The sequence below is a fragment of the Fistularia commersonii genome, chromosome 24, assembly GCF_037954325.1.
Source record: "Fistularia commersonii isolate RoL2024-O1a breed Wild chromosome 24, RoL_Fcom_v1.0, whole genome shotgun sequence".
NCBI classification, from domain to species: domain Eukaryota; kingdom Metazoa; phylum Chordata; class Actinopteri; order Syngnathiformes; family Fistulariidae; genus Fistularia; species Fistularia commersonii.
The window spans coordinates 8,068,276-8,190,457 of NC_141307.1; the positions used below are offsets into that span (position 1 = coordinate 8,068,276).

The 122,182-nt window shown below is 47.8% G+C and overlaps 41 non-coding genes and 1 pseudogene across 41 annotated transcripts; all 42 read right to left on the minus strand.

The window, feature by feature from the left end:
- Nucleotides 1–23,463: 23,463 nt before the first annotated feature.
- LOC147219970 (5S ribosomal RNA) lies at nt 23,464–23,582 on the minus strand. The gene has a single exon (XR_015108554.1). It is a non-coding gene; the product is annotated as a 5S ribosomal RNA (ribosomal RNA).
- A 1,385-nt stretch (nt 23,583–24,967) lies between these two features.
- LOC147219971 (5S ribosomal RNA) lies at nt 24,968–25,086 on the minus strand. The gene has a single exon (XR_015108317.1). It is a non-coding gene; the product is annotated as a 5S ribosomal RNA (ribosomal RNA).
- A 1,385-nt stretch (nt 25,087–26,471) lies between these two features.
- On the minus strand, nt 26,472–26,590 carry LOC147219972 (5S ribosomal RNA). The gene has a single exon (XR_015108318.1). It is a non-coding gene; the product is annotated as a 5S ribosomal RNA (ribosomal RNA).
- Nucleotides 26,591–27,975: 1,385 nt separating this feature from the next.
- LOC147219973 (5S ribosomal RNA) lies at nt 27,976–28,094 on the minus strand. The gene has a single exon (XR_015108319.1). It is a non-coding gene; the product is annotated as a 5S ribosomal RNA (ribosomal RNA).
- Nucleotides 28,095–29,474: 1,380 nt separating this feature from the next.
- Nucleotides 29,475–29,593, minus strand: LOC147219974 (5S ribosomal RNA). The gene has a single exon (XR_015108487.1). It is a non-coding gene; the product is annotated as a 5S ribosomal RNA (ribosomal RNA).
- Nucleotides 29,594–30,978: 1,385 nt separating this feature from the next.
- LOC147219975 (5S ribosomal RNA) lies at nt 30,979–31,097 on the minus strand. The gene has a single exon (XR_015108320.1). It is a non-coding gene; the product is annotated as a 5S ribosomal RNA (ribosomal RNA).
- Nucleotides 31,098–32,482: 1,385 nt separating this feature from the next.
- LOC147219976 (5S ribosomal RNA) lies at nt 32,483–32,601 on the minus strand. The gene has a single exon (XR_015108321.1). It is a non-coding gene; the product is annotated as a 5S ribosomal RNA (ribosomal RNA).
- Nucleotides 32,602–33,981: 1,380 nt separating this feature from the next.
- On the minus strand, nt 33,982–34,100 carry LOC147219977 (5S ribosomal RNA). Its single transcript, XR_015108323.1, has one exon. It is a non-coding gene; the product is annotated as a 5S ribosomal RNA (ribosomal RNA).
- Nucleotides 34,101–35,480: 1,380 nt separating this feature from the next.
- On the minus strand, nt 35,481–35,599 carry LOC147219978 (5S ribosomal RNA). Its single transcript, XR_015108324.1, has one exon. It is a non-coding gene; the product is annotated as a 5S ribosomal RNA (ribosomal RNA).
- A 1,385-nt stretch (nt 35,600–36,984) lies between these two features.
- LOC147219979 (5S ribosomal RNA) lies at nt 36,985–37,103 on the minus strand. Its single transcript, XR_015108325.1, has one exon. It is a non-coding gene; the product is annotated as a 5S ribosomal RNA (ribosomal RNA).
- Nucleotides 37,104–38,488: 1,385 nt separating this feature from the next.
- On the minus strand, nt 38,489–38,607 carry LOC147219980 (5S ribosomal RNA). Its single transcript, XR_015108326.1, has one exon. It is a non-coding gene; the product is annotated as a 5S ribosomal RNA (ribosomal RNA).
- A 1,385-nt stretch (nt 38,608–39,992) lies between these two features.
- Nucleotides 39,993–40,111, minus strand: LOC147219981 (5S ribosomal RNA). Its single transcript, XR_015108327.1, has one exon. It is a non-coding gene; the product is annotated as a 5S ribosomal RNA (ribosomal RNA).
- A 1,380-nt stretch (nt 40,112–41,491) lies between these two features.
- Nucleotides 41,492–41,610, minus strand: LOC147219982 (5S ribosomal RNA). Its single transcript, XR_015108493.1, has one exon. It is a non-coding gene; the product is annotated as a 5S ribosomal RNA (ribosomal RNA).
- Nucleotides 41,611–42,995: 1,385 nt separating this feature from the next.
- On the minus strand, nt 42,996–43,114 carry LOC147219983 (5S ribosomal RNA). The gene has a single exon (XR_015108328.1). It is a non-coding gene; the product is annotated as a 5S ribosomal RNA (ribosomal RNA).
- A 1,380-nt stretch (nt 43,115–44,494) lies between these two features.
- On the minus strand, nt 44,495–44,613 carry LOC147219984 (5S ribosomal RNA). The gene has a single exon (XR_015108329.1). It is a non-coding gene; the product is annotated as a 5S ribosomal RNA (ribosomal RNA).
- Nucleotides 44,614–45,993: 1,380 nt separating this feature from the next.
- On the minus strand, nt 45,994–46,112 carry LOC147219985 (5S ribosomal RNA). Its single transcript, XR_015108330.1, has one exon. It is a non-coding gene; the product is annotated as a 5S ribosomal RNA (ribosomal RNA).
- Nucleotides 46,113–47,492: 1,380 nt separating this feature from the next.
- LOC147219986 (5S ribosomal RNA) lies at nt 47,493–47,611 on the minus strand. The gene has a single exon (XR_015108331.1). It is a non-coding gene; the product is annotated as a 5S ribosomal RNA (ribosomal RNA).
- A 1,380-nt stretch (nt 47,612–48,991) lies between these two features.
- LOC147219987 (5S ribosomal RNA) lies at nt 48,992–49,110 on the minus strand. Its single transcript, XR_015108332.1, has one exon. It is a non-coding gene; the product is annotated as a 5S ribosomal RNA (ribosomal RNA).
- A 1,385-nt stretch (nt 49,111–50,495) lies between these two features.
- Nucleotides 50,496–50,614, minus strand: LOC147219988 (5S ribosomal RNA). Its single transcript, XR_015108334.1, has one exon. It is a non-coding gene; the product is annotated as a 5S ribosomal RNA (ribosomal RNA).
- A 1,385-nt stretch (nt 50,615–51,999) lies between these two features.
- Nucleotides 52,000–52,118, minus strand: LOC147219989 (5S ribosomal RNA). Its single transcript, XR_015108335.1, has one exon. It is a non-coding gene; the product is annotated as a 5S ribosomal RNA (ribosomal RNA).
- A 1,385-nt stretch (nt 52,119–53,503) lies between these two features.
- LOC147219990 (5S ribosomal RNA) lies at nt 53,504–53,622 on the minus strand. Its single transcript, XR_015108336.1, has one exon. It is a non-coding gene; the product is annotated as a 5S ribosomal RNA (ribosomal RNA).
- Nucleotides 53,623–55,007: 1,385 nt separating this feature from the next.
- On the minus strand, nt 55,008–55,126 carry LOC147219991 (5S ribosomal RNA). The gene has a single exon (XR_015108337.1). It is a non-coding gene; the product is annotated as a 5S ribosomal RNA (ribosomal RNA).
- Nucleotides 55,127–56,511: 1,385 nt separating this feature from the next.
- Nucleotides 56,512–56,630, minus strand: LOC147219992 (5S ribosomal RNA). Its single transcript, XR_015108338.1, has one exon. It is a non-coding gene; the product is annotated as a 5S ribosomal RNA (ribosomal RNA).
- A 1,385-nt stretch (nt 56,631–58,015) lies between these two features.
- Nucleotides 58,016–58,134, minus strand: LOC147219993 (5S ribosomal RNA). The gene has a single exon (XR_015108339.1). It is a non-coding gene; the product is annotated as a 5S ribosomal RNA (ribosomal RNA).
- A 1,385-nt stretch (nt 58,135–59,519) lies between these two features.
- Nucleotides 59,520–59,638, minus strand: LOC147219994 (5S ribosomal RNA). The gene has a single exon (XR_015108340.1). It is a non-coding gene; the product is annotated as a 5S ribosomal RNA (ribosomal RNA).
- A 1,385-nt stretch (nt 59,639–61,023) lies between these two features.
- On the minus strand, nt 61,024–61,142 carry LOC147219995 (5S ribosomal RNA). The gene has a single exon (XR_015108341.1). It is a non-coding gene; the product is annotated as a 5S ribosomal RNA (ribosomal RNA).
- A 1,385-nt stretch (nt 61,143–62,527) lies between these two features.
- Nucleotides 62,528–62,646, minus strand: LOC147219996 (5S ribosomal RNA). Its single transcript, XR_015108342.1, has one exon. It is a non-coding gene; the product is annotated as a 5S ribosomal RNA (ribosomal RNA).
- A 1,385-nt stretch (nt 62,647–64,031) lies between these two features.
- Nucleotides 64,032–64,150, minus strand: LOC147219997 (5S ribosomal RNA). The gene has a single exon (XR_015108343.1). It is a non-coding gene; the product is annotated as a 5S ribosomal RNA (ribosomal RNA).
- Nucleotides 64,151–65,535: 1,385 nt separating this feature from the next.
- LOC147219998 (5S ribosomal RNA) lies at nt 65,536–65,654 on the minus strand. Its single transcript, XR_015108345.1, has one exon. It is a non-coding gene; the product is annotated as a 5S ribosomal RNA (ribosomal RNA).
- Nucleotides 65,655–67,039: 1,385 nt separating this feature from the next.
- Nucleotides 67,040–67,158, minus strand: LOC147219999 (5S ribosomal RNA). Its single transcript, XR_015108346.1, has one exon. It is a non-coding gene; the product is annotated as a 5S ribosomal RNA (ribosomal RNA).
- Nucleotides 67,159–68,538: 1,380 nt separating this feature from the next.
- On the minus strand, nt 68,539–68,657 carry LOC147220000 (5S ribosomal RNA). The gene has a single exon (XR_015108347.1). It is a non-coding gene; the product is annotated as a 5S ribosomal RNA (ribosomal RNA).
- Nucleotides 68,658–70,042: 1,385 nt separating this feature from the next.
- LOC147220001 (5S ribosomal RNA) lies at nt 70,043–70,161 on the minus strand. Its single transcript, XR_015108348.1, has one exon. It is a non-coding gene; the product is annotated as a 5S ribosomal RNA (ribosomal RNA).
- A 1,385-nt stretch (nt 70,162–71,546) lies between these two features.
- Nucleotides 71,547–71,665, minus strand: LOC147220002 (5S ribosomal RNA). The gene has a single exon (XR_015108349.1). It is a non-coding gene; the product is annotated as a 5S ribosomal RNA (ribosomal RNA).
- Nucleotides 71,666–73,045: 1,380 nt separating this feature from the next.
- On the minus strand, nt 73,046–73,164 carry LOC147220003 (5S ribosomal RNA). The gene has a single exon (XR_015108350.1). It is a non-coding gene; the product is annotated as a 5S ribosomal RNA (ribosomal RNA).
- A 1,380-nt stretch (nt 73,165–74,544) lies between these two features.
- Nucleotides 74,545–74,663, minus strand: LOC147220004 (5S ribosomal RNA). Its single transcript, XR_015108351.1, has one exon. It is a non-coding gene; the product is annotated as a 5S ribosomal RNA (ribosomal RNA).
- A 1,380-nt stretch (nt 74,664–76,043) lies between these two features.
- LOC147220005 (5S ribosomal RNA) lies at nt 76,044–76,162 on the minus strand. Its single transcript, XR_015108443.1, has one exon. It is a non-coding gene; the product is annotated as a 5S ribosomal RNA (ribosomal RNA).
- A 1,380-nt stretch (nt 76,163–77,542) lies between these two features.
- Nucleotides 77,543–77,661, minus strand: LOC147220006 (5S ribosomal RNA). The gene has a single exon (XR_015108567.1). It is a non-coding gene; the product is annotated as a 5S ribosomal RNA (ribosomal RNA).
- A 1,387-nt stretch (nt 77,662–79,048) lies between these two features.
- Nucleotides 79,049–79,167, minus strand: LOC147220007 (5S ribosomal RNA). The gene has a single exon (XR_015108639.1). It is a non-coding gene; the product is annotated as a 5S ribosomal RNA (ribosomal RNA).
- A 1,173-nt stretch (nt 79,168–80,340) lies between these two features.
- On the minus strand, nt 80,341–80,504 carry LOC147220008 (U1 spliceosomal RNA). The gene has a single exon (XR_015108241.1). It is a non-coding gene; the product is annotated as a U1 spliceosomal RNA (small nuclear RNA).
- A 603-nt stretch (nt 80,505–81,107) lies between these two features.
- LOC147220009 (U2 spliceosomal RNA) lies at nt 81,108–81,272 on the minus strand (annotated as a pseudogene).
- Nucleotides 81,273–100,149: 18,877 nt separating this feature from the next.
- On the minus strand, nt 100,150–100,313 carry LOC147220010 (U1 spliceosomal RNA). Its single transcript, XR_015108224.1, has one exon. It is a non-coding gene; the product is annotated as a U1 spliceosomal RNA (small nuclear RNA).
- Nucleotides 100,314–100,939: 626 nt separating this feature from the next.
- Nucleotides 100,940–101,130, minus strand: LOC147220011 (U2 spliceosomal RNA). Its single transcript, XR_015108119.1, has one exon. It is a non-coding gene; the product is annotated as a U2 spliceosomal RNA (small nuclear RNA).
- Between the last annotated feature and the right edge of the window lie 21,052 nt (nt 101,131–122,182).

Consider the following 122,182-nt stretch of genomic DNA (forward strand, 5'->3'; position numbering starts at 1 on the left):
TTCATCCATTTTTTATCCCCGCTTTATTTATTATTGTTATGTTTTACTTGAAACTCTGGCACAACCATTTCCTTTGGGATAAATAAAGTTATTCTTATTCTTATTCTTAAACAGGCCACATCTGGCCAATCAAAGATTGGTACAGAATTCATGCTTGATATGTATGATTGGATCAACGAATGTGGGAGCTCAAACTGGAGATTAGCAATTTTTGGAGCTACTTCAGAACTCTTGAGAATTTATCCTGAACTGAATAACACGGATTGGCTTTGTTATTTAACATTTACTGTGGACCTACTGACACACATGAATGAGCTGGACGTGAAGATCCAACCAAAAAAACAGTTTGTGAATGAAATGCAAGCAAATGTCAGAGCCTTCAAAACCAAGTTGGTTTTATTTTCAAAGCAAATATCAAAAGAGTCTGATATGTACTGTTCACAAATCCATTTTTTGTTTTACATGTATCATATTGTCAAATTTTAAAAGTCAATCCGGCCCCTGAGCCAAAAAGTTTGCCCGCCCCTGGAATACCTTATGAAGACTTTTCAGAAAACCTTTGACCTGTCATTGCCAGCAAAAGGTATATAAGAAAGTATTACAATGAATGTTTGTTCCTGACCAACTACTTATTCTCCATCATTATGTCCAAATAAGTTTGTTAAAAATCAGACAATGATATTTTCTGTCTCTCATAGTTGAAGTATACCAATGATGAAAATGAAAGACCTCTATCATGTTTTTAAGTGGGAGAACTTGCACAATTGTTGGCTGACTAAATACTGTTTTGCCCCACTTTATCTGGATACTGGGTACTGACACCTATTCAAATCAACATTTTAAAATGAGCTGATTTAGACTGTGATGATCATTTTGAGCTTATTTTAATCAAATTGTCAAATATTCAAATACGACATTCAAGTTTTTAGTTTCACCTATGAACAGGGTGATGGCAATCAGCACCAACAACACACTGAAGTCTCACAGCACCTTGACTGGACTGAAAATCAATGTCAAAATGAAGCTATGACAAACAGTGCACCTCTGCGTGAATTCTGTCCTCTTTAAACATATCTTGAACCCCCGGTGCATGTCTTCGCGATAACAAGTCATAACTTCTCACTCCAAACTCACCTGAAACACAATAACAAATAGAATCTTCAAAGGGTACAGAAGAGACCTGCATGTTTTATTCCTCAACCAAGCCAAGGCGTCTTAATCCATCCCCACATCTGTCATCTGGGAGGCCTTCAACCTCTTCCAAGTGCATGAAACCCCCCACAAACCTGGTCAGAAGCTTCCTCCAGCATTTCTTATTCTGTAAAACAACCACAGAGTACAAAACATGGTGATCATTGGAAGTGGGCTTCAGGGCAGGCTGCGTCACATCCCCTCCAGCCTTTACCATGGCAATGGAGATGATCATCGGTGCATCTCGGTGGAACGACGGAGGGGAGCTACTGCAGGCTTGACAGCGGCTGCCTCCGATTCGTGCCTCCAAATGATTATTGGAAAAGCCCCCCAGTACAACAGTCAAAGAACATGAAATGACCACCTAGATCCCCACCATCACCTCTACCAAATGCCAGCTGGAGAAGCTTCACTCCAACACTACCTGGGGAAGAAGAAGTTGGAAGCCAACAAGTAAGGGAGCATTTCCATCGTGAAAGGAAAGCTTACTGGCCACGGTTCCACCTCGTCGAAACAGCCATTCCTTTGATATCAGAGCTGCAGGTCCAGCCTTGGATGGTGGAAGCCTCAGATGCAGAACAGACCAACGCTGCATTGAATCCCTTCAGTGGGTTGTAGGACAGGATACAGATTGGATTGGAAAAGCAGGATTTCCCCTGAAAGGTAGTAAACATCAGACTTTTCTACTCATCCTGAAATTTATTACAAAACACACAAGAGATGTGTTTCAGTATTACACATTTACAATACGCAATTAAAAATGTGTCTGTAGATCTTTGTGCAAGTCGCTACAAATCAGCCTCGCTTGTTCAGAGATGATTAAAAAATCCTTTTCACAGAAAGGTGGATTTAGAACTCAGTAAAATAAAAAAAAAACATTGTAACAGTTTTACCAGAGATTTTCAATAATAATGTTTTCGTTTCCCATATGAACAAGCAGATGAAAATGTGTACAAACAACAGACGAGAGTGCCACATGACCACAAGCATGTAATTGATTCCTTAGTACAAATACAGCCACTAATACAAAAGTCAGAGAACATGACTCGTTTTTGAGTCATGCATTGCTCCTTTCAGAAGCTGATCCAGGGTCAGCCATCGCAGCCATTCAATGACAAGAAAAACGTCAACTCTGAGTTCCGATGACCAAAACGACACAGACGCTTCAATTTTCATGAAGAAGTCAGAACACAGAACACATTCCGTCCATCCTCCTGATGCCACAATTGGTTTCTATTGTTTTACAAACGGGAGAACTTTGCCACGATCCCGGTCTGACAGTCTTTAAACGCGACCAGTGTGGTGGACGGATCGGGGCTGTCGTCTTTTGTCGTCAAACACAATCCATTTGCGCTAAGATCAGATTCCTTGGTGGGAATTTACTTCGGTACACGGAAGCAAGGCGTAGAGACAGGCTGTCCAGTTAACAAACTTATGTCACACGTCACCCACAACCCTCCTGCCTCTTTGCATTATCATCTACCAACATAATACAGTAGACACACCAAATGGTACGTTAAACATTCGTCTCCACGATCTTTGAGATGTCTCCCATCGAATTTGTTATTATTTGCAATTTGAGAGGGTGCACCGTCAGCTTCACTTAAAACAACATCGCTGATGCATCTTCCGCATCTCCCCTGTCACGTGGTGCACGGCCGACCAATAGGACGCCTTCTTCTTCTTTTTCTTTCGGCTTTTCCCGTCAGGGGTCGCCACAGCGAGTCAACTTTCTCCATCTAACCCTATTCTCTGTATCTTCCTCTCTCACACCAACTACCTTCATATCCTGTCTCACTACGTCCATAAATCTTCTCTTTGGTCTTCCTCGAGACCTCTTGCCTGGCAGCTCCAATTCCAGCATCCGTCTACCAATATATTCTCCATCCCTTCTCTGTACATGACCGAACCATCTCAGTCTGGCTTCTCTGACCTTCTCTCCAAAACATCGAATATGTGCCGTCCCTCTGATGGACTCATTCCTGATCCTATCCATCCTGGTCACTCCCAAAGAGAACCTCAACATCTTCATCTCTGCAACCTCTAGTTCTGCCTGCTGTCTTTTGGTCATTGTAACAGTTTCTAGTCCATACATCATCGCTGGTCTCACCACTGTCTTGTACACCTTTCCGTTCATTCTGGCCGATAGTCTTCTATCACATCGTACCCCTGACACTTTTCTCCACCCATTCCAATCAGCTTGGTCTCTTCACCTCTTTTCCACACTCTCCGTTGCTCTGGACTGTTGACCCTAAGTACCTGAAATCCTCCAGCTTCTTGATCTCCACTCCCTGTAGCCTCACCGTTCCACCTGAGTTCCTTTCATTCACACACATATATTCTGTCTTGCTGCGACTAACTTTCATTCCTCTCTTTTCTAGAGCATACTTCGACCTCTCTAGAGTTTCCTCAACCTGTTCCCTGCTCTAACTACAGATCACAATGTCTGCAAACATCATGGTCCATGGAGATTCCTGTCTAGCCTCATCTGTCAGCCTGTCCATCACCATTGCTAACAAGAAGAGCCTCAGAGCTGATCCCTGATGGAGTCCCACATCCACCTTGAACTTCTCTGTTACCCCTACAGCACACCGTACCAGTGTCTCACAGCTAGCATACATGTCCTGCACCAGTCTAACATACTTCTCTGCCACTCCAGACTTCCTCATACAATACCAGAGCTCCTCTCTTGGCACCCTGTCATATGCCTATTCTAGGTCTACAAAAACACAATGCAGCTCCCTCTGGCCTTCTCTGTACTTCTCTATTAGCATTCTCAACGCAAATACTGCATCTGTAGTACTCTTCCTAGGCATAAAGCCATACAGCTGTTCACAGATGCTGACTTCTGCTCTCAGTCTAGTTTCCACTACTCTTTCCCATAACTTCATTGTATGGCTCATCAACTTTATCTCTCTATAGTTGCCACAATTCTGCATATCCCCTTTATTATTAAAAATAGGCACCATCACACTTTGTCTCCATTCTTCAGGCATCTTCTCACTCTCTAAGATCCTGTTGAATAATCTAGTCAGAAAATCTACCGCTGCCTCTCCTAGACACTTCCACACCTCCACGGGTATATCATCAGGACCAACTGCTTTTCCACTCTTCATGGCTCTTCAATGCCTTCCTCACTTCCCTTTTAGTAATTTGTGCTACTTTGTGGCCTACAATAGTCCCCTCTTCTACCCTTGCCTCTCTTTTGTTTTCCACATTCATTAGCTCTTCAAAGTACTCTTTCCATCTTCCCATCACTCTTCTAGCATCTGTCAATACATTTCCCTCTCTGTCCTTAATCACCTGGACCTGTTGTACATCCTTTCCATCGTTATCTCTGTTTCGCCAACCTGTATAGATCATTCTCACCCTCCTTACTATCCAACCGAGCATACAAGTCATCGTACGCCCTTTGTTTTGCCTTTGCTACCTGTATCTTTACCTTTCGCCACATCTCCCTGAACTCCTGTCTATTCTCTTCAGTCCTCTCAGTATCCCACTTCGTCTTTGCTAACCGCTTTCTCTGCATATACTCCTGCACTTCCTCATTCCACCACCAAGTCTCCTTATCGACTTTCCCTCCAGATGACACACCAAGTACTCTCCTATCTGTCTCCTTGATAATACGAGCTGCTGTTGTCCAATCATCTGGAAGCTCACCGTGACCACCCAGACCCTTTCTCCCTGAAAACCATGCAACACTCCTCCCTTTTCAGCTTCCACCATTGTGTCCTGTGCTCTGCCTTTGTCCTCTTCATCTTCCTTGTCACCAGAGTCATCTTACAAACCACCATCCTATGCTGTCTGGCTACACTCTCACCTACAACTACTTTGCAGTCACTGATCTCTTTCAGGTTACCTCATCTATACAAGATGTAGTCTACCTGTGTGCTCTTACCTCCACTCTTATAAGTTACCCTATGTTCCTGTTTTTTTCCGGAAAAAGGTGTTCACTACAGCCATTTCCATCCTTTTTGCAAAATCTACCACCATCTGTCCCTCTGCATTCCTATCCTGGATACCAAATCTGCCCATCACTTCTTCATCCCCTCTATTGCCTTCGCCAACATGTCCATTGAAGTCTGCACCAATGACCACTCTCTCATTTCTGGGAATATTCTGCATCACTTCATCTAACTCATTCCAGAACTTCTCCCTCTCTTCAGATTCATTTCCCACCTGCGGGGCATAGCCACTAACAACATTGAGCATCACACCTTCAATTTCCAATTTCAGACTCATAAGTCTATCTGACATTCTTTTCACCTCTTGGATGTTCCTAACAAACTCCTCCTTCAAGATAACTCCTATTCCATTTCTCTTCTTGTCAGTACCATAATAGTACAACTTAAAGCCTGCTCCTAAGCTTCTAGCCTTACTACCCTTCCACCTGGTCTTCTGGACAAACAGTATATCCACCTTCCTTCTCTGCATCATGTCGACACCCTCTACCTTTTCCTGTCATAGTCCCAATATTCAAAGTCCCTACTCTCCCTACTCCTAGGCTCTTTCCTTTCCTCCTCTGTCTCTGCTTCTGAACACACACTCCTCCTCTTCTTCTTGTTCTTGTTCTTCGACCGAATAAAGCCAATAAAGCCACAATAAAGCCATCTAGTGAAACAATTTTGACTAGATGGCTTTATCGTTAAAACCTTCAGCAGTAGGTGAAGACATTGTGTAGAATCACATCCTATTCAGCATATTTTAGCACCAGATACCAGGATTAAGAATTCCATGGTTATTTACAATATGTGCCAAAAATCTTCAACTTGGAAGATAAAAACTTTTTGACCAAATGCCTTTATCTTTCATTGTTGAGTCTGGATTTGAATGAATTTATTCATTTTGTAGATTCTATATTTTGTAGAATTCTTTAATATTCAGCATATTTCAGCACAAGACACAACCTTTAAAGAATTCCAAAGTTATTTACAACTTGTGCCATAAACATTCGACTTGGTGAGATAAACATTTTTGACCAAATGGCATTATCTTTTAAACCTGCTGCTGGATTTCAGTAAATGTGACATATAATGTGTAGAATCATGGCCTTTTCAACATATTTTAGCACCAGACACCAATTTTAAGAATTCACTTGTTATTTATAACTTGGTCCAAAAAGCTTCAACATCATGACATGAAGAGTTTTGACCAGATAGGTTTATGGTTTAAACCTTTGGGTAGATTTAGGTAAAGATGACATACTTTGTGTAGAATCACGTCATATTCAGCATAAATCAGCACATGGCACCAGCATTAAGAATTCCAAGGTTATTTACAACCTGTGCCAATAAACTTAAACTTGGAAGATAAACACTTTTTGACCAAATGGGTTTATCTTTTAAAGATGTGGCTCCATATCAGTAACTGTCGCAGATATTGTGTAGAATCATGTCCTTTTCTACATATTTTAGCACCAGACACCATTTTTCAATAATTCTCTTCTTGTTTAAAACTTGTGCTCATAACCTTCAATTGGTAAGATAAACACTTGATGTCCAAATGGCTGGATTTCAGTAAATGTGACATATATTGTGTAGAATTACGCCCTATTCAGCATATCTCCAAAGCAGACACCAGATTTAAAGAATTACAAAGTTATTTATAACTTTTGCAAAAAACCTTCGACTTGTTGAGATACAAGATTTGGACCAAATGGCTTTATCTTTCTAACCTTCGGCTGCATTTAAATAAAGATGACATATACTGTGCAGAATCACATCCTATTCAATATATTTCAACAATTACCAGCTTTAAAGAATTCCAAAGTAATTTAAAACTTTTTCCAAAAAATTCAATATGGTGTGATAAACATTTTTTAATAAATAGCTTTATCTTTCATTCTTTCGGCTGGGATTGACTGAATTTATACATTGTTTAGATTCTGTATTGTGTATAATCACATCCTTATCGGGAAATTTCAGCACCAAACACCAGCTTTAAAGAATCCCAGTTTTTTAACACCTTTGCCAAAAACTTTAAACTTGGAAGATAAACACTTTTTGACCAAATGGCTTTATCTTTTGAAGATGCGACTCCATATCAGTAATTGTCACATGTATTGTGTAGAGTCATGTCCTTTTCAACATATTTCAGCATCAGACACCAGTTTTAAAGAATTCCCTTCTTGTTTAAAACTTGTTCTAAAAAGCTTCAACTGGTGTGATAAACACTTTATGTCCAAATGGGTTCATGTTTTAAACCTGCAGCTGGATTTCAGTAAATGTGACATATATTGTGTAGTATCACTTCATATTTAATATATTGCAGCACCAAACACCAGTTTTTAACAATTCACTTCTTATTCAAAACTTTTTTCAAAAATCTTCAACTTGGTGAGGTAAGAACTTTTCAACCAAATGCCTTTATCATTTACACATCTGGCTGGATGCTAGTGAATCAGACATTAATTGTTTAGAATCACATCCTATTCAGCATATTTCAAAAACAGACACCAGTTTTGAAGAATTACAAAGTTATTTACAACTTTTGCAAAAAACCCTCGATTGACCAAATGGCTTCATATTTCTAACTGTCGGCTGCATTTAAGTAAAGATGATATATACTGTGCAGAATCACATCCTATTCAATAATTTTCAACCACAGGTGCCAGCTTTAAGGAATTCCAAAGTAATTTACAACTTGTTAAAAAACCTTCAATTTGGTGAAATAAAAAAAAAAAGACCAAATTGCTTCAAACTTCTAAACCTGCAACATGATATTTATACATTTGACATATTTTGTCTAAGTTCAAATCCTATTTAACATATTTCAAAAACAGAAACCAGCTTCAAAGAATTCCAAAGTAATTTACAACTTGTTCCAAAAACCTTCAATTTGGGTGATAAACATTTTTGAACAAATGGCTTTATCTTTCATTCTTGCGGCTGGATTTGAGTGAATTTATACATTGTTTAGATTCTGTATTGTGTATAATCACATCCTTATCGGGAAATTTGAGCTTCAGACACCAGCTTTAAAGAATTACAACTTGTGCCAAAAACTGTCAACTTGGTGAGATAAAGATATTATATCCAAATGACTGCCAGATCTAGTGATCTGAGAGAAAGACCGGTGGTTAGAACTTCCTCCTTACACCTGCCATCGCTGGATTGACAGGATCTGACTGGACCGAGAAGGCCAAGGAGTAAACACCAAATTAACAGACTGAGTATGGTTTTGTCCATTAAAAGAAAGTAGATGTGGTTTATACTTTTGTCCGCGAAAAGAACGTAGGTGTGGTTCATACTTTTTCCTTCAAAAGAAAGTAGACAGAGGTTTATACTTTTAGCCCTAAGAAAAGAAAGAACAGCAGGGTGCACTGGAATATATGTGTGTGTTGTCACTTCAAAGAGATTTTTATACTGACTAAAGTCAGTCTCTGAAGTAAGTGTAATTTTTAGGTTGTGGTTAAAATTGAGAAAGTTGGTTTGCAGTGACAGCTGTGTCTGCAGAATACTAGGTTCTATAGGAGCTTGGCACGGTCAAAGATCTCTGTGAACATTGTGACTGATAGTTAACCACAACAACCTGTAGTGTAAAAAAAATGGGAATCTCTTGTAGTAGAAAAAATTAAAAAGCCTTGGAAGGGGCTGTGAAGTTCATGCACAAATTGGATCCAGATACTACAAAATATTAAAGAAAACGGAAAAAGAAATACAGCAGGGATGGAAAATTAAGATTAGCATCATTAAAAAACTTATGGATGAACACGAAAAATGCAAAAACAAGAAAAAGAGTGACAAAAAGTTAGACGAAGTGAGAAAAGTTGAAAAATGGATTAAACAAGCCACTACACGAACACAAAGTATACAAAAGAAGAAGAAAAGAACAAATTAAAGATCAGAGTAAAGAAACTATGTTTGTGCAGAAGGAAGATATTGGAACAGTCGACAAAGCTGTGATGCAGCAACCCCCACCACTGGAGATGCCACAAGGCGCAGTGGGAGGGGTTCCAGAGCCATTATACCCAGATCTTAAAAAGCTGCCAGCATATGAGGACATACACAAAGACAAACAAGAACAAGTAAAAGTAAAACCAACACATCCATACAAAACACGGAGAAAGAACCTTAACAAAAGTTATATTGTAGATGAGGCCAAATTATATCCTATCATACAAGTTCCGAATCCACACGATGCGGAAAACCCCCATGTGTAAAGATATCACATACTGAGGTAAAAGAAGCTGCAGATAATGGCTGGGGGCCATTCCAAGATGCAGTTTTCCATCTAGCTGAGTCATAGAGTTCGATTGGATTGGAGTTAGAACAAATATTCAAACTTGTCTTTCTATTAAAATGGGCAAGATATCGAGGTGATTATAAAGGAGGAAATCTCCAACAAGAGATTTGTCAACATCTAACAAATGGTCCTATTGTTGGAAATTATCTGGCTGCTGTACAAGCAGTATTAAATAGAGCAAGACCACTGCATGCAGCCACCACCGCAACCCATGCACAGTAAGCAGCATGCAAACAAGAAACAGGAGAAACTGTTACACAGTTTCAATTCCGCAATGAAGGGAAATTTGGAAACCATAGTGGATTAGAATTCAATGAGCAGGATAATTCTCCTTACCAACTACATCTGAAACTTGGTCTGCTGAGAGGACCACCGAGGAGCTCCACTGAATGCCACAGGAGGTCTTTCCTACCTGAGGCGATCAGACTTTTGAATTCCTCTCCCTTCAGCCACAGGGAATCTCAAAATCTTTGTACTTAAGACCTTAAGACACTTTATAGCCTTGACTTGCTACTTAGACACTTCATAGTTTTATTTGTATTTCTTACTCTCCCCACCTTTTTTTTTATACTGTTTACACAATTTCCTACTATTATTTATTATTGTTATGTTTTACTTGAAGCTCTGGCACAACAATTTCCTTCGGGATAAATAAAGTTGTTCTTATTGTTAACTGAGAAATATACTCTCAATTATTTTCCGTTTTATTTCCCGGTCTGTCTGTCGTGTTTTTATTTGCTTGAAAATAAACTTAACTTCTTCCAGTTCTGCAAAGCAAGAGATGTCTCACACATATCATTCCTCCGTAAAAGACCCAGCCGGTATTGAGGGGTAACACGCAGATCTACTGCACAGATAACCTCTGACAACAGGTTACGGGCCCAGGAAACCCCCAAAGACGGCTGAAGACAGTTTGGAGCCGCTGAGAAGAGCGACGATACTGCGAACTCGGCGTGAAGGTTAGGTTGATTAGCTAGCAGCTGCTAACAGTGCTACCACGTGCTCTAACTAGCAAGGCATGGAGCGGCCAAGTAGATGGTCACGGCTAGTTTTTACCGGAGATGAGAAGCAGTATGAACTCTGGGAGACTAAATTCTTGGCCTACATGCGGCTGCAGGGGCTCAAAGACACAATTCTGAGTGAAACTCCAGAATTTGATGACGATGACGAGGAGGTGAAGGACAAGGAGCAGAATGAAATGGCCTATGCCCAGCTGATCCAGTTTTTAGATGACAAAAGTCTAGGCCTGGTCATGCGCGAAGCTGCAGATGATGGGAGAAAGGCACTGAAGATGCTACGAGAGTATTATGCAGGTAAAGGGAAGCCTCGCATTATAAACCTGTATACTGACCTGACAAAACTGCAGAAAGGAAGCAGTGAAAGCGTAACAGACTTTGTGATTAGGGCAGAGACTATAATCACGGCGCTAAGAAATGCAGAGGAAGTCATGAGTGATGATCTTCTCATAGCTATGGTGCTAAAGGGACTTCCAGAATCGTTCAAACCATTTGCAGTTCATGTGACTCAAAGTGAAGAAAAGCTAAAATTTGCTGATTTTAAAAGGAGATTGCGTTCACATGTAGACACTGAAAAACTCTGCGCTCATGTGTCAGATAATATTATGAAAGTGAACACGAAAGTAAATGACACTCTGAGGGGCAATGACAAAAACACAATGGCGGATATGGTGTGCTTTAAATGTGGTGTGAAGGGGCACAAAGCAAGAACATGCCAAAGAAGACAGTGGTGCGGTTTTTGCAAAAGCTCGACGCACAGAGATGCAAACTGCAGGCGTCGTCCAACGAGTGAACAAGCGAGACAAGCCGCAGAGGGAGAGGGCAACACATCGTAGGTTTTCTTGACCGAAGACCGGGGAGCGGACATCGTTCCAGAGCGTGGTGTGAAGATGAACGGCCTAATGGTGGACACGGGCGCTACTTCCCACATCATCACGGATGAGACAAAGTTCAAGAGCTTCGATGAGACTTTCAGAGCTAACACACCATGTTGAGCTGGCAGACGGGACCAAGTGTCAAGGCGTGGCGAAGCAGCGGGGAGAGGCAGAGGTGATCCTCATAGACAGCAGAGGACGTCACCACACAGCAACACTGAGAAACGCGCTGTTCATCCCTTCCTATCCACAGGACATTTTTTCTGTGATGGCCGCCACAGCAAGCGGAGCAACGGTAATCTTCAATGAAGGAAAAGACATGGTCAAAATGACTGACGGTACTGTATTTCCTATTAATGTGCAGAACAAACTTTACTACCTATCTACAGCAGATGAAAGTAATGACAAATGCAAAGGGTGTTTTGATTTACAAACATGGCATGAAATTTTCGGCCATTGTAATTATAGCGAAGTACAAAAGTTGACAAAAGTGGTTGATGGTATGGTAATCCAAGGGAAAACTGAAAAACCTGTATCACCATGTAAAGTGTGTATTCAAGGGAAGTTTGTGCAGATCAGAAACAGAGAGCCTGATGCAAGAGCAACAGAGGTGTTTGATTTAGTGCATACAGATCTGGCAGGGCCAGTAGATCCCATATCTATAGATGGACACAGATTTGCGTTGTCGTTTACTGATGATTATTCCACTATAATTTTTGTGTACTTTCTCAAACAAAAGAGTGATACAGTGAGTGCCACAGAGAGACAGAGTTGTTCTTATTTTTATTCTTAAATGTCTGCTTGATGGGGAAACAGCGACAGTAGACAGTGTTATGGCGTATGAAAGGCATGCAGAGGAATTACAAACAGCCAAAGAAACATCAGTTTATGTAATGGAAGATGATGATGATGAAGGATTGTTAATGTTTCAAGGAGGTCGTAGAGGACGAAGACCCCAGAGAGGGAGTACAGGAAGAATTAGATATCAGAGTGGAATTGAGAAAAGACAAAATAGACAGAGATGACTCATGTTGGCATTGTGGTAAAACAGGCCATTTGGTCACGACAGTGTGGGCAAAAGAGACAAGGAGGAAATGACAGGGGAGATAGGTGAAGTGAGGAGCGTGCACCCTTACCAAGTGCACGCACCCCAACTCATTCAGATGATGATGATGAAGGAGAGGAAGGACTTGAAAGTATAAATATAGCAAGTGCATGGGAACTACTGAATAATTTGACAGTAAAACCCTACATGAATTTGGAAGTTAATGGAGTCTTAACAGAATTCCTGTGTGATACAGGAGCATGCAAAACAGTTTTGACAAGAGCACCTCCAAAAATAAATTATTCAAACACAAAGATAAAAGTTCAAAGTGCCCATGGACACACCAAAACGCAAAAACTCACTGAAAAGATTAATATGACACATCCAAATACAAGCCGATCATGCCAAGTGCAGATAATCATTGATCCAAGCAGTGGTGGGCTGTCAGGGCCTGCAAGGCCTTCTCTGCTGGCCCAAAAAAATATCTGAATCACAAACGTTAATTATATTTTGTCCATGAATTTTTATTAAATAATTCCAAATGGTCGGTTCACTTCCTTTCATAGCTTTTCCCCTGCTTGTGCTGCTTCCAGACATATACTTTCATATTAACAATCACATTCCAGCCATAATCTGTTGTCAGGCAGGGTCAAGGTCAAAGGAATCTGCCTGTGGGGGGGCCTGCACAATCAGTTCTGCAAGCCCTTTACGCAAATAATAAGTGTTGATGACGCTGTTGCTTCATCCAATCAGATTTTGAGTTGGCGACATCAAAGCCTTCTAGCAGGCCATAGCAACATCAGCATATTCACACCCTCTGATTGCATAGTCAGAGAGTGGACAAGTATATTAGCGAGGAGAAGCGTACTAGCGAGCTGCGAACAGAAATATAGTTGTGTTTGTTTAATATTGGCATTGTCAACCCACAATGGCTGCAGGAGGAGAAGAAACGGATTCAGTTGCTCATACATTGTTAAAACTGTTTTCTAGATGGAGTTTTGAAGAAAAGCTGGGCATAGTAAAGAAAGGTTGGGTAACTCATAAGCTAGCGAACCTGTCACAACCAGGAAAAGGATTTGTTCAACATTTTCAAACCACAAACTACGACCGGTACCCCTGGATCACAGGCTCCGAGTGTCACGACTCATCGGGTCCCCGGGCAAGCGGCACAGCAATCACAGCAATTATCCTCCGCACCTGGTGACCACGCCGCACCAGGGAATAATCCCACTAATCAGGCCTGAGTATAAAGGCGGACCTAAAGTTTCAGTCATTGTCTGATCTCGTTAGGATGAGAAGTTCGTATTGTCTTCATCGCCACTTGTGTAGAAAGTCCCGGACTGAAAACCAATTAAACTACCTGCAATCCTACATGCCTGTGTCTTTTTTTCAAAGAAGATGAGTTCAGCTGAGAGCAACTATGATATTGGGGATAGAGAGCTCCTGGCCATCAAGTTGGCTTTAGAACAAGGGCGCCACTGGGTTGAGGGAGGAAATATCCCTTCATTGTGCTCTCTGACCACAAGAACTTGCAATACCTACGCGAAGCAAAGAGGTTGAACCCCCGCCAGGCCAGATGGGCTCTCTTCTTCACCAGATTTCAGTTCACCATCCAATATCGCCCCGGTACTCTCAATGGCTGGGCAGATGCTCTTTCACGTATTCACTCACCTGAAAATGCCCCTGAAGAACCAGAGAACATTCTGCCTGACAGGGTGCTCGTGAGCCCCATCCGGTGGAGCCTGGATGAGGAAATCTGGGACGCATCAGTGTCCGACCCCGCACCACTCAACACTCCTGCCGACCGTACCTATGTACCCCAAACCATCCGGGACTCTCTCCTCACCTCTGCACACCAGGTATAGGGCATCCAGGTATAAGTGCAACGCTGAACATTCTTCGAGGCAAATACTGGTGGCCAGGTATGTCGAGAGACGTCCAAAGATTTGTCAGCCAATGCCCCGATTGTGCCATGGCAAAAACCCCTCGTCACCTACCAGCAGGGAAACTGGAACCCTTACCAATCCCAAATAGACCCTGTCCCATCTCGGCATTGATTATGCCACAGACCTTCCCCCCTCCGAGCATCCTAGTGGTCGCGGATCGCTTCTCTAAGGCATGCAAGTGAGGGGAGTCCCTGCAGCATTGAAGACATCAGAGGCCCTCTTCACCCAGGTCTTTCGGAACTTTGGACTGCTGGAGGACAGACACAGGCACGTAGGATTGCAGGTAGTTTAATGGGTTTTCAGTCTGGGACTTTCTACACAAGTGGAGTTGAAGACAATACGAACTTCTCATCCTAACGAGATCAGACAATGACTGAAAGTTTGGGTCTGCCTTTGTACTCAGGCCTGATCAGTGGGATTATTCCCTGGTGCGGCGTGGTCACCAGGTTCCGGAGGATAATTGCTGTGATTGCTGTGCCGCTTGCCCGGGGACCTGATGAGTCGTGACACGGAGGTACACTGCAAATTGTATTGCTGGGAGTGCTTGGAGACGAAGCGCACGGATAATCTGTACGACAGGATAATAGAACTCTATTTGAGTAAAGGAAGGAGGATGGATTTTGTCTACAAATCATCAGAATTTGAGTGAGTAAAATACTGCTATTTTCCTTAATAATACAGAAAGTTTATAAGGTTATTATTGGTGTTTTTTTTATGTGTTGCATACATTTGCTATAAGGGCATTTTTTTGTGGCTTCTGTCCGTTTTTGTGGCTTCCGCCACGGGACACCTGAATGCCACAGGGGTATGTAGAAAGTCCATTAATTTTTGCAGCAAAATTCAAAAGGTCATTGCTGATTTAAGGCCTGAAGCAAGAAAAAAATGCTGTGAAGAAAGCTCCTAAACCAAGAACAAAGAAAGAAATGCTTTCTGTCCTTGGTTTATGTAACTATTGTACAGCATTCATCGCAGAATTTGCAATCATAACTGCACCGCTTTTGAAAGTGGTATGTGAAAACCCATTGGCTATGAATGATGTTCTCTCACCTGGACACCAGAAGCAGATGAAGCGTTTGTGGAAATCAAACAACAACTTTGTAGTGTATCCGTACTGGCACGTCTAAACTACAATAAGCCATTTATCCTAACTGTGGACTGTAAACAGTCATACATGACGATCTTACTCTTACAGAAATGTGGGGATAAATTTAGACCAGTAGCTTACCACTCAAAACAGTTGGACAGTGTAGCTAGGGCTTTCCCACCATGTGTACAAGCAGTAGCAGCAGCCGCTGTAGCTGTAGAAAATTCGGCTGATGTAGTTCATCCATTTGAACTATTAGTACCACATGCAGTTGATGTTCTCCTACTGCAAGCAAATTGTCTTTTCTATCTCCAGCTAGACAAATAAATTTTACAGCGGTGCTGCTAAGTCAACCACATCTTACCATCAAACGATGAACACAACTCAATCCAGCTACATTTTTACCTTTACCAATAGATGGCACACCTCATGATTGCATAACAGAAACATAACAAGTAGTTCTACCAAGACCAGATTTGCAAGACACACCACTACCTAATGGTTGTGTGTGGTTTGTAGATGGATCATCTTTTAAAGATGACAGAGGAGTCACACACACAGGCTGTGCTGTGGTAGAACTCCTGAACCAGGTCATAACTTCAAGGGCGTTACCAACATCACTATCAGCCCAAGCAGCTGAAATTATAGCATTGATAGAAGCCTGCCAAGAAGCAGAAGGGATTGATGTAACAATTTACACTGATAGTCAATATGCCTATTCCACACTCTTTGTATTTGCAAAAATGTGGCATCAGCGAGGCATGGTGACGACTACAGGAAAAACAGTGACGCATGCAGCACTCTTAAGAGAACTACTAGAAGTTATACTGCTCCCACGAAAATTAGAAGTAGTAAAATGCAGAGCACATCACTCAGGAACAGATGATTTTACAAAAGGAAATGCCTTTGCTGACAAAATAGCAAAGGAAGCAGAAAAAAAAAATACAGCATGCATGCTGAAAAACTATCTACCGCACCATCGTTAATTGACAATGATGTACTAAAAGATGCTCAGGAGAATGCGTCAGCTGCTGAAAGACAATCCTGGCTCAAGAGAGGAGCAACAGACTTCAATGGAATTTTGATGATAAATGAAAATGACCCATTGGCCTTGCCATGTGTCAACAGGAGGGATGGAGGTACTTACGTCAAAACACTTCTATACCATTATCCTAAATTCCTACTTAAAAAAATTTGTGTGCACAATGTATAACATGCTTTAAAAATAATACTCAAGGAAACTAAGACCAAAGAAAGGAAGGTTTCCAGATCCACAATATCCTTTAGAAGTGATGGACATGGATTTTATTGAATTCAATTCTGTAGGAAAATATAGATATTGTTTGGGAATGATTGACAGCCACAGCAAATGGGTGGAAATTTCAATTATGAGAGCGCAAAGACCAGACATCCCCCTCCCTTTTTTTTATATTTAATCTATTTTATTTCTTGAGTTGGCAACTTGCTCCTTTCCTCTCACTCACTGTTCGTAAGTATGTAGTACCACATTCCACCACAGGATGGCGTGAAACCAACTGTGATTAGTTTGCCGAGACGCGGTCACAGCATTAGTTCAGTGCTGTGTCGGCAGCAAAGAGGTTGGACGCCAGTAATGTGGCTAATGTCTGCGTTACAGGTAAAGAGTTATAACGACACGTAAATAGGTAAAAACGAGCGAAAGAGTCCCGGTGAAGTGAGTGAATGGCCGTTTAACTTGTAGGGTTGAGGTCAGCAGTAGCTTGGGTAGTGCTAATAGCATGCGATCGCTAGCCGCTAGCTAACTGTAGCCTCGTGGCGGGACTACTGTGTATTGGAGCCGAGTGTCGGTTTGGAATGTGTGTAAATGTACGTGTACAGAGGGGAAATGGGAGCAATTGCTATACTGGTTTTGTAAATAAGGAAAACTGTGATTAGTTTGCCGAGACGCGGTCACAGCATTACAAAAGCTGATGCAGAAGCTGTAGTTAATCCTATCTGTAAATACATTCTGCCAACCCATGGCATACTGCAGAGAATAAATGAAGTAGTACACAATGGGTCAAGTTATGGACATTGACTGAAAGAGACATTGTTCTTATCATCCACAAACTGCAGGGTTAGTGGAAAGAACAAATGAAACAGTAAAAAACAGACTAAGAAAATGTATGGAACATACAGGAAAGACATGGCGAGAGTGCATATATATGGTAAAAATGTATATGCACATAGTTACCACAGTGAATGGTTTGACACCATTATAGATAATACATGGTGGACCATTCAGGTTACCGATGACACATCCAGACCTAGAGAAGGCCCACACAGAAGAAACTTAGTGGAATACATTAGAAATACACTAAGGCAACGAGATGTAACAGACGCAAATGATCTGCCTGAATCTCAATCTGCTCCACAGGTGAAGGTCCGAGTTGGTGATTGGATCTTCGTGAAAGTCATAAAGAGAAGCTGTTGGAGTTCAGCATGCTGGGAAGGACCATTCCAAGTACTTCTGACCACGCCGACTGCAGTGAAAACTGCGGAACGATCCACTTGGATTCATAATCACACTGTAAGGTACTCCCTGTTGATCCTACTAACACTGGCTAGAGGGGAAGGCTGACTACAAAGGGGAGTAAGAAGGATAGTCTTACTCGTCTCAAGGCATCGGCTGCATTAGTGAAGAAACCACCAGATCCCTAACCGTTTAAGTTGGAAGGGTCCAGGATGAGCCAGCCAAAACAGGAGCACCCAACCCAGCAGGAGAAGGCAGAGACAAACAATGACAAGTCTGATGAGTAAAGAAGGGCCTATCTCAAACTTATAAAGAACTATGAAATGAGAACAATGCTCCTCACTGTAACAGTCTCTGGTGGCAATTGATAAATATAACAGCAGGAGACCAAACTGATTGCTATGTTTGTACTGTAATGCCACTATCAGTGTCTCCTAACCCGTCTATGCAACCTCATCCAACTAATGAAAGTGAAGGTCTGAAGTGGAGATGTGAAGCACAGCTGACAGATGATCATCAGTGAGAGGATCTATACCTGGATTTTGTAAACTTCATCATTGAAAATGTTTGTTCACAAATGTAGGTAGAGCCAAAGAGAACAAACATCTTCTGAGCATGTCTCCTAATGTTTGGAAAGTTCTCCTCCTTGAGAGAAGAGTAGAAATCCAGCAGAGATCCTGACTTAAAGTGCTCTGCCAGTACTACATCAGACTGCAGGTCAATGAGTTCCAGCTGAAAATCACTGGGTGCCTCATCCACACGGAAGGTAAAGAGAGAAGAAATCATGTGCATGTCATCCTCCATTGTTCTAAGATCCTCAAATCGCCTTGAAAACTCATCATGCAATGCTCCTCACATGGATGAGTACCTGCAGAGGTTATCAGCTGAAGGTGTGACTTCTTTCAGGGTCAGCATGTGAGTGAGAGTGTTGCTCTCCTGTTGTCTTGAAAGCAACTGTATCTTTCTCATGAAAGCCTTCACCAGGCTGTGCATTTCATGCACAAAAAGGCCCTTGCCTTGCAGCTTGGTGTTCAGTTCATTCATCAGTGCAGTCACATCAACAGCAAATGCAAAATCTGCCATCCTGTCCTCATCTGCAAGCTCTGGGATGGCCTTGCCTTTTGTCTCACAAAACTCCTGGATTTCTGCTTTCAGATCCCAGACTCTTTTTAGCACTTTGCCCAGGCTGAGCCATCTCATAGAAGTGTGGTAGCCAATGTCACTGTGCTCACTCTCATGCTCCTCCAGAAGTGTTATAAACTGTCTGTGATTCAGTGCCCGCGCCCTGATGAAGTTAACTATTATAGTAACAACATCGATAACATGGTTAATTTTTAGCACTGATGTGCACAACACATGTTGGTGTAAAATACAATGTAAAAATACCAATTTCTGATCAGGGTCAATTTCAGTCACTTTATCCTGCATGCGTTTTAAAAGTCCGACATTTTTCCCTGTAAGATTTGGACAACCGTCCTTGGTGACACCTGCCAGTCTGTCCCATTTCAGTCCCAACGTGTCCATACAAGCATTTACCTCAGTGAAGAGATCGCTCCCTGTCGTCATCCCTTTTAACGACCGCATTGCTGCCAGCTCCTCCGTAATCTTGAAGTCCGGCGCTATCCCACGGACAAATACGAGTAGCTGGGCTGTGTCGCGGACATCACAACTCTCGTCCAAAGCCAAGGAGAAAACGTCAAAACTTGGCACTTCACGTTGCAGCTGTAGCTCCAGATTCCCCGCAATGTCCTCGATCCTTCTCGTCACGGTTCGCCTGGACAGCGGGACTTGCTCAAATGCCGCTTTTTTTCAGGGCATATTAGTGCTGCAGAGTCTACCAAGCACTCTTTCACAAACTCCCCCTCTGCGAATGGCTTGCTGTTTTTGGCTATTTTGTGGGATATCACGAAGCTGGTCTTGGTTGCTGCATCCCTGGATGTATGAAGCTTGGTAAAAAAGCCTTGCTGCGTTTGCAGCTTGGCTAGCAAAGCTTCCAATGTCCGCGTTCTTTCGTCATCAGTCAGGTTTTTATATTTCTCTGCATGTTTCGTCTGGTAATGCCGACTCAAATTGTAGTCCTTAAACACGACAATCTGCTCCCCGCAAACTAAACACACAGCTTTACCTCCAACTTCAGTAAATAAATACTTAGCTGTCCAATTTTTGTTGAAAATCCTACATTCGGCATCTACCTTTCTCTTTTTAGCCTGAGCGGATATTTTTGAGGGCGAAAATTGTCTTCTTGTGATTCAATCGCGCGCATGTCTTGATATTCGCATTACGTCATTATGTGCGTGAATTAAGAAAAAAAACAACAACTTCAGAATAAAAGCAGTGCAGCTTTAGCCCATGAATGAGGTGAAATTGGAAAGTATGTTTATTTTGTAATTTCCAATTAACCTTACACTGGCGGTCAGAGTCAACCAAAGGTATGTGGCCCGGGCCATACAATGCCCAGGTCTGTTATACAAGGTATGCTCAGGCATTTCCTACAAAGGACCAAAAGTCAGTTACAGTTGCCAAAGTATTGTGGGAAAGTACTTTGTTCATTATGGACTACCCGCTAGAATACATTCAGACCAAGGTAGAGATTTTGAAAGCCGCCTCATAAAAAAACTCTTATCCATGCTTGGAGTAAGAAAGTCGCACACCTCACCTTATCATCCGCAAGGTGATGCTCAACCAGAACATTTCAACAGAACACTTCTCTCAATGCTTGGAACTCTTGAAAATGTGCAGAAACAAAACTGGAGTCAACATATCAGTCAGTTAGTACATGCGTATAATTGCACTAAAAATTAGTCCACTGGATATTCCCCATACTACTTAATGTTCGGGCACAATGCCAGATTGCCTGTTGACCTCTGTTTTGGTACAGCTCTCGACGGTAATTCAGAGACGTCTCACCTACAGTATGTGGACAAAATGAGAAAAGAACTCCAAAAAGCTTACCATTTAGCTGCAGAGTGTGCAACCAAGAGCCATCTGAGAAACAAAACCTGTTATGATCAATGAGTAAGAGACCAACCTCTACAAGAAGAGTCCTCATAAGAAATGTTGGCGTAACTGGGAAACAAACTACAAGATAGATGGAAATCCACACCCTATATTGTGATTAAAAAGTTTTCCAACTTACCTGTAGACAGAGTCAAACCCGAACAAGGAACTGGAAGTGTCAAAACTCAACACAGAGACCACCTTCTACAAATTGGTTATCTTGTCAGGATTCCCGATAATTCTGAACAAACTAAAAGAGTCAGAACACCAGTTACCAGGAGACAACATACTCTAAGACATCAAACACATCACCAAAATAATCAGACATCTGACATCTCTTCAAACTCTGAATCTGAGTATGAGTGTGTCTACGAGTGCCCAACCTGTGATAAGGTCAGGAAACCACTGTCCATACCAGACCGAACCACCCCAGAGCATACTCCCTTTGAAAATTTCCCCTCATCTGAGAGTGAACCGGAGGTGGAGAAAGTACATTCTGTCAGTTCACAGGAAGAGGAATATCAGTCCTCCAACGAGGAAGCAGATACTAATGATACAGCTGAAGACACTGATGTGGAGTTGAGAACTCAAACCAGCCCTAGAAGCAGAAAGTCAACGCGTGAAGTAAAACCAGTGATCCGCTTGACCTATGATAAACCTGGAACTCAAGCTGGGGAACCTGTGACTATTGTGCACCAGAGCATGGTCATTCACTTGAACCTCAGTGCCAGAGGAAACCCTGATCTTGTGAAACATCCTAAAACATGCCCCTACAGATCTAAGTCTAAACAGTACAGTTAGATGAGGACATCTACACCTTTTAGAAGGGGGAGGATGTAGCCCGTCTAAAATTTCATTACAGACCATACAGGCTAAAATGTAAAGATGTTTTAACATTTAAGTAAAATTAATTAAGACTGAAATGGCTGTAAAACATTTAATATTTCATGTTTAAAATGTGTTCATAAATGGTTAAAAACAAGGTTTAATCTTATCTAAGGTTTTTGTCATTTATTTGTGAATCGTGCTTTTAATCGCCACAAGCTTGTGTGAAACGTACAGCTCAACATGTGCTTTTGTTTGCATCCGAACTTGTTAAGTGTCAATATGGTATTTTCTTGAATTGTATTGGTTGATGTACACTTAGTGTCCAATCCCATGCGTGATGGCGGGATCTGAATGAGGAAGGCAATAGAACATCTAGGCGCGAGGCATTCGACTGCTGCGTTTGCCGAGGGAAGTTTGTGAAGCTAAGCTGAAAGGAGAATGGTCATAAAACATTGTGGATGCAGAGTCTACGTTGCTGTTTTCGACTATTTAACCCTGTGATGAGTGAGTACTCGATGTATATGATTTTTATGCTTAGACGATATGTTTAAGTGCACATATGCGATGCTAATCGAGCGTTAGCATTGTTGGCATTTTACCGCGAGTTAATTTCATACTCTGTATGTAAAGTATATGAGCTTGGAATTGGAGACCTTTGATGCTCAGTGGACCGAGAGGAATTCTCTGGACGTTTCTGCTGAGGCTTAACCGATGAGTTTCACCGAGTGCACTTCGTGATGCCGTGATGCCAAGTCATTGCTAACCCGTTTGCCGAGAGGAAATCGCATGGTGATGGACAACATTTGACTATCCATTGCTTCAACACCAAAAGGATTAGTGAGTACATCAAAGCACATGCATTTTATTTTGGGGCTTGTGAACAAGTGAAACGGACATTTTCTGTTTTTCTGGTCCAACGATCCCGAGCATCGAATCAGGCCTGCCACGATTGAACTTTCTGAGAAAAACAAAACGGACTTTAAGGTTATGGTTTTTGAACTGGACTGAACTTGAAGGGATGTACATGGTTTTTGAATATGTTTATGTAGTTGCAAAGCGACAAAATCTCAAATGAACGCACTACCAATTTTATTTCATTTTTCTTTCTTTTAATTTTGTGAAACTAAACTTTGGCTGATGCATCTTCCGCATCTGCCCGGTCACGTGGTACACGGCCCTCCGACAGGACGCCGAAGCATCAAAGTAAACCCAGGACTTCAACAACCAGACTCCTAGGAATATGATGAATGAATGGGGAAAAATGAAAGAGAGCCAAGGGTAGAAGCGCTGATTACTGGCGATCGCAAAAGGAGCAGAAACGAGTGTAAAAAGAAGCGAGGAGGGCATCGAAGAGGAGGAGGAGTTCAAAGGCAGGGGGTCCTGATGACGTACCGTACATGTGGAGTCCTGGAAGTGCCTAGGAGAGCCAGCGGTACGGAGATCAGCGGTTGGATTATTCAACAGCGACAGGTATAAACGAGAGAAAAAGAAATTCAGCACACATGGAGAAATACTGTACGGGGATGACAAGAACGGCGGCGAGCGACGGACGGAGGCGGCGAGACAACGGAAAGTGACCCGAAAGGTAAGGCGGGGAACTATGACTGAGCGCGTGTCGCGCCGGGCTTCACGGTGACTCCGGTGGGACAGACACAAGGGAATGAGCGGCGTGTGTCCGTGTGTGAAATGTTGGCGCTCTTGAGAGACAGCACCCCCTGCTTTTGACAGAGGGAACGAACATGAAAAAGCTTACGGCAACTGGTATTCCCAGGCGGTCTCCCATCCAAGTACTAAACAGGCCCGACCCTGCTTGGCTTCCGAGATCAGACGAGATCGGGCGTGTTCAGGGTGGTATGGCCGTAAACGAGACCAGGCTACGCGGAAGGGCACTTTATAAGCAGCCCTCCCCCGTCTTTTCCACCTCCAGTCATTTCCAGATGTGTCAGGAGCTCCTTCTATTGCGTTTCCATGATTACAGCCAGTGGCAACCAAGGTTACTATAACCAAAAATCATCAGACACACTTTACCTTAGGCTGCAGCCTAAGGTAAAGAGGGAGCTAGCAAAGGCCATACCAGGACTCAAATGCACGGCGGGACAGTTAATGACAAGAGAAAGAGAAAATTAAATAAAATACACATGGAAAAAGGAAGAGTACTACCGATGCAGTATTTGCGCCGAGAATGCTCATAGAGAAGTACAGAGAAGGCCGGTGGGAGCCGCATTGCCTTTTTGTACACCTTGAAAAGTCATACGACAGGTTGCCAAGAGAGGAGCTCTGGTATCCTATGAGGAAGTCTGGAGCGGCAGAGAAGTGTGTTGCACTGGTGCAGGACATGTATGCTAGCTGGGAGACAGTTGTGCGGTGTGCTGTAAGACGGGACCAGAGAAGTTCAAGGTGGAAGCGGGACTCTGTTGGGGATAGGCCCTGAGCCCCTTCTTGTTCGCAACGGTGACGGATGAAGGTAGACGTGAATCTCCACGGACTGTGACCTTTGCAGATGCCGTTGTGATCTGTAGTGAGAGCAGAAAACAGGTGGAGGTCAAGATAAGATAAGATAAGATAAGACCTCCGTCTCGTCCCGGACACGGAGGTCCCGGTGGAGGCTGATGTTCCTGCTTTAAAAAAAACAACATGGCTGATGCATCTTCCGCATCTGCCCGGTCACGTGGTACACGGCCCTCCGACAGGACGCCGAAGCATCAAAGTAAACCCAGGACTTCAACAACCAGACTCCTAGGAATATGATGAATGAATGGGGAAAAATGAAAGAGAGCCAAGGGTAGAAGCGCTGATTACTGGCGATCGCAAAAGGAGCAGAAACGAGTGTAAAAAGAAGCGAGGAGGGCATCGAAGAGGAGGAGGAGTTCAAAGGCAGGGGGTCCTGATGACGTACCGTACATGTGGAGTCCTGGAAGTGCCTAGGAGAGCCAGCGGTACGGAGATCAGCGGTTGGATTATTCAACAGCGACAGGTATAAACGAGAGAAAAAGAAATTCAGCACACATGGAGAAATACTGTACGGGGATGACAAGAACGGCGGCGAGCGACGGACGGAGGCGGCGAGACAACGGAAAGTGACCCGAAAGGTAAGGCGGGGAACTATGACTGAGCGCGTGTCGCGCCGGGCTTCACGGTGACTCCGGTGGGACAGACACAAGGGAATGAGCGGCGTGTGTCCGTGTGTGAAATGTTGGCGCTCTTGAGAGACAGCACCCCCTGCTTTTGACAGAGGGAACGAACATGAAAAAGCTTACGGCACCTGGTATTCCCAGGCGGTCTCCCATCCAAGTACTAACCAGGCCCGACCCTGCTTGGCTTCCGAGATCAGACGAGATCGGGCGTGTTCAGGGTGGTATGGCCGTAAACGAGACTAGGCTACGCGGAAGGGCACTTTATAAGCAGCCCTCCCCCGTCTTTTCCACCTCCAGTCATTTCCAGATGTGTCAGGAGCTCCTTCTATTGCGTTTCCATGATTACAGCCAGTGGCAACCAAGGTTACTATAACCAAAAATCATCAGACACACTTTACCTTAGGCTGCAGCCTAAGGTAAAGAGGGAGCTAGCAAAGGCCATACCAGGACTCAAATGCACGGCGGGACAGTTAATGACAAGAGAAAGAGAAAATTAAATAAAATACACATGGAAAAAGGAAGAGTACTACCGATGCAGTATTTGCGCCGAGAATGCTCATAGAGAAGTACAGAGAAGGCCGGTGGGAGCCGCATTGCCTTTTTGTACACCTTGAAAAGTCATACGACAGGTTGCCAAGAGAGGAGCTCTGGTATCCTATGAGGAAGTCTGGAGCGGCAGAGAAGTGTGTTGCACTGGTGCAGGACATGTATGCTAGCTGGGAGACAGTTGTGCGGTGTGCTGTAAGACGGGACCAGAGAAGTTCAAGGTGGAAGCGGGACTCTGTTGGGGATAGGCCCTGAGCCCCTTCTTGTTCGCAACGGTGACGGATGAAGGTAGACGTGAATCTCCACGGACTGTGACCTTTGCAGATGCCGTTGTGATCTGTAGTGAGAGCAGAAAACAGGTGGAGGTCAAGATAAGATAAGATAAGATAAGACCTCCGTCTCGTCCCGGACACGGAGGTCCCGGTGGAGGCTGATGTTCCTGCTTTAAAAAAAACAACATGGCTGATGCATCTTCCGCATCTGCCCGGTCACGTGGTACACGGCCCTCCGACAGGACGCCGAAGCATCAAAGTAAACCCAGGACTTCAACAACCAGACTCCTAGGAATATGATGAATGAATGGGGAAAAATGAAAGAGAGCCAAGGGTAGAAGCGCTGATTACTGGCGATCGCAAAAGGAGCAGAAACGAGTGTAAAAAGAAGCGAGGAGGGCATCGAAGAGGAGGAGGAGTTCAAAGGCAGGGGGTCCTGATGACGTACCGTACATGTGGAGTCCTGGAAGTGCCTAGGAGAGCCAGCGGTACGGAGATCAGCGGTTGGATTATTCAACAGCGACAGGTATAAACGAGAGAAAAAGAAATTCAGCACACATGGAGAAATACTGTACGGGGATGACAAGAACGGCGGCGAGCGACGGACGGAGGCGGCGAGACAACGGAAAGTGACCCGAAAGGTAAGGCGGGGAACTATGACTGAGCGCGTGTCGCGCCGGGCTTCACGGTGACTCCGGTGGGACAGACACAAGGGAATGAGCGGCGTGTGTCCGTGTGTGAAATGTTGGCGCTCTTGAGAGACAGCACCCCCTGCTTTTGACAGAGGGAACGAACATGAAAAAGCTTACGGCACCTGGTATTCCCAGGCGGTCTCCCATCCAAGTACTAACCAGGCCCGACCCTGCTTGGCTTCCGAGATCAGACGAGATCGGGCGTGTTCAGGGTGGTATGGCCGTAAACGAGACTAGGCTACGCGGAAGGGCACTTTATAAGCAGCCCTCCCCCGTCTTTTCCACCTCCAGTCATTTCCAGATGTGTCAGGAGCTCCTTCTATTGCGTTTCCATGATTACAGCCAGTGGCAACCAAGGTTACTATAACCAAAAATCATCAGACACACTTTACCTTAGGCTGCAGCCTAAGGTAAAGAGGGAGCTAGCAAAGGCCATACCAGGACTCAAATGCACGGCGGGACAGTTAATGACAAGAGAAAGAGAAAATTAAATAAAATACACATGGAAAAAGGAAGAGTACTACCGATGCAGTATTTGCGCCGAGAATGCTCATAGAGAAGTACAGAGAAGGCCGGTGGGAGCCGCATTGCCTTTTTGTACACCTTGAAAAGTCATACGACAGGTTGCCAAGAGAGGAGCTCTGGTATCCTATGAGGAAGTCTGGAGCGGCAGAGAAGTGTGTTGCACTGGTGCAGGACATGTATGCTAGCTGGGAGACAGTTGTGCGGTGTGCTGTAAGACGGGACCAGAGAAGTTCAAGGTGGAAGCGGGACTCTGTTGGGGATAGGCCCTGAGCCCCTTCTTGTTCGCAACGGTGACGGATGAAGGTAGACGTGAATCTCCACGGACTGTGACCTTTGCAGATGCCGTTGTGATCTGTAGTGAGAGCAGAAAACAGGTGGAGGTCAAGATAAGATAAGATAAGATAAGACCTCCGTCTCGTCCCGGACACGGAGGTCCCGGTGGAGGCTGATGTTCCTGCTTTAAAAAAAACAACATGGCTGATGCATCTTCCGCATCTGCCCGGTCACGTGGTACACGGCCCTCCGACAGGACGCCGAAGCATCAAAGTAAACCCAGGACTTCAACAACCAGACTCCTAGGAATATGATGAATGAATGGGGAAAAATGAAAGAGAGCCAAGGGTAGAAGCGCTGATTACTGGCGATCGCAAAAGGAGCAGAAACGAGTGTAAAAAGAAGCGAGGAGGGCATCGAAGAGGAGGAGGAGTTCAAAGGCAGGGGGTCCTGATGACGTACCGTACATGTGGAGTCCTGGAAGTGCCTAGGAGAGCCAGCGGTACGGAGATCAGCGGTTGGATTATTCAACAGCGACAGGTATAAACGAGAGAAAAAGAAATTCAGCACACATGGAGAAATACTGTACGGGGATGACAAGAACGGCGGCGAGCGACGGACGGAGGCGGCGAGACAACGGAAAGTGACCCGAAAGGTAAGGCGGGGAACTATGACTGAGCGCGTGTCGCGCCGGGCTTCACGGTGACTCCGGTGGGACAGACACAAGGGAATGAGCGGCGTGTGTCCGTGTGTGAAATGTTGGCGCTCTTGAGAGACAGCACCCCCTGCTTTTGACAGAGGGAACGAACATGAAAAAGCTTACGGCACCTGGTATTCCCAGGCGGTCTCCCATCCAAGTACTAACCAGGCCCGACCCTGCTTGGCTTCCGAGATCAGACGAGATCGGGCGTGTTCAGGGTGGTATGGCCGTAAACGAGACTAGGCTACGCGGAAGGGCACTTTATGAGCAGCCGTCCCCCGTCTTTTCCACCTCCAGTCATTTCCAGATGTGTCAGGAGCTCCTTCTATTGCGTTTCCATGATTACAGCCAGTGGCAACCAAGGTTACTATAACCAAAAATCATCAGACACACTTTACCTTAGGCTGCAGCCTAAGGTAAAGAGGGAGCTAGCAAAGGCCATACCAGGACTCAAATGCACGGCGGGACAGTTAATGACAAGAGAAAGAGAAAATTAAATAAAATACACATGGAAAAAGGAAGAGTACTACCGATGCAGTATTTGCGCCGAGAATGCTCATAGAGAAGTACAGAGAAGGCCGGTGGGAGCCGCATTGCCTTTTTGTACACCTTGAAAAGTCATACGACAGGTTGCCAAGAGAGGAGCTCTGGTATCCTATGAGGAAGTCTGGAGCGGCAGAGAAGTGTGTTGCACTGGTGCAGGACATGTATGCTAGCTGGGAGACAGTTGTGCGGTGTGCTGTAAGACGGGACCAGAGAAGTTCAAGGTGGAAGCGGGACTCTGTTGGGGATAGGCCCTGAGCCCCTTCTTGTTCGCAACGGTGACGGATGAAGGTAGACGTGAATCTCCACGGACTGTGACCTTTGCAGATGCCTTTGTGATCTGTAGTGAGAGCAGAAAACAGGTGGAGGTCAAGATAAGATAAGATAAGACCTCCGTCTCGTCCCGGACACGGAGGTCCCGGTGGAGGCTGATGTTCCTGCTTTAAAAAAAACAACATGGCTGATGCATCTTCCGCATCTGCCCGGTCACGTGGTACACGGCCCTCCGACAGGACGCCGAAGCATCAAAGTAAACCCAGGACTTCAACAACCAGACTCCTAGGAATATGATGAATGAATGGGGAAAAATGAAAGAGAGCCAAGGGTAGAAGCGCTGATTACTGGCGATCGCAAAAGGAGCAGAAACGAGTGTAAAAAGAAGCGAGGAGGGCATCGAAGAGGAGGAGGAGTTCAAAGGCAGGGGGTCCTGATGACGTACCGTACATGTGGAGTCCTGGAAGTGCCTAGGAGAGCCAGCGGTACGGAGATCAGCGGTTGGATTATTCAACAGCGACAGGTATAAACGAGAGAAAAAGAAATTCAGCACACATGGAGAAATACTGTACGGGGATGACAAGAACGGCGGCGAGCGACGGACGGAGGCGGCGAGACAACGGAAAGTGACCCGAAAGGTAAGGCGGGGAACTATGACTGAGCGCGTGTCGCGCCGGGCTTCACGGTGACTCCGGTGGGACAGACACAAGGGAATGAGCGGCGTGTGTCCGTGTGTGAAATGTTGGCGCTCTTGAGAGACAGCACCCCCTGCTTTTGACAGAGGGAACGAACATGAAAAAGCTTACGGCACCTGGTATTCCCAGGCGGTCTCCCATCCACGTACTAACCAGGCCCGACCCTGCTTGGCTTCCGAGATCAGACGAGATCGGGCGTGTTCAGGGTGGTATGGCCGTAAACGAGACTAGGCTACGCGGAAGGGCACTTTATGAGCAGCCGTCCCCCGTCTTTTCCACCTCCAGTCATTTCCAGATGTGTCAGGAGCTCCTTCTATTGCGTTTCCATGATTACAGCCAGTGGCAACCAAGGTTACTATAACCAAAAATCATCAGACACACTTTACCTTAGGCTGCAGCCTAAGGTAAAGAGGGAGCTAGCAAAGGCCATACCAGGACTCAAATGCACGGCGGGACAGTTAATGACAAGAGAAAGAGAAAATTAAATAAAATACACATGGAAAAAGGAAGAGTACTACCGATGCAGTATTTGCGCCGAGAATGCTCATAGAGAAGTACAGAGAAGGCCGGTGGGAGCCGCATTGCCTTTTTGTACACCTTGAAAAGTCATACGACAGGTTGCCAAGAGAGGAGCTCTGGTATCCTATGAGGAAGTCTGGAGCGGCAGAGAAGTGTGTTGCACTGGTGCAGGACATGTATGCTAGCTGGGAGACAGTTGTGCGGTGTGCTGTAAGACGGGACCAGAGAAGTTCAAGGTGGAAGCGGGACTCTGTTGGGGATAGGCCCTGAGCCCCTTCTTGTTCGCAACGGTGACGGATGAAGGTAGACGTGAATCTCCACGGACTGTGACCTTTGCAGATGCCGTTGTGATCTGTAGTGAGAGCAGAAAACAGGTGGAGGTCAAGATAAGATAAGATAAGATAAGACCTCCGTCTCGTCCCGGACACGGAGGTCCCGGTGGAGGCTGATGTTCCTGCTTTAAAAAAAACAACATGGCTGATGCATCTTCCGCATCTGCCCGGTCACGTGGTACACGGCCCTCCGACAGGACGCCGAAGCATCAAAGTAAACCCAGGACTTCAACAACCAGACTCCTAGGAATATGATGAATGAATGGGGAAAAATGAAAGAGAGCCAAGGGTAGAAGCGCTGATTACTGGCGATCGCAAAAGGAGCAGAAACGAGTGTAAAAAGAAGCGAGGAGGGCATCGAAGAGGAGGAGGAGTTCAAAGGCAGGGGGTCCTGATGACGTACCGTACATGTGGAGTCCTGGAAGTGCCTAGGAGAGCCAGCGGTACGGAGATCAGCGGTTGGATTATTCAACAGCGACAGGTATAAACGAGAGAAAAAGAAATTCAGCACACATGGAGAAATACTGTACGGGGATGACAAGAACGGCGGCGAGCGACGGACGGAGGCGGCGAGACAACGGAAAGTGACCCGAAAGGTAAGGCGGGGAACTATGACTGAGCGCGTGTCACGCCGGGCTTCACGGTGACTCCGGTGGGACAGACACAAGGGAATGAGCGGCGTGTGTCCGTGTGTGAAATGTTGGCGCTCTTGAGAGACAGCACCCCCTGCTTTTGACAGAGGGAACGAACATGAAAAAGCTTACGGCACCTGGTATTCCCAGGCGGTCTCCCATCCAAGTACTAACCAGGCCCGACCCTGCTTGGCTTCCGAGATCAGACGAGATCGGGCGTGTTCAGGGTGGTATGGCCGTAAACGAGACTAGGCTACGCGGAAGGGCACTTTATAAGCAGCCGTCCCCCGTCTTTTCCACCTCCAGTCATTTCCAGATGTGTCAGGAGCTCCTTCTATTGCGTTTCCATGATTACAGCCAGTGGCAACCAAGGTTACTATAACCAAAAATCATCAGACACACTTTACCTTAGGCTGCAGCCTAAGGTAAAGAGGGAGCTAGCAAAGGCCATACCAGGACTCAAATGCACGGCGGGACAGTTAATGACAAGAGAAAGAGAAAATTAAATAAAATACACATGGAAAAAGGAAGAGTACTACCGATGCAGTATTTGCGCCGAGAATGCTCATAGAGAAGTACAGAGAAGGCCGGTGGGAGCCGCATTGCCTTTTTGTACACCTTGAAAAGTCATACGACAGGTTGCCAAGAGAGGAGCTCTGGTATCCTATGAGGAAGTCTGGAGCGGCAGAGAAGTGTGTTGCACTGGTGCAGGACATGTATGCTAGCTGGGAGACAGTTGTGCGGTGTGCTGTAAGACGGGACCAGAGAAGTTCAAGGTGGAAGCGGGACTCTGTTGGGGATAGGCCCTGAGCCCCTTCTTGTTCGCAACGGTGACGGATGAAGGTAGACGTGAATCTCCACGGACTGTGACCTTTGCAGATGCCGTTGTGATCTGTAGTGAGAGCAGAAAACAGGTGGAGGTCAAGATAAGATAAGATAAGATAAGACCTCCGTCTCGTCCCGGACACGGAGGTCCCGGTGGAGGCTGATGTTCCTGCTTTAAAAAAAACAACATGGCTGATGCATCTTCCGCATCTGCCCGGTCACGTGGTACACGGCCCTCCGACAGGACGCCGAAGCATCAAAGTAAACCCAGGACTTCAACAACCAGACTCCTAGGAATATGATGAATGAATGGGGAAAAATGAAAGAGAGCCAAGGGTAGAAGCGCTGATTACTGGCGATCGCAAAAGGAGCAGAAACGAGTGTAAAAAGAAGCGAGGAGGGCATCGAAGAGGAGGAGGAGTTATAGGGCAGGTGGTCCTGATGACGTACCGTACATGTGGAGTCCTGGAAGTGCCTAGGAGAGCCAGCGGTACGGAGATCAGCGGTTGGATTATTCAACAGCGACAGGTATAAACGAGAGAAAAAGAAATTCAGCACACATGGAGAAATACTGTACGGGGATGACAAGAACGGCGGCGAGCGACGGACGGAGGCGGCGAGACAACGGAAAGTGACCCGAAAGGTAAGGCGGGGAACTATGACTGAGCGCGTGTCGCGCCGGGCTTCACGGTGACTCCGGTGGGACAGACACAAGGGAATGAGCGGCGTGTGTCCGTGTGTGAAATGTTGGCGCTCTTGAGAGACAGCACCCCCTGCTTTTGACAGAGGGAACGAACATGAAAAAGCTTACGGCACCTGGTATTCCCAGGCGGTCTCCCATCCAAGTACTAACCAGGCCCGACCCTGCTTGGCTTCCGAGATCAGACGAGATCGGGCGTGTTCAGGGTGGTATGGCCGTAAACGAGACTAGGCTACGCGGAAGGGCATTTTATAAGCAGCCGTCCCCCGTCTTTTCCACCTCCAGTCATTTCCAGATCTGTCAGGAGCTCCTTCAATTGCGTTTCCATGATTACAGCCAGTGGCAACCAAGGTTACTATAACCAAAAATCATCAGACACACTTTACCTTAGGCTGCAGCCTAAGGTAAAGAGGGAGCTAGCAAAGGCCATACCAGGACTCAAATGCACGGCGGGACAGTTAATGACAAGAGAAAGAGAAAATTAAATAAAATACACATGGAAAAAGGAAGAGTACTACCGATGCAGTATTTGCGCCGAGAATGCTCATAGAGAAGTACAGAGAAGGCCGGTGGGAGCCGCATTGCCTTTTTGTACACCTTGAAAAGTCATACGACAGGTTGCCAAGAGAGGAGCTCTGGTATCCTATGAGGAAGTCTGGAGCGGCAGAGAAGTGTGTTGCACTGGTGCAGGACATGTATGCTAGCTGGGAGACAGTTGTGCGGTGTGCTGTAAGACGGGACCAGAGAAGTTCAAGGTGGAAGCGGGACTCTGTTGGGGATAGGCCCTGAGCCCCTTCTTGTTCGCAACGGTGACGGATGAAGGTAGACGTGAATCTCCACGGACTGTGACCTTTGCAGATGCCGTTGTGATCTGTAGTGAGAGCAGAAAACAGGTGGAGGTCAAGATAAGATAAGATAAGACCTCCGTCTCGTCCCGGACACGGAGGTCCCGGTGGAGGCTGATGTTCCTGCTTTAAAAAAAACAACATGGCTGATGCATCTTCCGCATCTGCCCGGTCACGTGGTACACGGCCCTCCGACAGGACGCCGAAGCATCAAAGTAAACCCAGGACTTCAACAACCAGACTCCTAGGAATATGATGAATGAATGGGGAAAAATGAAAGAGAGCCAAGGGTAGAAGCGCTGATTACTGGCGATTGCAAAAGGAGCAGAAACGAGTGTAAAAAGAAGCGAGGAGGGCATCGAAGAGGAGGAGGAGTTCAAAGGCAGGGGGTCCTGATGACGTACCGTACATGTGGAGTCCTGGAAGTGCCTAGGAGAGCCAGCGGTACGGAGATCAGCGGTTGGATTATTCAACAGCGACAGGTATAAACGAGAGAAAAAGAAATTCAGCACACATGGAGAAATACTGTACGGGGATGACAAGAACGGCGGCGAGCGACGGACGGAGGCGGCGAGACAACGGAAAGTGACCCGAAAGGTAAGGCGGGGAACTATGACTGAGCGTGTGTCGCGCCGGGCTTCACGGTGACTCCGGTGGGACAGACACAAGGGAATGAGCGGCGTGTGTCCGTGTGTGAAATGTTGGCGCTCTTGAGAGACAGCACCCCCTGCTTTTGACAGAGGGAACGAACATGAAAAAGCTTACGGCACCTGGTATTCCCAGGCGGTCTCCCATCCAAGTACTAACCAGGCCCGACCCTGCTTGGCTTCCGAGATCAGACGAGATCGGGCGTGTTCAGGGTGGTATGGCCGTAAACGAGACTAGGCTACGCGGAAGGGCACTTTATAAGCAGCCGTCCCCCGTCTTTTCCACCTCCAGTCATTTCCAGATGTGTCAGGAGCTCCTTCTATTGCGTTTCCATGATTACAGCCAGTGGCAACCAAGGTTACTATAACCAAAAATCATCAGACACACTTTACCTTAGGCTGCAGCCTAAGGTAAAGAGGGAGCTAGCAAAGGCCATACCAGGACTCAAATGCACGGCGGGACAGTTAATGACAAGAGAAAGAGAAAATTAAATAAAATACACATGGAAAAAGGAAGAGTACTACCGATGCAGTATTTGCGCCGAGAATGCTCATAGAGAAGTACAGAGAAGGCCGGTGGGAGCCGCATTGCCTTTTTGTACACCTTGAAAAGTCATACGACAGGTTGCCAAGAGAGGAGCTCTGGTATCCTATGAGGAAGTCTGGAGCGGCAGAGAAGTGTGTTGCACTGGTGCAGGACATGTATGCTAGCTGGGAGACAGTTGTGCGGTGTGCTGTAAGACGGGACCAGAGAAGTTCAAGGTGGAAGCGGGACTCTGTTGGGGATAGGCCCTGAGCCCCTTCTTGTTCGCAACGGTGACGGATGAAGGTAGACGTGAATCTCCACGGACTGTGACCTTTGCAGATGCCGTTGTGATCTGTAGTGAGAGCAGAAAACAGGTGGAGGTCAAGATAAGATAAGATAAAACCTCCGTCTCGTCCCGGACACGGAGGTCCCTGTGGAGGCTGATGTTCCTGCTTTAAAAAAAACAACATGGCTGATGCATCTTCCGCATCTGCCCGGTCACGTGGTACACGGCCCTCCGACAGGACGCCGAAGCATCAAAGTAAACCCAGGACTTCAACAACCAGACTCCTAGGAATATGATGAATGAATGGGGAAAAATGAAAGAGAGCCAAGGGTAGAAGCGCTGATTACTGGCGATCGCAAAAGGAGCAGAAACGAGTGTAAAAAGAAGCGAGGAGGGCATCGAAGAGGAGGAGGAGTTCAAAGGCAGGGGGTCCTGATGACGTACCGTACATGTGGAGTCCTGGAAGTGCCTAGGAGAGCCAGCGGTACGGAGATCAGCGGTTGGATTATTCAACAGCGACAGGTATAAACGAGAGAAAAAGAAATTCAGCACACATGGAGAAATACTGTACGGGGATGACAAGAACGGCGGCGAGCGACGGACGGAGGCGGCGAGACAACGGAAAGTGACCCGAAAGGTAAGGCGGGGAACTATGACTGAGCGCGTGTCGCGCCGGGCTTCACGGTGACTCCGGTGGGACAGACACAAGGGAATGAGCGGCGTGTGTCCGTGTGTGAAATGTTGGCGCTCTTGAGAGACAGCACCCCCTGCTTTTGACAGAGGGAACGAACATGAAAAAGCTTACGGCACCTGGTATTCCCAGGCGGTCTCCCATCCAAGTACTAACCAGGCCCGACCCTGCTTGGCTTCCGAGATCAGACGAGATCGGGCGTGTTCAGGGTGGTATGGCCGTAAACGAGACTAGGCTACGCGGAAGGGCACTTTATGAGCAGCCGTCCCCCGTCTTTTCCACCTCCAGTCATTTCCAGATGTGTCAGGAGCTCCTTCTATTGCGTTTCCATGATTACAGCCAGTGGCAACCAAGGTTACTATAACCAAAAATCATCAGACACACTTTACCTTAGGCTGCAGCCTAAGGTAAAGAGGGAGCTAGCAAAGGCCATACCAGGACTCAAATGCACGGCGGGACAGTTAATGACAAGAGAAAGAGAAAATTAAATAAAATACACATGGAAAAAGGAAGAGTACTACCGATGCAGTATTTGCGCCGAGAATGCTCATAGAGAAGTACAGAGAAGGCCGGTGGGAGCCGCATTGCCTTTTTGTACACCTTGAAAAGTCATACGACAGGTTGCCAAGAGAGGAGCTCTGGTATCCTATGAGGAAGTCTGGAGCGGCAGAGAAGTGTGTTGCACTGGTGCAGGACATGTATGCTAGCTGGGAGACAGTTGTGCGGTGTGCTGTAAGACGGGACCAGAGAAGTTCAAGGTGGAAGCGGGACTCTGTTGGGGATAGGCCCTGAGCCCCTTCTTGTTCGCAACGGTGACGGATGAAGGTAGACGTGAATCTCCACGGACTGTGACCTTTGCAGATGCCGTTGTGATCTGTAGTGAGAGCAGAAAACAGGTGGAGGTCAAGATAAGATAAGATAAGATAAGACCTCCGTCTCGTCCCGGACACGGAGGTCCCGGTGGAGGCTGATGTTCCTGCTTTAAAAAAAACAACATGGCTGATGCATCTTCCGCATCTGCCCGGTCACGTGGTACACGGCCCTCCGACAGGACGCCGAAGCATCAAAGTAAACCCAGGACTTCAACAACCAGACTCCTAGGAATATGATGAATGAATGGGGAAAAATGAAAGAGAGCCAAGGGTAGAAGCGCTGATTACTGGCGATCGCAAAAGGAGCAGAAACGAGTGTAAAAAGAAGCGAGGAGGGCATCGAAGAGGAGGAGGAGTTCAAAGGCAGGGGGTCCTGATGACGTACCGTACATGTGGAGTCCTGGAAGTGCCTAGGAGAGCCAGCGGTACGGAGATCAGCGGTTGGATTATTCAACAGCGACAGGTATAAACGAGAGAAAAAGAAATTCAGCACACATGGAGAAATACTGTACGGGGATGACAAGAACGGCGGCGAGCGACGGACGGAGGCGGCGAGACAACGGAAAGTGACCCGAAAGGTAAGGCGGGGAACTATGACTGAGCGCGTGTCGCGCCGGGCTTCACGGTGACTCCGGTGGGACAGACACAAGGGAATGAGCGGCGTGTGTCCGTGTGTGAAATGTTGGCGCTCTTGAGAGACAGCACCCCCTGCTTTTGACAGAGGGAACGAACATGAAAAAGCTTACGGCACCTGGTATTCCCAGGCGGTCTCCCATCCAAGTACTAACCAGGCCCGACCCTGCTTGGCTTCCGAGATCAGACGAGATCGGGCGTGTTCAGGGTGGTATGGCCGTAAACGAGACTAGGCTACGCGGAAGGGCACTTTATAAGCAGCCCTCCCCCGTCTTTTCCACCTCCAGTCATTTCCAGATGTGTCAGGAGCTCCTTCTATTGCGTTTCCATGATTACAGCCAGTGGCAACCAAGGTTACTATAACCAAAAATCATCAGACACACTTTACCTTAGGCTGCAGCCTAAGGTAAAGAGGGAGCTAGCAAAGGCCATACCAGGACTCAAATGCACGGCGGGACAGTTAATGACAAGAGAAAGAGAAAATTAAATAAAATACACATGGAAAAAGGAAGAGTACTACCGATGCAGTATTTGCGCCGAGAATGCTCATAGAGAAGTACAGAGAAGGCCGGTGGGAGCCGCATTGCCTTTTTGTACACCTTGAAAAGTCATACGACAGGTTGCCAAGAGAGGAGCTCTGGTATCCTATGAGGAAGTCTGGAGCGGCAGAGAAGTGTGTTGCACTGGTGCAGGACATGTATGCTAGCTGGGAGACAGTTGTGCGGTGTGCTGTAAGACGGGACCAGAGAAGTTCAAGGTGGAAGCGGGACTCTGTTGGGGATAGGCCCTGAGCCCCTTCTTGTTCGCAACGGTGACGGATGAAGGTAGACGTGAATCTCCACGGACTGTGACCTTTGCAGATGCCGTTGTGATCTGTAGTGAGAGCAGAAAACAGGTGGAGGTCAAGATAAGATAAGATAAGATAAGACCTCCGTCTCGTCCCGGACACGGAGGTCCCGGTGGAGGCTGATGTTCCTGCTTTAAAAAAAACAACATGGCTGATGCATCTTCCGCATCTGCCCGGTCACGTGGTACACGGCCCTCCGACAGGACGCCGAAGCATCAAAGTAAACCCAGGACTTCAACAACCAGACTCCTAGGAATATGATGAATGAATGGGGAAAAATGAAAGAGAGCCAAGGGTAGAAGCGCTGATTACTGGCGATCGCAAAAGGAGCAGAAACGAGTGTAAAAAGAAGCGAGGAGGGCATCGAAGAGGAGGAGGAGTTCAAAGGCAGGGGGTCCTGATGACGTACCGTACATGTGGAGTCCTGGAAGTGCCTAGGAGAGCCAGCGGTACGGAGATCAGCGGTTGGATTATTCAACAGCGACAGGTATAAACGAGAGAAAAAGAAATTCAGCACACATGGAGAAATACTGTACGGGGATGACAAGAACGGCGGCGAGCGACGGACGGAGGCGGCGAGACAACGGAAAGTGACCCGAAAGGTAAGGCGGGGAACTATGACTGAGCGCGTGTCGCGCCGGGCTTCACGGTGACTCCGGTGGGACAGACACAAGGGAATGAGCGGCGTGTGTCCGTGTGTGAAATGTTGGCGCTCTTGAGAGACAGCACCCCCTGCTTTTGACAGAGGGAACGAACATGAAAAAGCTTACGGCACCTGGTATTCCCAGGCGGTCTCCCATCCAAGTACTAACCAGGCCCGACCCTGCTTGGCTTCCGAGATCAGACGAGATCGGGCGTGTTCAGGGTGGTATGGCCGTAAACGAGACTAGGCTACGCGGAAGTGCACTTTATGAGCAGCCGTCCCCCGTCTTTTCCACCTCCAGTCATTTCCAGATGTGTCAGGAGCTCCTTCTATTGCATTTCCATGATTACAGCCAGTGGCAACCAAGGTTACTATAACCAAAAATCATCAGACACACTTTACCTTAGGCTGCAGCCTAAGGTAAAGAGGGAGCTAGCAAAGGCCATACCAGGACTCAAATGCACGGCGGGACAGTTAATGACAAGAGAAAGAGAAAATTAAATAAAATACACATGGAAAAAGGAAGAGTACTACCGATGCAGTATTTGCGCCGAGAATGCTCATAGAGAAGTACAGAGAAGGCCGGTGGGAGCCGCATTGCCTTTTTGTACACCTTGAAAAGTCATACGACAGGTTGCCAAGAGAGGAGCTCTGGTATCCTATGAGGAAGTCTGGAGCGGCAGAGAAGTGTGTTGCACTGGTGCAGGACATGTATGCTAGCTGGGAGACAGTTGTGCGGTGTGCTGTAAGACGGGACCAGAGAAGTTCAAGGTGGAAGCGGGACTCTGTTGGGGATAGGCCCTGAGCCCCTTCTTGTTCGCAACGGTGACGGATGAAGGTAGACGTGAATCTCCACGGACTGTGACCTTTGCAGATGCCGTTGTGATCTGTAGTGAGAGCAGAAAACAGGTGGAGGTCAAGATAAGATAAGATAAGATAAGACCTCCGTCTCGTCCCGGACACGGAGGTCCCGGTGGAGGCTGATGTTCCTGCTTTAAAAAAAACAACATGGCTGATGCATCTTCCGCATCTGCCCGGTCACGTGGTACACGGCCCTCCGACAGGACGCCGAAGCATCAAAGTAAACCCAGGACTTCAACAACCAGACTCCTAGGAATATGATGAATGAATGGGGAAAAATGAAAGAGAGCCAAGGGTAGAAGCGCTGATTACTGGCGATCGCAAAAGGAGCAGAAACGAGTGTAAAAAGAAGCGAGGAGGGCATCGAAGAGGAGGAGGAGTTCAAAGGCAGGGGGTCCTGATGACGTACCGTACATGTGGAGTCCTGGAAGTGCCTAGGAGAGCCAGCGGTACGGAGATCAGCGGTTGGATTATTCAACAGCGACAGGTATAAACGAGAGAAAAAGAAATTCAGCACACATGGAGAAATACTGTACGGGGATGACAAGAACGGCGGCGAGCGACGGACGGAGGCGGCGAGACAACGGAAAGTGACCCGAAAGGTAAGGCGGGGAACTATGACTGAGCGCGTGTCGCGCCGGGCTTCACGGTGACTCCGGTGGGACAGACACAAGGGAATGAGCGGCGTGTGTCCGTGTGTGAAATGTTGGCGCTCTTGAGAGACAGCACCCCCTGCTTTTGACAGAGGGAACGAACATGAAAAAGCTTACGGCACCTGGTATTCCCAGGCGGTCTCCCATCCAAGTACTAACCAGGCCCGACCCTGCTTGGCTTCCGAGATCAGACGAGATCGGGCGTGTTCAGGGTGGTATGGCCGTAAACGAGACTAGGCTACGCGGAAGGGCACTTTATAAGCAGCCGTCCCCCGTCTTTTCCACCTCCAGTCATTTCCAGATCTGTCAGGAGCTCCTTCTATTGTGTTTCTATGATTACAGCCAGTGGCAACCAAGGTTACTATAACCAAAAATCATCAGACACACTTTACCTTAGGCTGCAGCCTAAGGTAAAGAGGGAGCTAGCAAAGGCCATACCAGGACTCAAATGCACGGCGGGACAGTTAATGACAAGAGAAAGAGAAAATTAAATAAAATACACATGGAAAAAGGAAGAGTACTACCGATGCAGTATTTGCGCCGAGAATGCTCATAGAGAAGTACAGAGAAGGCCGGTGGGAGCCGCATTGCCTTTTTGTACACCTTGAAAAGTCATACGACAGGTTGCCAAGAGAGGAGCTCTGGTATCCTATGAGGAAGTCTGGAGCGGCAGAGAAGTGTGTTGCACTGGTGCAGGACATGTATGCTAGCTGGGGGACAGTTGTGCGGTGTGCTGTAAGACGGGACCAGAGAAGTTCAAGGTGGAAGCGGGACTCTGTTGGGGATAGGCCCTGAGCCCCTTCTTGTTCGCAACGGTGACGGATGAAGGTAGACGTGAATCTCCACGGACTGTGACCTTTGCAGATGCCGTTGTGATCTGTAGTGAGAGCAGAAAACAGGTGGAGGTCAAGATAAGATAAGATAAGACCTCCGTCTCGTCCCGGACACGGAGGTCCCGGTGGAGGCTGATGTTCCTGCTTTAAAAAAAACAACATGGCTGATGCATCTTCCGCATCTGCCCGGTCACGTGGTACACGGCCCTCCGACAGGACGCCGAAGCATCAAAGTAAACCCAGGACTTCAACAACCAGACTCCTAGGAATATGATGAATGAATGGGGAAAAATGAAAGAGAGCCAAGGGTAGAAGCGCTGATTACTGGCGATCGCAAAAGGAGCAGAAACAAGTGTAAAAAGAAGCGAGGAGGGCATCGAAGAGGAGGAGGAGTTCAAAGGCAGGGGGTCCTGATGACGTACCGTACATGTGGAGTCCTGGAAGTGCCTAGGAGAGCCAGCGGTACGGAGATCAGCGGTTGGATTATTCAACAGCGACAGGTATAAACGAGAGAAAAAGAAATTCAGCACACATGGAGAAATACTGTACGGGGATGACAAGAACGGCGGCGAGCGACGGACGGAGGCGGCGAGACAACGGAAAGTGACCCGAAAGGTAAGGCGGGGAACTATGACTGAGCGCGTGTCGCGCCGGGCTTCACGGTGACTCCGGTGGGACAGACACAAGGGAATGAGCGGCGTGTGTCCGTGTGTGAAATGTTGGCGCTCTTGAGAGACAGCACCCCCTGCTTTTGACAGAGGGAACGAACATGAAAAAGCTTACGGCACCTGGTATTCCCAGGCGGTCTCCCATCCAAGTACTAACCAGGCCCGACCCTGCTTGGCTTCCGAGATCAGACGAGATCGGGCGTGTTTAGGGTGGTATGGCCGTAAACGAGACTAGGCTACGCGGAAGGGCACTTTATAAGCAGCCGTCCCCCGTCTTTTCCACCTCCAGTCATTTCCAGATGTGTCAGGAGCTCCTTCTATTGCGTTTCCATGATTACAGCCAGTGGCAACCAAGGTTACTATAACCAAAAATCATCAGACACACTTTACCTTAGGCTGCAGCCTAAGGTAAAGAGGGAGCTAGCAAAGGCCATACCAGGACTCAAATGCACGGCGGGACAGTTAATGACAAGAGAAAGAGAAAATTAAATAAAATACACATGGAAAAAGGAAGAGTACTACCGATGCAGTATTTGCGCCGAGAATGCTCATAGAGAAGTACAGAGAAGGCCGGTGGGAGCCGCATTGCCTTTTTGTACACCTTGAAAAGTCATACGACAGGTTGCCAAGAGAGGAGCTCTGGTATCCTATGAGGAAGTCTGGAGCGGCAGAGAAGTGTGTTGCACTGGTGCAGGACATGTATGCTAGCTGGGAGACAGTTGTGCGGTGTGCTGTAAGACGGGACCAGAGAAGTTCAAGGTGGAAGCGGGACTCTGTTGGGGATAGGCCCTGAGCCCCTTCTTGTTCGCAACGGTGACGGATGAAGGTAGACGTGAATCTCCACGGACTGTGACCTTTGCAGATGCCGTTGTGATCTGTAGTGAGAGCAGAAAACAGGTGGAGGTCAAGATAAGATAAGATAAGATAAGACCTCCGTCTCGTCCCGGACACGGAGGTCCCGGTGGAGGCTGATGTTCCTGCTTTAAAAAAAACAACATGGCTGATGCATCTTCCGCATCTGCCCGGTCACGTGGTACACGGCCCTCCGACAGGACGCCGAAGCATCAAAGTAAACCCAGGACTTCAACAACCAGACTCCTAGGAATATGATGAATGAATGGGGAAAAATGAAAGAGAGCCAAGGGTAGAAGCGCTGATTACTGGCGATCGCAAAAGGAGCAGAAACGAGTGTAAAAAGAAGCGAGGAGGGCATCGAAGAGGAGGAGGAGTTAAAAGGCAGGGGGTCCTGATGACGTACCGTACATGTGGAGTCCTGGAAGTGCCTAGGAGAGCCAGCGGTACGGAGATCAGCGGTTGGATTATTCAACAGCGACAGGTATAAACGAGAGAAAAAAAAATTCAGCACACATGGAGAAATACTGTACGGGGATGACAAGAACGGCGGCGAGCGACGGACGGAGGCGGCGAGACAACGGAAAGTGACCCGAAAGGTAAGGCGGGGAACTATGACTGAGCGCGTGTCGCGCCGGGCTTCACGGTGACTCCGGTGGGACAGACACAAGGGAATGAGCGGCGTGTGTCCGTGTGTGAAATGTTGGCGCTCTTGAGAGACAGCACCCCCTGCTTTTGACAGAGGGAACGAACATGAAAAAGCTTACGGCACCTGGTATTCCCAGGCGGTCTCCCATCCAAGTACTAACCAGGCCCGACCCTGCTTGGCTTCCGAGATCAGACGAGATCGGGCGTGTTCAGGGTGGTATGGCCGTAAACGAGACTAGGCTACGCGGAAGGGCACTTTATAAGCAGCCGTCCCCCGTCTTTTCCACCTCCAGTCATTTCCAGATCTGTCAGGAGCTCCTTCTATTGTGTTTCTATGATTACAGCCAGTGGCAACCAAGGTTACTATAACCAAAAATCATCAGACACACTTTACCTTAGGCTGCAGCCTAAGGTAAAGAGGGAGCTAGCAAAGGCCATACCAGGACTCAAATGCACGGCGGGACAGTTAATGACAAGAGAAAGAGAAAATTAAATAAAATACACATGGAAAAAGGAAGAGTACTACCGATGCAGTATTTGCGCCGAGAATGCTCATAGAGAAGTACAGAGAAGGCCGGTGGGAGCCGCATTGCCTTTTTGTACACCTTGAAAAGTCATACGACAGGTTGCCAAGAGAGGAGCTCTGGTATCCTATGAGGAAGTCTGGAGCGGCAGAGAAGTGTGTTGCACTGGTGCAGGACATGTATGCTAGCTGGGGGACAGTTGTGCGGTGTGCTGTAAGACGGGACCAGAGAAGTTAAAGGTGGAAGCGGGACTCTGTTGGGGATAGGCCCTGAGCCCCTTCTTGTTCGCAACGGTGACGGATGAAGGTAGACGTGAATCTCCACGGACTGTGACCTTTGCAGATGCCGTTGTGATCTGTAGTGAGAGCAGAAAACAGGTGGAGGTCAAGATAAGATAAGATAAGACCTCCGTCTCGTCCCGGACACGGAGGTCCCGGTGGAGGCTGATGTTCCTGCTTTAAAAAAAACAACATGGCTGATGCATCTTCCGCATCTGCCCGGTCACGTGGTACACGGCCCTCCGACAGGACGCCGAAGCATCAAAGTAAACCCAGGACTTCAACAACCAGACTCCTAGGAATATGATGAATGAATGGGGAAAAATGAAAGAGAGCCAAGGGTAGAAGCGCTGATTACTGGCGATCGCAAAAGGAGCAGAAACGAGTGTAAAAAGAAGCGAGGAGGGCATCGAAGAGGAGGAGGAGTTCAAAGGCAGGGGGTCCTGATGACGTACCGTACATGTGGAGTCCTGGAAGTGCCTAGGAGAGCCAGCGGTACGGAGATCAGCGGTTGGATTATTCAACAGCGACAGGTATAAACGAGAGAAAAAGAAATTCAGCACACATGGAGAAATACTGTACGGGGATGACAAGAACGGCGGCGAGCGACGGACGGAGGCGGCGAGACAACGGAAAGTGACCCGAAAGGTAAGGCGGGGAACTATGACTGAGCGCGTGTCGCGCCGGGCTTCACGGTGACTCCGGTGGGACAGACACAAGGGAATGAGCGGCGTGTGTCCGTGTGTGAAATGTTGGCGCTCTTGAGAGACAGCACCCCCTGCTTTTGACAGAGGGAACGAACATGAAAAAGCTTACGGCACCTGGTATTCCCAGGCGGTCTCCCATCCAAGTACTAACCAGGCCCGACCCTGCTTGGCTTCCGAGATCAGACGAGATCGGGCGTGTTCAGGGTGGTATGGCCGTAAACGAGACTAGGCTACGCGGAAGGGCACTTTATAAGCAGCCGTCCCCCGTCTTTTCCACCTCCAGTCATTTCCAGATCTGTCAGGAGCTCCTTCTATTGTGTTTCTATGATTACAGCCAGTGGCAACCAAGGTTACTATAACCAAAAATCATCAGACACACTTTACCTTAGGCTGCAGCCTAAGGTAAAGAGGGAGCTAGCAAAGGCCATACCAGGACTCAAATGCACGGCGGGACAGTTAATGACAAGAGAAAGAGAAAATTAAATAAAATACACATGGAAAAAGGAAGAGTACTACCGATGCAGTATTTGCGCCGAGAATGCTCATAGAGAAGTACAGAGAAGGCCGGTGGGAGCCGCATTGCCTTTTTGTACACCTTGAAAAGTCATACGACAGGTTGCCAAGAGAGGAGCTCTGGTATCCTATGAGGAAGTCTGGAGCGGCAGAGAAGTGTGTTGCACTGGTGCAGGACATGTATGCTAGCTGGGGGACAGTTGTGCGGTGTGCTGTAAGACGGGACCAGAGAAGTTCAAGGTGGAAGCGGGACTCTGTTGGGGATAGGCCCTGAGCCCCTTCTTGTTCGCAACGGTGACGGATGAAGGTAGACGTGAATCTCCACGGACTGTGACCTTTGCAGATGCCGTTGTGATCTGTAGTGAGAGCAGAAAACAGGTGGAGGTCAAGATAAGATAAGATAAGACCTCCGTCTCGTCCCGGACACGGAGGTCCCGGTGGAGGCTGATGTTCCTGCTTTAAAAAAAACAACATGGCTGATGCATCTTCCGCATCTGCCCGGTCACGTGGTACACGGCCCTCCGACAGGACGCCGAAGCATCAAAGTAAACCCAGGACTTCAACAACCAGACTCCTAGGAATATGATGAATGAATGGGGAAAAATGAAAGAGAGCCAAGGGTAGAAGCGCTGATTACTGGCGATCGCAAAAGGAGCAGAAACAAGTGTAAAAAGAAGCGAGGAGGGCATCGAAGAGGAGGAGGAGTTCAAAGGCAGGGGGTCCTGATGACGTACCGTACATGTGGAGTCCTGGAAGTGCCTAGGAGAGCCAGCGGTACGGAGATCAGCGGTTGGATTATTCAACAGCGACAGGTATAAACGAGAGAAAAAGAAATTCAGCACACATGGAGAAATACTGTACGGGGATGACAAGAACGGCGGCGAGCGACGGACGGAGGCGGCGAGACAACGGAAAGTGACCCGAAAGGTAAGGCGGGGAACTATGACTGAGCGCGTGTCGCGCCGGGCTTCACGGTGACTCCGGTGGGACAGACACAAGGGAATGAGCGGCGTGTGTCCGTGTGTGAAATGTTGGCGCTCTTGAGAGACAGCACCCCCTGCTTTTGACAGAGGGAACGAACATGAAAAAGCTTACGGCACCTGGTATTCCCAGGCGGTCTCCCATCCAAGTACTAACCAGGCCCGACCCTGCTTGGCTTCCGAGATCAGACGAGATCGGGCGTGTTCAGGGTGGTATGGCCGTAAACGAGACTAGGCTACGCGGAAGGGCACTTTATAAGCAGCCGTCCCCCGTCTTTTCCACCTCCAGTCATTTCCAGATCTGTCAGGAGCTCCTTCTATTGTGTTTCTATGATTACAGCCAGTGGCAACCAAGGTTACTATAACCAAAAATCATCAGACACACTTTACCTTAGGCTGCAGCCTAAGGTAAAGAGGGAGCTAGCAAAGGCCATACCAGGACTCAAATGCACGGCGGGACAGTTAATGACAAGAGAAAGAGAAAATTAAATAAAATACACATGGAAAAAGGAAGAGTACTACCGATGCAGTATTTGCGCCGAGAATGCTCATAGAGAAGTACAGAGAAGGCCGGTGGGAGCCGCATTGCCTTTTTGTACACCTTGAAAAGTCATACGACAGGTTGCCAAGAGAGGAGCTCTGGTATCCTATGAGGAAGTCTGGAGCGGCAGAGAAGTGTGTTGCACTGGTGCAGGACATGTATGCTAGCTGGGGGACAGTTGTGCGGTGTGCTGTAAGACGGGACCAGAGAAGTTCAAGGTGGAAGCGGGACTCTGTTGGGGATAGGCCCTGAGCCCCTTCTTGTTCGCAACGGTGACGGATGAAGGTAGACGTGAATCTCCACGGACTGTGACCTTTGCAGATGCCGTTGTGATCTGTAGTGAGAGCAGAAAACAGGTGGAGGTCAAGATAAGATAAGATAAGACCTCCGTCTCGTCCCGGACACGGAGGTCCCGGTGGAGGCTGATGTTCCTGCTTTAAAAAAAACAACATGGCTGATGCATCTTCCGCATCTGCCCGGTCACGTGGTACACGGCCCTCCGACAGGACGCCGAAGCATCAAAGTAAACCCAGGACTTCAACAACCAGACTCCTAGGAATATGATGAATGAATGGGGAAAAATGAAAGAGAGCCAAGGGTAGAAGCGCTGATTACTGGCGATCGCAAAAGGAGCAGAAACAAGTGTAAAAAGAAGCGAGGAGGGCATCGAAGAGGAGGAGGAGTTCAAAGGCAGGGGGTCCTGATGACGTACCGTACATGTGGAGTCCTGGAAGTGCCTAGGAGAGCCAGCGGTACGGAGATCAGCGGTTGGATTATTCAACAGCGACAGGTATAAACGAGAGAAAAAGAAATTCAGCACACATGGAGAAATACTGTACGAGGATGACAAGAACGGCGGCGAGCGACGGACGGAGGCGGCGAGACAACGGAAAGTGACCCGAAAGGTAAGGCGGGGAACTATGACTGAGCGCGTGTCGCGCCGGGCTTCACGGTGACTCCGGTGGGACAGACACAAGGGAATGAGCGGCGTGTGTCCGTGTGTGAAATGTTGGCGCTCTTGAGAGACAGCACCCCCTGCTTTTGACAGAGGGAACGAACATGAAAAAGCTTACGGCACCTGGTATTCCCAGGCGGTCTCCCATCCAAGTACTAACCAGGCCCGACCCTGCTTGGCTTCCGAGATCAGACGAGATCGGGCGTGTTCAGGGTGGTATGGCCGTAAACGAGACTAGGCTACGCGGAAGGGCACTTTATGAGCAGCCGTCCCCCGTCTTTTCCACCTCCAGTCATTTCCAGATGTGTCAGGAGCTCCTTCTATTGCGTTTCCATGATTACAGCCAGTGGCAACCAAGGTTACTATAACCAAAAATCATCAGACACACTTTACCTTAGGCTGCAGCCTAAGGTAAAGAGGGAGCTAGCAAAGGCCATACCAGGACTCAAATGCACGGCGGGACAGTTAATGACAAGAGAAAGAGAAAATTAAATAAAATACACATGGAAAAAGGAAGAGTACTACCGATGCAGTATTTGCGCCGAGAATGCTCATAGAGAAGTACAGAGAAGGCCGGTGGGAGCCGCATTGCCTTTTTGTACACCTTGAAAAGTCATACGACAGGTTGCCAAGAGAGGAGCTCTGGTATCCTATGAGGAAGTCTGGAGCGGCAGAGAAGTGTGTTGCACTGGTGCAGGACATGTATGCTAGCTGGGAGACAGTTGTGCGGTGTGCTGTAAGACGGGACCAGAGAAGTTCAAGGTGGAAGCGGGACTCTGTTGGGGATAGGCCCTGAGCCCCTTCTTGTTCGCAACGGTGACGGATGAAGGTAGACGTGAATCTCCACGGACTGTGACCTTTGCAGATGCCGTTGTGATCTGTAGTGAGAGCAGAAAACAGGTGGAGGTCAAGATAAGATAAGATAAAACCTCCGTCTCGTCCCGGACACGGAGGTCCCTGTGGAGGCTGATGTTCCTGCTTTAAAAAAAACAACATGGCTGATGCATCTTCCGCATCTGCCCGGTCACGTGGTACACGGCCCTCCGACAGGACGCCGAAGCATCAAAGTAAACCCAGGACTTCAACAACCAGACTCCTAGGAATATGATGAATGAATGGGGAAAAATGAAAGAGAGCCAAGGGTAGAAGCGCTGATTACTGGCGATCGCAAAAGGAGCAGAAACGAGTGTAAAAAGAAGCGAGGAGGGCATCGAAGAGGAGGAGGAGTTCAAAGGCAGGGGGTCCTGATGACGTACTGTACATGTGGAGTCCTGGAAGTGCCTAGGAGAGCCAGCGGTACGGAGATCAGCGGTTGGATTATTCAACAGCGACAGGTATAAACGAGAGAAAAAGAAATTCAGCACACATGGAGAAATACTGTACGGGGATGACAAGAACGGCGGCGAGCGACGGACGGAGGCGGCGAGACAACGGAAAGTGACCCGAAAGGTAAGGCGGGGAACTATGACTGAGCGCGTATCGCGCCGGGCTTCACGGTGACTCCGGTGGGACAGACACAAGGGAATGAGCGGCGTGTGTCCGTGTGTGAAATGTTGGCGCTCTTGAGAGACAGCACCCCCTGCTTTTGACAGAGGGAACGAACATGAAAAAGCTTACGGCACCTGGTATTCCCAGGCGGTCTCCCATCCAAGTACTAACCAGGCCCGACCCTGCTTGGCTTCCGAGATCAGACGAGATCGGGCGTGTTCAGGGTGGTATGGCCGTAAACGAGACTAGGCTACGCGGAAGGGCACTTTATGAGCAGCCGTCCCCCGTCTTTTCCACCTCCAGTCATTTCCAGATGTGTCAGGAGCTCCTTCTATTGCATTTCCATGATTACAGCCAGTGGCAACCAAGGTTACTATAACCAAAAATCATCAGACACACTTTACCTTAGGCTGCAGCCTAAGGTAAAGAGGGAGCTAGCAAAGGCCATACCAGGACTCAAATGCACGGCGGGACAGTTAATGACAAGAGAAAGAGAAAATTAAATAAAATACACATGGAAAAAGGAAGAGTACTACCGATGCAGTATTTGCGCCGAGAATGCTCATAGAGAAGTACAGAGAAGGCCGGTGGGAGCCGCATTGCCTTTTTGTACACCTTGAAAAGTCATACGACAGGTTGCCAAGAGAGGAGCTCTGGTATCCTATGAGGAAGTCTGGAGCGGCAGAGAAGTGTGTTGCACTGGTGCAGGACATGTATGCTAGCTGGGAGACAGTTGTGCGGTGTGCTGTAAGACGGGACCAGAGAAGTTCAAGGTGGAAGCGGGACTCTGTTGGGGATAGGCCCTGAGCCCCTTCTTGTTCGCAACGGTGACGGATGAAGGTAGACGTGAATCTCCACGGACTGTGACCTTTGCAGATGCCGTTGTGATCTGTAGTGAGAGCAGAAAACAGGTGGAGGTCAAGATAAGATAAGATAAGATAAGACCTCCGTCTCGTCCCGGACACGGAGGTCCCGGTGGAGGCTGATGTTCCTGCTTTAAAAAAAACAACATGGCTGATGCATCTTCCGCATCTGCCCGGTCACGTGGTACACGGCCCTCCGACAGGACGCCGAAGCATCAAAGTAAACCCAGGACTTCAACAACCAGACTCCTAGGAATATGATGAATGAATGGGGAAAAATGAAAGAGAGCCAAGGGTAGAAGCGCTGATTACTGGCGATCGCAAAAGGAGCAGAAACAAGTGTAAAAAGAAGCGAGGAGGGCATCGAAGAGGAGGAGGAGTTCAAAGGCAGGGGGTCCTGATGACGTACCGTACATGTGGAGTCCTGGAAGTGCCTAGGAGAGCCAGCGGTACGGAGATCAGCGGTTGGATTATTCAACAGCGACAGGTATAAACGAGAGAAAAAGAAATTCAGCACACATGGAGAAATACTGTACGGGGATGACAAGAACGGCGGCGAGCGACGGACGGAGGCGGCGAGACAACGGAAAGTGACCCGAAAGGTAAGGCGGGGAACTATGACTGAGCGCGTGTCGCGCCGGGCTTCACGGTGACTCCGGTGGGACAGACACAAGGGAATGAGCGGCGTGTGTCCGTGTGTGAAATGTTGGCGCTCTTGAGAGACAGCACCCCCTGCTTTTGACAGAGGGAACGAACATGAAAAAGCTTACGGCACCTGGTATTCCCAGGCGGTCTCCCATCCAAGTACTAACCAGGCCCGACCCTGCTTGGCTTCCGAGATCAGACGAGATCGGGCGTGTTCAGGGTGGTATGGCCGTAAACGAGACTAGGCTACGCGGAAGGGCACTTTATGAGCAGCCGTCCCCCGTCTTTTCCACCTCCAGTCATTTCCAGATGTGTCAGGAGCTCCTTCTATTGCGTTTCCATGATTACAGCCAGTGGCAACCAAGGTTACTATAACCAAAAATCATCAGACACACTTTACCTTAGGCTGCAGCCTAAGGTAAAGAGGGAGCTAGCAAAGGCCATACCAGGACTCAAATGCACGGCGGGACAGTTAATGACAAGAGAAAGAGAAAATTAAATAAAATACACATGGAAAAAGGAAGAGTACTACCGATGCAGTATTTGCGCCGAGAATGCTCATAGAGAAGTACAGAGAAGGCCGGTGGGAGCCGCATTGCCTTTTTGTACACCTTGAAAAGTCATACGACAGGTTGCCAAGAGAGGAGCTCTGGTATCCTATGAGGAAGTCTGGAGCGGCAGAGAAGTGTGTTGCACTGGTGCAGGACATGTATGCTAGCTGGGAGACAGTTGTGCGGTGTGCTGTAAGACGGGACCAGAGAAGTTCAAGGTGGAAGCGGGACTCTGTTGGGGATAGGCCCTGAGCCCCTTCTTGTTCGCAACGGTGACGGATGAAGGTAGACGTGAATCTCCACGGACTGTGACCTTTGCAGATGCCGTTGTGATCTGTAGTGAGAGCAGAAAACAGGTGGAGGTCAAGATAAGATAAGATAAGATAAGACCTCCGTCTCGTCCCGGACACGGAGGTCCCGGTGGAGGCTGATGTTCCTGCTTTAAAAAAAACAACATGGCTGATGCATCTTCCGCATCTGCCCGGTCACGTGGTACACGGCCCTCCGACAGGACGCCGAAGCATCAAAGTAAACCCAGGACTTCAACAACCAGACTCCTAGGAATATGATGAATGAATGGGGAAAAATGAAAGAGAGCCAAGGGTAGAAGCGCTGATTACTGGCGATCGCAAAAGGAGCAGAAACGAGTGTAAAAAGAAGCGAGGAGGGCATCGAAGAGGAGGAGGAGTTCAAAGGCAGGGGGTCCTGATGACGTACCGTACATGTGGAGTCCTGGAAGTGCCTAGGAGAGCCAGCGGTACGGAGATCAGCGGTTGGATTATTCAACAGCGACAGGTATAAACGAGAGAAAAAGAAATTCAGCACACATGGAGAAATACTGTACGGGGATGACAAGAACGGCGGCGAGCGACGGACGGAGGCGGCGAGACAACGGAAAGTGACCCGAAAGGTAAGGCGGGGAACTATGACTGAGCGCGTGTCGCGCCGGGCTTCACGGTGACTCCGGTGGGACAGACACAAGGGAATGAGCGGCGTGTGTCCGTGTGTGAAATGTTGGCGCTCTTGAGAGACAGCACCCCCTGCTTTTGACAGAGGGAACGAACATGAAAAAGCTTACGGCACCTGGTATTCCCAGGCGGTCTCCCATCCAAGTACTAACCAGGCCCGACCCTGCTTGGCTTCCGAGATCAGACGAGATCGGGCGTGTTCAGGGTGGTATGGCCGTAAACGAGACTAGGCTACGCGGAAGGGCACTTTATGAGCAGCCGTCCCCCGTCTTTTCCACCTCCAGTCATTTCCAGATGTGTCAGGAGCTCCTACTATTGCGTTTCCATGATTACAGCCAGTGGCAACCAAGGTTACTATAACCAAAAATCATCAGACACACTTTACCTTAGGCTGCAGCCTAAGGTAAAGAGGGAGCTAGCAAAGGCCATACCAGGACTCAAATGCACGGCGGGACAGTTAATGACAAGAGAAAGAGAAAATTAAATAAAATACACATGGAAAAAGGAAGAGTACTACCGATGCAGTATTTGCGCCGAGAATGCTCATAGAGAAGTACAGAGAAGGCCGGTGGGAGCCGCATTGCCTTTTTGTACACCTTGAAAAGTCATACGACAGGTTGCCAAGAGAGGAGCTCTGGTATCCTATGAGGAAGTCTGGAGCGGCAGAGAAGTGTGTTGCACTGGTGCAGGACATGTATGCTAGCTGGGAGACAGTTGTGCGGTGTGCTGTAAGACGGGACCAGAGAAGTTCAAGGTGGAAGCGGGACTCTGTTGGGGATAGGCCCTGAGCCCCTTCTTGTTCGCAACGGTGACGGATGAAGGTAGACGTGAATCTCCACGGACTGTGACCTTTGCAGATGCCGTTGTGATCTGTAGTGAGAGCAGAAAACAGGTGGAGGTCAAGATAAGATAAGATAAGATAAGACCTCCGTCTCGTCCCGGACACGGAGGTCCCGGTGGAGGCTGATGTTCCTGCTTTAAAAAAAACAACATGGCTGATGCATCTTCCGCATCTGCCCGGTCACGTGGTACACGGCCCTCCGACAGGACGCCGAAGCATCAAAGTAAACCCAGGACTTCAACAACCAGACTCCTAGGAATATGATGAATGAATGGGGAAAAATGAAAGAGAGCCAAGGGTAGAAGCGCTGATTACTGGCGATCGCAAAAGGAGCAGAAACAAGTGTAAAAAGAAGCGAGGAGGGCATCGAAGAGGAGGAGGAGTTCAAAGGCAGGGGGTCCTGATGACGTACCGTACATGTGGAGTCCTGGAAGTGCCTAGGAGAGCCAGCGGTACGGAGATCAGCGGTTGGATTATTCAACAGCGACAGGTATAAACGAGAGAAAAAGAAATTCAGCACACATGGAGAAATACTGTACGGGGATGACAAGAACGGCGGCGAGCGACGGACGGAGGCGGCGAGACAACGGAAAGTGACCCGAAAGGTAAGGCGGGGAACTATGACTGAGCGCGTGTCGCGCCGGGCTTCACGGTGACTCCGGTGGGACAGACACAAGGGAATGAGCGGCGTGTGTCCGTGTGTGAAATGTTGGCGCTCTTGAGAGACAGCACCCCCTGCTTTTGACAGAGGGAACGAACATGAAAAAGCTTACGGCACCTGGTATTCCCAGGCGGTCTCCCATCCAAGTACTAACCAGGCCCGACCCTGCTTGGCTTCCGAGATCAGACGAGATCGGGCGTGTTCAGGGTGGTATGGCCGTAAACGAGACTAGGCTACGCGGAAGGGCACTTTATGAGCAGCCGTCCCCCGTCTTTTCCACCTCCAGTCATTTCCAGATGTGTCAGGAGCTCCTTCTATTGCATTTCCATGATTACAGCCAGTGGCAACCAAGGTTACTATAACCAAAAATCATCAGACACACTTTACCTTAGGCTGCAGCCTAAGGTAAAGAGGGAGCTAGCAAAGGCCATACCAGGACTCAAATGCACGGCGGGACAGTTAATGACAAGAGAAAGAGAAAATTAAATAAAATACACATGGAAAAAGGAAGAGTACTACCGATGCAGTATTTGCGCCGAGAATGCTCATAGAGAAGTACAGAGAAGGCCGGTGGGAGCCGCATTGCCTTTTTGTACACCTTGAAAAGTCATACGACAGGTTGCCAAGAGAGGAGCTCTGGTATCCTATGAGGAAGTCTGGAGCGGCAGAGAAGTGTGTTGCACTGGTGCAGGACATGTATGCTAGCTGGGAGACAGTTGTGCGGTGTGCTGTAAGACGGGACCAGAGAAGTTCAAGGTGGAAGCGGGACTCTGTTGGGGATAGGCCCTGAGCCCCTTCTTGTTCGCAACGGTGACGGATGAAGGTAGACGTGAATCTCCACGGACTGTGACCTTTGCAGATGCCGTTGTGATCTGTAGTGAGAGCAGAAAACAGGTGGAGGTCAAGATAAGATAAGATAAGATAAGACCTCCGTCTCGTCCCGGACACGGAGGTCCCGGTGGAGGCTGATGTTCCTGCTTTAAAAAAAACAACATGGCTGATGCATCTTCCGCATCTGCCCGGTCACGTGGTACACGGCCCTCCGACAGGACGCCGAAGCATCAAAGTAAACCCAGGACTTCAACAACCAGACTCCTAGGAATATGATGAATGAATGGGGAAAAATGAAAGAGAGCCAAGGGTAGAAGCGCTGATTACTGGCGATCGCAAAAGGAGCAGAAACGAGTGTAAAAAGAAGCGAGGAGGGCATCGAAGAGGAGGAGGAGTTCAAAGGCAGGGGGTCCTGATGACGTACCGTACATGTGGAGTCCTGGAAGTGCCTAGGAGAGCCAGCGGTACGGAGATCAGCGGTTGGATTATTCAACAGCGACAGGTATAAACGAGAGAAAAAGAAATTCAGCACACATGGAGAAATACTGTACGGGGATGACAAGAACGGCGGCGAGCGACGGACGGAGGCGGCGAGACAACGGAAAGTGACCCGAAAGGTAAGGCGGGGAACTATGACTGAGCGCGTGTCGCGCCGGGCTTCACGGTGACTCCGGTGGGACAGACACAAGGGAATGAGCGGCGTGTGTCCGTGTGTGAAATGTTGGCGCTCTTGAGAGACAGCACCCCCTGCTTTTGACAGAGGGAACGAACATGAAAAAGCTTACGGCACCTGGTATTCCCAGGCGGTCTCCCATCCAAGTACTAACCAGGCCCGACCCTGCTTGGCTTCCGAGATCAGACGAGATCGGGCGTGTTCAGGGTGGTATGGCCGTAAACGAGACTAGGCTACGCGGAAGGGCACTTTATGAGCAGCCGTCCCCCGTCTTTTCCACCTCCAGTCATTTCCAGATGTGTCAGGAGCTCCTACTATTGCGTTTCCATGATTACAGCCAGTGGCAACCAAGGTTACTATAACCAAAAATCATCAGACACACTTTACCTTAGGCTGCAGCCTAAGGTAAAGAGGGAGCTAGCAAAGGCCATACCAGGACTCAAATGCACGGCGGGACAGTTAATGACAAGAGAAAGAGAAAATTAAATAAAATACACATGGAAAAAGGAAGAGTACTACCGATGCAGTATTTGCGCCGAGAATGCTCATAGAGAAGTACAGAGAAGGCCGGTGGGAGCCGCATTGCCTTTTTGTACACCTTGAAAAGTCATACGACAGGTTGCCAAGAGAGGAGCTCTGGTATCCTATGAGGAAGTCTGGAGCGGCAGAGAAGTGTGTTGCACTGGTGCAGGACATGTATGCTAGCTGGGAGACAGTTGTGCGGTGTGCTGTAAGACGGGACCAGAGAAGTTCAAGGTGGAAGCGGGACTCTGTTGGGGATAGGCCCTGAGCCCCTTCTTGTTCGCAACGGTGACGGATGAAGGTAGACGTGAATCTCCACGGACTGTGACCTTTGCAGATGCCGTTGTGATCTGTAGTGAGAGCAGAAAACAGGTGGAGGTCAAGATAAGATAAGATAAGATAAGACCTCCGTCTCGTCCCGGACACGGAGGTCCCGGTGGAGGCTGATGTTCCTGCTTTAAAAAAAACAACATGGCTGATGCATCTTCCGCATCTGCCCGGTCACGTGGTACACGGCCCTCCGACAGGACGCCGAAGCATCAAAGTAAACCCAGGACTTCAACAACCAGACTCCTAGGAATATGATGAATGAATGGGGAAAAATGAAAGAGAGCCAAGGGTAGAAGCGCTGATTACTGGCGATCGCAAAAGGAGCAGAAACAAGTGTAAAAAGAAGCGAGGAGGGCATCGAAGAGGAGGAGGAGTTCAAAGGCAGGGGGTCCTGATGACGTACCGTACATGTGGAGTCCTGGAAGTGCCTAGGAGAGCCAGCGGTACGGAGATCAGCGGTTGGATTATTCAACAGCGACAGGTATAAACGAGAGAAAAAGAAATTCAGCACACATGGAGAAATACTGTACGGGGATGACAAGAACGGCGGCGAGCGACGGACGGAGGCGGCGAGACAACGGAAAGTGACCCGAAAGGTAAGGCGGGGAACTATGACTGAGCGCGTGTCGCGCCGGGCTTCACGGTGACTCCGGTGGGACAGACACAAGGGAATGAGCGGCGTGTGTCCGTGTGTGAAATGTTGGCGCTCTTGAGAGACAGCACCCCCTGCTTTTGACAGAGGGAACGAACATGAAAAAGCTTACGGCACCTGGTATTCCCAGGCGGTCTCCCATCCAAGTACTAACCAGGCCCGACCCTGCTTGGCTTCCGAGATCAGACGAGATCGGGCGTGTTCAGGGTGGTATGGCCGTAAACGAGACTAGGCTACGCGGAAGGGCACTTTATGAGCAGCCGTCCCCCGTCTTTTCCACCTCCAGTCATTTCCAGATGTGTCAGGAGCTCCTTCTATTGCATTTCCATGATTACAGCCAGTGGCAACCAAGGTTACTATAACCAAAAATCATCAGACACACTTTACCTTAGGCTGCAGCCTAAGGTAAAGAGGGAGCTAGCAAAGGCCATACCAGGACTCAAATGCACGGCGGGACAGTTAATGACAAGAGAAAGAGAAAATTAAATAAAATACACATGGAAAAAGGAAGAGTACTACCGATGCAGTATTTGCGCCGAGAATGCTCATAGAGAAGTACAGAGAAGGCCGGTGGGAGCCGCATTGCCTTTTTGTACACCTTGAAAAGTCATACGACAGGTTGCCAAGAGAGGAGCTCTGGTATCCTATGAGGAAGTCTGGAGCGGCAGAGAAGTGTGTTGCACTGGTGCAGGACATGTATGCTAGCTGGGAGACAGTTGTGCGGTGTGCTGTAAGACGGGACCAGAGAAGTTCAAGGTGGAAGCGGGACTCTGTTGGGGATAGGCCCTGAGCCCCTTCTTGTTCGCAACGGTGACGGATGAAGGTAGACGTGAATCTCCACGGACTGTGACCTTTGCAGATGCCGTTGTGATCTGTAGTGAGAGCAGAAAACAGGTGGAGGTCAAGATAAGATAAGATAAGATAAGACCTCCGTCTCGTCCCGGACACGGAGGTCCCGGTGGAGGCTGATGTTCCTGCTTTAAAAAAAACAACATGGCTGATGCATCTTCCGCATCTGCCCGGTCACGTGGTACACGGCCCTCCGACAGGACGCCGAAGCATCAAAGTAAACCCAGGACTTCAACAACCAGACTCCTAGGAATATGATGAATGAATGGGGAAAAATGAAAGAGAGCCAAGGGTAGAAGCGCTGATTACTGGCGATCGCAAAAGGAGCAGAAACGAGTGTAAAAAGAAGCGAGGAGGGCATCGAAGAGGAGGAGGAGTTCAAAGGCAGGGGGTCCTGATGACGTACCGTACATGTGGAGTCCTGGAAGTGCCTAGGAGAGCCAGCGGTACGGAGATCAGCGGTTGGATTATTCAACAGCGACAGGTATAAACGAGAGAAAAAGAAATTCAGCACACATGGAGAAATACTGTACGGGGATGACAAGAACGGCGGCGAGCGACGGACGGAGGCGGCGAGACAACGGAAAGTGACCCGAAAGGTAAGGCGGGGAACTATGACTGAGCGCGTGTCGCGCCGGGCTTCACGGTGACTCCGGTGGGACAGACACAAGGGAATGAGCGGCGTGTGTCCGTGTGTGAAATGTTGGCGCTCTTGAGAGACAGCACCCCCTGCTTTTGACAGAGGGAACGAACATGAAAAAGCTTACGGCACCTGGTATTCCCAGGCGGTCTCCCATCCAAGTACTAACCAGGCCCGACCCTGCTTGGCTTCCGAGATCAGACGAGATCGGGCGTGTTCAGGGTGGTATGGCCGTAAACGAGACTAGGCTACGCGGAAGGGCACTTTATGAGCAGCCGTCCCCCGTCTTTTCCACCTCCAGTCATTTCCAGATGTGTCAGGAGCTCCTACTATTGCGTTTCCATGATTACAGCCAGTGGCAACCAAGGTTACTATAACCAAAAATCATCAGACACACTTTACCTTAGGCTGCAGCCTAAGGTAAAGAGGGAGCTAGCAAAGGCCATACCAGGACTCAAATGCACGGCGGGACAGTTAATGACAAGAGAAAGAGAAAATTAAATAAAATACACATGGAAAAAGGAAGAGTACTACCGATGCAGTATTTGCGCCGAGAATGCTCATAGAGAAGTACAGAGAAGGCCGGTGGGAGCCGCATTGCCTTTTTGTACACCTTGAAAAGTCATACGACAGGTTGCCAAGAGAGGAGCTCTGGTATCCTATGAGGAAGTCTGGAGCGGCAGAGAAGTGTGTTGCACTGGTGCAGGACATGTATGCTAGCTGGGAGACAGTTGTGCGGTGTGCTGTAAGACGGGACCAGAGAAGTTCAAGGTGGAAGCGGGACTCTGTTGGGGATAGGCCCTGAGCCCCTTCTTGTTCGCAACGGTGACGGATGAAGGTAGACGTGAATCTCCACGGACTGTGACCTTTGCAGATGCCGTTGTGATCTGTAGTGAGAGCAGAAAACAGGTGGAGGTCAAGATAAGATAAGATAAGATAAGACCTCCGTCTCGTCCCGGACACGGAGGTCCCGGTGGAGGCTGATGTTCCTGCTTTAAAAAAAACAACATGGCTGATGCATCTTCCGCATCTGCCCGGTCACGTGGTACACGGCCCTCCGACAGGACGCCGAAGCATCAAAGTAAACCCAGGACTTCAACAACCAGACTCCTAGGAATATGATGAATGAATGGGGAAAAATGAAAGAGAGCCAAGGGTAGAAGCGCTGATTACTGGCGATCGCAAAAGGAGCAGAAACGAGTGTAAAAAGAAGCGAGGAGGGCATCGAAGAGGAGGAGGAGTTCAAAGGCAGGGGGTCCTGATGACGTACCGTACATGTGGAGTCCTGGAAGTGCCTAGGAGAGCCAGCGGTACGGAGATCAGCGGTTGGATTATTCAACAGCGACAGGTATAAACGAGAGAAAAAGAAATTCAGCACACATGGAGAAATACTGTACGGGGATGACAAGAACGGCGGCGAGCGACGGACGGAGGCGGCGAGACAACGGAAAGTGACCCGAAAGGTAAGGCGGGGAACTATGACTGAGCGCGTGTCGCGCCGGGCTTCACGGTGACTCCGGTGGGACAGACACAAGGGAATGAGCGGCGTGTGTCCGTGTGTGAAATGTTGGCGCTCTTGAGAGACAGCACCCCCTGCTTTTGACAGAGGGAACGAACATGAAAAAGCTTACGGCACCTGGTATTCCCAGGCGGTCTCCCATCCAAGTACTAACCAGGCCCGACCCTGCTTGGCTTCCGAGATCAGACGAGATCGGGCGTGTTCAGGGTGGTATGGCCGTAAACGAGACTAGGCTACGCGGAAGGGCACTTTATGAGCAGCCGTCCCCCGTCTTTTCCACCTCCAGTCATTTCCAGATGTGTCAGGAGCTCCTTCTATTGCATTTCCATGATTACAGCCAGTGGCAACCAAGGTTACTATAACCAAAAATCATCAGACACACTTTACCTTAGGCTGCAGCCTAAGGTAAAGAGGGAGCTAGCAAAGGCCATACCAGGACTCAAATGCACGGCGGGACAGTTAATGACAAGAGAAAGAGAAAATTAAATAAAATACACATGGAAAAAGGAAGAGTACTACCGATGCAGTATTTGCGCCGAGAATGCTCATAGAGAAGTACAGAGAAGGCCGGTGGGAGCCGCATTGCCTTTTTGTACACCTTGAAAAGTCATACGACAGGTTGCCAAGAGAGGAGCTCTGGTATCCTATGAGGAAGTCTGGAGCGGCAGAGAAGTGTGTTGCACTGGTGCAGGACATGTATGCTAGCTGGGAGACAGTTGTGCGGTGTGCTGTAAGACGGGACCAGAGAAGTTCAAGGTGGAAGCGGGACTCTGTTGGGGATAGGCCCTGAGCCCCTTCTTGTTCGCAACGGTGACGGATGAAGGTAGACGTGAATCTCCACGGACTGTGACCTTTGCAGATGCCGTTGTGATCTGTAGTGAGAGCAGAAAACAGGTGGAGGTCAAGATAAGATAAGATAAGATAAGACCTCCGTCTCGTCCCGGACACGGAGGTCCCGGTGGAGGCTGATGTTCCTGCTTTAAAAAAAACAACATGGCTGATGCATCTTCCGCATCTGCCCGGTCACGTGGTACACGGCCCTCCGACAGGACGCCGAAGCATCAAAGTAAACCCAGGACTTCAACAACCAGACTCCTAGGAATATGATGAATGAATGGGGAAAAATGAAAGAGAGCCAAGGGTAGAAGCGCTGATTACTGGCGATCGCAAAAAGAGCAGAAACGAGTGTAAAAAGAAGCGAGGAGGGCATCGAAGAGGAGGAGGAGTTCAAAGGCAGGGGGTCCTGATGACGTACCGTACATGTGGAGTCCTGGAAGTGCCTAGGAGAGCCAGCGGTACGGAGATCAGCGGTTGGATTATTCAACAGCGACAGGTATAAACGAGAGAAAAAGAAATTCAGCACACATGGAGAAATACTGTACGGGGATGACAAGAACGGCGGCGAGCGACGGACGGAGGCGGCGAGACAACGGAAAGTGACCCGAAAGGTAAGGCGGGGAACTATGACTGAGCGCGTGTCGCGCCGGGCTTCACGGTGACTCCGGTGGGACAGACACAAGGGAATGAGCGGCGTGTGTCCGTGTGTGAAATGTTGGCGCTCTTGAGAGACAGCACCCCCTGCTTTTGACAGAGGGAACGAACATGAAAAAGCTTACGGCACCTGGTATTCCCAGGCGGTCTCCCATCCAAGTACTAACCAGGCCCGACCCTGCTTGGCTTCCGAGATCAGACGAGATCGGGCGTGTTCAGGGTGGTATGGCCGTAAACGAGACTAGGCTACGCGGAAGGGCACTTTATGAGCAGCCGTCCCCCGTCTTTTCCACCTCCAGTCATTTCCAGATGTGTCAGGAGCTCCTTCTATTGCGTTTCCATGATTACAGCCAGTGGCAACCAAGGTTACTATAACCAAAAATCATCAGACACACTTTACCTTAGGCTGCAGCCTAAGGTAAAGAGGGAGCTAGCAAAGGCCATACCAGGACTCAAATGCACGGCGGGACAGTTAATGACAAGAGAAAGAGAAAATTAAATAAAATACACATGGAAAAAGGAAGAGTACTACCGATGCAGTATTTGCGCCGAGAATGCTCATAGAGAAGTACAGAGAAGGCCGGTGGGAGCCGCATTGCCTTTTTGTACACCTTGAAAAGTCATACGACAGGTTGCCAAGAGAGGAGCTCTGGTATCCTATGAGGAAGTCTGGAGCGGCAGAGAAGTGTGTTGCACTGGTGCAGGACATGTATGCTAGCTGGGAGACAGTTGTGCGGTGTGCTGTAAGACGGGACCAGAGAAGTTCAAGGTGGAAGCGGGACTCTGTTGGGGATAGGCCCTGAGCCCCTTCTTGTTCGCAACGGTGACGGATGAAGGTAGACGTGAATCTCCACGGACTGTGACCTTTGCAGATGCCGTTGTGATCTGTAGTGAGAGCAAAAAACAGGTGGAGGTCAAGATAAGATAAGATAAGATAAGACCTCCGTCTCGTCCCGGACACGGAGGTCCCGGTGGAGGCTGATGTTCCTGCTTTAAAAAAAACAACATGGCTGATGCATCTTCCGCATCTGCCCGGTCACGTGGTACACGGCCCTCCGACAGGACGCCGAAGCATCAAAGTAAACCCAGGACTTCAACAACCAGACTCCTAGGAATATGATGAATGAATGGGGAAAAATGAAAGAGAGCCAAGGGTAGAAGCGCTGATTACTGGCGATCGCAAAAGGAGCAGAAACGAGTGTAAAAAGAAGCGAGGAGGGCATCGAAGAGGAGGAGGAGTTCAAAGGCAGGGGGTCCTGATGACGTACCGTACATGTGGAGTCCTGGAAGTGCCTAGGAGAGCCAGCGGTACGGAGATCAGCGGTTGGATTATTCAACAGCGACAGGTATAAACGAGAGAAAAAGAAATTCAGCACACATGGAGAAATACTGTACGGGGATGACAAGAACGGCGGCGAGCGACGGACGGAGGCGGCGAGACAACGGAAAGTGACCCGAAAGGTAAGGCGGGGAACTATGACTGAGCGCGTGTCGCGCCGGGCTTCACGGTGACTCCGGTGGGACAGACACAAGGGAATGAGCGGCGTGTGTCCGTGTGTGAAATGTTGGCGCTCTTGAGAGACAGCACCCCCTGCTTTTGACAGAGGGAACGAACATGAAAAAGCTTACGGCACCTGGTATTCCCAGGCGGTCTCCCATCCAAGTACTAACCAGGCCCGACCCTGCTTGGCTTCCGAGATCAGACGAGATCGGGCGTGTTCAGGGTGGTATGGCCGTAAACGAGACTAGGCTACGCGGAAGGGCACTTTATGAGCAGCCGTCCCCCGTCTTTTCCACCTCCAGTCATTTCCAGATGTGTCAGGAGCTCCTACTATTGCGTTTCCATGATTACAGCCAGTGGCAACCAAGGTTACTATAACCAAAAATCATCAGACACACTTTACCTTAGGCTGCAGCCTAAGGTAAAGAGGGAGCTAGCAAAGGCCATACCAGGACTCAAATGCACGGCGGGACAGTTAATGACAAGAGAAAGAGAAAATTAAATAAAATACACATGGAAAAAGGAAGAGTACTACCGATGCAGTATTTGCGCCGAGAATGCTCATAGAGAAGTACAGAGAAGGCCGGTGGGAGCCGCATTGCCTTTTTGTACACCTTGAAAAGTCATACGACAGGTTGCCAAGAGAGGAGCTCTGGTATCCTATGAGGAAGTCTGGAGCGGCAGAGAAGTGTGTTGCACTGGTGCAGGACATGTATGCTAGCTGGGAGACAGTTGTGCGGTGTGCTGTAAGACGGGACCAGAGAAGTTCAAGGTGGAAGCGGGACTCTGTTGGGGATAGGCCCTGAGCCCCTTCTTGTTCGCAACGGTGACGGATGAAGGTAGACGTGAATCTCCACGGACTGTGACCTTTGCAGATGCCGTTGTGATCTGTAGTGAGAGCAGAAAACAGGTGGAGGTCAAGATAAGATAAGATAAGATAAGACCTCCGTCTCGTCCCGGACACGGAGGTCCCGGTGGAGGCTGATGTTCCTGCTTTAAAAAAAACAACATGGCTGATGCATCTTCCGCATCTGCCCGGTCACGTGGTACACGGCCCTCCGACAGGACGCCGAAGCATCAAAGTAAACCCAGGACTTCAACAACCAGACTCCTAGGAATATGATGAATGAATGGGGAAAAATGAAAGAGAGCCAAGGGTAGAAGCGCTGATTACTGGCGATCGCAAAAGGAGCAGAAACAAGTGTAAAAAGAAGCGAGGAGGGCATCGAAGAGGAGGAGGAGTTCAAAGGCAGGGGGTCCTGATGACGTACCGTACATGTGGAGTCCTGGAAGTGCCTAGGAGAGCCAGCGGTACGGAGATCAGCGGTTGGATTATTCAACAGCGACAGGTATAAACGAGAGAAAAAGAAATTCAGCACACATGGAGAAATACTGTACGGGGATGACAAGAACGGCGGCGAGCGACGGACGGAGGCGGCGAGACAACGGAAAGTGACCCGAAAGGTAAGGCGGGGAACTATGACTGAGCGCGTGTCGCGCCGGGCTTCACGGTGACTCCGGTGGGACAGACACAAGGGAATGAGCGGCGTGTGTCCGTGTGTGAAATGTTGGCGCTCTTGAGAGACAGCACCCCCTGCTTTTGACAGAGGGAACGAACATGAAAAAGCTTACGGCACCTGGTATTCCCAGGCGGTCTCCCATCCAAGTACTAACCAGGCCCGACCCTGCTTGGCTTCCGAGATCAGACGAGATCGGGCGTGTTCAGGGTGGTATGGCCGTAAACGAGACTAGGCTACGCGGAAGGGCACTTTATGAGCAGCCGTCCCCCGTCTTTTCCACCTCCAGTCATTTCCAGATGTGTCAGGAGCTCCTTCTATTGCATTTCCATGATTACAGCCAGTGGCAACCAAGGTTACTATAACCAAAAATCATCAGACACACTTTACCTTAGGCTGCAGCCTAAGGTAAAGAGGGAGCTAGCAAAGGCCATACCAGGACTCAAATGCACGGCGGGACAGTTAATGACAAGAGAAAGAGAAAATTAAATAAAATACACATGGAAAAAGGAAGAGTACTACCGATGCAGTATTTGCGCCGAGAATGCTCATAGAGAAGTACAGAGAAGGCCGGTGGGAGCCGCATTGCCTTTTTGTACACCTTGAAAAGTCATACGACAGGTTGCCAAGAGAGGAGCTCTGGTATCCTATGAGGAAGTCTGGAGCGGCAGAGAAGTGTGTTGCACTGGTGCAGGACATGTATGCTAGCTGGGAGACAGTTGTGCGGTGTGCTGTAAGACGGGACCAGAGAAGTTCAAGGTGGAAGCGGGACTCTGTTGGGGATAGGCCCTGAGCCCCTTCTTGTTCGCAACGGTGACGGATGAAGGTAGACGTGAATCTCCACGGACTGTGACCTTTGCAGATGCCGTTGTGATCTGTAGTGAGAGCAGAAAACAGGTGGAGGTCAAGATAAGATAAGATAAGATAAGACCTCCGTCTCGTCCCGGACACGGAGGTCCCGGTGGAGGCTGATGTTCCTGCTTTAAAAAAAACAACATGGCTGATGCATCTTCCGCATCTGCCCGGTCACGTGGTACACGGCCCTCCGACAGGACGCCGAAGCATCAAAGTAAACCCAGGACTTCAACAACCAGACTCCTAGGAATATGATGAATGAATGGGGAAAAATGAAAGAGAGCCAAGGGTAGAAGCGCTGATTACTGGCGATCGCAAAAGGAGCAGAAACGAGTGTAAAAAGAAGCGAGGAGGGCATCGAAGAGGAGGAGGAGTTCAAAGGCAGGGGGTCCTGATGACGTACCGTACATGTGGAGTCCTGGAAGTGCCTAGGAGAGCCAGCGGTACGGAGATCAGCGGTTGGATTATTCAACAGCGACAGGTATAAACGAGAGAAAAAGAAATTCAGCACACATGGAGAAATACTGTACGGGGATGACAAGAACGGCGGCGAGCGACGGACGGAGGCGGCGAGACAACGGAAAGTGACCCGAAAGGTAAGGCGGGGAACTATGACTGAGCGCGTGTCGCGCCGGGCTTCACGGTGACTCCGGTGGGACAGACACAAGGGAATGAGCGGCGTGTGTCCGTGTGTGAAATGTTGGCGCTCTTGAGAGACAGCACCCCCTGCTTTTGACAGAGGGAACGAACATGAAAAAGCTTACGGCACCTGGTATTCCCAGGCGGTCTCCCATCCAAGTACTAACCAGGCCCGACCCTGCTTGGCTTCCGAGATCAGACGAGATCGGGCGTGTTCAGGGTGGTATGGCCGTAAACGAGACTAGGCTACGCGGAAGGGCACTTTATGAGCAGCCGTCCCCCGTCTTTTCCACCTCCAGTCATTTCCAGATGTGTCAGGAGCTCCTTCTATTGCGTTTCCATGATTACAGCCAGTGGCAACCAAGGTTACTATAACCAAAAATCATCAGACACACTTTACCTTAGGCTGCAGCCTAAGGTAAAGAGGGAGCTAGCAAAGGCCATACCAGGACTCAAATGCACGGCGGGACAGTTAATGACAAGAGAAAGAGAAAATTAAATAAAATACACATGGAAAAAGGAAGAGTACTACCGATGCAGTATTTGCGCCGAGAATGCTCATAGAGAAGTACAGAGAAGGCCGGTGGGAGCCGCATTGCCTTTTTGTACACCTTGAAAAGTCATACGACAGGTTGCCAAGAGAGGAGCTCTGGTATCCTATGAGGAAGTCTGGAGCGGCAGAGAAGTGTGTTGCACTGGTGCAGGACATGTATGCTAGCTGGGAGACAGTTGTGCGGTGTGCTGTAAGACGGGACCAGAGAAGTTCAAGGTGGAAGCGGGACTCTGTTGGGGATAGGCCCTGAGCCCCTTCTTGTTCGCAACGGTGACGGATGAAGGTAGACGTGAATCTCCACGGACTGTGACCTTTGCAGATGCCGTTGTGATCTGTAGTGAGAGCAGAAAACAGGTGGAGGTCAAGATAAGATAAGATAAGATAAGACCTCCGTCTCGTCCCGGACACGGAGGTCCCGGTGGAGGCTGATGTTCCTGCTTTAAAAAAAACAACATGGCTGATGCATCTTCCGCATCTGCCCGGTCACGTGGTACACGGCCCTCCGACAGGACGCCGAAGCATCAAAGTAAACCCAGGACTTCAACAACCAGACTCCTAGGAATATGATGAATGAATGGGGAAAAATGAAAGAGAGCCAAGGGTAGAAGCGCTGATTACTGGCGATCGCAAAAGGAGCAGAAACGAGTGTAAAAAGAAGCGAGGAGGGCATCGAAGAGGAGGAGGAGTTCAAAGGCAGGGGGTCCTGATGACGTACCGTACATGTGGAGTCCTGGAAGTGCCTAGGAGAGCCAGCGGTACGGAGATCAGCGGTTGGATTATTCAACAGCGACAGGTATAAACGAGAGAAAAAGAAATTCAGCACACATGGAGAAATACTGTACGGGGATGACAAGAACGGCGGCGAGCGACGGACGAAGGCGGCGAGACAACGGAAAGTGACCCGAAAGGTAAGGCGGGGAACTATGACTGAGCGCGTGTCGCGCCGGGCTTCACGGTGACTCCGGTGGGACAGACACAAGGGAATGAGCGGCGTGTGTCCGTGTGTGAAATGTTGGCGCTCTTGAGAGACAGCACCCCCTGCTTTTGACAGAGGGAACGAACATGAAAAAGCTTACGGCACCTGGTATTCCCAGGCGGTCTCCCATCCAAGTACTAACCAGGCCCGACCCTGCTTGGCTTCCGAGATCAGACGAGATCGGGCGTGTTCAGGGTGGTATGGCCGTAAACGAGACTAGGCTACGCGGAAGGGCACTTTATAAGCAGCCGTCCCCCGTCTTTTCCACCTCCAGTCATTTCCAGATGTGTCAGGAGCTCCTTCTATTGCGTTTCCATGATTACAGCCAGTGGCAACCAAGGTTACTATAACCAAAAATCATCAGACACACTTTACCTTAGGCTGCAGCCTAAGGTAAAGAGGGAGCTAGCAAAGGCCATACCAGGACTCAAATGCACGGCGGGACAGTTAATGACAAGAGAAAGAGAAAATTAAATAAAATACACATGGAAAAAGGAAGAGTACTACCGATGCAGTATTTGCGCCGAGAATGCTCATAGAGAAGTACAGAGAAGGCCGGTGGGAGCCGCATTGCCTTTTTGTACACCTTGAAAAGTCATACGACAGGTTGCCAAGAGAGGAGCTCTGGTATCCTATGAGGAAGTCTGGAGCGGCAGAGAAGTGTGTTGCACTGGTGCAGGACATGTATGCTAGCTGGGAGACAGTTGTGCGGTGTGCTGTAAGACGGGACCAGAGAAGTTCAAGGTGGAAGCGGGACTCTGTTGGGGATAGGCCCTGAGCCCCTTCTTGTTCGCAACGGTGACGGATGAAGGTAGACGTGAATCTCCACGGACTGTGACCTTTGCAGATGCCGTTGTGATCTGTAGTGAGAGCAGAAAACAGGTGGAGGTCAAGATAAGATAAGATAAGACCTCCGTCTCGTCCCGGACACGGAGGTCCCGGTGGAGGCTGATGTTCCTGCTTTAAAAAAAACAACATGGCTGATGCATCTTCCGCATCTGCCCGGTCACGTGGTACACGGCCCTCCGACAGGACGCCGAAGCATCAAAGTAAACCCAGGACTTCAACAACCAGACTCCTAGGAATATGATGAATGAATGGGGAAAAATGAAAGAGAGCCAAGGGTAGAAGCGCTGATTACTGGCGATCGCAAAAGGAGCAGAAACGAGTGTAAAAAGAAGCGAGGAGGGCATCGAAGAGGAGGAGGAGTTCAAAGGCAGGGGGTCCTGATGACGTACCGTACATGTGGAGTCCTGGAAGTGCCTAGGAGAGCCAGCGGTACGGAGATCAGCGGTTGGATTATTCAACAGCGACAGGTATAAACGAGAGAAAAAGAAATTCAGCACACATGGAGAAATACTGTACGGGGATGACAAGAACGGCGGCGAGCGACGGACGGAGGCGGCGAGACAACGGAAAGTGACCCGAAAGGTAAGGCGGGGAACTATGACTGAGCGCGTGTCGCGCCGGGCTTCACGGTGACTCCGGTGGGACAGACACAAGGGAATGAGCGGCGTGTGTCCGTGTGTGAAATGTTGGCGCTCTTGAGAGACAGCACCCCCTGCTTTTGACAGAGGGAACGAACATGAAAAAGCTTACGGCACCTGGTATTCCCAGGCGGTCTCCCATCCAAGTACTAACCAGGCCCGACCCTGCTTGGCTTCCGAGATCAGACGAGATCGGGCGTGTTCAGGGTGGTATGGCCGTAAACGAGACTAGGCTACGCGGAAGGGCACTTTATAAGCAGCCGTCCCCCGTCTTTTCCACCTCCAGTCATTTCCAGATGTGTCAGGAGCTCCTTCTATTGCGTTTCCATGATTACAGCCAGTGGCAACCAAGGTTACTATAACCAAAAATCATCAGACACACTTTACCTTAGGCTGCAGCCTAAGGTAAAGAGGGAGCTAGCAAAGGCCATACCAGGACTCAAATGCACGGCGGGACAGTTAATGACAAGAGAAAGAGAAAATTAAATAAAATACACATGGAAAAAGGAAGAGTACTACCGATGCAGTATTTGCGCCGAGAATGCTCATAGAGAAGTACAGAGAAGGCCGGTGGGAGCCGCATTGCCTTTTTGTACACCTTGAAAAGTCATACGACAGGTTGCCAAGAGAGGAGCTCTGGTATCCTATGAGGAAGTCTGGAGCGGCAGAGAAGTGTGTTGCACTGGTGCAGGACATGTATGCTAGCTGGGAGACAGTTGTGCGGTGTGCTGTAAGACGGGACCAGAGAAGTTCAAGGTGGAAGCGGGACTCTGTTGGGGATAGGCCCTGAGCCCCTTCTTGTTCGCAACGGTGACGGATGAAGGTAGACGTGAATCTCCACGGACTGTGACCTTTGCAGATGCCGTTGTGATCTGTAGTGAGAGCAGAAAACAGGTGGAGGTCAAGATAAGATAAGATAAGATAAGACCTCCGTCTCGTCCCGGACACGGAGGTCCCGGTGGAGGCTGATGTTCCTGCTTTAAAAAAAACAACATGGCTGATGCATCTTCCGCATCTGCCCGGTCACGTGGTACACGGCCCTCCGACAGGACGCCGAAGCATCAAAGTAAACCCAGGACTTAAACAACCAGACTCCTAGGAATATGATGAATGAATGGGGAAAAATGAAAGAGAGCCAAGGGTAGAAGCGCTGATTACTGGCGATCGCAAAAGGAGCAGAAACGAGTGTGAAAAGAAGCGAGGAGGGCATCGAAGAGGAGGAGGAGTTCAAAGGCAGGGGGTCCTGATGACGTACCGTACATGTGGAGTCCTGGAAGTGCCTAGGAGAGCCAGCGGTACGGAGATCAGCGGTTGGATTATTCAACAGCGACAGGTATAAACGAGAGAAAAAGAAATTCAGCACACATGGAGAAATACTGTACGGGGATGACAAGAACGGCGGCGAGCGACGGACGGAGGCGGCGAGACAACGGAAAGTGACCCGAAAGGTAAGGCGGGGAACTATGACTGAGCGCGTGTCGCGCCGGGCTTCACGGTGACTCCGGTGGGACAGACACAAGGGAATGAGCGGCGTGTGTCCGTGTGTGAAATGTTGGCGCTCTTGAGAGACAGCACCCCCTGCTTTTGACAGAGGGAACGAACATGAAAAAGCTTACGGCACCTGGTATTCCCAGGCGGTCTCCCATCCAAGTACTAACCAGGCCCGACCCTGCTTGGCTTCCGAGATCAGACGAGATCGGGCGTGTTCAGGGTGGTATGGCCGTAAACGAGACTAGGCTACGCGGAAGGGCACTTTATAAGCAGCCGTCCCCCGTCTTTTCCACCTCCAGTCATTTCCAGATGTGTCAGGAGCTCCTTCTATTGCGTTTCCATGATTACAGCCAGTGGCAACCAAGGTTACTATAACCAAAAATCATCAGACACACTTTACCTTAGGCTGCAGCCTAAGGTAAAGAGGGAGCTAGCAAAGGCCATACCAGGACTCAAATGCACGGCGGGACAGTTAATGACAAGGGAAAGAGAAAATTAAATAAAATACACATGGAAAAAGGAAGAGTACTACCGATGCAGTATTTGCGCCGAGAATGCTCATAGAGAAGTACAGAGAAGGCCGGTGGGAGCCGCATTGCCTTTTTGTACACCTTGAAAAGTCATACGACAGGTTGCCAAGAGAGGAGCTCTGGTATCCTATGAGGAAGTCTGGAGCGGCAGAGAAGTGTGTTGCACTGGTGCAGGACATGTATGCTAGCTGGGAGACAGTTGTGCGGTGTGCTGTAAGACGGGACCAGAGAAGTTCAAGGTGGAAGCGGGACTCTGTTGGGGATAGGCCCTGAGCCCCTTCTTGTTCGCAACGGTGACGGATGAAGGTAGACGTGAATCTCCACGGACTGTGACCTTTGCAGATGCCGTTGTGATCTGTAGTGAGAGCAGAAAACAGGTGGAGGTCAAGATAAGATAAGATAAGATAAGACCTCCGTCTCGTCCCGGACACGGAGGTCCCGGTGGAGGCTGATGTTCCAGCTTTAAAAAAAACAACATGGCTGATGCATCTTCCGCATCTGCCCGGTCACGTGGTACACGGCCCTCCGACAGGACGCCGAAGCATCAAAGTAAACCCAGGACTTCAACAACCAGACTCCTAGGAATATGATGAATGAATGGGGAAAAATGAAAGAGAGCCAAGGGTAGAAGCGCTGATTACTGGCGATCGCAAAAGGAGCAGAAACGAGTGTAAAAAGAAGCGAGGAGGGCATCGAAGAGGAGGAGGAGTTCAAAGGCAGGGGGTCCTGATGACGTACCGTACATGTGGAGTCCTGGAAGTGCCTAGGAGAGCCAGCGGTACGGAGATCAGCGGTTGGATTATTCAACAGCGACAGGTATAAACGAGAGAAAAAGAAATTCAGCACACATGGAGAAATACTGTACGGGGATGACAAGAACGGCGGCGAGCGACGGACGGAGGCGGCGAGACAACGGAAAGTGACCCGAAAGGTAAGGCGGGGAACTATGACTGAGCGCGTGTCGCGCCGGGCTTCACGGTGACTCCGGTGGGACAGACACAAGGGAATGAGCGGCGTGTGTCCGTGTGTGAAATGTTGGCGCTCTTGAGAGACAGCACCCCCTGCTTTTGACAGAGGGAACGAACATGAAAAAGCTTACGGCACCTGGTATTCCCAGGCGGTCTCCCATCCAAGTACTAACCAGGCCCGACCCTGCTTGGCTTCCGAGATCAGACGAGATCGGGCGTGTTCAGGGTGGTATGGCCGTAAACGAGACTAGGCTACGCGGAAGGGCACTTTATAAGCAGCCGTCCCCCGTCTTTTCCACCTCCAGTCATTTCCAGATGTGTCAGGAGCTCCTTCTATTGCGTTTCCATGATTACAGCCAGTGGCAACCAAGGTTACTATAACCAAAAATCATCAGACACACTTTACCTTAGGCTGCAGCCTAAGGTAAAGAGGGAGCTAGCAAAGGCCATACCAGGACTCAAATGCACGGCGGGACAGTTAATGACAAGAGAAAGAGAAAATTAAATAAAATACACATGGAAAAAGGAAGAGTACTACCGATGCAGTATTTGCGCCGAGAATGCTCATAGAGAAGTACAGAGAAGGCCGGTGGGAGCCGCATTGCCTTTTTGTACACCTTGAAAAGTCATACGACAGGTTGCCAAGAGAGGAGCTCTGGTATCCTATGAGGAAGTCTGGAGCGGCAGAGAAGTGTGTTGCACTGGTGCAGGACATGTATGCTAGCTGGGAGACAGTTGTGCGGTGTGCTGTAAGACGGGACCAGAGAAGTTCAAGGTGGAAGCGGGACTCTGTTGGGGATAGGCCCTGAGCCCCTTCTTGTTCGCAACGGTGACGGATGAAGGTAGACGTGAATCTCCACGGACTGTGACCTTTGCAGATGCCGTTGTGATCTGTAGTGAGAGCAGAAAACAGGTGGAGGTCAAGATAAGATAAGATAAGACCTCCGTCTCGTCCCGGACACGGAGGTCCCGGTGGAGGCTGATGTTCCTGCTTTAAAAAAAACAACATGGCTGATGCATCTTCCGCATCTGCCCGGTCACGTGGTACACGGCCCTCCGACAGGACGCCGAAGCATCAAAGTAAACCCAGGACTTCAACAACCAGACTCCTAGGAATATGATGAATGAATGGGGAAAAATGAAAGAGAGCCAAGGGTAGAAGCGCTGATTACTGGCGATCGCAAAAGGAGCAGAAACGAGTGTAAAAAGAAGCGAGGAGGGCATCGAAGAGGAGGAGGAGTTCAAAGGCAGGGGGTCCTGATGACGTACCGTACATGTGGAGTCCTGGAAGTGCCTAGGAGAGCCAGCGGTACGGAGATCAGCGGTTGGATTATTCAACAGCGACAGGTATAAACGAGAGAAAAAGAAATTCAGCACACATGGAGAAATACTGTACGGGGATGACAAGAACGGCGGCGAGCGACGGACGGAGGCGGCGAGACAACGGAAAGTGACCCGAAAGGTAAGGCGGGGAACTATGACTGAGCGCGTGTCGCGCCGGGCTTCACGGTGACTCCGGTGGGACAGACACAAGGGAATGAGCGGCGTGTGTCCGTGTGTGAAATGTTGGCGCTCTTGAGAGACAGCACCCCCTGCTTTTGACAGAGGGAACGAACATGAAAAAGCTTACGGCACCTGGTATTCCCAGGCGGTCTCCCATCCAAGTACTAACCAGGCCCGACCCTGCTTGGCTTCCGAGATCAGACGAGATCGGGCGTGTTCAGGGTGGTATGGCCGTAAACGAGACTAGGCTACGCGGAAGGGCACTTTATAAGCAGCCGTCCCCCGTCTTTTCCACCTCCAGTCATTTCCAGATGTGTCAGGAGCTCCTTCTATTGCGTTTCCATGATTACAGCCAGTGGCAACCAAGGTTACTATAACCAAAAATCATCAGACACACTTTACCTTAGGCTGCAGCCTAAGGTAAAGAGGGAGCTAGCAAAGGCCATACCAGGACTCAAATGCACGGCGGGACAGTTAATGACAAGAGAAAGAGAAAATTAAATAAAATACACATGGAAAAAGGAAGAGTACTACCGATGCAGTATTTGCGCCGAGAATGCTCATAGAGAAGTACAGAGAAGGCCGGTGGGAGCCGCATTGCCTTTTTGTACACCTTGAAAAGTCATACGACAGGTTGCCAAGAGAGGAGCTCTGGTATCCTATGAGGAAGTCTGGAGCGGCAGAGAAGTGTGTTGCACTGGTGCAGGACATGTATGCTAGCTGGGAGACAGTTGTGCGGTGTGCTGTAAGACGGGACCAGAGAAGTTCAAGGTGGAAGCGGGACTCTGTTGGGGATAGGCCCTGAGCCCCTTCTTGTTCGCAACGGTGACGGATGAAGGTAGACGTGAATCTCCACGGACTGTGACCTTTGCAGATGCCGTTGTGATCTGTAGTGAGAGCAGAAAACAGGTGGAGGTCAAGATAAGATAAGATAAGACCTCCGTCTCGTCCCGGACACGGAGGTCCCGGTGGAGGCTGATGTTCCTGCTTTAAAAAAAACAACATGGCTGATGCATCTTCCGCATCTGCCCGGTCACGTGGTACACGGCCCTCCGACAGGACGCCGAAGCATCAAAGTAAACCCAGGACTTCAACAACCAGACTCCTAGGAATATGATGAATGAATGGGGAAAAATGAAAGAGAGCCAAGGGTAGAAGCGCTGATTACTGGCGATCGCAAAAGGAGCAGAAACGAGTGTAAAAAGAAGCGAGGAGGGCATCGAAGAGGAGGAGGAGTTCAAAGGCAGGGGGTCCTGATGACGTACCGTACATGTGGAGTCCTGGAAGTGCCTAGGAGAGCCAGCGGTACGGAGATCAGCGGTTGGATTATTCAACAGCGACAGGTATAAACGAGAGAAAAAGAAATTCAGCACACATGGAGAAATACTGTACGGGGATGACAAGAACGGCGGCGAGCGACGGACGGAGGCGGCGAGACAACGGAAAGTGACCCGAAAGGTAAGGCGGGGAACTATGACTGAGCGCGTGTCGCGCCGGGCTTCACGGTGACTCCGGTGGGACAGACACAAGGGAATGAGCGGCGTGTGTCCGTGTGTGAAATGTTGGCGCTCTTGAGAGACAGCACCCCCTGCTTTTGACAGAGGGAACGAACATGAAAAAGCTTACGGCACCTGGTATTCCCAGGCGGTCTCCCATCCAAGTACTAACCAGGCCCGACCCTGCTTGGCTTCCGAGATCAGACGAGATCGGGCGTGTTCAGGGTGGTATGGCCGTAAACGAGACTAGGCTACGCGGAAGGGCACTTTATAAGCAGCCGTCCCCCGTCTTTTCCACCTCCAGTCATTTCCAGATGTGTCAGGAGCTCCTTCTATTGCGTTTCCATGATTACAGCCAGTGGCAACCAAGGTTACTATAACCAAAAATCATCAGACACACTTTACCTTAGGCTGCAGCCTAAGGTAAAGAGGGAGCTAGCAAAGGCCATACCAGGACTCAAATGCACGGCGGGACAGTTAATGACAAGAGAAAGAGAAAATTAAATAAAATACACATGGAAAAAGGAAGAGTACTACCGATGCAGTATTTGCGCCGAGAATGCTCATAGAGAAGTACAGAGAAGGCCGGTGGGAGCCGCATTGCCTTTTTGTACACCTTGAAAAGTCATACGACAGGTTGCCAAGAGAGGAGCTCTGGTATCCTATGAGGAAGTCTGGAGCGGCAGAGAAGTGTGTTGCACTGGTGCAGGACATGTATGCTAGCTGGGAGACAGTTGTGCGGTGTGCTGTAAGACGGGACCAGAGAAGTTCAAGGTGGAAGCGGGACTCTGTTGGGGATAGGCCCTGAGCCCCTTCTTGTTCGCAACGGTGACGGATGAAGGTAGACGTGAATCTCCACGGACTGTGACCTTTGCAGATGCCGTTGTGATCTGTAGTGAGAGCAGAAAACAGGTGGAGGTCAAGATAAGATAAGATAAGACCTCCGTCTCGTCCCGGACACGGAGGTCCCGGTGGAGGCTGATGTTCCTGCTTTAAAAAAAACAACATGGCTGATGCATCTTCCGCATCTGCCCGGTCACGTGGTACACGGCCCTCCGACAGGACGCCGAAGCATCAAAGTAAACCCAGGACTTCAACAACCAGACTCCTAGGAATATGATGAATGAATGGGGAAAAATGAAAGAGAGCCAAGGGTAGAAGCGCTGATTACTGGCGATCGCAAAAGGAGCAGAAACGAGTGTAAAAAGAAGCGAGGAGGGCATCGAAGAGGAGGAGGAGTTCAAAGGCAGGGGGTCCTGATGACGTACCGTACATGTGGAGTCCTGGAAGTGCCTAGGAGAGCCAGCGGTACGGAGATCAGCGGTTGGATTATTCAACAGCGACAGGTATAAACGAGAGAAAAAGAAATTCAGCACACATGGAGAAATACTGTACGGGGATGACAAGAACGGCGGCGAGCGACGGACGGAGGCGGCGAGACAACGGAAAGTGACCCGAAAGGTAAGGCGGGGAGCTATGACTGAGCGCGTGTCGCGCCGGGCTTCACGGTGACTCCGGTGGGACAGACACAAGGGAATGAGCGGCGTGTGTCCGTGTGTGAAATGTTGGCGCTCTTGAGAGACAGCACCCCCTGCTTTTGACAGAAGGAACGAACATGAAAAAGCTTACGGCACCTGGTATTCCCAGGCGGTCTCCCATCCAAGTACTAACCAGGCCCGACCCTGCTTGGCTTCCGAGATCAGACGAGATCAGGCGTGTTCAGGGTGGTATGGCCGTAAACGAGACTAGGCTACGCGGAAGGGCATTTTATAAGCAGCCGTCCCCCGTCTTTTCCACCTCCAGTCATTTCCAGATGTGTCAGGAGCTCCTTCTATTGCGTTTCCATGATTACAGCCAGTGGCAACCAAGGTTACTATAACCAAAAATCATCAGACACACTTTACCTTAGGCTGCAGCCTAAGGTAAAGAGGGAGCTAGCAAAGGCCATACCAGGACTCAAATGCACGGCGGGACAGTTAATGACAAGAGAAAGAGAAAATTAAATAAAATACACATGGAAAAAGGAAGAGTACTACCGATGCAGTATTTGCGCCGAGAATGCTCATAGAGAAGTACAGAGAAGGCCGGTGGGAGCCGCATTGCCTTTTTGTACACCTTGAAAAGTCATACGACAGGTTGCCAAGAGAGGAGCTCTGGTATCCTATGAGGAAGTCTGGAGCGGCAGAGAAGTGTGTTGCACTGGTGCAGGACATGTATGCTAGCTGGGAGACAGTTGTGCGGTGTGCTGTAAGACGGGACCAGAGAAGTTCAAGGTGGAAGCGGGACTCTGTTGGGGATAGGCCCTGAGCCCCTTCTTGTTCGCAACGGTGACGGATGAAGGTAGACGTGAATCTCCACGGACTGTGACCTTTGCAGATGCCGTTGTGATCTGTAGTGAGAGCAGAAAACAGGTGGAGGTCAAGATAAGATAAGATAAGACCTCCGTCTCGTCCCGGACACGGAGGTCCCGGTGGAGGCTGATGTTCCTGCTTTAAAAAAAACAACATGGCTGATGCATCTTCCGCATCTGCCCGGTCACGTGGTACACGGCCCTCCGACAGGACGCCGAAGCATCAAAGTAAACCCAGGACTTCAACAACCAGACTCCTAGGAATATGATGAATGAATGGGGAAAAATGAAAGAGAGCCAAGGGTAGAAGCGCTGATTACTGGCGATCGCAAAAGGAGCAGAAACGAGTGTAAAAAGAAGCGAGGAGGGCATCGAAGAGGAGGAGGAGTTCAAAGGCAGGGGGTCCTGATGACGTACCGTACATGTGGAGTCCTGGAAGTGCCTAGGAGAGCCAGCGGTACGGAGATCAGCGGTTGGATTATTCAACAGCGACAGGTATAAACGAGAGAAAAAGAAATTCAGCACACATGGAGAAATACTGTACGGGGATGACAAGAACGGCGGCGAGCGACGGACGGAGGCGGCGAGACAACGGAAAGTGACCCGAAAGGTAAGGCGGGGAACTATGACTGAGCGCGTGTCGCGCCGGGCTTCACGGTGACTCCGGTGGGACAGACACAAGGGAATGAGCGGCGTGTGTCCGAGTGTGAAATGTTGGCGCTCTTGAGAGACAGCACCCCCTGCTTTTGACAGAGGGAACGAACATGAAAAAGATAACGGCACCTGGTATTCCCAGGCGGTCTCCCATCCAAGTACTAACCAGGCCCGACCCTGCTTGGCTTCCGAGATCAGACGAGATCAGGCGTGTTCAGGGTGGTATGGCCGTAAACGAGACTAGGCTACGCGGAAGGGCATTTTATAAGCAGCCGTCCCCCGTCTTTTCCACCTCCAGTCATTTCCAGATGTGTCAGGAGCTCCTTCTATTGCGTTTCCATGATTACAGCCAGTGGCAACCAAGGTTACTATAACCAAAAATCATCAGACACACTTTACCTTAGGCTGCAGCCTAAGGTAAAGAGGGAGCTAGCAAAGGCCATACCAGGACTCAAATGCACGGCGGGACAGTTAATGACAAGAGAAAGAGAAAATTAAATAAAATACACATGGAAAAAGGAAGAGTACTACCGATGCAGTATTTGCGCCGAGAATGCTCATAGAGAAGTACAGAGAAGGCCGGTGGGAGCCGCATTGCCTTTTTGTACACCTTGAAAAGTCATACGACAGGTTGCCAAGAGAGGAGCTCTGGTATCCTATGAGGAAGTCTGGAGCGGCAGAGAAGTGTGTTGCACTGGTGCAGGACATGTATGCTAGCTGGGAGACAGTTGTGCGGTGTGCTGTAAGACGGGACCAGAGAAGTTCAAGGTGGAAGCGGGACTCTGTTGGGGATAGGCCCTGAGCCCCTTCTTGTTCGCAACGGTGACGGACGGCCTGACGGATGAAGGTAGACGTGAATCTCCACGGACTGTGACCTTTGCAGATGCCGTTGTGATCTGTAGTGAGAGCAGAAAACAGGTGGAGGTCAAGATAAGATAAGACCTCCGTCACGCCCCGGACACGGAGGTCCCGGTGGAGGCCGATGTTCCTCCTTTAAAAAAACAACATGGCTGATGCATCTTCCGCATCTGCCCGGTCACGTGGTGCACTGCCCCCCGACAGGACGCCGAAGCATCAAAGTAAACCCAGGACTTCAACAACCAGACTCCTAGGAATATGATGAATGAATGGGGAAAAATGAAAGAGAGCCAAGTGTAGAAGCGCTGATTACTGGCGATCGCAAAAGGAGAAGAGACAAGTGTAAAAAGAAGCGAGGAGGGCATCGAAGAGGATGAGGAGTTCAAAGGCAGTGGGTCCTGATGACGTACCGTACATGTGGAGGCCTGGAAGTGCCTAGGAGAGCCAGCGGTACGGAGGTCAGCAGCTGGATTATTCAACAGCGAGAGGCACAAACGAGAGAAAAAGAAATTCAGCACACATGGAGAAATACTGAACGGGGATGACGAGAAAGGCGGTGAGCGACGGACGGAGGCGGCGAGACAACGGAAAGTGACCGAACAAGGTAAGGCGGGGAACTATGACTGAGCGCGTGTCGCGCCGGGCTTCACGGTGACTCCCGTGGGACAAACACAAGGGAATGAGCGGCGTGTGTCCGTGTGTGAAATGTTGGCGCTCTTGAGAGACAGCACCTCCTGCTGTTGACAGAGGGGACGAACATAAAAAAGCTTACGGCACCTGGTATTCCCAGGCGGTCTCCCATCCAAGTACCAACTAGGCCCGACCCTGCTTGGCTTCCGAGATCAGACGAGATCGGGCGTGTTCAGGGTGGTACGGCCGTAAACGAGACTAGGCTACGCGGAAGGACATGTCATAAGCAGCCGTCCTCCGTCTTTTCCACCTCCAGTCATTTCCAGATCTGTCAGGAGCTCCTTCTATTGCGTTTCCATGATTACAGCCAGTGGCAACCAAGGTTACTATAACCAAAAATCATCAAACACACTTTACCTAAGATAAAGAGGGAGCTAGGAAAGGCCATACCAGGAGTCAAATGCACGGCGGGACAGTTAATGACAAGAGAAAGAGAAAATTAAATAAAATACACATAGAAAAAGGAAGAGTACTACAGATGCAGTATTTGTGTCGAGAATGCTCATAGAGAAGTACAGAGAAGGCCGGTGGGAGCCGCATTGCCTTTTTGTACACCTTGAAAAGTCATACGACAGGTTGCCAAGAGAGGAGCTATGGTATCCTATGAGGAAGTCTGGAGCGGCAGAGAAGTGTGTTACACTGGTGCAGGACATGTATGCTAGCTGGGAGACAATGGTGCGGTGTGCTGTAAGACGGGACCAGAGAAGTTCAAGGTGGAAGCGGGACTCCGTCGGGGATAGTCCCTGAGCCCCCTCTTGTTCGCATGACGGACGGACGGCCTGACGGATGAGGGTAGACGTGAATCTCCACGGTCCGTGACCTTTGCAGATGCCGTTGTGATCTGTAGTGAGAGCAGAAAACAGGTGGAGGCCAAGATAAGATAAGATAAGATAAGATAAGATAAGATAAGATAAGAACAACTTTATTTATCCCGAAGGAAACTGTTGTGCCAGAGTTACAGAAAATATAACAGTAATAAATAATAAAAGGCAGACTTGGAAATCAAAATAAACTATAAACTGTAAAGTGTCTCGGTGAAACTATAGAGAGGTGGGGGTATGCTCTGGAAAGGAGAGGAACGAAAGTTAGTCACAGCAAGACAGCATACATGTGTGGGGATGAGAGGAACTCGGGTGGAACGGTGAAGCTACAGGGAGTGGAGATCAAGAAGCAGGAACATTTCATGGACTTGGACACTCTGGATTGATTTTTGGGCCGATCGTAAATCCACGCTTTTGCGGTGCACCTGCCATGTGCAACGACAACTCCCTGGTTGGGTCACAACCCAGCCAGGGAGGGTCGGCGCGTGCGACCACAAACAGTGAACCCGGCCTCCGGCGACACAGACTTGCTCTTGAACAGCACAACAGGGGAGAGCGCGGACGCAGTACCCCACTACCAAAAATTATGCAGTCGAGATTCCCACATTTGGGGAATTCGCAGGGGTCAGCACAGCCGCAGTGCAATGGCTGAGCCTCGTCCTGTGTGAACCACCTTCTTGATCATGGTATCTCCCCTGCCAGGTAAGTATGAGTCACACGCGTCCCGCGCACGGACCGCTTTCACACGCACGCCGTTCTCAGTCGGGGGGGAACCCACGCGGACTGTTCCGGGAGCTCACACAAGTTCCCCCTCGCACACACACACACGCAAACACACACACACACACACTCCGCACAAAAAAAAACGTCAACTCTGAGTTCTGACGGGCCGGGACGCCGAAAACGACACGGACGCTTCAATTTTCACGAAGAAGTCAGAGGACAACCGGAACACGTTCCGTCCGTCCTCCTGATGGCGCGAGGGGTTTCTGCCGCTCTACGACCGGGAGAACTTCCCCCTGAGCCCAGTCTGACACAGTCTATACAAGGCAATCCATCCGTTTCAAATGCGATCCATTTAGGCTCAATTCTGGTCCATAGTGGGATTTTATTGGGCTGCACGGGGCGAATGGTAGGGACAGGGTTTCAGGCAGACACGCTCGTGTGTCGCTATCTACCGTTCCCTACCGGCAGAAACAACGGGGACAGTGTCGCTGGTCACACAGGGTACAGATAAGATCTGGGTCCCGTGTATGTTGGTTATGTATGACGTTGTTGGAGGACATGGCAACCTTGACATCGGACACAAAAGCAGGGGGTGCACCATTCCCAGAGGCATTGCAATACCGGGTCGATGCGTCGAGTGGACGGCTCAAAAATCAATTTAATATTTGGTCCCCGGATAGGGGACGTATCAGATATTAAACTGATAAGAACAGATACTACACTTGATCTTAGCCAAAAGGCCGAGAAGCGATAGCCCCACGCCCTCGCTCGACGCCAGCGCATTCCCCGCACCGTCAGCTTCACTCACGACTTCATTCCCAAATAAACCCCCACCCCGTCTAAGCCGCTCGGCCCGGAGCGACGGCGCATCTCCCCCATCGCCCCCATCGCCCCGGAGACGGAGGTCCCGGTGGAGGCCGACTCTCCTGCTTGACAAGAAACAACATGGCTAAAGCATCTTCCGCATCTGCCCGGTCACGTGGTGCACGCCCCCCCGACAGGACGCCAAAGCATCAAAGTAAACCCAGGACTTCAACAAGCAGACTCCTAGGAATCGTGTCCCCTTCAAATCAACCTGGAATATGGGAAAAAGTCGCCCGTGAGGAGAAAAGACACAGGTGGAAACAGGACGTTTGAACCGCTCACGATACACAGCGCGGCAAACGGGCGCCATCTTGTGAACCCGTCTGGTTACCGTATCGATGCGACCAGCTCTCACAGAGACTCGCCGCTCATCGCCGGGAAACACAATTCAAAAAACGGCACGAACACAAGACAACAGTAAAATGGTTTTAAATCCACATTTACATTTAATTACATTCATGTTTTCGTCACTACCAGCATAACAATTTCTAAACACGACGGTAAATCATCTCGTCCCGTGGCGAACACCCACTGGACCCCGGCACCCCAAACAGCCTTCGACGGCCTTGAACGCTAACCCCGCCCCGCACCGGCTAATACCGGCTGTTACAACGACTGCTGGTCGGACGGAGCCGATCGCGCTCGGCTAGACCACCGCTTTATCGTTGTCGTTTGAGTCGCCAACACTCAATTACCGACGCTCTCCGAGGCAAGATGGCGGAAGGCCGCTAGCTAGGTTGTTAGCTAGCCTTACCTCAGCTCACGAAATCTGTGACGTTGTCAAGATTTCTAGGCCGAAAGGCCCTCAATTACCGTGAAAAATCACCGGGAGTTGCTTCGCGGTTGTTATAAACACGGTCAATCCGATTGTAGGTCGAGAAATCGTCACTATTCTCTGTAAAAGTGAACTTACGTCGCGGGGCTGGACGGCGCTTTTGACCGGGAACAAATCGCGGAACCCTTGAGCCTTCAGGGACCGACAGCTCCCTTCTTCACTTCCGTTAACGGGGTATGTTCGGAAAACGGCCATAAACTCTTCGGTTCAATTCTACTTTGAACTATATAAATTAATTCTACTTCAAACTATATGAATTAATTCTAATTCTAACCATATGAATTAACTGTACTTTAAATTATGAATTAAGAAAAGAGATGTGGGACCTGTGGAATCCCCTCCGTGGACACTTTCATCCCGAGTCCCGCTTCTCTGAACTCTTATACTGGCATTCTGTGGCTTAACTGATGCCAGACCACCATTGTTGACATGCAGAGGTTTTTAAATGCACTGAATGGAGAGAAGTTCTGACACACTGTTGATGAATCAGGTCCAAGTCCAGTCACCCAGCAGCCCAGGAGTCTCCTTCTGTGCGCCGGTCTGCTCCAAGACCTCCAACATCATCCCCGTCTGCAGGAAAACAAAGAACCACAGGACCCTGGGTACAGATCTTCCATCCTGGCTCTGTAGGAGTGACTGACGTCCTCTGAGCACCTTGTTGTTCTGTCTTACCTGAGATCCAACACCGACCCGCCCTGGACCCCCTGCTGTTCACCTAGAGTGAGCAGGACCAGAGGAGATGCTGTGATAATGAGCACTGTTGTGCAACTTGAAAGTCCTAGAAGTGACATCTGGACATCTGGAGCTCATGTGAATATAAACCACAGCGGGTAAAAACACAAACACATAAGCTGCACTTGTCTGTGAACTGCAGGTGTTCACATTGTAACCAGATATTTACACATTAACCTTTTTTTTTTTTTACTTTTAATTAAATACATACTGTTAAAATTTGCAAATATGTCCTGGAAGAGCAGTGCCTGTAACACGGCTGATGGAAAATGTTCATTATGAATGAAACAAGGAAAAGTTCATCCATTTTTTATCCCCGCTTTATTTATTATTGTTATGTTTTACTTGAAACTCTGGCACAACCATTTCCTTTGGGATAAATAAAGTTATTCTTATTCTTATTCTTAAACAGGCCACATCTGGCCCATCAAAGATTGGTACAGAATTCATGCTTGATATGTATGATTGGATCAACGAATGTGGGAGCTCAAACTGGAGATTATCAATTTTTGGAGCTACTTCAGAACTCTTGAGAATTTATCCTGAACTGAATAACACGGATTGGCTTTGTTATTTAACATTTACTGTGGACCTACTGACACACATGAATGAGCTGGACGTGAAGATCCAACCAAAAAAACGGTTTGTGAATGAAATGCAAGCAAATGTCAGAGCCTTCAAAACCAAGTTGGTTTTATTTTCAAAGCAAATATCAAAAGAGTCTGATATGTACTGTTCACAAATACATTTTTTGTTTTACATGTATCATATTGTCAAATTTTAAAAGTCAATCCGGCCCCTGAGCCAAAAAGTTTGCCCGCCCCTGGAATACCTTATGAAGACTTTTCAGAAAACCTTTGACCTGTCATTGCCAGCAAAAGGTATATAAGAAAGTATTGCAATGAATGTTTGTTCCTGACCAACTGCTTATTCTCCATCATTATGTCCAAATAAGTTTGTTAAAAATCAGACAAGGTGATTTTCTGTCTCTCATAGTTGAAGTATACCAATGATGAAAATGAAAGACCTCTATCATGTTTTTAAGTGGGAGAACTTGCACAATTGTTGGCTGACTAAATACTGTTTTGCCCCACTTTATCTGAATACTGGGTACTGACACTTATTCAAATCAACATTTTAAAATGAGCTGATTTAGACTATAATGATCATTTTGAGCTTATTTTAATCAAATTGTCAAATTTTCAAATACAACATTCAAGTTTTTAGTTTCACCTATGAACAGGGTGATGGCAATCAGCACCAACAACACACTGAAGTCTCACAGCACCTTGACTGGACTGAAAATCAATGTCAAAATGAAGCTATGACAAACAGTGCACCTCTGCGTGAATTCTGTCCTCTTTAAACATATCTTGAACCCCCGGTGCATGTCTTTGCGATAACAAGTCATAACTTCTCACTCCAAACTCACCTGAAACACAATAACAAATAAAATCTTCAAAGGGTACAGAAGAGACCTGCATGTTTTATTCCTAAACCAAGCCAAGGCTTCTTAATCCATCCCCACATCTGTCATCTGGGAGGCCTTCAACCTCTTCCAAGTGCATGAAACCACCACAAACCTGGTCAGAAGCTTCCTCCAGCATTTCTTATTCTGTAAAACAACCACAGAGTACAAAATATGGTGATCATTGGAAGTGGGCTTCAGGGCAGGCTGCGCCACATCCCCTCATGCCTTTACCATGGCAATGGAGATGATCATCGGTGCATCTCGGTGGAACGACGGAGGGGAGCTACTGCAGGCTTGACAGCAGCTGCCTCCGATTCGTGCCTCCAAATAATTATTGGAAAAGCCCCCCAGTACAACAGTCAAAGAACATGAAATGACCACCTAGATCCCCACCATCACCTCTACCAAATGCCAGCTGGAGAAGCTTCACTCCAACACTACCTGGGGAAGAAGAAGTTGGAAGCCAACAAGTAAGGGAGCATTTCCATCGTGAAAGGAAAGCTTACTGGCCACGGTTCCACCTCGTCGAAACAGCCATTCCTTTGATATCAGAGCTGCAGGTCCAGCCTTGGATGGTGGAAGCCTCAGATGCAGAACAGACCAACGCTGCATTGAATCCCTTCAGTGGGTTGTAGGACAGGATACAGATTGGATTGGAAAAGCAGGATTTCCCTTGAAAGGTAGTAAACATCAGACTTTTCTACTCATCCTGAAATTTATTACAAAACACACAAGAGATGTGTTTCAGTATTACACATTTACAATACGCAATTAAAAATGTGTCTGTAGATCTTTGTGCAAGTCGCTACAAATCAGCCTTGCTTGTTCAGAGATTATTAAAAAATCATTTTCACAGAAAGGTGGATTTAGAATTCAGTAAAATAAAAAAAAAAAAACATTGTAACAGTTTTACCAGAGATTTTCAATAATAATGTTTTCGTTTCCCATATGAACAAGCAGATGAAAATGTGTACAAACAACAGACGAGAGTGCCACATGACCACAAGCATGTAATTGATTCCTAAGTACAAATACAACCACTAATACAAAAGTTTTTGAGTCATGCATTGCTCCATTCAGAGGCTGATCCAGTGTCAGCCATCGCAGCCATTCAATGACAAGAAAAACGTCAACTCTGAGTTCCGATAGGCCGGAATGACCGAAACGACACAGACGCTTCAATTTTCATGAAGAAGTCAGAACACAGAACACATTCCGTCCATCCTCCTGATGCCACAATTGGTTTCTATTGTTTTACAAACGGGAGAACTTTGCCACGATCCCAGTCTGACAGTCTTTAAACGCGACCAGTGTGGTGGACGGATCGGGGCTGTCGTCTTTTGTCGTCAAACACAATCCATTTGCGCTAAGATCAGATTCCTTGGTGGGAATTTACTTCAGTACACGGAAGCAAGGCGTAGAGACAGGCTGTCCAGTTAACAAACTTATGTCACACGTCACCTATAACCCTCCTGCCTCTTTGCATTATCATCTACCAACATAATACAGTAGACACACCAAATGGTACGTTAAACATTCGTCTCCACGATCTTTGAGATGTCTCCCATCGAATATGTTATTATTTGCAATTTAACAGGGTGCACCGTCATCTTCACTTCAAACAACATCGCTGATGCGTCTTCCGCATCTCCTCGGTCACGTGGTGCACGGCCGACCAATAGGACGCCTTCTTCTTCTTCTTCTTTCGGCTTTTCCCGTCAGGGGTCGCCACAGCGAGTCAACTTTCTCCATCTAACAGTTTCTAGTCCATACATCATCGCTGGTCTCACCACTGTCTTGTACACCTTTCCGTTCATTCTGGCCGATAGTCTTCTATCACATAGTACCCCTGACACTTTTCTCCACCCATTCCAATCAGCTTGGACCCGTCTCTTCACCTCTTTTCCACACTCTCCGTTGCTCTGGACTGTTGACCCTAAGTACCTGAAATCCTCCAGCTTCTTGATCTCCACTCCCTGTAGCCTCACCGTTCCACCTGAGTTCCTCTCATTCACACACATATATTCTGTCTTGCTGCGACTAACTTTCATTCCTCTCTTTTCTAGAGCATACTTCGACCTCTCTAGATTTTCCTCAACCTGTTCCCTGCTCTAACTACAGATCACAATGTCTGCAAACATCATGGTCCATGGAGATTCCTGTCTAGCCTCATCTGTCAGCCTGTCCATCACCATTGCTAACAAGAAGAGCCTCAGAGCTGATCCCTGATGGAGTCCCACCTCCACCTTGAACTTCTCTGTTACCCCTACAGCACACCGTACCAGTGTCTCACAGCTAGCATACATGTCCTGCACCAGTCTAACATACTTCTCTGCCACTCCAGACTTCCTCATACAATACCAGAGCTCCTCTCTTGGCACCCTGTCATATGCTTTTTCTAGGTCTACAAAAACACAATGCAGCTCCCTCTGGCCTTCTCTGTACTTCTCTATTAGCATTCTCAATGCAAATACTGCATCTGTAGTACTCTTCCTTGGCATAAAGCCATACTGCTGTTCACAGATGCTGACTTCTGCTCTCAGTCTAGTTTCCACTACTCTTTCCCATAACTTCATTGTATGGCTCATCAACTTTATCCCTCTATAGTTGCCACAATTCTGCACATCCCCTGTATTCTTAAAAATAGGCACCAACACACTTTGTCTCCATTCTTCAGGCATCTTCTCACTCTCTAAGATCCTGTTGAATAATCTAGTCAGAAAATCTACCGCTGCCTCTCCTCGACACTTCCATACCTCCACAGGTATATCATCAGGGCCAACTGCTTTTCCACTCTTCATCTTCTTCAATGCCTTCCTCACTTCACTCTTACTAATTTTTGCTACTTTGTGGTCTACAATAGTCACCTCTTCTACCCTTGCCTCTCTTTCATTTTCCACATTCATCAGTTCTTCAAGTACTCTTTCCATCTTCCCATCACTCTTCTAGCATCTGTCAATACATTTCCCTCTCTGTCCTTAATCACCCGGACCTGTTGTACATCCATTCCATCTTTATCTCTCTGTTTCGCCAACCTGTATAGATCATTCCCACCCTCCTTTCTATCCATCCGAGCATACAATCATTGTACGCTTTTTGTTTTGCCTTTGCTACCAGTATCTTTACCTTTCGCCACATCTCCCTGAACTCCTGTCTATTCTCTTCAGTCCTCTCAGTATCCCACTTCGTCTTTGCTAACCGCTTTCTCTGCATATACTCCTGCACTTCCTCATTCCACCACCAAGTCTCCTTATCTATTTTCCTTCCAGATGACACACCAAGTACTCTCCTATCTGTCTCCTTGATAATACGAGCTGCTGTTGTCCAATCATCTGGAAGCTCACCGTGACCACCCAGACCCTTTCTCAACTCCTCCCTGAAAACCATGCAACACTCCTCCCTTTTCAGCTTCCACCATTTTGTCCTGTGCTCTGCCTTTGTCCTCTTCATCTTCCTTGTCACCAGAGTCATCCTACAAACCATCATCCTTTGCTGTCTGGCAACACTCTCACCTACAACTACTTTGCAGTCACTGATCTCTTTCAGGTTACCGCATCTATACAAGATGTAGTCTACCTGCGTGCTCCTACCCCCACTCTTATAAGTTACCCTATGTTCCTGTTTTTTTGGGAAAAAGGTGTTCACTACAGCCATTTCCATCCTTTTTGCAAAATCTACCACCATCTGTCCCTCTGCATTCCTGTCCTGGATACCAGATCTGCCCATCACTTCTTCACCCCCTCTATTGCCATCGCCAACATGTCCGTTGAAGTCTGCACCTATTACCACTCTCTCATTTCTGGGAATATTCTGCATCACTTCATCCACCTCATTCCAGAACTTCTCCTTCTCTTCAGATTCACATCCCACCTGCGGGGCATAGCCACGAACAACATTGAGCATCACACCTTCAATTTCCAGTTTCAGACTTATAAGTCTATGTGACATTCTTTTCACCTCTTGGACGTTCCTAACAAACTCCTCCTTCAAGATAACTCCTATTCCACTTCTCTTCTTGTCAGTACCATAATAGTACAACTTAAAGCCCGCTCCTAAGCTTCTAGCCTTACTACCTTTCCACCTGGTCTCCTGGACAAACAGTATATCCACCTTCCTTCTCTGCATCATGTCGACAAACTCTCTACCTTTTCCTGTCATAGTCCCAATATTCAAAGTCCCTACTCTCCCTACTCCCTACTCCCAGGCTCTTTCCTTTCCTTCTCTCTCTCTGCTTCTGAACACGCACTCCTCCTCTTCTTCTCGTTCTTGTTCTTCGACCCAATAAAGCCAATAAAGCCACAATAAAGCCATCTAGTCAAAACAATTTTGACTAGATGGCTTTGTTGTGAAAACCTTCAGCAGTAGGTGAAGACATTGTGTAGAATCACGTCATATTCAGCATATTTCAGCACCAGATACCAGCATTAAGAATACCATGGTTATTTACAATATGTGAGTGAATTTATTCATTTTGTAGATTCTATATTTTGTAGAATCCCTTAATATTCAGCATATTTCAGCACAAGACACAACCTTTAAAGAATTCCAAAGTTATTTACAACTTGTGCCATAAACATTCGACTTAGTGAGATAAACATTTTTGATCAAATGGCTTTGTCTTTTAAACCTGCTGCTGGATTTCAGTAAATGTGACATATATTGTGTAGAATCATGGCCTATTCAACATATTTTAGCACCAGACACCAGTTTTAAGAATTCACTTGTTATTTATAACTTGGTCCAAAAAGCTTCAACATCATGACATGAAGAGTTTTGACCAGATAGGTTTATGGTTTAAACCTTTGGGTAGATTTAGGTAAAGATGGCATACTTTGTGTAGAATCACATCATATTCAGCACCAGGCACCACCATTAAGAATTCGAAAGTTATTTACAACCTGTGCCAAAAATCTAAAACTTGGAAGATAAACACTTTTTGACCAAATGGGTTTATCTTTTAAAGATGTGGCTCCATATCAGTAACTGTCGCAGATATTGTGTAGAATCATGTCCTTTTCAATATATTTTAGCACCAGACACCAGATTTCAATCATTCTTTTCTTCTTAAAACTTGTTCTAAAAAGCTTCAATTGGTAAGATAAACACTTGATGTCCAAATGGCTGGATTTCAGTAAATGTGACATGTATTGTGTAGAATTACGCCCTATTCAGCATATTCCAAAAACAGACACAAGATTTAAAGAATTCCAAAGTAATTTACAACTTGTTCCAAAAAATTCAATTCGGTGTGAAACATTTTTGAATAAATAGCTTTGTCTTTCATTCTTTCGGCTGGGATTGAGTGAATTTATACATTGTTTCGATAGTGTATTATCACATCCTAATCGGGAAATTTCAGCACCAGACACCAGCTTTAAAGAATTCCAAAGTTTTTTAATACCTTTGCCAAAAACCTTAAACTTGGAAAAAGCTTCAACTGGTGAGATAAACACTTTATGTCCAAATGGGTGTGTTTTAAACCTGCAGCTGGATTTCAGTAAATGTGACATACTGTATATTGTGTAGTATCACTTCATATTTAACATATTGCAGCACCAAACACCAGTTTTTAACAATTCACTTCTTATTCAAAACTTTTTTCAAAAATCTTCAACTTGGTGAGGTAAGAACTTTTCAACCAAATGCCTTTATCATTTAAACATCTGGCTGGATGTTAGTGAATCAGACATTAATTGTTTAGAATCACATCCTATTCAGCATATTTCAAAAACAGACACCAGTTTTGAAGAATTACAAAGTTATTTACAACTTTTGCAAAAAAACCCTCAACTGGCTGAGATAAAAAATTGACCAAACGGCTTCATATTTCTAACTGTCAGCTGCATTTAAGTAAAGATGATATATACTGTGCAGAATCACATCCTATTCAATAATTTTCAACAACAGGTGCCAGCTTTAAGGAATTCCAAAGTAATTTACAACTTGTTAAAACCTACTAAACCTGCAACATGATATTTATACATTTGACATATTTTGTGTAAGTTCAAATCCTATTTAACATATTTCAACAACAGAAACCAGCTTTAAAGAATTCCAAAGTAATTTACAACTTGTTCCAAACACCTTCAGTTTGGGTGATGAACATTTTTGAATAAATGGCTTTATCTTTCATTCTTGCGGCTGGATTTGAGTGAATTTATACATTGTTTAGATTCTGTATTGTGTATAATCACATCCTTATCGGGAAATTTGAGCTTCGGACACCAGCTCTTAAGAATTACAACTTGTGCCAAAAACTGTCAACTTGGTGAGATAAAGATATTATATCCAAATTGCAACTATGAGAGCGCAAAGACCAGACATCCCCCTCCCTTTTTTTTTGATATTAATGTATTTTATTTCCTGAGTTAGCAACTTGCTCCTTTCCTCTCACTCACTGTTCGTAAGTATGTAGTACCACATTCCACCACAGGATGGCCTGAAACCAACTGTGGTTAGTTTGCCGAGACGAGGTCACAGCATTAGTTCAGTGCTGTGTTGGACGCCAGTAATGTGGCTAATGTCTGTGTTACAGCCGACAGCAAAACCCGCAAAACCTACACACTGAATCATCATCATTCACGTGTGCAACACAACCACTACAAAAGCTGATGCAGAAGCTGTAGTTAAACCTATCTGTAAATATATTCTGCCAACCCATGGCATACTGCAGAGAATAAATGAAGTTGTACACAATGGGTCAAGTTATGGATATTGACTTAAAGAGACATTGTTCTTATCATCCACAAACTGCAGGGTTAGTGGAAAGAACAAATGAAACAGTAAAAAACAGACTAAGAAAATGTACGGAACGTACAGGAAAGACATGGCGAGAGTGCATATATATGGTAAAAATGTATATGCACATAGTTACCACGGTGAATGGTTTGACACCATTATAGATAATACATGGTGGACCATTCAGGTTACCGATGACACATCCAGACCTAGAGAAGGCCCACACAGAAGAAACTTAGTGGAATACATTAGAAATACACTAAGGCAACGAGACGTAACAGACGCAAATGATCTACCTGAATCTCAATCTGCTCCACAGGTGAAGGTCGGAGTTGGTGATTGGATCTTCGTGAAAGTCATAAAGAGAAGCTGTTGGAGTTCAGCACGCTGGGAAGGACCATTCCAAGTACTTCTGACCACGCTGACTGCAGTGAAAACTGCGGAACGATCCACTTGGATTCATAATCACACTGTAAGGTACTCCCTGTTAATCCTACTAACACTGGCTAGAGGGGAAGGCTGACTACAAAAGGGAGTAAGAAGGATAGTCTTACTCGTCTCAAGGCATCGGCTGCATTTGTGAAGAAACCACCAGGTCCCTAACCATTTAGGTTGGAAGGATCCAGGATGAGCCCGCCAAAACAGGAGCACCCAACCCAGCAGGAGAAGGCAGAGACAAACAATGGCAAGTCTGATGAGTAAAGAAGGGCCTATCTCAAACTTATAAAGAACTATCAAATGAGAACAATGCTCCACATCGTGACAGTCTCTGGTGGCGATTGATAAATATAACAGCAGGAGACCAAACTGATTGCTATGTTTGTACTGTAATGCCAATATCAGTGTCTCCTAACCCGACTATACAACCTCATCCAATTAATGAAAGTGAAACCTTGTCCATAATATGAGTGTATTCCCAAGGACCGAATCAGAGATTTTGAATTTTTCAGAATATAACAAATACCTCGGTCCTTCCCTTTCTGCCTTACAATCCATCAAATTGGCGATTACCAGCTAATTATTCTATGGCAACCAACAGAACTGTCATTGAGGGATTCATTCTAATTACAATGAAAAGACACCACCATTTTGCATGAAACGACAGTGTGATAAAAAGGATCATTATCTGGGCCAACTTAAGTGTGACACTGTGCTAAATATGGAAACGGATAGACTAGTTAGGAAAACTTATGACTCCTATAGTAATAGTATATGTGAGGTTGGAAAGTGGGGAATGGATGCGTGCGCCATGAATCTGACTGCCCTCAAGCTATTGTTGGGTATTGAAACAAACCTCACCAAATTTGGTATTCCACCATGGAGGATTTTCGCATTCCCACATAAATACAGTTATCCATGCCCAAAAACACATGTATGGATTTGTGGCAGACGAGCATTTCTGTATCTGCCCCAACACTGGTGTGGCACATGCAATTTGGGCCGATTAGGAAGCGCCATGACTTTTATACCACAGCATAACATGACTCATGGCATACAACCCATTAGGCCAGGGGTGGGCAATTATTTTTTTCCATGGGGCCACATAAGAAACATAAAATATTGTGGAGGGCCGGGCCAAAAGGCTGAACTCAATTCTGCATAATATTAATTGTATTTATCTATAAAAAGCAGTAAATAGCACTGTTTTGACAAGCTGGCAAGAGTATATGTTAAAGTTAAGCAATGAAAAAATGAGGTTGCCTTACAAAAATGTATTCATTCAAATTTCTCAGCACAATGGTAGACAAAATTTTAACATTTTTTTACTATTTGTGACTCATATTAGTGAACATTTTCAGTCACATTCACTTCAAAACACATTTTGAGTTCCATATTGACTGTCACTGAACTGTGATTTTGAGAAAAAGTGTCCCAGTTCACTGTTATCTGGTGCCTTAACATGCCTACATTTGTGGTCTAGCTACCTCATTTGGTGTTTTAAAGTTCTTTTTTCTTGTTCAGTGAGAGAAATCTAATCTCTGCTGGGCTTTAACGAGTGCAGCTAAGTGAGGTTGAATGTCTGAAGTGCAGATGCGAAGCACAGCTGACAGATGATCATCAGTGAGAGAGGATCTATACCTGGATTTTGTAAACTTCATCATTGAAAATGTTTGTTCACAAATGTAGGTAGAGCCAAAGAGAACAAACATCTTCTGAGCATGTCTCCTAATGTTTGGAAAGTTCTCCTCCTTGAGAGAAGAGTAGAAATCCAGCAGAGATCCTGACTTAAAGTGCTCTGCCAGTACTACATCAGACTGCAGGTCGATGAGTTCCAGCTGAAAATCACTGGGTGCATCATCCGCACGGAAGGTAAAGGGAGAGGAAAGCATGTGCATGTCATCCTCCATTGTTCTAAGATCCTCAAATCGCCTTGAAAACTCACCATGCAATGCTCCTCACATGGATGAGTACCTACAGAGGTTATCAGCTGATGGTGTGACTTCTTTCAGGGTCAGCATGTGAGTGAGAGTGTTGCTCTCCTGTTGTCTTGAAAGCAACTGTATCTTTCTCATGAAAGCTCTCACCAGGCTGTGCATTTCATGCACAAAAAGGCCCTTGCCTTGCAGCTTGGTGTTCAGTTCATTCATCAGTGCAGTCACATCAACAGCAAATGCAAAATCTGCCATCCTGTCCTCATCTGCAAGCTCTGGGATGTCCTTGCCTTTTGTCTCACAAAACTCCTGGATTTCTGCTTTCAGATCCCAGACACTTTTTAGCACTTTGCCCAGGCTGAGCCATCTCACAGAAGTGTGGTAGCCAATGTCACTGTGCTCACTCTCATGCTCCTCCAGAAGTGTTATAAACTGTCTGTGATTCAGTGCCCGCGCCCTGATGAAGTTAACTATTATAGTAATAACATCGATAACATGGTTAATTTTTAGCACTGATGTGCACAAGACATGTTGGTATAAAATACAATGTAAAAATACCAATTTCTGATCAGGGTCAATTTCAGTCACTTTATCCTGCATGCGTTTTAAAAGTCCGACATTTTTCCCTGTAAGATTTGGACAACCGTCCTTGGTGACACCTGCCATTCTGTCCCATTTCAGTCCCAACGTGTCCATACAAGCATTTACCTCAGTGAAGAGATCGCTCCCTGTCGTCATCCCTTTTAACGACCGCATTGCTGCCAGCTCCTCCGTAATCTTGAAGTCCGGCGCTATCCCACGGACAAATACGAGTAGCTGGGCTGTGTCGCGGACATCACAACTCTCGTTCAAAGCCAAGGAGAAAAAGTCAAAACTTGGCACTTCACGTTGCAGCTGTAGCTCCAGATTCCCCGCAATGTCCTCGATCCTTCTCGCCACGGTTCGCCTGGACAGCGGGACTTGCTCAAATGCCGCTTTTTTTCAGGGCATATTAGTGCTGCAGAGTCTACCAAGCACTCTTTCACAAACTCCCCCTCTGCGAATGGCTTGCTGTTTTTGGCTATTTTGTGGGATATCACAAAGCTGGTCTTGGTTGCTGCATCCCTGGATGTATGAAGCTTGGTAAAAAAGCCATGCTGCGTTTGCAGCTTAGCTAGCAAAGCTTCCAATGTCCGCGTTCTTTCGTCATCAGTCAGGTTTTTATATTTCTCTGCATGTTTCGTCTGGTAATGCCGACTCAAATTGTAGTCCTTAAACATGGCGATCTGCTCCCCGCAAACTAAACACACAGCTTTACCTCCAACTTCAGTAAATAAATACTTAGCTGTCCAATTTTTGTTGAAAATCCTACATTCGGCATTTACCTTTCTTTTTTTAGCCTGAGCGGACATTTTTGAGGGTGAAAGTTGTCTTGTGATTCAATCGCGCGCATGTCTTGATATACGCATTACGTTATTATGTGCGTGAATTAAAAAAAAAACAACTTCAGAATAAAAGCAGTGCAGCTTTAGCCCATGAATGAGGTGAAATTAGAAAGTATGTTTATTTAGTAATTTCCAATTAACCTTACACTGGCGGTCAGAGTCAACCAAAGGTATGTGGCCCGGGCCATACATTGCCCAGGTCTGTCATACAGGCCCGTCAGTGCCATCCCGCAGGCCGGATGTGGCCCGTGGGCCGTACAATGCCCAGGTCTGTTATACAAGGTATGCTCAGGCATTTCCTACAAAGGACCAAAAGTCAGTTACAATTGCCAAAGTATTGTGGGAAAGTACTTTGTTCATTATGGACTACCCGCTAGAATATATTCAGACCAAGGTAGAGATTTTGAAAGCCACCTTATAAAAGAACTCTTATCCATGCTTGGAGTAAGAAAGTTGCGCACCTCACCTTATCATCCGCAAGGTGATGCTCAACCAGAACATTTCAACAGAACACTTCTCTCAATGCTTGGAACTCTTGAAAATGTGCAGAAACAAAACTGGAGTCAACATATCGGTCAGTTAGTACATGCGTATAACTGCACTAAAAATTAGTCCACTGGATATTCCCCATACTACTTGATGTTCGGGCGCAATGCCAGATTGCCTGTTGACCTCTGTTTTGGTACAGCTCTCGACGGTAATTCAGAGACGTCTCACCTACAGTATGTGGACAAAATGAGAAAAGAACTCCAAAAAGCTTACCATTTAGCTGCAGAGTGTGCAACCAAGAGCCATCTGAGAAACAAAACCTGTTATGATCAACGAGTAAGAGACCAACCTCTACAAGAAGGAGACCGAGTCCTCGTAAGAAATGTTGGCCTCACTGGGAAACATAAACTACAAGATAGATGGAAATCCACACCCTATATTGTGATTAAAAAGTTTTCCAACTTACCTGTAGACAGAGTCAAACCCGAACAAGGAACTGGAAGTGTCAAAACTCAACACAGAGACCACCTTCTACAAATTGGTTATCTTGTCAGGATTCCCGATAATTCTGAACAAACTGAAAGAGTCAGAACACCAGTTACCAGGAGACAACAAACTCTAAGACATCAAACACATCACCAAAATGATCAGACATCTGACATCTCTTCAAACTCTGAATCTGAGTATGAGTGTGTCTACGAGTGCCCAACCTATGATAAGGTCAGGAAACCACTGTCCATACCAGACCGAACCACCCCAGAGCATACTCCCTTTGAAAATTTCCCCTCATCTGAGAGTGAACCGGAGGTGGAGAAAGTACATTCTGTCAGTTCACAGGAAGAGGAATATCAGTCCTCCAACAAGGACGCAGATACTAATGATACAGCTGAAGACACTGATGTGGAATTGAGAACTCAAACGAGCCCTAGAGGCAGAAAGTCAACGCGTGAAGTAAAACCAGTGATCCGCTTGACCTATGATAAACCTGGAACTCAAGCTGGGGAACCTGTGACTATTGTGCACCAGAGCATGGTCATTCACTTGAACCTCAGTGCCAGAGGAAACGCTGATCTTGTGAAACATCCTAAAACATGCCCCTACAGATCTAAGTCTAAACAGTACAGTTAGTTGAGGACATCTACAGTATATGTATATTTTAGAAGGGGGAGGATGTAGCCCGTCTAAAATTTCATTACAGACCATACAGGCTAAAATGTAAAGATGTTTTAACATTTAAGTAAAATTAAATAAGACTGAAATGGCTGTAAAACATTTAATATTTCATGTTTAAAATGTGTTCATAAATGGTTAAAAACAAGGTTTAATCTTATCTAAGGTTTTTGTTATTTATTTGGGAATCGTGCTTTTAATCGCCGCAAGCTTGTGTGAAACGTACAGCTCAACATGTGCTTTTGCTTGCATCCGAACTTGTTAAGTGTCAATATGGTATTTTCTTGAATTGTATTGGTTGATGTACACTTAGTGTCCAATCCCATGCGTGAGGGCGGGATCTGAATGAGGAAGGCAATAGAACATCTAGGCGCGAGGCATTCGACTGCTGCGTTTGCCGAGGGAAGTTTGTGAAGCTAAGCTGAAAGGAGAATGGTCATAAAACATTGTGGATGCAGAGTCTACGTTGCTGTTTTCGACTATTTAACCCTGTGATGAGTGAGTACTCGATGTATATGATTTTTATGCTTAGACGATATGTTTAAGTGCACATATGCGATGCTAATCGAGCGTTAGCATTGTTAGCATTTTACCGCGAGTTAATTTCATACTCTGTATGTAAAGTATATGAGCTTGGAATTGGAGACCTTTGATGCTCAGTGGACCGAGAGGAATTCTCTGGACGTTTCTGCTGAGGCTTAACCGATGAGTTTCACCGAGTGCACTTCGTGATGCCGTGATGCCAAGTCATTGCTAACCCGTTTGCTGAGAGGGAATCGCATGGTGATGGACAACATTTGACTATCCATTGCTTCGACACCAAAAGGATTAGTGAGTACATCAAAGCACATGCATTTTATTTTGGGGCTTGTGAACAAGTGAAACGGACATTTTCTGTTTTTCTGGTCCAACGATCCCGAGCATCGAATCAGGCCTGCCGAGATTGAACTTTCTGAGAAAAACAAAAAGGACTTTAAGGTTATGGTTTTTGAACTGGACTGAACTTGAAGGGATGTACATGGTTTTTGAATATGTTTATGTAGTTGCAGAGCGACAAAATCTCAAATGAACGCACTACCAATTTTATTTCATTTTTCTTTCTTTTAATTTTGTGAAACTAAACTTTAAATTTGTACTTAAAGAGATCTGTGTTTGTCTTAATTCATATTTTATCCTTAGGAGATGGAGGCACCGCTATAATCAAAAAGCATAAATAAGTTTAAGTTATCAAAGAATTAGGTATTATTGTTTCTCCTATTTACCATTGAAAATTTCATCGAAGTAACGTTCCCAGGGCCGGAACCATTGTACTATCACTACATTAACTAAGAGGTTGGGTGCTACACTGCTCTAACCATAAATCATCACACACTCTCTACCTTAGGCTACAGCCTAAGGCTAAAGCCTAAGGTAAAGAGGGAGCTAGCAAAGGCCATACCAGGACTCGTATGCACGGCGGGAAAGTTAATGACAAGAGAAAGAGAAAATTAAATAAAATACACATGGAAAAAGGAAGAGTACTACAGATGCAGTATTTGCGCCGAGAATGCTCATAGAGAAGTACAGAGAAGGCCCGTGGGAGCCCCATTGCCTTTTTGTACACCTTGAAAAGTCGTACGACAGGTTGCCAAGAGAGGAGCTCTGGTATCCTATGAGGAAGTCTGGAGCGGCAGAGAAGTGTGTTACACTGGTGCAGGACATGTATGCTAGCTGGCAGACAGTGGTGCGTGCGGTGTGCTGTAAGACGGTACCAGAGAAGTTCAAGGTGGAAGCGGGACTCCGTCGGGGATAGGCCCTGAGCCCCTTCTTGTTCGCAACGGTGACGGATGAGGGTAGACGTGAATCTCCACGGACCGTGACCTTTGCAGATGCCGTTGTGATCTGCAGTGAGAGCAAAAAACAGGTGGAGGTCAAGATAAGATAAGATAAGACCTCCGTCTCGCCCCGGAGACGGAGATTCCCGTGGAGGCCGATGTTCCTGCTTTACAAAAAAAAAAACATGGCTGATGCATCTTCCGCATCTGCCCGGTCACGTGATGCACGGCCCCCCGACAGGACGCCAAAGCATCAAAGTAAACCCAGGACTTCAACAACCAGACTCCTAGGAATATGATGAATGAATGGGGAAAAATGAAAGAGAGCCAAGGGTAGAAGCGCTGATTACTGGCGATCGCAAAAGGAGCAGAGACAAGTGTAAAAAGAAGCGAGGAGGGCATCGAAGAGGATGAGGAGTTCAAAGGCAGTAGGTCCTGATGACGTACCGTACATGTGGAGGCCTGGAAGTGCCTAGGAGAGCCAGCGGTACGGAGGTCAGCGGCTGGATTATTCAACAGCGAGAGGCACAAACGAGAGAAAAAGAAATTCAGCACACATGGAGAAATACTGTACGGGGATGACGAGAAAGGCGGCGAGCGACGGACGGAGGCAGGCGGCGAGACAACGGAAAGTGACCGAAGAAGGTAAGGCGGGGAACTATGACTGAGCGCGTGTGGGGCTGGGCTTCACGGTGACTCCGGTGGGACAGACACAAGGGAATGAGCGGCGTGTGTCTAGCTAGCAAAGGCCATACCAGGACTCGAATGCACGGCGGGACAGTTAATGACAAGAGAAAGAGAAAAATAAATAAAATACACATGGAAAAAGGAAGAGTACTACAGATGCAGTATTTGCGCCGAGAATGCTCATAGAGAAGTACAGAGAAGGCCCGCGGGAGCCCCATTGCCTTTTTGTACACCTAGAAAAGGCCGACGACAGGTTGCCAAGAGAGGAGCTCTGGTATCCTATGAGGAAGTCTGGAGCGGCAGAGAAGTGTGTTACACTGGTGCAGGACATGTATGCTAGCTGGGAGACAGTGGTGCGTGCGGTGTGCTGTAAGACGGTACCAGAGAAGTTCAAGGTGGAAGCGGGACTCCGTCGGGGATAGGCCCTGAGCCCCTTCTTGTTCGCAATGGTGACGCATGGGCGGGCTGACGGATGAGGGTAGACATGAATCTCCACGGACCGTGACCTTCGCAGATGCCGTTGTGATCTGTAGTGAGAGCAGAAAACAGGTGGAGGTCGAGATAAGATAAGATAAGATAAGAACAATTTTATTAATCCCGAAGGAAACTGTTGTGCCAGAGTTCCAGAAAATATAACAGTAATAAATAATAAAAGGCAGAATTAGAAATCAAAATAAACTATAAACTGTAAAGTGTCTCGGTGAAACTATAGAGAGGTGGGGGTATGCTCTGGAAAGGAGAGGAACGAAAGTTAGTCGCAGCAAGACAGCATACATGTGTGGGGATGAGAGGAACTCGGGTGGAACGGTGAGGCTACAGGGAGTGGAGATCAAGAAGCAGGAGCATTTCAGGGACTTGGACACTCGGGATTGTTTTCTGGCCCGATCGTAAATCCACGCTTTCGCGGTGCACCTGCCATGTGCAACGACAACTCCCTGGTTGGGTCACAGCCCGGCCAGGGAGGGTGGGCGCGCGCGACCATAAACAGTGAACCCGGCCTCCAGCAATACAGACTTGCTCTTGAACAGCACGACAGGGGAGAGCGCGGCCACAGTCCCCCACTACCAGAAATTATGCAGTCGAGATTCCCACATTTGGGGAATTCGCAGGGGTCAGCACAGCCGCAGTGCAATGGCTGAGCCTCGCCCTGGGTGAACCACCTTCTTGATCATGGTATCTCCCCTGCCAGGTAAGTATGAGTCGCACGCGTCCCGCGCACGGACCGCTTTCACACGCACGCCGTTCTCAGTCGGGGGGGAACCCACGCGGACTCTTCCGGGAGCTCACACGCGATCCCTCTCGCGCGCGCACACGCACACACGCACACACGCGCACGCGCACACACGCACACACACACACACACTCCGTCAAAAAACCGTCAACTCTGAGTTCTGACGGGCCGGGACGCCGAAAACGACACGGACGCTTCAATTTTCACGAAGAAGTCAGAGGACAACCGGAACACGTTCCGTCCGTCCTCCTGATGCCGCGAGGGGTTTCTGCCGCTCTACGGCCGGGAGAACTTCCCCCTGAGCCCAGTCTGACACAGTCTATCGGGGGCAATCCATCCGTTTCAAATGCGATCCATTTAGGCTCAGTTCTGGTCCATAGCGGGATTTTATCTGGCTGCACGGGGCGAATGGTAGGGACAGGGTTTCAGGCAGACACGCTCGTGTGTCGCTATCTACCGCTCCCTACCGGCAGAAACAACGGGGACAGTGTCGCTGGTCACGCAGGGCACAGACGAGATCTGGATCCCGTGTGTGTTGGTTACGTATGACGTTGTTGGAGGCCACGGCAACCTTGACATCGGACACAAAAGCGGGGGGTACACCGTTCCCGGAGATACTGCAATACCGGGTCGATGCGCGGAGTGGACGGAGCAAGCCCCTATTCCATCTCCCTGTTCCAAAAATCAATTTAATATTTGGTCCCCGAATAGGGGACGTATCAGATATTAAACTGATAAGAACAGATACTACACTTGATCTTAGCCAAAAGGCCGAGAAGCGATAGCCCCACGCCCTCGCTCGACGCCAGCGCATCCCCCGCACCGTCAGCTTCACTCACGACTTCATACAAGAAACAACATGGCTGAAGCATCTTCCGCATTTGCCCGGTCACGTGGTGCACGCCCCCCGACAGGACGCCGAAGCATCAAAGTAAACCCAGGACATCAACAACCAGACTCTTGGAATCGTGTCCCCTTCAAATCCACCTGGAATGTGGCAAAAAGTCGCCCGTGAGGAGAAAAGACACAGGTGGAAAAGGGACGTTTGCACCGCTCACGATACACTGGGATGCAAACGGGCGCCATCTTGTGAACCCGTCTGGTTACCGCATCGTTGCGACCAGCTCTCACAGAGACTCGTTGCTCATCGCCGGGAAACACAATTCAAAAAACGTCACGAACACAAGACAACAGTAAAATGGATTTAAATCCACATTTACATTTAATTACATTCATGTTTTCGTCACTACCAGCAGAACAATTTCTAAACACGACGGTAAATCATCTCGTCCCGTGGCGAACACCCACTGGACCCCGGCACCCCAAACAGCCTTCGACGGCCTTGAACGCTAACCCCGCCCCGCACCGGCTAATACCGGCTGTTACGACAACTGCTGGTCCGGACGGAGCCGATCGCGCTCGGTTAGACCACCGCTTTTTCGTTGTCGTTTGAGTCGCCAACATTCAATTACCGACGCGCTCCGAGGCAAGATGGCGGAAGGCCGCGAGCTAGTCTGTTTGGCTAGCGGAGCGGCTTAGTTAGCCTTACCTCAGCTCACGAAATCTGTGACGTCGTCGAGATTTCTCGGCCGAAAGGACCTAAATTACCGTCAAAAATCACCGGGAGTTGCTTCGCGGTTGTTATAAACACGGTCAATTCGGTTGTAGGTCGAGAAATCGTCACTATTCTCTGTAAAAGTGAACTTACGTCGCGGGGCTGGACAGCGCTCTTGACCGGAAACACATCGTGGAACCCCGGAGCCTTCAGTGACCGACATAAACGGTCATAAACTCTTCGGTTCAATTCTACTTCGAACTATTTAAATTAATTGTACTTCAAACTATATGAATTAATTCTAATTCTAACCATATGAATTAACTGTACTTTAAATTATGAATTAAGAAAAGAGATGTGGGACCTGTGGAATCCCCTCCGTGGACACTTTCATCCCGAGTCCCGCTTCTCTGTACTCTTATACTGGCATTCTGTGGCTTAACTGATGCCAGACCACCATCGATGACATGCAGAGGTTTTTAAATGCACTGAATGGAGAGAAGTTCTGACACACTGTTGATGAATCAGGTCCAAGTCCAGTCACCCAGCAGCCCAGGAGTCTCCTTCTGTGCGCCGGTCTGCTCCAAGACCTCCAACATCATCCCCGTCTGCAGGAAAACAAAGAACCACAGGACCCTGGGTACAGATCTTCCATCCTGGCTCTGTAGGAGTGACTGACGTCCTCTGAGCACCTTGTTGTTCTGTCTTACCTGAGATCCAACACCGACCCGCCCTGGCCCCCCTGCTGTTCACCTAGAGTGAGCAGGACCAGAGGAGATGCCGTGATAATGAGCACTGTTGTGCAACTTGAAAGTCCTAGAAAGTGACATCTGGACATCTGGAGCTCATCTGAATATAAACCACAGTGGGTAAAAACACAAACACATAAGCTGCACTTGTCTGTAAACTGCAGGTGTTCACATTGTAACGAGATATTTACACATTAACCTTTTTTTTTTTTTTTTTACTTTTAATTAGATACATACCGTTAACATTTGCAAATATGTCCTGGAAAAGCAGTGCCTGTAACACGGCTGATGGAAAATGTTCATAATAAATAAAACAAGGAAAAGTTCATCCATTTTTTATCCCCACTTTGTCCCAATCCGAGTCATTTTTGGCTTTGCACATTTCACTCTCTGTTGCTATTCAACTATGAGAGACAGTGCTGGGGTTAAAGAGATTTAATAAATTAACTGGTAAATTCTTCAGTAAAATAAGTACTTGTTTACCAATAAACAAGATATCACAGAGCTCCCACAGACCTGTAACTTCTTTTTTAAGATGCCCCTCTGTTCTCCACACCTTACCTGTATTAATGGCACCTATTTGAACTGGTCACCAGGATAGAAGACACCTGTCCACAACCTCAAACCGTCACACTCCAAACTCAATCAGGCCAAGACCAAAGAGCTGTCTAAGGACACCATAAACAAAAATGTAAACCGGCACCAGGCTGGGAAGACTGAATCTGGACTAGGAAAGCAGCTTGGTGTGAAGACATCAACTGTGAGAGCAATTATTAGAAAATGGAAGACATACAAGACCACTGATAATCTCCCTCCATCTTGGGCTCCACACAAGAGCTCACCCCGAGGGCTCAAAATGATGAGACGCCCACAGGGGGACCTAGAGAATGAACTGCAGAGAGCTGGGACCAAAGTAATAAAGGCTACCATCAGTAACACACTACGCTGCCAGGTACTCAAACCCTGAAGTGCCAGATGTGTCCCTCTACTGAGATAGCATGTGTCCCATCGCGTCATCTAAATTTACTGGAGGGCATTTGGATGATCCAAAAGAGGACTATGAATGTCCTATGGTCAGATGAAACCAAAATACAACTTTTTAGTAAAAGCTAAGTGTGTCGTAGCTGGGGGAAGGAATGCTGAATCACATTCAAAATAACACCATTGACAGTGTTAAGCATTGCTTTGGGGCTGTTTTTCTACAAAGGGACCAAACGACTGATCAGAAAGGCTGAAAGGAAAGAATTAATGCGGCCATGGATTCTGAGATTTGGAGTGAAAATCTCCTTCCATTTGCAGGAGCATTGAAGATGAAACGTGGCTGGTTTCAGCATGACAATGATCCCAAACACACCGCCCGGGCAATGAAGGAGTGGCTTTGTAGGCAGGATCTACAAGAGGTAAGAGGTCTGCATGGAGGAATGGGCCAAACTACCAGCAACAGTGTGTAAAAACCCTGTGAATACATCAAGGGTAGGTAAACCCTTCAGCCGAAGGGGATATTCAAATCTTTGTACTTTTTAAGACCTTAAAACACTTTATAGCCTTGCCTTTGACACTTTATGGTTTTATTTGTATTTCTTATTCTCCCTCCTTCCGACTATTATTTATTATTGTTATGTTTTACTTGAAACTCTGGCACAACAATTTCCTTTGGGATAAATAAAGTTCTTCTTATTCTTATTCTTAAATAGGCCACATCTGGCCCATCAAAGATTGGTACAGAATTCATGCTTGATATGTATGATTGGATCAACGAATGTGGGAGCTCAAACTGGAGATTATCATTTTTTGGAGCTACTTCAGAACTCTTGAGAATTTACCCTGAACTGAATGACACGGATTGGCTTTGTTATTTAACATTTACTGTGGACCTACTGACACACATGAATGAGCTGGATGTGAAGATCCAACCAAAAAAACGGTTTGCGAATGAAATGCAAGCAAATGTCAGAGCCTTCAAAACCAAGTTGGTTTTATTTTCAAAGCAAATATCAAAAGAGTCTGATATGTACTGTTCACAAATACATTTTTTGTTTTACATGTATCATATTGTCAAATTTTAAAAGTCAATCCGGCCCCTGAGCCAAAAAGTTTGCCCGCCCCTGGAATACCTTATGAAGACTTTTCAGAAAACCTTTGACCTGTCATCGCCAGCAAAAGGTATATCAGAAAGTATTGCAATGAATGTTTATTCCTGACCAACTACTTATACTCCATCATTATGTCCAAATAAGTTTGTTGAAAATCAGACAATGAGATTTTCTGTCTCTCATAGTTGAAGTATACCAATAATGAAAATGAAAGACCTCCATCATGTTTTTAAGTGGGAGAACTTACACAATTGTTGGCTGACTAAATACTGTTTTGCCCCACTTTATCTGGATACTGGGCACTGACACCTATTCAAATCAACATTTTGAAATGAGCTGATTTAGACTGTAATGATCATTTTGAGCTTATTTTAATCAAATTGTCAAATATTCAAATACAACATTCAAGTTTTTAGTTTCACCTATGAACAGGTTGATGGCAATCAGCACCAACAACACACTGAAGTCTCACAGCACCTTGACTGGACTGAAAATCAATGTCAAAATTAAGCTATGACAAACAGTGCACCTCTGCGTGAATTCTGTCCTCTTTAAACATATCTTGAACCCCCGGTGCATGTCTTTGCGATAACAAGTCATAACTTCTCACTCCAAACTTACCTGAAACACAATAACAAATAAAATCTTCAAAGGGTACAGAAGAGACCTGCATGTTTTATTCCTAAACCGAGCCAAGGCTTCTTAATCCATCCCCGCATCTGTCATCTGGGAGGCCTTCAACCTCTTCCAAGTGCATGAAACCACCACTAACGTGGTCAGAAGCTTCCTCCGGCATTTCTTATTCTGTAAAACAACCACAGAGTACAAAACATGGTGATCATTGGAAGTGGGCTTCAGGGCAGGCTGCGTCACATCCCCTCTAGCCTTTACCATGGCAATGGAGATGATCATCGGTGCATCTCGGTGGAACAACGGGGGGGAGCTACTGCAGGCTTGACAGCGGCTGCCTCCGATTCGTGCCTCCAAATAATTATTGGAAAAGCCCCCCAGTACAACAGTCAAAGAACATGAAATGACCACCTAGATCCCCACCATCACCTCTACCAAATGCCAGCTGGAGAAGCTTCACTCCAACACTACCTGGGGAAGAAGAAGTTGGAAGCCAACAAGTGTTAAGCATAAGGCCCTGACCCTGGCATTCAAAACCACCTCAGGAACAGGTCCAGCATATCTGAACGAAATGATAAGACCTTATGCTCCCGGCAGAGAGCTGCATTCCTCTAATACAAACCTACTAGCAGTACCTTTTGCTCGCCCTAAGCGATCTCAGGCAAAACTGTTCTCAGTTCTACTACCTCAGCGGTGGAACAAACTTCCAGAAGCAACAAGACTAGCGTCATCTATCTCAACCTTCAAGAAACAGGTAAAAACTGTTCTCTTTCAGGACTTTTTACTGCGCTGATGCCCCAGATCAGGTTAGGCAGCAAGTTAGGCTATGCAGTGTCTGTGTGTGTGTGTGTATGTTTGTGTATGTCTTTGTCAAAAAAAAAAACAACTCACTAACCCAAGCTTACTGTTCTGTATATTTCCTGTGCATCGTGTATTTGCAAGTGTATTTGCAGTCCCTATGTCCTCTATTGTAAGTCGCTTTGGATAAAAGCGTCTGCCAAATGCAATGTGATGTAATGTGATGTAATTTAACATGATCTTGAGTGAGAAGATGCCTGAAGAATGGAGACAAAGTGTGATGGTGCCTATTTTTAAGAATAAAGGGGATGTGCAGAATTGTGGCATCTACCCTTGCCTCTCTTTCATTTTCCACATTCATCAGCTCTTCAAAGTACTCTTTCCATCTTCCCATCACTCTTCTAGCATCTCTCAATACATTTCCCTCGCTATCCTTAATCACCTGGACCTGTTGTACATCCTTTCCATCATCATCACTCTGTTTCGCCAACCTGTATAGATCATTCTCACCCTCCTTACTATCAACCGAGCATACAAGTCATCGTACGCTTTTTGTTTTGCCTTTGCTACCTCTATCTCTACCTTTCGCTATATCTCCCTGAACTCCTGTCTGTTCTCTTCAGTCCTCTCAGTATCCCACTTCTTCTTTGCTTACCGCTTTCTCTCTATATACTCCTGCACTTCCTCATTCCACCACCAAGCCTCCTTATCTACTTTCCTTCCAGATGACACACCAAGTACTCTTCTACCTGTCTCCCTGATAACACTAGCTGTAGTTGTTTAATCATCTGGAAGCTCACCCTGACCACTCAGACCCTTTCTCAACTCCTCCCTGAAAACCATGCAACACTCCTCCCTTTTCAGCTCCCACCACTTTGTCCTCTGCTCTGCCTTTGTCCTCTTCATCTACCTTGTCACCAGAGTCATCCTACAAACCACCATCCTATGCTGTCTGGCAACACTCTTTCTGTAACTCTGCCTGGGACCCTTTCTGTAACTCTGCCTGGGACCTTTCCTATAACTCTGCCTGGGACCCCTCCTGTAACCCTTCCTGAGACACCCCGCCTGCTTGCCTGCCTTCCTGCCTGCCTGCCAGAGACACCCTGCCTGCTTGCCTGCCTGAGGCACCCTGCCTGCTTGCCTGCCTGAGACACCCTGCGTACCTAAATAAAAGAGTTCCTACCCTGATTTCAGCCTTGGTTGTGTGGTTCCCTGCCCGAGTCCACCCCCGTCCCGTGACAGAATTCTCTGGCCAATATGGACTCGGGGAGCCCACCACCGGGACCCGGTCTCAGCCCCGAAATGGATCTCCAAGCCGCCCTGACCATACACAGCCAAGTGCTTGGACAACACGAGAGTATTCTGGGAGAGTTAGCAGATGCCGGATGTCAGGCCCATGGCAGGTTGGAGTCCATCTCCAACAGGCTTGCGCAGCTAGCCACCACCCCAGACACCTTAGATAGGCACAGCCAGACACTACGCGACCTGGCTGCCTCTCTACACCAGACTCAGGGGCAAGTGGAAAACATCTTCGCCCGGTTGAGCCAGATCTCCTCTGTCCTAGCCCAGAGATCGTTGCGGCAGAATCCTTCCGCTCCGCCGACCCCTGGTCCGGAACCAGCCCCCGCCCCTCGACATCAACCCGCAAAGGAACCGCATGTACCAGACCCCCCGCGATACTCCGGAGACCAAGGCAAATGTGGAGGAGTTTTGCTGCAGGTCTCACTAGTGTTTGGCTTGCAGCCGATGACCTACCAGAGGGATGAACAGAAAATAGCTTACACCATCAGTTTACTTACCGGAGCTGCACTACGCTGGGGTCGGCGGTGAGGCGGACTGCCGTGTCGGTCCTATGCCGCTTTCACCGCCGAGATGAGAGAAGTGTTCGACCACCCTCTCCAGGGAGACGACGCAGCGAAATGCTTGGGCGACCTCACCCAAGGGGGGCGGAGTGTCGCTGAGTATGCCGTTGAGTTTTGGACTCTGGCGGCAGCTTGTGACTGGAATGACCCAGCACTACAATACGCCTTTCTGAGGGGAATCAATGAGGAGCTGAAGGACGAGCTGGCGGCGAGGGACGGACCTCCGGACCTGCATGCATTGATCAACCTCGCAATCCGGATAGACAATCGTCTCCGCGAGAGGCGGCAGGAGAAGAAAGCCCAGGGACCCCCTTCGGACCGAGCCCGAACCCCAGTCCTGCCTCGCCCCTATCCCGGCTCCCGTAACCCCACTTCTCCACTCCGCCCGAGTTCATTTGCCCGTCCTTTGCCCTCAGCCTCAGATCCCCCGCGTTGGGGGAGGAGCCCATGCAGCTGGGCCGAGCGCACCTCACCGCTGAGGAGAAGACTGCCCAGCGGTGCCTCTACTGCAGTGAAGTGGGCCGCTTCGCTGCCACCTGCTCGGCCAAGCTGGGAAAAGCCAAGGCTCGCCAGTGACTCGGGGGTCCTGGTGAGTCGTACGGTGATTCCCCCCTGGCCCACCTACGGGTGCCAACCTCGCTGGAGTGGGGCATGCACCAGCGCTCAGTCTCGGCGCTGGTAGACTCAGGGGCAGAGGGCAACTTCATAGACGAGGCCCTGGTTAAAGAGCTCCTCATCCCCACCACAGCTATCCAACCACCCCGCTGCGCCCTGTCATTGAACAACCGCCGGCTGGCTCAGGTTCAGCGCCAGACCGTCCCCGTCCGCATCCGGATTTCTAGTAACCATTCCGAATCAATCTCCTTCCCCATCCTGTCTGGACTTCACTCCCCCCTGGTGCTCAGGTTCCCCTTGCTGCAACTACACAATCCCCACATCGACTGGGCCGCCGGCAAAATGCAGACCTGGAGCACATCATGCCATGCAACCTGCCTGACCTCCGCCCCACCCCCGGTAGTTCCGCAGCCCCAGATCGACCGTCAACCCCGGACCTATCCTGCGTCCCTTCCGAGTATCATGACCTCGTCCCGGTCTTTGTCAAGGACAAAGCCCTGACCCTCCCCCCTCACCGGCCTTATGACTGCGCCATAGACCACCAGCAGGACACAGTTCTACACAGAGGTCGACTATATAATCTGTCAAGACCCGAGAGAACCGCCATGGACGAGTATATTACAGACTCCCTGGCGACGGGCTTGATTCGACCATCCACCTCTCCGGCCGGGGCGGGGTTCTTCTTCGTGGGGAAGAAGGATGGGTGCCTCAGACCCTGCGTGGACTACCGGGGTCTGAACAGGATCACCATCCGGAACAAGTACCCACTTCCCCTTATCGATTCGGCTTTTACCCCCCCTCCACGGAGCCCAGATTTTCACAAAATTGGATTTAAGGAATGGAAGACGGCCTTTAATACGCCCCTGGGGCATTTTGAGTATCTAGTAATGCCCTTTGGCTAAACCAACGCCCCCGCCGTCTTCCAGCATCTCGTCAATGACGTCCTGCGGGACTTCTTGGACTGGTTTGTTTTTGTTTACCTAGACGACATCCTGATCTTCTCCCGCGGCGAGGAAGAGCACCGGCGGCACGTGAGACAGATGTTGGAGCGCCTTCTAGAGAACCGCCTCTTCGTAAAGGCGGAGAGGTGGGCGTTTCATGTGCCGTCGGCGTCCTTCTTGGGTTACATCATCACTGCGGGAAAGATCGGGATGGACCCCTCCAAGATAGCGGCGGTGAGGGACTGGCCGGAGCCCGGGGACCGCAAGCAGTTGCAGCGGTTCTTGGGCTTCGCCAATTTCTACCGCCGCTTCATTCAGAACTACAGCCAAATTGCCGCACCCCTCACCGCACTCACCTCCAGCAAGATTCGCTTCTCATGGACCCCGGCCGCCCGCAACGCATTCCTAACCCTCAAAACTCGGTTCACCACCACCCCAATCCTCACTTAGCCCGACACCTCACGTCAGTTTATCGTGGAGGTCGACGCCTCGGATACCGGAGTGGGGGCGGTGCTGTCTCAGCCCTCCCGTGGGGACAGCAAGCTCCATCCCTGTGCCTTTTTTTTCGAAAAAACTGTCGCCGGCCGAGCGGAAATATGACGTGGGAAACAGGGAGCTGCTGGCCGTCAAGCTGGCGCTGGAGGAGTGGAGACACTGGCTGGAGGGGGCGGAGATGCCGTTCCTGGTCTGGACCGACCACCGGAACCTGGAGTACCTGCGGACCGCCAAAAGATTGAACCCCAGACAGGCCAGGTGGGCACTCTTCTTCGATCGTTTTAGTTTCTCTTTGTCATACCGACCTGGTAATCGAAACATTAAGCCTGATGCCCTGTCCCGTGTCCACTCTAAAGAGGGGGGTTCCGAGCCCCCCGAGCCCATCCTGTCTCCATGCCACCTGGCCTGCTTGGTCTGGGATGTAGAAACCGCGGTCCGACAGGCTCAACAGAACCAGGTATTTCCGGAGGCCGGTCCCCCGGGGACGACGTTCGTCCCGGAGACAGCCCGGGCCGACGTCCTCCGGTGGGCCCACTCCAGCCAGCTATCATGCCACCCAGGGAGGTACAGAACTCTGAGGGCTGCGCGGCAGAGATTCTGGTGGCCCTCCATGTCCTTGTGCCGGTACATTTCAGCCTGCTCAGTCTAAGAGCAGTCTAAGTCCTCTACTCAACCTACCTCGGGGTGGCTACTGCCCCTCCCGATTCTCTGGCGACCTTGGTCCCATATTGCCTTAGATTTCGTTACCGGTTTACCCCCCTCTAAGGGGCACACAGTTATCCTGTCCATCATTGATCGTTTTTCTAAATTCACGCACTTTATTCGACTACCCAAACTTCCCTCTGCACTAGACACGGCTAAATTATTAGTTTCTCACGTTTTCCGCGCTCATGGCATCCCCGTAGACATCGTTTCCGATAGAGGTCCCCAGTTCACGTCCAGCGTTTGGAAGGTCTTTTGTTTAGCAACTGGGGCCAAGGTCAGCCTGTCGTCCGGGTTCCACCCCCAAAGTAACGGCCAGACGGAGCGGCTGAACCAGGAGATGGAGGCGGCCCTCCGCTGCGTCACCTCTAGAAACCCCAGCTCTTGGAGTGATCACCTTCCCTGGGTGGAGTACGTGCACAACACCCTCCCCAGCGCCGCTACCCAGCTCTCGCCTTTCCATTGTGGGTACGGCTACCAGCCTCCCTTGTTTCCCAAACACAAGCGAGAGATTGCGGTTCCCTCGGTCGGCGTCCATCTCCGCCGGTGCGCTCTGACCTGGCACCAGGCACGCGCCGCCCTCCTCCGTGCTTCCCGGCAAACTCAGACACAAGCTAACCGTCGCCGATCTGAGGCGCCGATCTACGCCCCCGGTCACAAAGTCTGGCTCTCCACCCAGGACCTTCCTCTGAACGCATCCCACAAGAAACTCTCTCCGCAATACATTGGCCCATTCGAGATCACTGCTATTATCAATGTGACCCTTCCTGTAACTCTGCCTGTGACACCCTGCCTACCTAAATAAAAGAGTTCCTACCCTGATTTCAGCCTTGGTGGTGTGGTTCCCTGCCTGAGTCCGCCCCCTGAGAAGACAGAAACACTACAGATTCTGTTACTGCAGCCCAATATGCTTTTTTTAACAGCGGGAGGGGTCCTGACATTGTCCGGACCCCACCAGCAGGATGTTCATACCCTCTTCTAGTCGGAAGCTGGTGCGGCATGTACCAATATCAATCATTCTGGGCTTTATTTCTGATATTATGCAGTGCGATGACTAATGCTTCAAGCCATGTCAATTTGTAGTGGGAACAGATCTCTCTTTGTCCTTGGTCCTGGTTTGGGGTTGTGTTGGCTACATACTGTACAACCATCCAATGTTTCCTTTATCTTTTGTTTGAAATATGGCAACCACCAACCCTGAGCCACCTTATTGTTTTATTGTATTGTGAGTTGGGCCGTGTGCTTCTCGAAATACACCATGTGCGGCTTCCAAAGGGGGCACCATTTCTGCCGTCGGTGTCTGCCAGAACCCTTCGTTGTTCTTTCTTGCTCCGTGCCCCGTCCAGACAGACTTTTCCCATGGGGTGCCCGGTTCTTGCAGCTGCTTTAGTTGGTCAGGGTTCATGCTTGTCCAGGAGCTTTGTTCTATTTCCGCTTGGGAGGCTTCCTGCTCCATCTCGTTTAGCATTAGCGGTAGTTCACCATCCGCTGGAAATCCTGCAACTAATTTCGCATATCTGTCTGCTTGTTCGTTCCCTTGTGAATCTTCATCCGGGCCCCCGGAGCGTGCTGTTATATTTCTGACTGCCAGTTCATCTGGTTCCAGGATTTCTCGTGCCAGTCGTATCACCAGGTCTCTGTGCTTACATGGTGTTCCTGCTGATATAGTCCGTCCAGACCTGGACATTCCTGCCCATCCTATATGGCATAAACCATATAAATATTGGGAGTCTGTTCAGATCTCTCCTCTCTAACCTTTGAGCTCTATGAGTGCTCCCACCATGACCTGTAGTTCAGCTCTCTGGGCTGAAAGTTTCTCATCCTCTTCCAGCGTTTTCGCTTTAAACACCTGCCATGTTCCTTCTCTTCTCTCCACAATTGCGTAGCCTGCTCTCAATTCATAAGTGCCACACATTGTGCCGTGGCAACAGCCATTGATGTACAGTACTCTTCTATCGCCTTGTAGCGAGTCAGCTCGGAGGTAGGTTCGGAACTTCACGTCTTGGTGCACAATTGGGGTGCACTTGTGCAATGGAAACAGCAAGATGTCATCTGCCAGCAGAACGTCAGGTGTTTGGAATGAGACGTTTGGCCTCAGCAATATTTTGCTTTGACACCTTAACGATGTCATGGAGAAGGCTGTGGACTCCAAGAACGCTTGCACCCCATGTGTTGTATACACTATTAATGGGTGATGCATTGTCATGTGTCACTGCGTAATGCATTGTCACTGCAACATTTCAGTGGGGTCCAATTTTGAGCTGTAGTACATCAACACTTCTTTTTGATCCTTTGCCTGTCCACTCCCTCTCTGGAAGTGGCTGTCAACGCCGTTCTTTTTCAGCAAACAAAAGGATTTAGAGTAATCTGGCACGGCAAGGGCGATTGCTTGGCTAATCAGGCCTTTAATTTTTGATGAAATGCACCTCCATTTGTGTAGTCCACGAAAGGGGAGCTGGGAGGTTAGAGTATCCTGCCTTGGCCATCATCTGTCTCATGGGAGCCGTCTGGTCCACGAAATTAGGGATGTGGTGGCTGTGATAGTTCAGAAGTCCAAGAAATCCCATCATATCACGTACAGTTTCTGGCCTAGCATATTGCAGAATCGAGGTCATTTGGATGGTTGTAAGGGATAGCCCTGCTGGGGAAAGTAGGCGTACGAGGAATACCACTGATTGACGCACACATTAAAGTTTTTTCCTAGACACCTTGTAGCCATGGGCCGCTAGGGGCAGTAGGATATTTCTGGTGGCTTCTAGACATTATTGGGGATTCGTAGCTGCAATTAGGATCTCATCGACATATTGGATGACCTCAACCTCATTAGGGATTTGTATGTCATTCAACAAAGCACGTAGGCAATGACTGAATATACCTGGAGAATTAGCCAAGCCCTGAGGGAGACGAGTGTACATATACTTGTTTCTGTAACACGTAAACGTGAGTTGGTCTCGGCTGTTGTCATGCAGTGGGATACAAAAAAGCATTGGATAAATCGAGCGCCTTAAACCATGTTTGAGCTGGCGTTATTGTGCCAAGAAAAAGCAGTGGATTAGTAACGGCATCTAAAGCCGTCATACACTGAGCATTGACTTCCCTCAAGCCGTGTACCGTTCGCCGGAATCCATCGGGTTTCTAACTGGCAGCAATGGGGTGTTTGATATCGAATTAGTGGGAAGCAACACACCAGCTTCTATCAAACCGACTATGGTCTCACGGATGCCCTCTGCTGCATCTGATTTAAACGGATATTGTGGGTTATAATTATTTCTTGTTTAAATGCAAGCTCGACAGGCGGGATGTTAATCAACCCTACATCAAAACTGCCCTTAGACCAGGAGGGTCAAACTCAAGTGGGCCGGAACATTGAAAAAATAGCATACTCAGCAATAGATAATCATAAAGTCATATCTTTTCTCTGTTTCGGTGTGAAGAAGTACAAGGACATTTGGAAAATCTTGGAATTTAATGAACAATCCTTTTACAAAACATTTCATGAAACACCAAATATTTCCTTAGACAAACGTGTAATTTACTTTTATCATTCACATGTATGCATTGCAACTGATCCCACTGATCTTACAAAGGCACAAAACTTTAACAAGTAATTGGTATTGAAAAATATAGAAAAGAACTTCAAGATTAAATGAGACTTGTAAAGAAAGGGATTTCTAAACCATATACCAGTGGTGGGCTGTCAGGGCCTGCAAGGCCTTCTCTGCTGGCCTAAAAAAATACCTGAATCACAAACGTTAATTAAAATTTGTCCATGAATACTTATTAAATAATTCCAAACGGTCTGTTCACTTCCATTCATAGCTTTTCTCCTGGTTGTGCCGCTTCCAGACAAGCATTTTCATACTAAAGCTTTTAACCACTTTTCAGCCATAATCTGTTGCTAGGCAGGGTCATAGTCAAAGGAATCTGCCTGGGGGGGGGGCTGCACAATCAGTTCTGCAAGCCCTTTACGCAAAAAAAGTGTTGATGATGCTGTTGCTTCAACCAATCAGATTTTGAGCTGGCGTAGATTTTGAGGAGAAGCGTACTAGCGAGTTGCGAACAGAAATATAGTTGTGTTTGTTTAATTTGTTTTTTTTCAACCCACAATGGCTGCAGGAGGAGAAGAAACGGATTTAGTTACTAACATATTGTTAAAGTGATTTTCTTTTTGAAGAAAAGCTGGACATAGTAAAGAAAGGTCGGGCAACTCCTAAGCTCGTGAACCTGTCATAAACAGGAAAAGGATTTGTCCAACATTTCCAAGCCACGAACTACGACCGGTACCCCTGGGTCACAGGCTCCGAGGTACACTGCAAATTGTATTGCTGGGAGTGCTTGGAGACGAAGCGCAGGGATGATCTGTGCGACAGGATAATAGAACTCTATTTGAGGAAAGGAGGGAGGATGGATTTTGTCTACAAATCATCAGAATTTGAGTGAGTAAAATACTGCTATTTTCCTTAATAATACGGAAAGCTTATAAGGTTATTATTGTTTTTTTTAATGTGTCGCATACATTTGCTATAAAGGCATTTATTGTGGCTTCTGTCCGTTTTTGTGGCTTCCGCCACGGGACACCTGAATGCCACAGGGGTATGTAGAAAGTCCATTAATTTTTGCAGCAGAAATTCAAAAGGTCATTGCTGATTTACGGCCTGAAGCAGGAAAAAAACGCTGTGAAGAAAGCTCCTAAACCAAGAACAAAGAAAGAAATGGTGTCTGTCCTTGGTTTATGTAACTATTGTACAGCATTCATCGCAGAATTTGCAATCATAACTGCACCGCTTTTGAAAGTGGTATGTGAAAACCCATTGGCTATGAATGATGTTCTCTCACCTGGACACCAGAAGCAGCTGGAGTGTTTGCGGAAATCAAACAACAACTTTGTAGTGTATCCGTACAGAAGGGCCTATCTCAAACTTATAAAGAACTATGAAATGAGAACAATGCTCCACACCGTGACAGTCTCTGGTGGCGATTGATAAATATAACAGCAGGAGACCAAACTGATTGTTATGTTTGTACTGTAATGCAAATATCAGTGTCTCCTAACCCGAATATACAACCTCATCCAATTAATGAAAGTGAAACCTTGTCCATAATATGGGTGTATTCCCAAGGACTGAATCAGAGATTTTGAATTTTTCAGAATATAACAAATACCTCAGTCCTTCCCTTTCTGCCTTACAATCCATCAAATTGGCGATTACCAGCTAATTATTCTATGGCAACCAACAGAACTGTCATTGAGGGATTCATTCTGATTAAAATGAAAAAGACACCACCATTTTGCATGAAACGACAGTGTGGTAAAAAGGATCATTATCTGGGCCAACTTAAGTGTGCTAAATATGGAAACAGATAGACTAGTTAGGAAAACTTATGACTCCTATAGTAATAGTATATGTGAGGTTGGAAAGTGGGGAATGGATGCGTGCGCCATGAATCTGACTGCCCTCAAGCCATTATTGGGTATTGAAACAAACCTTACCAAATTTGGTATTCCACCATGGAGGATTTTCGCATTCCCACATAAATACGGTTCTCCATGCCCAAAAACACATGTATGGATTTGTGGCAGACGAGCATTTCTGTATCTGCCCCAACACTGGTGTGGCACATGCAATTTGGGCTGATTAGGAAGCGCCATGACTTTTATACCAGAGCATAACATGACTCATGGCATACAACCCATTAGGCCAGGGGTGGGCAATTATTTTTTTCCATGGGGCCACATAAGAAACGTAAAATATTGTGGAGGGCCGGGACAAAAGGCTGAACTCAATTCTGCATAATATTAATTGCAATGAAAAAATGAGGTTGCCTTACAAAAATTTATTCATTCAAATTTCTCAGCACAATGGTAGACAAAATTTTAACATTTTTTACTATTTGTGACTCATATTAGTGAACATTTTCAGTCATATTCACTTCAAAACACATTTTGAGTTCCATATTGACTGTCACTGAACTGTGATTTTGAGAAAAAGGGTCCCAGTTCACTGTTATCTGGTGCCTTAACATGCCTACATTTGTGGTCTAACTACCTCATTTGGTGTTTTAAAGTTCTTTTTTCTTGTTCAGTGAGAGAAATCTAATCTCTGCTGGGCTTTAACGAGTGCATCGAAGTCAGGTTGAATGTCTGAAGTGGAGATGTGAAGCACAGCTAACAGATGATCATCAGTGAGAGGATCTATACCTGGATTTTGTAAACTTCATCATTGAAAATGTTTGTTCACAAATGTAGGTAGAGCCAAAGAGAACAAACATCTTCTGAGCATGTCTCCTAATGTTTGGAAAGTTCTCCTCCTTGAGAGAAGAGTAGAAATCCAGCAGAGATCCTGACTTAAAGTGCTCTGCCAGTACTACATCAGACTGCAGGTCAATGAGTTCCAGCTGTAAATCACTGGGTGCATCATCCACACGGAAGGTAAAGGGACTAGACATCATGTGCATGTCATCCTCCATTGTTCTAAGATCCTCAAATCACCTTGAAAACTCACCATACAATGCTCCTCACATGGATGAGTACCTGCAGAGGTTATCAGCTGAAGGTGTGACTTCTTTCAGGGTCAGCATGTGAGTGAGAGTGTTGCTCTCCTGTTGTCTTGAAAGCAACTGTATCTTTCTCATGAAAGCCTTCACCAGGCTGTGCATTTCATGCACAAAAAGGCCCTTGCCTTGCAGCTTGGTGTTCAGTTCATTCATCAGTGCAGTCACATCAACAGCAAATGCAAAATCTGCCATCCTGTCCTCATCTGCAAGCTCTGGGATGGCCTTGCCTTTTGTCTCAAAAAACTCCTGGATTTCTGCTTTCAGATCCCAGACTCTTTTTAGCACTTTGCCCAGGCTGAGCCATCTCACAGAAGTGTGGTAGCCAATGTCACTGTGCTCACTCTCATGCTCCTCCAGAAGTGTTATAAACTGTCTGTGATTCAGTGCCCGCGCCCTGATGAAGTTAACTATTATAGTGACAACATCGATAACATGGTTAATTTTTAGCACTGATGTGCACAACACATGTTGGTGTAAAATGCAATGTAAAAATACCAATTTCTGATCAGGGTCAATTTCAGTCACTTTATCCTGCATGCGTTTTAAAAGTCCGACATTTTTCCCTGTAAGATTTGGACAACCGTCCTTGGTGACACCTGCCAGTCTGTCCCATTTCAGTCCCAACGTGTCCATACAAGCATTTACCTCAGTGAAGAGATCGCTCCCTGTCGTCATCCCTTTTAACGACCGCATTGCTGCCAGCTCCTCCGTAATCTTGAAGTCCGGCGCTATCCCACGGACAAATACGAGTAGCTGGGCTGTGTCGCGGACATCACAACTCTCGTTCAAAGCCAAGGAGAAAAAGTCAAAACTTGGCACTTCACGTTGCAGCTGTAGCTCCAGATTCCCCGCAATGTCCTCGATCCTTCTCGCCACGGTTCGCCTGGACAGCGGGACTTGCTCAAATGCCGCTTTTTTTCAGGGTATATTAGTGCTGCAGAGTCTACCAAGCACTCTTTCACAAACTCCCCCTCTGCGAATGGCTTGCTGTTTTTGGCTATTTTGTGGGATATCACGAAGCTGGTCTTTGTTGCTGCATCCCTGGATGTATGAAGCTTGGTAAAAAAGCCTTGCTGCGTTTGCAGCTTAGCTAGCAAAGCTTCCAATGTCCGCGTTCTTTCGTCATCAGTCAGGTTTTTATATTTCTCTGCATGTTTCGTCTGGTAATGCCGACTCAAATTGTAGTCCTTAAACACGGCGATCTGCTCCCCGCAAACTAAACACACAGCTTTACCTCCAACTTCAGTAAATAAATACTTAGCTGTCCAATTTTTGTTGAAAATCCTACATTCGGCATCTACCTTTCTTTTTTTAGCCTGAGCGGACATTTTTGAGGGTGAAAGTTGTCTTGTGATTCAATCGCGCGCTTGTCTTGATAGACGCATTACGTCATTATGTGCGTGAATTAAAAAAAAAAACAACTTCAGAATAAAAGCAGTGCAGCTTTAGCCCATGAATGAGGTGAAATTAGAAAGTATGTTTATTTTGTAATTTCCAATTAACCTTACACTGGCGGTCAGAGTCAACCAAAGGTATGTGGCCCGGGCCATACATTGCCCAGGTCTGTCATACAGGCCCATCAGTGCCATCCCGCAGGCCGGATGTGGCCCGTGGGCCGTACAATGCCCAGGTCTGTTATACAAGGTATGCTCGGGCATTTCCTACAAAGGACCAAAAGTCAGTTACAGTTGCCAAAGTATTGTGGGAAAGTACTTTGTTCATTATGGACTACCCGCTAGAATACATTCAGACCAAGGTAGAGATTTTGAAAGCCGCCTTATAAAAGAACTCTTATCCATGCTTGGAGTAAGAAAGTCGCGCACCTCACCTTATCATCCGCAAGGTGATGCTCAACCAGAACATTTCAACAGAACACTTCTCTCAATGCTTGGAACTCTTGAAAATGTGCAGAAACAAAACTGGAGTCAACATATCAGTCAGTTAGTACATGCGTATGACTGCACTAAAAATTAGTCCACTGGATATTCCCCATACTACTTAATGTTCGGGCGCAATGCCAGATTGCCTGTTGACCTCTGTTTTGGTACAGCTCTCGACGGTAATTCAGAGACGTCTCACCTACGGTATGTGGACAAAATGAGAAAAGAACTCCAAAAAGCTTACCATTTAGCTGCAGAGTGTGCAACCAAGAGCCATCTGAGAAACAAAACCTGTTATGATCAACGAGTAAGAGACCAACCTCTACAAGAAGGAGACCGAGTCCTCGTAAGAAATGTTGGCCTCACTGGGAAACATAAACTACAAGATAGATGGAAATCCACACCCTATATTGTGATTAAAAAGTTTTCCAACTTACCTGTAGACAGAGTCAAACCCGAACAAGGAACTGGAAGTGTCAAAACTCTACACAGAGACCACCTTCTACAAATTGGTTGTCTTGTCAGGATTCCCGATAACTCTGAACAAACTAAAAGAGTCAGAACACCAGTTACCAGGAGACAACATACTCTAAGACATCAAACACATCACCAAAATGATCAGACATCTGACATCTCTTCAAACTCTGAATCTGAGTATGAGCGTGTCTACGAGTGCCCAACCTATGATAAGGTCAGGAAACCACTGTCCATACCAGACCGAACCACCCCAGAGCATACTCCCTTTGAAAATTCCCCCTCATCTGAGAGTGAACCGGAGGTGGAGAAAGTACATTATGTCAGTTCACAGGAAGAGGAATATCAGTCCTCCAACGAGGACGCAGATACTAATGATACAGCTGAAGACACTGATGTGGAGTTGAGAACTCAAACCAGCCCTAGAAGCAGAAAGTCAACGCGTGAAGTAAAACCAGTGATCCGCTTGACCTATGATAAACCTGGAACTCAAGCTGGGGAACCTGTGACTATTGTGCACCAGGGCATGGTCATTCACTTGAACCTCAGTGCCAGAGGAAACCCTGATCTTGTGAAACATCCTAAAACATGCCCCTACAGATCTAAGTCTAAACAGTACAGTTAGATGAGGACATCTACACCTTTTAGAAGGGGGAGGATGTAGCCCGTCTAAAATTTCATTACAGACCATACAGGCTAAAATGTGAAGATGTTTTAACATTTAAGTAAAATTAAATAAGACTGAAATGGCTGTAAAACATTTAATATTTCATGTTTAAAATGTGTTCATAAATGGTTAAAAACAAGGTTTAATCTTATCTAAGGTTTTTGTCATTTATTTGGGAATCGTGCTTTTAATCGCCACAAGCTTGTGTGAAACGTACAGCTCAACATGTGCTTTTGTTTGCATCTGAACTTGTTAAGTGTCAATATGGTATTTTCTTTAATTGTATTGGTTGATGTACACTTAGTGTCCAATCCCATGCGTGAGGGCGGGATCTGAATGAGGAAGGCAATAGAACATCTAGGCGCGAGGCATTCGACTGCTGCGTTTGCCGAGGGAAGTTTGTGAAGCTAAGCTGAAAGGAGAATGGTCATAAAACATTGTGGATGCAGAGTCTACGTTGCTGTTTTCGACTATTTAACCCTGTGATGAGTGAGTACTCGATGTATATGATTTTTATGCTTAGACGATATGTTGAAGTGCACATATGCGATGCTAATCGAGCGCTAGCATTGTTAGCATTTTACCGCGAGTTAATTTCATACTCTGTATGTAAAGTATATGAGCTTGGAATTGGAGACCTTTGATGCTCAGTGGACCGAGAGGAATTCTCTGGACGTTTCTGCTGAGGCTTAACCGATGAGTTTCACCGAGTGCACTTCGTGATGCCGTGATGCCAAGTCATTGCTAACCCGTTTGCCGAGAGGGAATCGCATGGTGATGGACAACATTTGACTATCCATTGCTTCGACACCAAAAGGATTAGTGAGTACATCAAAGCGCATGCATTTTATTTTGGGGCTTGTGAACAAGTGAAACGGACATTTTCTGTTTTTCTGGTCCAACGATCCCGAGCATCGAATCAGGCCTGCCACGATTGAACTTTCTGAGAAAAACAAAAAGGACTTTAAGGTTATGGTTTTTGAACTGGACTGAACTTGAAGGGATGTACATGGTTTTTGAATATGTTTATGTAGTTGCAAAGCGACAAAATCTCAAATGAACGCACTACCAATTTTATTTCATTTTTCTTTCTTTTAATTTTGTGAAACTAAACTTTAAATTTGTACTTAAAGAGATCTGTGTTTGTCTTAATTCATATTTTATCCTGAGGAGATGGAGGCACCGCTATAATCATAAAAGCATAAATAAGTTTAAGTTATCAAAGAATTAGGTATTATTGTTTCTCCTATTTACCATTGAAAATTTCATCTAAGTAACGTTCCCAGGGCCGGAACCATTGTACTATCACTACATTAACTAAGAGGTTGGGTGCTACACTGCTCTAACCATAAATCATCACACACTCTCTACCTTAGGCTACAGCCTAAGGCTAAAGCCTAAGGTAAAGAGGGAGCTAGCAAAGGCCATACCAGGACTCGAATGCACGGCGGGACACTTCATGACAAGAGAAAGAGAAAAATAAATAAAATACACATGGAAAAAAAGGACGAGTACCACAGATGCGGTATTTGCGCCCAGAATGCTCATAGACAAGTACAGAGGGGGCCGGCGGGAGCCGCATTGCCTTTTTGTACACCTAGAAAAGGCCTACGACAGGTTGCCAAGAGAGGAGCTCTGCTATCCTATGAGGAAGTCTGGAGCGGCAGAGAAGTGTGTTACACTGGTGCAGGACATGTATGCTAGCTGGGAGACAGTGGTGCGTGCGGTGTGCTGTAAGACGGTACCAGAGAAGTTCAAGGTGGAAGCGGGACTCCGTCGGGGATAGGCCCTGAGCCCCTTCTTGTTCGCAATGGTGACG